A 144,179-nucleotide genomic window follows, 5' to 3' on the forward strand; every position below is an offset into this window, starting at 1 on the left:
GACAACAATTAAAAGTTCACCAAACGTAGTACTACGTTTTACTCGCAAAAGTTCAACAAATCGAATGAGCGGTAAGTCAATAATATCCGTGACCCGTTGTCCCAAAATGTCTGATTTTGTTCGATGTTTTGGCGATATCACTCTTAAGGAAGAAATCGGTTGGATAAAATAAAAGAATCGGTAGTATTTGATTTTTAAATATTTTTTTTATTGCTTTCTTCATTTAATTATTTTATTTCATTTTTATTTACATTTTTTTTCATTATTTTATAATAAATCGTACAAAAAAAAATTGTTTCAGTCACAGTCAAACAAAAACACTCAAAATATATTCATAGACAAAAAGATTTACATGCATTTCGGGTTAGCCCCTTTATATTCTTTTAACTTCAAAAGCAGTGTAAAATTCAAAAAGAAAATAATTTTAGATAAAAAGACAATCGTTTTTTTCATAATTTTTTTTTTACATAAATTTCGGTTTGTGTGTTCGCTATTTTCGTTTTTTCAATTAACAATGTTTAGCATTACCTATGGCAAGTTGTGACAATTCATTTCGATTCTATTTGCTTCATCGGAATTATAGAAGAAGAAAAAAACGTTTCATTTGCTAGAGGGAGATAAAGTCGCCTTTACCTCCCCGCTTACTTAGCGTGTATTCGTGGTGCTATCTGTCTCCAGCACGTAAAATTAATTACGTAAAAACTTCGAAATTATTGCTTTGACCACCGGCTCCAATGGAAGCCAACGAAGCCTAGGGAGTCTTTTAGGAGATGTCAAAACAAAACTTTCGAAGCTGATACATAATCTATTTGATGACGTTTGACAGCACTAGATATATTTAATGTGGGTGGATTGTGGATGCATGCCCTTTTTTGTGTAACATTTTTATACAAAGTACAGTCATGGTCGTCTACTAAATTATTAAAATTAAAGTGAAAAATAATATAAAATGATGGACTATAATTGAGTGTGGTCTACACACGTACAAATGTAGATAATAAAACAAAAAAGACCTTTGAAAAAGAGTCATTGGAATGTTAGAATTTTTACATGAGCGGAGTCGCCCTATTATTTTAGTTGATTCATTCACTATAGAGTCAGAAACGATGCAATTTTTTTTGATTCCGGGAAATAGAAACTGATCAGCAGCATCAAGAATGCAAGAATGATGCGTCGAAAAGGACTGACTTGATACGGAGAATGATGGAACCAAGGTTGTATATGAAGAGGTTACGCTGATTCACTGGGGTCGTATCGCAAAAAGAACAAAACATGGCGGCTATCGGTAACTGAAACCGCTTTTCAAGACAAATTTTCAATTGAACTGAAATTGTGCTACAATTTTGTACGAAAATTACAGCAAATTTCAGTAGATTTTTGCGATAACGGCCCCAGTGATCGGCATAACCTCCTCATATGAACCCTTGGATGAGACACATTTTTTTTTACTCTGCATTGGGATTGTTTCGAGTGCAGCGAATAATAATCTGCCGCGCTAAACCACAACAAGATTTTATGCGAGCTTTCCAGAGCTTTGATTCCACAAGCACGTTACGTTGAATCTAAAAGAAGCTTTAAGCTCTTTAATGCTGGATACCTTGTTAAGTATTAACACGGCAGTTTGTGCAGTAAGGATGATATTTGAATAGAAATGACGTAATGTGTGGGGTTAAAGATTCAAAAGAGGAGATTGACTAACTACTGAGTGCATTCGTCTTACCAGTTCTGCTGATGTGTTGCTAAAATTCAACGGAATCGTGGTATTGTCAAAAAAAAAACTGTGAAATTGGGAACGATATGACCAAAATATTGGCCATAAATTGAGGAATGCTGCGAAACAGCCTCCACTTCTTCGAATCACATAATTGCATCGACCAATAAATCAATCGTTCGCAGTCGAACATTCCAAAATTTACGAAAATTTTGCTGCAGTTTTCTTTTACCGTTTCTGGATAATTGACTAAACGCCTGTCGCACCTTCACATTTTTATCAAATTTTTTTTTTTTATTTATTTTCTAAACTTTCCATCTAACGTTTCTCCCGAAAATCTATCGACCGAATCGGCCAGCCAACGAGTACAACGATCGTAACAGATCCAACGCTCTTGTATCGGAATGCTTATGCGTTCGACTTGCATTCGGATCGATGGTTTGACTTGATTGTCCAAGTAAGTCGTCTAAGTCTTTTGCTATTCGTCGGGATTGCGATGAACGGGATCGGTTGACTGTTGGCTTGTTGGTTGTGCTTGGACGAATTGTTGTTGTTGTAGTTGTCGTAGTTGACGGAGTTAACGTAGTCGTTTCGTCGACTGCTGTGTAAGTGGTTTGATCTGTCGGATCATGGCTGTTGAGTCCATCTGACGTTGTTGTTGTGTAGCTATCGTCGGTTCGGAAATAGATTCCATATCCTTCGTTCGCTCGATTGGCTGATATTGTCGAAATGTCGTCGACGATTGGATTGGACGTTGTTCGTGATGACTCACCGTTTGTGGTACTTTCGAACAAATATTGAGGTGCTGTTGTTGTGGAGAATGATTGGAACAACGGCCGTCGGAATGTCGTTATTGGCGTTTCCGTTGATGTGGCTTCCGTAACTGAGTTACCTTCAAAACGGGCTATGCTCTTTCCGCGACGGTTCGGTCTGGCATTGATGACTTGAATGTCGCTGTCATCGTCAATTTTACCATCCATACCAATCAGAGCATTTAGCAGTGCTGTTCGGGACTCCTCTACGGTCGTATTGTAATCGTCGTCACACGTTTGAATCAACAGTAAAATCAACTTCCGGACGGTCTTGTTCTTGTTGGCCTTTTTCATTACGTTCAACAGATGTGTGGCGGAGGTGTCGTTCAAATTGCCAAACATTTCGTTGGCTTTCTTTTGCATTACTTCCATATATTCGGCAGGCTGCTTATCGCGAGCAGTGGTTGGGAATGGAGATGAGGACAGAAATTTACCCTCTCGAGCATCGCTATTCCGATTGAACAGTGCTTGTGCGTCAGGTAGATTAGTTGCTGTTACTGGCGGCAATGATGTTGTTGTTGTGGGCGCGTATGGTGTTGTCTGTGTGCTGCGTGGCAGATAAGTGTTCGCACTGGGTGTTATGTCTTTCAATTTCGAATCCATCAAGCCGTCGTTTATCGTCAGCGGGTCCAGAAAGACTGTATACGCCAACGTTGACCATGGATTGGGACTGAATTTTCCCGTGTCAGGAATGGTAGTCTTCGATTGCAGAGCAGGAGATTCGGTCGATGTGCGGTAGTCATGCGTGATGAAATGTCCACTTAGCGTCGTAGTTGTGGTAGGATATTCCGTAGTGGTCGCTCTTGTTCGGTCACCGAATCGAGGCGAAGCGGTTGCTGAAAATGATCTTCCTTTCTGTTCGTTCAACAGTTCATTACCGCTGGCCACTAACGACTGAGACTGTGCTCTTTGCAAATCATTTTCGTCTATCGTCGGATGAAGTGCGTCTTTTGCTGGCAGAGAAAATCCCTTTTTAACAGCACTTGGAGGCAGTAGCTCGAACGACAAACTTGCGGGATAGTCGGTTGTGGTCTGAGTCGAATAATCTTCCGTTATTTCTTCGCCCCATTTCAGTGGAACAGCTTGAATGTCCGACAATGCAGTTGGATACGTATCGTTGATAAGTGAACTGTTATGGCTAACGTCATGACCGTACGGTTTCAGTAGCGAACGACTCTCAAGAGGTTCCTTTGCAGGGAAGTAGCTGGACTCCTCTACGGACTGTTTTGACGATTCTCTACTGTCGTCCTGGAAATATGGGAAGGCAGTTGACATTATCAGGCCGCCGTTAATCTCTAAAGCGAATGGATTGTTTGCATCTGTTGTTGTTTGCACTTCTTCTAATCGCTTCGGTTCTCGTGACTCTGGAGACCTTACTAACTGTTCGGTTAAGAATCTTGAAGCTGGTACTCGATCGGCTGTGTTCAGAGATTCTTGAATTAAATTGGAGAGAACAGTAGATGATTCGTCAGTTTCAGTCACAGTTGTTGTTGTTGTGGATGGGAAGTCCGTCGTTGTGGGATTGGTGGTTGATGGTGTAGTGCTGGGATAATTGAGCTCCTTTTTCGCAGTAGAAAGGGTCACATCGGAGAAATCTAGTACTTCAAAGTCCTCCGTTGTCGACGTGAAAGTAGTTGTTGCAGTCGCAGATGTAGTGGCAACGGTTGGTAAATATGTTGGACCCGTACCTTTGTTAAAATCTTCTGTTCTTCCGATTCTATTCGATAAAATGTCGTTGCTTGCGATGGGCGGCTCGGTAGGTCGAATCTCCGATAAAACTCTGCGGAATGTCGACGGATCGTGCAAGTAAGCGGATAGTGCATGTGTGAAGACTTTCGCCAATTCTCTGATTTGAGGAGAACCGGCCGCTGCCAACACAGGATTATTAGAAAATTCCGTTTCAAGGTCATTATCCGATGAAGTGAATCGTGTATCGTCACTGCTATCCATTCGACTGGATAATTCACTATGGCTGGCACCAAGCTCTTCGTTTTCGATGCCGAAAAGTTTCTCATACTTTTCTATCGTCTCGTTGCTCACGTGGGCTGAATTGATTTTCGTGACATTTCCGATTTGAACATCGACATTGTCAAAGTCACCTCTCAGCGGAACCGAGGTTGTGGTTTGATTTTCTGGATTCGTCATGAGATTGTCAACGGCTGTGGCAAAGTACAAAGCCAGAGAGTGAAGAGTGTCTGGCCCGGAAGAGGGTGGTATAATCAAACCAGGACGTGCGCTTAGGACTGGCCTCTCTGATTCGATAGTGGGACGAGGATTATCTAAATGCAATTCGTGTATTGTGCGGATCATTTCCATGGCATGCTCTGATACTGACGGTGTGCTGGTTGTAGTCGCTGACGCTGTTGTGGTCTGTGGATCAATGTTTGTTTGGGCAGTTGGTGCTCGATAGATCAACGATGGTATTGACGGTACGGTCGGTGTATAGAATGGCGTTGTACGAGATGTTTCTAATCGTCTGGCAGTTGTGTATGTACTTGGATGTCGACTGATCACCGACGAAATTGTGGGTTTGACATCATCTGGCACCAGAGAGTTCGAAGTGGGAGACGAATGGATATTCTGTTTTCGTTCTTGACGACTGGACGGGCCCTGATTTTGATAGCTTATGGAGCCTCTGCGACTACTTGTAGCAGACGAAATCGTTACCTTCGTCGTATTAGAAGTTGAATTCACCAATTCTTGCCGAACGGTTGCCGTTTCTAAGCGACGCGAATTTCGATCGGGCTGGTTGTAAACGTAGCCTGTGAATGTAGTGTTGGTGTCGATGGAAGGATTCTGTGAAGTTTCCGTTTTCGTTAAGTTCGCCGATTGTGTTTTCAAGTCGACGGATTGCTTGGGGGGCTCGTAGTGGTAACCATTGAAATTGTTCTGGCGATCGACCACAAAGGAAGCTGACTCGGCTACCTCCTGTGACTCTAAGAAATCTTCGGACAGTTCCTTAGCGTTTCGGTGAGAGATTCGGTTAACATTTCGGCTGCTTGGGCGTGATCTGCTGTTCGCTTTACGCACATCACTGGATATGTCCTCGAAGTCAAAGTTCTCACCGGATATGTTGAGATTGTCGAATGTCTCCTCGTTTCGCGACTTCAACTTCTTTTGCTGATTTCTCCGAGCGTCATCCTTTCCCGATCGATCATTATCTTCGATGCTTTCGCGAGATTCGGATAAGTTTTCGCTGGACAAATCCGGAATGCGATTGGGCCGTTTCTGAGCTCTAGATAGCACTTCCGAGCTTTCAGCATAATGGCCCGGTGAAGCAGCACAATTGACTTTGAACCACCAATCGCATATCAGGTCAGTTTGTTGGAAAATCGTTCCATTTGGACAAAGAAATGAGATCTTTTTACCAGCTTCACAGATGTGAAAGACCTAAAAATAAACGAAATTGTAACATTGTAACGATTCAAATGGTGCATTAGCTGCCGTGTGAAGCCACAATCGTCGAATCGCATATGTGTGATAGCTTTGGAGAGCTTTGAGCTTTTAAAGAAGGGATCAAACAGCGTCCACCAATGCCTTCTAATACATTTACTCCAACGTTTGTAACGCGTCGAGTTCGACTCCCTGGCTTCAAATGACAGCCCTACACATACCTGACAGTCAGTTTCCAGGTCAGCAAAGTATCCGTTTCCGAATTTTCGACAATTGAAAGTGGTTTGTGGTATTCCCGATAGAATGGGAAAATCGATTCCCGGCCGACCAACAACGCCCTGATACACTTCGTAGTCGGTGTCGTCGAACGCGCTGGTTCTGCGTTTCGATAAGTTATGCTTTTTGCCAATTTCTTCAGACGTCAGCTCTTCTTCGATGTGAACGGCGTACTGTGCAGCACCTGCTCGTTCTGCCAATGATTTCGCGGACGTTCGAATAATCTAAAAAAAACGATTTTAAAGATTAGAGTTAATGTTTACATTGCTTAACTGGGAGAAGGGCGAGATGAGGTCGAAGATGAGATTAATCAACGCACTTCAAGGTAAAGTGATCACAGTCGACAGCTGTCAAATATTTTGTATTTTGAATGAAATTATTTTTTTCAGTGCTTTACAGTTGTGGGACACACTGTCAAGTTTTAGTACCCTCCACTTTTGCTTGAAGTGCGTTGGATAAATTAAAAAAAAATATTAAATCTAAATATTTAGTGAAGGGACCAAAAGGTGGGGCCCAGTATTATAAAGAGACTATTTACAGAGATTTCTACAAAATCCTTTGTCAGACAACAGGAAATCCTTAGAAAATCCTTTTAAAACTAGAAAAGAATAAAATCAATGTAAATCCTTGGAAAACATAGTTAAGAAAATCCCCAGAAAATCATTGCCTGCTATGCAGGCCCTACATATTCTACCCACACATAGTTATAATATCCGAGGAGTTGCGGGAATTATTAATAATTTTCACAGTGGCTCGTCATTAACGATTGGTATGTACAATCTCATCTTTCAAAAAAAACATAGCTAACGCCGACCCGTACGAAACACCTATTCGTATCAAAAGCCTTTAATGTGAAACTCTTCATTTCTCTTACTTCATTTTCTTCTCTGCTGAAAAACTATTCTCCCTTTAAAATCACTTACATTATCCACTCTTTGCCTTGTTATCATATACAATTAAATTGCCGGAGGCAATTCCTATTTAAACAGCTATATACCGCTATATTTACCTATATTTCACTATAAATAAACATTTCACAGATAAATATATGCTATTATATAGCTCTATGTGCCTGTATATAGCTCAATATAGCTGTACATAGGTATATATAGATGTCCATATATGGAATCCCTGAAAACCCTCACACTTAACACATTATTTCCATGTTAACAGAAACTTTTAATAAAATCCAATATGGCCGCCGGCAGCCATTTTGTTAGGAAACCGAAAATAGTACCGACGCTTTACATTCGTTAATACCTTTCAAACAAAAAAAAATCATGAAATTCGGTCGAAATTTACTCGAGATATTGACAAAATACTCCACGTTCACTGTACGGCCGAGTAGCCAGATAAGAGCTCACTCCAAGAGACCTAGCTCACGCTCCGGAGAACATAATTTCATAAACTTTTTTTCCCTGATTGGTACGGTCAATACCTATCTAATAAAGCTAAAACGAACGAAATATGTTCAAATTTGGTCGACCTACAAGCAAAAACTGCTTGCCGCCCTGTGCCTGTTTCACACCAAGGGGTCTAACTCACGAGTCGGTCATCCGATTTCCAAAAACTTTTTTTTTGTCGATCGGTATTGTAAATATCTTTCATTCGATGTATCATTTACGAGTATAGCGTTTAAATGTCCGGAGATATCTTCGAAAAACCGTAAAGCACTTATTGGGCCCCAGCTCAGGAGGGGTCGATCCAAAATCACTCATCTTCGAACTTAGCCTGTCTTTTGACATTACCAAACGGGGAAAAAAAGAATTTTCAAAATCGGATGCGTTTTACTCAAGTTATCATGCAGACAGACAGACGGACGGACGGACAGACGGAGATTTTTTTTCTTGCTGATTTGGCATCTCTGGACAACCACAATAGGTTTCCCCTTACTCAGGGAGTCCAATTCGACGTGTTACAAACGTAATTCAGTTCTTTTGTAAGTGGATAACAGGACTTGCGTCACACCTCCACTGTAAGTGGTTTTGGGCGATATCAGCTCTATATAACTTTCTCTTTCATCTCAACCTTTCAGCTTTCATTTGACGAAAATCGAAAACTTTACTAAATTCAAAAATTTGACGAAAATTGAAAATTTGACGAAAATTGAAAATTTGAGGAAATTTGAAAATTTGTCAAAATTCAAAAATTTAACGCACTTAAAACGCTCATATCTTTCAAATAAGCGAAAACCATGAAACACGTGTCGACTCGCACTTAAAACGCTCATAGCTCCCAAATGGTAGATTTTTGGTGAAAACACTGAAACACGTGTCGACTGAAATCTAAAACTCTATAAATTTGTCTTTTAAACGAACTTTCTATCTGGGAGATGCGGGAAATCAGAAACAAAACTACATTTTTTATTTACATCTTTAAAAAAAAATTCTATTTAAAATCGCTTGATAAGATTTTAGTGTAGACAATTGAGTCGTACAACTTTACTATTGCATAGAAAAATAGGTCAGCATCCTCTTAAATTTTTTGTGTAACAGTAACTTATTAACCGTACGAAGAAACACCTTTGGATTTTTGGCTAAAACATGAAGAATCGATTTTTTTAACTGTGAAAATTCTATGTCTCCAGTTTCGTGGCTGATCACAATGTGAATGTGAGATACTCTCAGAGTTCTACAACAACCAAATACAAAGTATACAGTAGAAGGTTCCAAAAATAACCAAATAAAATTGTACCAAGTCATACAAATCGAAACACTCCGATCCGAAACATGTTTCGAAGACTCTGCAGAATTCTGTGAATCTTGGAGACAGTGATACCGTACATCAAATGCAATGGAAGCGAAGGGAAAATGAATTTTGCCTGGTTTATGGTCCTCATAGACAGAGGACCTCGGCATTGCACGATATTTGTTTCTAAATTTGGTCACCCATGTCAAAAATGGTCTAAAATATCAGTCGATACTGTCCAGAATCTGGAAATAATCTGCAATTCTTGAAAAATTGGTCACTTACATCAAACGCAATGGAGGCGAAACGAAATTTAATTTTGTCTGGTTTATGGCATACATAGACAGAGGACCTGGGCATTGCACGATATTTATTCCAAAACAAGGTCACCCAAGGTCACTGTCTCCAAGATTCACAGAATTCTGCAGAGTCTTCGAAACATGTTTCGGATCGGAGTGTTTCGATTTGTATGACTTGGTACAATTTTATTTGGTTATTTTTGGAACCTTCTACTGTATACTTTGTATTTGGTTGTTGTAGAACTCTGAGAGTATCTCACATTCACATTGTGATCAGCCACGAAACTGGAGACATAGAATTTTCACAGTTAAAAAAATCGATTCTTCATGTTTTAGCCAAAAATCCAAAGGTGTTTCTTCGTACGGTTAATAAGTTACTGTTACACAAAAAATTTAAGAGGATGCTGACCTATTTTTCTATGCAATAGTAAAGTTGTACGACTCAATTGTCTACACTAAAATCTTATCAAGCGATTTTAAATAGAATTTTTTTTTAAAGATGTAAATAAAAAATGTAGTTTTGTTTCTGATTTCCCGCATCTCCCTGCCACATTTTCTGAGTTATGGGTCCTATAGCTCAAGCGTAACACGCTCATAGCTCTGAAATTATAAGCTTTTATGAAAATTCCTTCAAGTGAGTTTCTTAGAATTACGTCCTTAACATACCCTGCAAATTTCAGCCAAATCCACCGGTAAATTCAAAAGTTTCGTTGTAACAAAGTGACAAAGTGACAAAGGTTGGTAAAATTCATCTATTATGGAAATCAATTTCTTCATACAAATTTTCAAGTTTTGAAATTTAATATCTCGGCCAAATCTTAACCTCATAAGGCGTGTGATAGCTCGTGGAACTCGTATAGACGCCCAGATTACGAATAAAATAATTTGGGGTAGTAGGAGCAAAGGGCGAAAAGTCAAAAAAGTTGTGTTTATATATGTTCCTCAGTCCTACGAAAAAAAAAATTTTGTCACATTTTTCAGTGTGAACGGACTTGCGTCACGGCCCTTCACTAACGTAGGGCCATGATAGGTCTCTCATTCCATCGCAGGGGCGGATCCAGCTTTTGGTCTGACTCGGGCGGTTAGAAGACAATAAATTTTTGCCCGGGCGATTTTCGTTTTGAAAAAAAATTTACATAAAAAAATCATCTTCTGACCCCCGGCGACCGCCTCGACCGCACATAGGTGGATCCGCGCCTGTTCCATCGCCACATTTCTTGGATGGAAATACTTTTTATGAGTGACACAACAAAATTACCAATCAAATGTGGAAAAATGAAAAAATTTGATTCACATTTGTTTCACAGATGTGCTCATAAAAAGTATTTCCATCGAAGAAATGTGGCAAATGTGCCATGTGTAGGCCATGAACAGTCAAAAGTGCGAATTTAACACGTTCATACTATCCTTTCATATTCATATTGTCCATATTTAACAGAACAGTCTTCGCAAGTTCAATTTTCATTTTTTTTCAAATGTGAGATTGTACCAACCGTTAATGACGAGCCACTGTGAAAATTATGAACGATTCCCGCAACTCCCCAGAAACCCTTTTATTCGAGCCCTTATTGTAGCCTTGGAGAAAATTAACTCTGAACAGAAGCTGATGTTGTTTATGCTCTTTTTTCGAAAAGAAAAAAAAATGCCCGGAAATTACCCAATATCTCTGTACATGAGTAGAATGTTTTAAGTACAGTGCACGTTGCAAAGACTGTGTTACTCATAATTTTCTAATTAAAAAAAGTCTTTACAACCTCGCAGTAGTCAACAAGCGAAATAAAACGAAACGAAAACTCAATTTATTCAGAAAAACAAACGAAAAATTATTCAAATTCAATTATGAGGCGTTCGAAATGCAATGAAATGTACAATTATATTTTACTGTTTGCAATGATTTGTGATGTTTTCCATCGATTTTTTTTGTTTTTTGTTTCGTTCGCTCATTCTTCTCCTATTTGGTGGTAAAAGGTATACCAGACATTATTGGTAGGTACTCGAATCCGTCGATGGGTAATATCAACAATAAAAAGTCTTAGGTCAAGACGTTGCATGGTTTATAATTGATAGCTTTGACTTTTCGAAATTAATAAGTTTGGTGAAACGTGAAACAAAGTAATGAAATGGGCGCTCTGCATAATGTCTTTTCGGATAGAAATTGGATTCGGATTATTGTTACAACATTTTTATTCCGCTGGATTTTGTTATTCTTTTTCGAATAAATTGGATGAGAGTCGTAGGTTATTTTGGTTCAGTTCTCGATAATAGAAAGATCGTGATATGTATATACGTACGCGATCATCCAGTGCATCACTGTGGATATTTCTCAGTTAGACGAAGTTTTATGGAATATAATGACGAACGATTTGACATCGTAAATCAAATATATTTTCCATAAAAACATCCATTATTACGATGATGGAAATATTTGTAATTTTTTCTTCTCTTCAATTGATTTTCGCAACAATATTGACAAGACTGGTAGACTCCTACTTGAACCTCCGATATGCATTTCATTTTTTTTTTTGCAATCATTGAAATAACTGCAATCGTATACTAGCCTCTGAGCCGCTGAGTATATGGGAGCTGCGGGAATGGACCAAGAACACCACTTTTTCGACAATTCTTTTATAATAATTTCGTAAATTCTTATAATTGTTTAAACTTGAAGTATACTGGAGAATCATCAGCGGAGCTGAACGTGAAAGGTATTTCATTTGTATTGTGGTGCTCCTCTTTCATCAAAAAGATTGTGTGCTATTCAAAGACTATTCTTATACCATAGCTATATTTGAATGTCTTCGGTAGGCTTTCACTGACTTAACAGTTACGCTTAGAGCTCTTAAAGCTCTAACTTCCCTTCAAGCTTTATCCACTTCAACATTATTTTCCTGATGAGGTATTTCTAACGACCTCTCATTCACAATAATTTTTGACATTGTTGGCGCTTTTTTGCAAGCATTTTTTTTCAGACAGAATTTACCGAATTAAAATAAATCGAGAAAATATTTTTTAAAAAATGGTCGAAAAGTAGGTTTGCTCGGTCCATTCCCGCAGCATACTCTCTTATTTACAATTTTTTTCTGTGGAAAATCATGGAAAATTTATGAAAATGTTGATTTGCTTTTTCCAGCGTCTGTTGACATCTTTCTACATTTTGGTTTAAGTAGTACCTTTCGGCTATCAAGCAAAAGTTTACTTACACCACTGACCTCTTTACTTGATAACAATAAAAATTGGAAGGAGATTTTTCCTTATTTGACAGTATACGGCATTAGTACTGTTCTAGGAAGAGTTTTTCCCTGAATATTTAATGGCCGATAAATATAGTTATTTGAACCAATTTTTAAAATCTTTGTTAAAATCGACGAAAAATGCAATATACCCGCCATTTCGAAGGGTGGCGCCATCTTTCTTGTGATAAAAAAGACATGAATTAATTTGTAAACATTTATGAAACTCCACAATTGGTGTATAATTACCGAAGTTGCAGCCAAAGTTTTACTGTTTTAAGTCGACCAATCACTGCGCTATCTTTTTGTCTTGTAATTGGGACATATTTTTTGCAGATCAGGGGTATAGTTCAAAGAAAATTTTGAAATTCGGTTTACTTAGATCGGATTAAAATTTGACTTTTCAATCAATTTACCGTTCCAGTTCGTTACTTATTCGGAGATTCCTTGTTTCATCTTGTCTCAGACTGTAAGCTTATAGAACTTACAAACCTCTTGACCATGACTCGTGTGACGATATGACCTTTATCCATAAAGAATGTTCGCAATGCAGTGTTGCTGTGCAAGACAGTGTCAGCCGGAAAATCAAGTTCGAGTTTTCCAGGTGCGGAACGTTTTTCCGATACTCAACACAATCTAGAAAAAGTTCGTAGAAGAAACTTTATGAAAATTTTCACGTTCCGAGTCGCGCAAGACAATTTTCATTTTCATATAATTCGCTAAAAATACACAGCTGATTGACATTTATGTATGACGTTTATAGAGTCAGCTGTTCATATTTACTGAATTACATGTAAATGAAAATTGTCTCGCGCGAATCGGAACGTGAAAATTTTGATAAAGTTTCTTCCACAAACTTTTTCTAGATCGTGTTGAGTATCGGAAAAACTCGAACTCGAACTTGATTTTCCGGCTGACACTGTCTTGCACAGGTCTTACATCATTAACGTTTCCATAAAGGATCATTCATAAATTATGTAACGTTTTTCAGTGCTGTCATCAAAACTAAATCTTAAATAACTCGAGAAAAACTCGCACTGCGAAGCTAAGGCTATATTTCCCAATATACTTCCTAAAAGGAACGTAGAATACAGCTTTAACTTCTCAGAGAGCGCGTATTTCTCGAGTTATTCAGGATTTAATTTTGATGACAGCACTGAAAATGCTTAACGTAACTTATGAATGATACCTAAATATGAATTTATGTCATGAATTTACGTGATTTCGAACCTATGACCGACCACCGACCCTCCAAAATACACTTCCTAAATAGGGGGTAGAACACAAATTTAACTTAGGCCAGCAGGTCAAGTTTCATGCTATATTTCTAGGACAATTTTTTAGCCCCGTACGAAGTACAAAGAGGCTTTATAGGATTACGATGCCGTGTGTAATTGATGGAATTCGAAGCAGACGGTAAGGGCAAAGTGTTTGCCTATGTTCATAGATGACGAATCTGCAATAAAAATTTTGTCTGTCCGTCTGTCCGTCTGTCACGTTGATATCTTGAGTAAATCAAATCCGATTTCAAAAATTTTTTTTTCCCTGAAAGATAGTCGAAATAGTGAGGCTAAGTTCGAAGATGGGCATATTCGGGTCGGCCCTTCGTGAGTTAGGGCCACATAAGTGATTTAAGGTCTTTTGGTGATATTTATGGCAAAATAAACGATGGAAATGTAAATGACACGGCAAATGATAGGTAATGTTGATACCGATCCAGGAAAAAAAAGTTTATTAAAATCGGTTGAATGGCTCGTGAGTTAGGGCCCTAGAAGTGAAAGGCTACTAGGGCCCTATGTGTATTTTACATATAACTCGAGCAAATTTCATTCGTTTTTCGTAATTTTTGTTTCATTTGGAAGGTAATCAAAGGCCGAATAGAATGTTGTTGAAAAAAAATTAAATTTGGGTCCTTGGACTAAGGCCACTACTAGGGCCCTATGTGTATTTTACATAGAACTCAAGTAAATTTCATTCGTTTTTCGTAATTTTTGTTTCATTTGGAAGGTAATCAAAGGCCGAATAGAATGTAGTTGAAAAAAAATTTTAAATTTGGGTCCTCGGACTGAGGCCATTCAAAAAAATAAAATTGTAGGGCGATTTGAAATTTTTGTTTCATTTGAAAGGAACGTCGTACGGGGCTTCGTAATTGCGCTATGCGCAATTTGTAAGATGCATACATTACATAATAATTTTACTTTAACTACATTAACCGGCGCAATAGGCTTACGGTCAAAGTAGGGTGACAGACGCACTAGGGTCACGTACGCAATAGATATACGGGTTTGTACGGGGCTCAGTCGCAGCAAACGCTCCGACTGTTCTGATGGCTCGTTTTTATATAATTTTAATTGGTTACTCCTTTAAAGTGTCTCACAGTGGAGAACCGCAATGCGATTTGTTATACTAATTTCATGATGTAGAAATGTTTGAATAAACTAAACTAAACTAAACTAAACTTTTGAAGATGCGTTTTTCTTGAGTTACTACTCTGTCTGCAACACTGAACTCGTGTGTTATGTCTTTAAGCTATCCAAAAGTCATCTCCTTCAAGACTTTAAGAACTTTCGAACATGTCAGAAGTTACTCTTAATACCCCTCAACGTACTCAATGAAGAAAGAAAAAATCGGTTGCGTAATTCAAATGCATGAACCTCTTCGCATACGAAACCATATTGTGATCGAACATTTGATATAAGGTCAAACGTAATGAAATTTACTGATGTGAAGAGTTAAATTTTCTCCGGAAGCTATAATAATGCCAATCTGTGCATACGTACATCCAACAACCAACATGTCTATTTGCATTTTTGCGCATAGGTTACAGCATACGAAAAAAAAAAATCTTTTTATGATCCATCATTTAACCGACTATCATAAACCGGTAACCAGTTGTGGCTCGAAGAAAACGATGTTCAAAGATCCATAATAAAGAAAATGATCGTACATCATCCCAGCAACAAATAATCAGTGCTACAAATAGCGTATTTTATTCGTGGCTTTTGCATTGAGACTTCTTTTGATTTGCATTTACAAATTTGAAGCATCTGAGATGACTTCCTAGTGGAAGCAACCTATTGTATGAGATAATTATATGTATACGTTTGAACTTTCGCATTCGTATGATGTATACAGCATCACCGGCGCTGCAATGGTATTACGCGCTGTTGAATTTTGTGCCACTCTGTCTGCAAAACGAATTGTATTGCAACGGCGACCGATATCATAATTATTAGTATGCGAATCATTCACACACATTCAGGATCACACGGACGCCATTATGATTTCGGATAAATGTTTTACCTCAACATCTGCCACTTGTGACGCAAATTTCTTGTTGTAAAATTTTCTTTCACAAATTTTTTGAGTCAATTTTTTGTTGATAAAACTTTTGCGTACGACGCACAATGCGTCACCCTCAGCGATATCAGTTATTTTGTAAGTAAGATAAAGGACTTGCGTCACATTTACCCTTTAAGGGTTTTTTGACTGATATCACCACTTTTGTTAGTATGTCATTTCGACAACATCAAAAAACCTTATGGAAATTAAAAAATGCTAGAGAAATCAGTCTGAATCTCAAAATCTAGAAACCAATCTTGGTACACCTCACTTATATTGAAAATAACCCAAATCCATCGAAAAATCCGATGGAAGTTAGGTAGTGCCATAGGAATCATCTGTCATCCCAAAATTTAGGAACCGACCTAGTAGAAGTTAATACCTAATGATCCCAACAATTCCCAACAAGAAATACATCCCAAAACAACACACACCATTCACCACATTACCATCAATATCATGCAACAAAATATACAACTCACACACACACACACACGCACACATACAAATTGGCTTTTATATGGCATTTGTATGGAGACTTTGGGGAGCCATTCTTATTTTTGGGCCATTATTATCCTATAACCAAAATTTCAGGAAAACCTATAGAAACGTTTAGGAGTTGCTGGATCCACTTTTCCATAGGAACTAAGTAACTAACTAACTAACGTAGGCGATTTCAGTTATCTGAAAAAACGAAATTTTGCTTATTTTCATACAAACATCAACATTTCGAAGTTCAATATCTCGGCCAATTTTGAAGCTGCAGTCACGTGTGATAGCTCGTTGAACTCCTAGATTCCAGATATCCTAGTTTGGGTCGTTGGAGTTAAGGGGGAGAAGTCAAAAAGTTACTCCGCCGTCCTCAAATTTTTTTTGTCAAAAACCGTTATGTAATGAGGACAGCTCGACCATCATTTGTTTTCTAAAAAAAAATCTTGAATGAGAATGGGGTATTAGGGTGGTCCAAAATACACTTTGTTTGGTTTCTTTGGCTCTAGCGAATGTGAAAGACACTATGGTGTTTGTGGTATCATTTGATAGCTCTTGAAATATAGAATTTATTGTATACAAGACCGTCGCTCAGGGTTTGTTGAAAGTGTACTGATGTTCACCAAATATTTTTTGAAAAATCTAATTTTTTTCTTACGAATTTCGATGGGAAAAAGTTGGAGCTAAAGACAGCCTCAATTTCAGTTACATCCACAACTCCCTCACTCTCCAAATTTTTTGGCACAAAGTTTCATCTAAAAAATCGGTTTCTTTGAGCCAATGTCACTCGAGAGTACGATATCGACAAGTGCGTTTATCGTGTTTAGAGCGTACATTGGACTCTACTGCATCAATAGATACCATTTTAGAAGTGATAAACCGATTAAAGTTCAATTTAGCGCTGCCTTTGTGAGTCCTGATTTTTTAACCATTTTTCTTTTTCTAGTCTGCTCTGACCCAACAAGTGGACTTTCTTCATTTTTTTATGCCAGTCGTCGCTTCTTGTCAAAGGAATCGCTCGAAGAACCTAAAAAAGTGAGCTCAAAAATGTATCATACAAATTTGGACCACCCTAATGAAGAATGCAAAAAGTCTGAGTCCGGCATTTAACTAACATTTTGTAGCCGTTTAGCCGTGATTATATCCTATCCTATCAGCGTGTATTGACTATGGAAACGTTTCTGGTTATAGCCATCCATGATGCCCATCTACAACGCATTAATGAAACTATCAGAACCAGACAATAAACTGAATTAAACCGAAAAACGAGTGAAGAAAAATCATGAAATGAATATGCATGCATTCCTAATCCATGAGTGCTAATGCAATAATTACAACCTTTCGTTGTAAGTAAACCAACTGAAAAGATAAATGGCAAAATGTAGCGGCTAATAAATGAAAACATGCGTCATGATTTACTCGTATACAGCTATAAATGTGATACGTTTTTTAGATAATAAATTGTGCGTTTTATAACGATTTAATTTTCTGTTTTTTTTTTTCCATCAGGCAGCGTTAAAACGTTCGAAATTATAAATTTCTGTGCGATCACACCATCTTGATCTTTCTAAAAAAAAGAGTTCACCAGTGTTCGTCTAAGATAATGCAGATAATTCGTATCTGAATTATATCTGAATTGAACTCTCAAACGTACTTTATGTAATCGCTTTTTTTTGAATGTGAGTACTGATGCCTTGTTGTACACGAATAATTCCCTTGACTGCTAAGTCAAGGGTCTTACGTCAGAAAGTACATCTTGCGTTCATTACGTTAACTATGATGGATTCTGTGAAATATTCGCGAAAAACGAAGAAAAAACAAAAATGAGTGGAACGCTTGATGCCACGATTACTTGAGTAATTCTAAACTGATTTTCAAAAAATTGGTTTCAATGGATGAGGAATAAAATTTCTGAGGTCAAGTTCGTAGAATCTATGACGTAGATGGGCCTAATCGACCTAATGATCTCGAAGGACAGTGGGTTTGTTCTAGTTCGGAACATATTTCAGATTTTTTAGAGTTTTGAAATTCATCAATGGTCCCAGTCGATAAAGTGTTTGCAGGTTATGATATTTTGACGCAAAATTTGAAAACGCACTAGCGAATTCAAATCATGCGCCAAAAAATATTGACTGGTAATCACTGAATTGATCAAGAGCTTCGATGACCTTTTGAAACTCTGATAAAACTTCTCAAATTACGTTTTCCTAAATTTATTAGGTCTGGTTCACAGATGAACAAAATCGATCTAATGTTCTTGGAAGAATTTTTCCCTGAATATTTAATGGCCGATTCTGAACCGATTTTTAAAACCTTCGACCTTCGTCCTAGTCGACGAAGAATTATCGAAGTTACAGCCAAAGTTTTACTGTTTTAAGACGACCAATCACTGCGCCATGTTTTTTCTTGTAGTTGGGACATATTTTTTGCGGATCACGTCAAAAAAAATTAGATATTCTGTTTACTTAAATCGGATTAAAAATGCATTTTATCTGCGATTACAACGCCATCTGTCACTGAACTTGAAACCATACTCCATTGTACAACATTCAATCATAAAATACAACAACCCGATCGCGAAAAGCACGACTGAGACCTTCTAACCTTTGTATTCGATGTTAATGTTTCTCTTTGCAGTCGTTTTAAGCTCATTCACGCCGTAAGTGTGCCTAAAATTTGAATTTTAAGTGAACGATTTGATGAAAAAGTGAACCGAAAAATACATTTCAACGCTTCGTTGTATGAAAATGACGCTACGTTGGAAAGACCTCCGTACTTTCCATTTTGAATTTCGACCGCACTTACGGCGTGAATTGCAGGGAGTTTAGGCTTGATTGATAAATTCATCAGTCAAGGGACCTGACCCATCCATAATGTGGGACCTAATGTATGTGTGCAACAAGTACACCATATACCATGGCTATGTTGAATTATTTATTCAATTCAATGTGTGAACACGGTATTATATCCAACTATTATAATGATCAATGGCCGTAATTGTGTCTTGCTCTAAGCACAACATTTATTAAAAAGAAATTATTTATTCGAGACTTTTTCTAAGTAGCGAGCGAAAAAAAAATTGTTTCGCATGGATCCATGACTTTGTTACATCTTCATTATTTGATTGGGCTAGACAATTAGACGTACATACTAACTGCATTGTATAATACAAGAGAATTGATTTAAAATTCTAATTTTCTAAAGCCTTTCAACTTTAACCACCTATACAACAGGCAAGAGTAGCCAACTTTGATAGGTTTGACAGAAGGCAACTTAAGCTCAACTTTCAGATTTACGAAAAATTTAAGGAAAAATGTACAAAAATCTGAAAAATTCTTCAAAGAATTTCCGAAATTGCTCTGTGAAAAATACCGCCTTTCGATCCCAACTGTCACAAATGATGACAGTTTTGCTATAAAGCAATCACTCATATATCTCATACAAATATTCAAATCCCTAACACATATGAGGAGAGATATGCATGAACCGAAAAATTTTTATTTGGGAAATGTCTTTTTGTGACAGTTAGTGCATAACTCTCCTCATATGTCGATTCATCTGTTATCGCTATAACGACGACAAAAATAATGACAAGCTCAGGGTAAAATGGTCTTTTATATAGTAAAATTCATGTTAAAAAAATTGAAGTACCAGATTTGAAATCAACAGATCAAAAATACTTGATCGATGAAAGTAGTAGACCAGATAGTAATACTGGTCATATGCTTGCCGTTTGCAACAGGTTAAAGTCCTTCCCTTTGAAGAACCTTGAAGATGTATGCTGTCGCTGACAAAAAAACCTTGGAAATGGCTAGCAAATCTGTGGATAAAAATGCCTTATTCCTCACATCTCATCACATTAGTAACTACATGATAAAGTGTGTAAATAACCAGAAATAATTGGAATTCTCAAGCCCAACATATCCATAATTAGTACTGAGCAATGGCAGCAGTTACGTGCATTGTAATGCAATTGCAAAGTGTTGAATTATTTATTTTTTCTCAATTCTTTCGACAGCAATATCAAATGCGATTTTCCCATCGTAAATTATCAAACAGAAAATGAGCAGCCAAAACAAAAGCAAAGAAATATACACCCAGCGTCAACAACCTATTTTTTTTGCATGTTAATTTGGAAATATTGTTGCAGTTATTGCGATTGATATTCAACAGTTGTTTGGCTGTGTGTTTCTTACTAATTAAAATCGATGGCTTGCAGTCAATGCCATCTATAAAGGGCATATACAGGATTTCTACATTTAAATGAGTTTGCAATCCACCACTTGCTAATTTTTCAAAATCTTTGACATTAGAACAAAAGAAAAATTTCGCATATGTCACTCTCCCGTCGCTGTGTGAATGTATTGTAATACGTGGCAAGTTTACATTTGGCTGAAACTTTCTTCGGGTGGATGTCATTCATGCCGTAAAAAAAAGCCATAGTGTGAGAGTGTGTGAGAGAGATTAGTTCTTTCGTCCGATCATCAATTAACCGAAGTATTAACGTAACAAATATTCAATTTAAAGGCTTTCGTGAGAAGAATTCCAAATGAAACGCGTTGCTTCATCAGCCTCCGAATGTTCATGCTATAGGAGCAGTTCTGTGGGCAGGGAGAATGGGCATGGTGCTCAAAAATGTTGAGCCTTGCGTTCACATTTTTTTGAATGTATGTCTGTCTCTTGTACCCCACTAACCCAAATTCAAAATTTCGCAAAAGCGGTGCGCCGATACGAAATTATTTTCTACAATAGTAACATCTTCCTGCTTTTGTGCGAACAATGTCATCAATTAAATAAAATCTTAATGATTCATAATATTACCACAACCGCAAACATTGCATACACACACGTCCACTGGGCCTATCTGATAATGACGGTTAATGATGAATGACCGACAAAATACGAAGTCATTGCGATGTGGTCATGTGAGGTAACAACGTCCCATTCATAATTATTATTAATACGTTTTTGCGTGAACAACGATGTTGTTTTTTGAGATTAAATTTCTCCCGAACAACGTCAATGTTAGATAAGTTCTGCTCGCACAGTCTCTGAATAATCGCAATATTGTTACGACCACATCATTAACTGAATGTTTTTCTATTTTATGAACTCCCTACAACTTGTGGCCGTACACATATTAGTTTCAAACAGATAAGTACAGAGTGTGTCGAGTACATCAAACAAGTAATGGAGCTTTTTTATGCATTAGCATTAACCACAGAACCATTACTAATTGGCAGAAATTTTAAATGAAGTTTTTTTTTCTCCTCTCTAACAGTATTAGGAGTGATCCGTCTCTCATTGTTGTCGTTTTTTTATCTAAAAAAATAGCTTTTATATGCGGTTGTCTTTTGCATTAAGAGTCAACGAGTCATAACATTTTAATTGACCTTTTGTATGTTTTTTCAATTAATTTGTCTAAAAGGTGATGAATAACCGCTTACGTGGTGTTAGAAATATGGGTTTCGCATAATCTGGTCTGGTCAGTGAATTCAGCTGGATTGTAACGTGAGTCTCGGACTGATATGAGACTATTGTTAAGTAACAGATGAATTTTTTTGCGGTGAATACGTAGAAATCACCTTTGCTTCTCTGCGATATGTTAGTCTCTTATGATTCGCGTAGCAAAATCGTGATGGTTGAACTTTTGTACTTCTCGATTCTCGAATGTTCACAAAATTATAAACTCAATTAATCGGCATCTATTGAGCCCCCATGTAGAATCAAGCAAACTCTCCGCCGTTAAATCAGAAAACAATATTTGGAAATACAAAAGGTAAACGTTTCGTCGGAAGTGACAGAAACGACGTGGTGTCGATATGGTGTCTGTCTGATGACACGGATTCGTTGTTGATGTGATGAATGCTTAGCATTTGAGTTAACCACGTGTAATCAAGGTTGTTTATTTTGGGGAGGTCACGCCTTGCGTAAAAACTCAAGTCAACATGCCAAACATACCCAGTACTCCTAAAGTTTTTGATTCTTCTACAGATACAAAGTGCAATGTACATTTGTGGAACTGTCAAAAAACAGTTTTCTTTAGCGATCGAATCCAGCAATTTGGCATAACGTAATTACAAAACCAATTTTACAAATTATGGGACGTGGCTCCAATCATTTAAAACATCTTCACATCTTCACATGTTAAATCATTTTCAAAAAAATAAAATAAAACGAAACAAAAATGTGTAACTACTTTACCTTTGAACCGTAACATGGAATGGCAGCGTTTAAACATAAAATGATGCCTGAAACAGAAAAGACATAAAATTACAAAAAAAAATTAAGGAAATAAAATGAAAATATTTAGAAAAGAATTACTTTCCAAGCAAACAAAAAAACGTCAACGAAAAACATTTCTTATTTTTATTTTGGTTTGGTGTACATTTCTAAAATTTACAGTCGCAGCTAAATATGGAACAGACTTTTATTTTGACTAAAAAAGATTTAATTTCAAAAATTATTTGTAGTAGTGGAATTCCTTGCATTTAAATAAGCTTGCAATGATGCAATCCCGGAGAACGGTAAAAGATCTGACAGTTTTGTTCAATGACAGATTCTTCATTAAGGTGTACCGTTACATTTTACATCTTACCTCTCGTCTTTTAATTACTTCGAAATGTCAAACACCATCCACAGAGGTCTCACTTAAATATTTGACGAAATCTCTTACGGAGAGAAAACTTACGAGTTTTGTTTACGCACAGGGTTGTGTTTGTTTCTATGGATGGCATTGCTATGCATCATCTTCAAGTACGTTTGAAATGTGATTCACGTTAAAAAAATAAAAAATAAAAAAAGGAATGCATGAACGAAACATTTAACGAAACTAAAGTGAGGTTACGTTACAAAGTACCGTTTCTTGAAGATGATCCGTGTTAAGTATTGTTTGTAACGTACGATGAAAGAGGCTAAAGAAGGAGGAGGAGAAGGAGGAGGATTCTTTGGACGCCGACGTAGTTCAGGTACAGATCTGGTTGAGTATATTTCTTTGTCCCGAATACCCTTAATGTCTATCTCTGTCATGGAGTACAGAAAGCAATATATTACATTGTATTGACGTGTATCTTAGTGGGACCTGAGCATGAATTTTGTAATGACTTTTATTTGAAAAAGTAAGAAGAAAGTACACGTATCGCTATCGTGTGTTTTACCAAAGAGAGAAAGACTCCACAAAATACGAAAACACAAGCAACTTACAGATAATTCAAGATTCACGATTCTTTTTTTTACATAAATTGGTTTGTCGTTTATTGCCTGTATAATTGTGGTAATGTCGTACTCATAATTCTTTTGCTTGAGCTTTACTTGAATGTGCATAATATTCACTAGGAAGTTGGTCTCATACAGTGTAAAATTGCCAGAAATTAGAGTGTAAAACGAACGATTTTGAATTTTAAATTCACATGGCATGAAGTCCATTTACTGGCTGGATAAATTATCGGATCTTTTTCCAATATCTATTACGAAAAACGCAGAAAGTACTTCTCGTTCAAGTGAACAGTAATTTCCTCCAATCCATAATATTGTTACTGCATGCATTGGACTACAATTATTTGGTTACCGATGAGAGAAAATAGGAAATTCCAACAACAGCAATGCTTGTCACCAGAGCGAAGCGAGTACCGCCATTTCGCTCGAGGTGGAATTTCCCATTTCTTCAAGAAAAACGACGTTTTCCATATGTACGAGGTGTGATCAACCGTTTTTCTCCACAAACCGAAAACATGAATTCGCCATATCATTTTTGAGTACCTAAAGAAAGTGACAGTTCAAGTGAGAAAAGTTCTATTTTTCTCACTAGAAATGTCAGTCGTCCAATCGCCAACAAAATACAATTTTCTCATGGCCTACGTAGGGGAGAAATTGAGGCTCTGGATCTTGTTGACGGTTTCACAGCAAATCTTCTCTAGCTGAATACGGCGCTGGTTTAGTTTTCAGTGTAAACTAGTAAGTCGTACCCAATGACATAGTAAGTATAGACTGGCCCTCCTGGTATGTTTTCGATACGAAAAGTGAAGCAAAAAAGTTCACGTATAACAATGTGCGAGAGTGCCATAAATATGAATGTGTTAGTGAAGCTTTATGTGTCTTTTGTTCAGTGATTTTTTGCTTCAGTAAAATTTGTATGAAGTTCCGGTCTATATTTACTATGTCATTGGTCGCACCACGCCCTATTTTTTATTAAATCACTCGATATCGACAGATTCTTGACATCTTACAAGATGTGTGAGTCATTTGTGGGGAATGTCAATCTGTGAATCTGATGAATAGGTGAACAAGCCTCGAAATATTGCGAAAATCCTCGTTTTCTTTCGTCAATGCAACGCCGCTAGATCCAACAAAATCCCAATATTTACGTGAACGGCGAAGAAACAAAACCCACAATCTGTGACGGTGTCATGGCGTATTGAAGTGATAGTCTGAATTTTTAGCCCCGTACGAAGTACTGGGGGCTTATAAGATTAATATGCCGTTTGTAACACGTCGAATTGGAAGCAGACAGTAAGGGCAAAGCATTTGCCTATGTTCATAGATAACGAATCCGCAATAAAAACAAGGCATCAGAACAGTCGGAGCGTTTGCTGCGACTTAGCCCCGTACAACCCGTAATCCTATTTCGTCCGCAACCATAATACGTCCGTAGCCCTAATAAGCCCGGAACCCTAATACGTTTACAACCCTCTAATGCGTCTGTTACCAAAATGCAAGTCAAGTTGGGCATTTTCAAATTTACTGAAACTGTTCATTTTTAAAATTGCGCATAGCGCAATTACGAAAGCCCGTACGAAGTACCTTTTAAATAAAACCAACAATTTACGACATTATTTTAGAAACCCAAAATTGTTTGCCAACTTTCCATTGGGTATTCAATTACCTCTCAAATGAAACAAAAACTAGCAAAATCGGATGAGATTTACTCGATTTATGTGCAAAAAACACTTAGGGCCGAGTAGCGACCTTAGTCCAAGGGCCCAAATTTGAAACTTTTTTTGCCACGTTCTTTGCGGTATTCAATTACCTTCCATAAAAAACTAAATCTAGCAAAATGGGACGAGATTTACTCGATTTATGTGCAAAAAACACTTAGGGCCCAGTAACGACCTTTGAGCGATCCCAACAAGCCCACGTTGCATCTTACCCAAAAACAATGTTCAGCAACTTTGTTCTACTCGTCAATACCTTTCATTTGATATATCACAAGCAGCTATTGCGTGCGTATTTCGGTAGATATCGTCGAAAGACTGAAAAACACCTATAGGGCCCTAGCTCTGGAGGGGCCGACCCTACCATGCCCATTTTCGAACTTGACCTTACTTTTGTCGATACCAATCGGGGAAAAAAAGAATTTTGAAAAAAGGTTGTGATTTGCTCAAGCTAGAGGGGTCACGGACGGACGGACGGACGGACATTTTTTTTATTGCGGATTCGTCATCTATTAACATAACCAAATGCTTTGCCCTTACTGTCTGCTTCCAATTCGACGTGTTACAAACGGCATATTAATCTTATAAGCCCCCAGTACTTCGTACGGGGCTAAAAATGTCCGTCCGTCCGTCCGTCCGTCCGTGACCCCTCTAGCTTGAGTAAATCACAACCTTTTTTCAAAATTCTTTTTTTCCCCGATTGGTATCGACAAAAGTAAGGTCAAGTTCGAAAATGGGCATGGTAGGGTCGGCCCCTCCAGAGCTAGGGCCCTATAGGTGTTTTTCAGTCTTTCGACGATATCTACCGAAATACGCACGCAATAGCTGCTTGTGATATATCAAATGAAAGGTATTGACGAGTAGAACAAAGTTGCTGAACAATGTTTTTAGGTAAGATGCAACGTGGGCTTGTTGGGAGGGCTCAAAGGTCGTTACTCGGCCCTAAGTGTTTTTTGCACATAAATCGAGTAAATCTCATCCGATTTTGCTAGTTTCAGTTTTTTATGGAAGGTAATTGAATACCGCAAAGAACGTGGCAAAAAAAGTTTCAAATTTGGGCCCTTGCACTAAGGCCGCTACTCGGCCCTAAGTGCTTTTTGCACATAAATCGAGTAAATCTCAACCGATTTTGCTAGTTTTTGTTTCATTTGAGAGGTAATTGAATACCCAATGGAAAGTTGGCAAAAAATTTTGGGTTTCTAAAATAATGTCGTAAATTGTTGGTTTTATTTGAGAGGTACTTCGTACGGGCTTTCGTAATTGCGCTATGCGCAATTTTAAAAATGAACAGTTTCAGTAAATTTGACAATACCCAACTTGACTTGCATTTTGGTAACAGACGCATTAGAGGGTTGTAGTAAACGCTCCGACTGTTCTGATGCCTTGTTTTTTGTTGATTTTGACATTACATAGTAGATAAGATCTTGTTGCTAACTGCGTAGTAAATGGGAATGTCTTTTGCACACGATGTGATGCTGTACTCGCTTCGCTCGTATCGGTAATTTCACATCCAGTACACAAAACCCCGTTTACGACCTAGTTATGAAAATAGCAATTTTTACCATGGCCAACACACCGTTTTTCATAAAATATACTCAAAAGTTTCAGATGGCGTGAGATGTATTATCAGTGATTATGGTTATGTAATCTGTCAGAGAACCAAAAACTAAGCGACGGAGCGACGGAATCTGTGGCTGTTGCTAATAAGGCCCTAACATCTAAATGTATGTCAAAACTTGAGAAAAAGACGATTTTATTGTTCATTTTATTGTAACTCACATAGATCAATTGAATAGAAAAGAATCTACTACTTCAACACCTATTGTTCTTTCATTGGTAAAATTTTTTATGGCATGCGCAGAATCGTATCTTTTTGTTGTGTATAAGGTCAACTGACACTGTGGTTCGTGGTATCCATTTTCTAGTTATATAGCCGACATATTCAGCGAAGAAACTGAAGAAGAAAGACAATGTTGAAATATTGGACACAATTGATTTCCCGGAGTTTTGATCATCACTCTATATGCTGTACACAGCGGACATGTGTGTCTGATCACTACTAAATTATTCAGCCTGCAAGCACCCACAAATGTGAGTGCGATAATTATATCGGTAATCTAAACTATGAGATCGATTTTCTGATCTTTTCATTTTTCAAACACAATGCACGTTTGATGAATTTGATTCGCTATTCGTAATGCCCTGAGGGGATATTCTTCGAAACAATAAAAATATTTCATTGACGCTGGTTTCAATATTTAAGCAGACAAACAATTTTTCTCTCCATTGATCGCATACGAAATGACGTTATGTGGACTGGCATCCCATTATTTATCTACTTTGATTGAAAAATTATTGATCGATTGAACAGACAGCAACATTTTCAGCAAATTATTAATCGGAAACATATTGACAAGATTCGCATTGACTTTAACACGGTTTGATGGATCGATTCATTTGTGTGTGTTGTTGGCCTGATCATCATCAGATCAATTTTCGTTTGCAAATTCTTATTAAATAAATTTCGCTATTTCAAACAAGAAACTCTCGGCTTCATTGGCAAATTTATGAGACAATTTAATTTTTACATTTGAAATCATTGTTCTGTGTGAGCTTGGCCGATTTGCATACAGAAATTGGTTATGGTTTTCGTTGTCTGTTCCCACGATATTTAGCACAGAATTTATTGTGACGTTTAATTGAATCATTTGACAAGGTTTTTAACGTACGATCTTCAGCATATTAATGAAAACGTCTTGGAGATACGGACGAAGAAAGCGACCATGAAAACAATTTCCTTTTCTTCAAGAAAATTTGCGTTTCAATCTGAAGTTATAAGCTCGAATTGGTGTTACCAACGCACTTCAAGCAAAAGTGCTTCGAGTGACAGCTCCCAAATAGAGTACTTTTTTCAGTGACAACTTCTGTTTAATTCACTGTCCCGTTTCAGTACTCTATTTAGAGTACCCTTCATGCTTGAGGTGCGTTGCTGTTACACATTAAAGGTATCCTGACTTTTGTAATCCATTACAAGCGGCCATCTCAGGCTACTGAGTAATAGTTATTTGTTTACCGAGCGGGAATAGATTTGGAATTTGCTATTCTCCCAGAGGCGAACACAACGTTGTACCTCAATCGGTAGAGTGAGTGGGCGTGGAGTAATTTGGCACACGATGCTAAAATAATGCATTTTTCAACTACGTAGAAGGTGAACTCGCACACGTTTTTTCGATACCAAAATTTTGGAAAAAGAGTTATTAAGTCGATGACATGGCTAAAAAGCATTTACAGGAATAAACTTTCGTGTGCGAGTTCACCTTTTACGTAGTTTAAAAGTGCGTTCATTTGGCACCGTGTGCCAGATTATCCGATACCAGTGAGTGATGGACTCATGTCGTATATGTCACGGGTTCGACTGCCGTGTCAGACATGATAGAGTTTTGCCTAATCGTAAATGATTAGTTTCTGCTGTTAGTTAACACTAGTCATTAGACAAATAGATGCTATTTATTGAACATACTCATTACAGATTGTTTGAAATGTCAACCTGATAAGAACTTTTTTTTTCTTCAAGTTGACATTTCAAACAATCTGTAATGAGTATGTTCAATAAATAGCATCTATTTGTCAAAATTTGTGTGTCAGCCGCCCTCGTGGGTGTCTTAACCTGTTCTTTCAGAACCTTGTGTAATAGGTCTATAAGAAAACACAAGATTCTGAGCACATACGTCACATTGTCATATACATACCCATATAAAAATACTAGCGACACCTACATTCTAATTGATCAATCATATGATTCACAATTGTAAAATCTCTTTAATCTCTTATTTTCTCCACATGGTTAACAAATAACTAAATCATGCCATACATCATGTCATCTATACAGCAGAGTGCATGTCAAACCAAACGAAGTAAAAGATTTTGCTTCAAAATGTTTGGCGATGCTTTAAACAAAGGCAGTCTCTTCCGCCATCCACGCCATTATTCGTATAAATTTATACGTCAGAGAGAGCTTTTTTCTCCTTTGTTACGATCTGTCAGTTTTTGTATTTTGCGATTTAGTATGGAAATGAAAACTAAAATTGAGATATTTTTGCTGTTTTAAGTGGTTTTTCATATTTTTTTGGACCGAAATGTTTTAAAATGTATTTGGAATCGATTGGCATTAACGGATTGCGTGATTTTTTTTATTATTATTATTTTGTTAGTGTTAATTGATTCCAAACACATTTTAAAACATTTTGGTCCATAAAAATATGAAAAACCACTCAAAACAGCAAAGATATCTCAATTTTAGTTTTCATTTCTATTCCATACTAAATCGCAAAATAGAAAACCTGACAGATCGTAACAAAGGAGAAAAAAGCTCTCTCTGACGTATAAATTTATACGACTAATGGCGTGGATTATCCGAAAGTTTGGTGACAGATCATCTCAATTCTCTTTGGAAGATTTTTTGGCTGACGTATAAATGGTTCGAGGAGATGCTATTTATTTATGAACAAATCCCAAAATGATAATTACCTTTCCGTACGTTCTACGCATTCTCATAAAAACAAATTTTCGTTAAAATTTTTGCAATGGTGAAAGTACCAAACGTGTGTCACAGAATCATGATAATCTCATACAATTATTTCATTTTCTATTCTAACGCCTACGAAATGCATGTAATTGTTGCATGCAACGAATTTCGGATGTTTGTTTTGATGCGGCAGCAAAAACAATTTTCAGCTTGCAAGTGATTAAAACAGTAGTGCCGCATAGAAGTGCATTTTTGATCCACTGTAAGCACGTAAAGTGTACGTGCACGTTGTACATAATAAATTATATGAATGGAATGGACTGCTGTGTGGCAGTGATAGTAAATCTACAACGTCTACCACAATGGGTGGGTGGATTCATTTCTAAGAAAATCAGATGACATTCCAACAAATATAGGAGCTCCGAATATTGTTGCTACCTACCTAAAAATTTACTTGACTCACAAGCAGTCCTTACAGCATAGGGACACATTATGATAACATAGTCATTTTCTCACACTGACAAAAAAGAGTTGAAATTCCTACCTGTAGCAGGTAACTTTGTGTGCTTCACATGTATTTTATGTATGAGGCACTACAGCTGTGGCAGCTATTCTAGATTACCTGGAGACAAAACTACCTGCTACATGTAGGAATTTCAACTCTTTTTTGTCAGTGCACTCTAGCTGAAACTTCGGGTTTCTTTGTTGTGAAAAACGTCGCGAGAAGACAAGTAGGAAATTTCATTTTCTCAGGTGACAGCAAAACACTCGAAATGAAATTTTCAATTTTTCTTCCCTCTGGGTGCACAAATAACTATTTGATTTTGCATCTTTACTCTTCATGGCGTCACGTCCTTTACGTATGATCCCTAACCGATAGTGTCCGGTAATATCAGGGTTGACTTCTGCAATGCTAACCTTTCAAAATGCTAGTGGTATTCATTGAATCAACAAATGTCCAACTAAACACAAAATCGAATCCGCACGGTTCTCCCGCTAAATTTGATTTACTGAAATGTGTCCGTTTGTTCAGTTACCTTGGTGCTCATAATTTTCGTTAAACTGAAAACAATTATTGAAAACAACAAGTTACAACCGAATTCCAATTAATTAACTCATGAGAACTGGTCACGATTGGTTCCGAAAAATCGCTGCTGCTAAAGAGGTTAAATCACATAACGAAAAAAAATTGTTTCCTCGATGGTTGGATTTATGTGCAGACATTTATTTTCTCAGCAGTAAATTATCGAATCATTGCCTTCATTCAATTCGCTATTAATATTTTTTTCATCGTATATGTGCTCGGTCTCGTCTCAAATTCATATCTAATCACACTCTAAAAATCATCAGAACCTATTGGATTGGAGCATATTTCTGTACGATATGCCACAATGGTGAAAAATAAATTTATTGAAGAGAAGAACGAAAAACAAAAATGATTTCTTCTCTCGTTATCGCAGCATCCAATCAGCAAGGTTATTGAAATCATCTTTCACGAGATAAAATGGCTGGTTCGATTGTACAACACACCGCATTTTATATTTTATTGTTTTCGATTGGAATTGGCACATTTTTTTCTCAGTCGTGTAAATTCCCAATGATTGTTTTCAGTGCATTTATTGTCTACATACCTTCATAATATATCAATTTATGTTTGAGCAATGACAAAAGATGTGCGATACTATGCGATATTGAGTCATATCCCAGCTGAATAGGTTATTATTGGCATAATAAACCACTATCATCCAATGTATCGAGAGAGTACGTAACTACTTTCGGACGTAAAGCTTTCAATCAGAGAATGATGAAATTTGTGGATTCAACGAGGTCAAAGTGATCCTTAATATTGTAAGCTAAACAGTGAGCCATTTTGGTGATATTGCTGGGAGAGCCACCTACAATTCCTGTTATGATGAGAGAGAAAGAAACATAATTTGGACCAGTTATTTTAACTTGGCTTGAGGTAAGTTATACAGTGTTAAACAGGGGAAAAACCAGTTAATTGAACTGATCCCGATATGTCAAAATTTGTATGTAATCAGGGGAAAAAACCAGTTAATTTAACTTATCCAAAATGGGTGATATGTCAAAATGAGAACTCTCTTTTAACACTGAATAATTAACTAGTCTTCGGAACTGTCGCTCTGGTCATAACCTGGTCTATAGTGTTTAAAGAGCGGAAAAAGATAGAAAAAAGGAAATTATTCAACTGGTTTCGATGATCCTATGTCCTATGTCAAAATTTGTATGTAAAAGTCCAGTTAACTGGTAACAAACCAGTTAATCTAACTGAGCTCGATATCGAGTTGGGGCACTTTCTTTTTTTTACATTCTCTTTAAACACTCTATAGTGTTAAGTGAGAGCGAAAACCAGTGGAATTTAACTGGTCTCAGAGTCAGATGTAACACCGCCAAAGACTGTCCCAAGCCAGTTTGAAAAAGAGTGGAGGGAATGAAGTTTAACGAGGACGTAGCAGTAGATAAGATAGGATTAGATAGATCAATCTTAAGGCTGAATGAATCGTGAGTTGGAAGCCGAAAGAATTGGGGTTAAGGGACCAACGTTGAGGCGAAACAACACGATCAGGAAGCCCAAGGATAGAACGATCCCAGAATTCTTATTAGCTACTAGGTTAAGCTTTTCAAGGACGTCCTTTAAAAGACGTCAATAACCTTTTGCTCAGATAGGTCCAAAAGAATGGGCAAAGCTTTATGGAAAAGAATGTTCAAAAAGAGTAACACTACCCCGTCGGGCACTGTGCACTTTGATAGGCACTGTGGTCCCGGTACGTGCAGAAATGCGCGGGTCAGAGCTCGGGGATTACCGGGGGCGAGCAAAGTAAAGCTTTCATACTCACCAACCCGCAGTAGCAAGCGTGGTGTTTTAATGCTAAAAACCTTCAAACGAAGCCACAACGAATTATACATTGCCACATATAATGCCAGAACATTGTCGTCAAGACAAAAAATGCAAGAAATGGAAGAAGAGCTAGAAAAGATAAAATGGGATGTTGTGGGAGTGAGCGAAGTGAGAAAACCTGGAGAGGAATGCCTGAAATTACAATCAGGGCATACAATCTTCTACCGAGGAAGTGACAGTCAGATGCTGATGCACGGTGTCGGATTGTTCATAAACAAGCGGTGGTCGGATCGCATAATTCACACGAAAAGCATATCCGATCGAGTGATATACGTAAGCCTGAAGATAAATAACAGATACAGTGTCAAATTAATTCAGGTTTACGCACCCACGTCCACCCATGATGACGAAGAAGTAGAAAGATTCTATGAAGATGTCGAGAAAGCTCTGGACGAAAACCCATCACATTACCAATATCTCATCGGTGATTTCAATGCGAAGCTGGGAAAACGAGAAGAAGACTCCGAAGTTTCTATTGGCAGTTTTAGCAACGACCAAAGAAATGAGCGTGGAAATGTTTTACTCAACTTCCTACAGCAACACAATTTGTACGCAATGAATTCATTTTTTGCAGGAAAGCCTCAACGTAAATGGACTTGGGCTAGTGCAGATGGTGTAACGAAAAATGTGATCGATTACATCATAACTGGCTGTAAGTCAACCGTTAAGAACGTTACGGTCCTAAACAATTTTTCAACAGGTAGTGATCACCGAATGGTTCGTGCAAGAGTCACGTTAAATACCAGATTTCAAAGATCACAACTAGTTCAAAAAAGTGAAAGGATTGACGTACAACGGCTTTACACACAAAATGAAGAATTTACTACGAAAATGACTGCCGAATTAGATAACGTCAACAATCAATGTGAAACATTGGACGAATTGAATACCAAAATCGTCGATACAATAATGGGTTTCATGAAATCCAAATGCAAATCCGTCCAAGGGAAAGAATCAAAACTCAGCAGAGAAACATTAGACCTGATCGCAAGCAGAGCAGAGTTGGTAAAAAACGGAGGACGAGATTCGGTGGAATACCGGAACCTGTCTAAAAGTATCAACAAAGCAAGGAGATCAGATGAAAGAAAATATAATGTCCAATTGGCTCAAAACATAATTGAAGCTAACTGTAATATGAAAGTCCTACGGAGAAAAATGACAAACGCCAAAAAAGAAATCTTCAAACTACGAGACAAAACAGGAACGATCCAAACGGATCGAAATGCGATATTAAACGTTGCAACAGAATTTTATGAGAATTTGTTTTCTTCAGCAAGACAGAGTCCAACGGAAGAAACCGAAGATAGACCAATAATAAGAAACGTGGGATCGGAGGATATGCCCGACATAACTGTTGATGAAGTCAAGGCCGCAGTAGCCGAGATGAAAAACAAAAAGTCTCCAGGAGAAGATGGTGTTCCAGTGGAAGCCATTAAACTAGGTGGAGACTCCTTATTAAAGGCAATCACGGCTTTGTTTAATCAATGTCTCCAATGGGAAGAAGTACCAGAAGCTTGGGAAAATGCGGTAATTACATTGCTGCATAAAAAAGGAGACATAACAAAGCTGGAAAATTACCGACCCATAAGCCTATTGTCAACACTCTACAAGTTGTTTATGAAAATCATTACGAAGAGGAACACTAACAAGTTCGACTTCTACCAACCTGTTGAGCAAGCTGCTTTCAGATCTGGTTTCAGCACAAACGACCATTTGCAAGTGATGAGAACGCTTATTGAGAAGTGTCGTGAATACAACATTGACATAGTCTTGCTATTCATAGACTTCTAAAAAGCTTTCGATTCAGTGGAAACATGGTCGATATTGGACGCATTAGACGAATGTAGAGTAGACTCAAGGTACTCCAACACAATTCGATATGTGTACAAAAATGCTAATTCATGTATAAAACTTCATGAGAGCACGGAGAAATTCAGAATTGGCCGAGGTGTAAGGCAGGGTGACACCATTTCACCGAAATTATTCACGGCGATTCTGCAGAGTGTTTTTAGGAAGTTAAACTGGAGTAAAATGGGAATAAATATAAATGGAGAGTACCTGAGCAATCTCCGCTTCGCTGATGACATTGTACCGATAGCAGCGAATCTAGGTCAGGCTCAGCTTATGCTACAACAGTTAAGTGAAGAGGCAAACAAAGTTGGCCTCAAGATGAACTTATCGAAAACAAAAGTCATGACCAACATCGGGGACGATAGAGAAATCAAAAATGGTGACACTGTCATTGAACGAGTCGACAGCTACGTATATCTAGGACATAAGCTGAAGTTAGGTCTGGACAACCAGACTGCAGAAATAAGACGTAGGATTGGTCTTGCATGGGCAGCGTTCGGAAAACTCAGACTAATTTTCAAAAGCAAAATGAATAATAGTCTGAAACGCAAAGTTTTCGACACTTGTGTCCTTCCAGTGCTCACTTATGGAGCGGAAACGTTAACTTTAACGAAAGCATCCGAAGAAAAATTGAGAGTGACACAAAGAGCCATGGAACGGAGTTTGCTTGGAATAACACTCAGAGACAGAATGACGAATCAATGGATTGGACAACAAACCAGGGTCGTTGATGTCATGGAAAGAATAGCATCTCTGAAATGGAGCTGGGCGGGACATATTGCAAGAAGGACAGACGAACGTTGGACCAAAAAGATCATGAACTGGCGACCATATAAAAGACGAGCTATAGGTAGACCACCAGAGAGATGGACAAACGGAATTAAGAATATTGCAGGTACAAACTGGCAGCAAATGGCAATGGATCGTACGAAATGGAAAGACGTTGGAGAGGCCTACATCCAGCAGTGGATAGAAACAGGCTGAAAAAGAAGAGAAGAAGAAGAAGAGTCAGATGTCAAAAATTCATAAATAAAAACTAAAATTGAGAGTCATACTGTGTTTACAAACAAAATAAATTGGTTTGCGATTTCTCTCATTTCGACGTGTTACCGGAGAGTGAAGATCTGTCAAATTTAACTGGTCTTGAGGGCAATGTCAAAATATTTATTTCAAGGCCAGTTACTTTTATCTAAGTTGAAATATGTCTTCGTCTAAGAAATTATTGATAAATGACATTCTTTTCACAAGCTGAAAAATGCTCATACACTCGAACCACTCATAATAGAGAATTAACGAAGAGATGTTTCGGCTCAGATAAACGTAACTGGCCTTGAAGGTAATGCAAAAATAAGAGATGAAACACAAGTTGTATTTCAAAAATTCAAACTTTGAATTTCGATTTATTTTCATTCATAAATATTTTGACATTGCCCTCAAGACCAGTTCAATTTAACTGATCTTCGCTGATCCGTCAATCTTCATCTTTATGAATCGATAGCAGGTCATAGATTTCTTCGTTATACTTATCGTCAGCGAGTTTTGTTACGTTTATCATAACAGATTGTCTTGTAATGCTTGTAATTTACGACGGCCTTACAGTATTACCATTTACACAACTGGAACAAAATGCAAACGTTTCGATGCTAAACAACGTAAATAAATAGTTATCACAAAGCATTAAAGGTCAATCACCAGTTGTGTTATCTGCTGTAATCCATTAACAATGTGGGGTAAACACATGGAGTGACTGATTTAAACAAATTTAAAAAAAAAGATCATTTCAATTGCGGTCTTCGTGTGTGTTTTTCTCTCTATTATGAAGATTTCGATTGTGATTTCATCGATTAGTCTCGTAAATTTGATAGAATTTTGTTTATCAGACAAACATGTTTATGGACGACTTCGATACGGAGGTAAGCTCCATCGTTTTGATATATGGAGTGGGTGAGGGGAAATTTGGTAAACATATCCCCAATATAAATGACAATTAAAAGTGAACGTGGTCAGTCAATTTGTCCTGTCTGTACATAAATGCTATATTTACCGCGCGAAATTTACAACGCCGACAACGCTAATTTGACGACTGGGACGTCGTTTCGACGGAGAAGAAATATGTCAAATGACAGCTGGTTTTTTGAGAGAGAATTCAATACATTTTCTCTCGACCAAATTCAAAATACTTCGACATATTCCATCTAATCCGTCAAAACGACCCAGTCGTCATATTGGCATCTCTCTGTACTTACAATCTCCGCAGTGCAAATTGACTGACCACGTTCACCTCAATTGTCACTTATTGCGTAGATGTTTTTTTTGTGTAGATCGCAAAAGTATATTTTTGAAGTGAATTGACAATTCAGGACTCAATTCCGAAAATATTCTTGAATCCCAATAGATCATTTTCATGACCTTGTAAACGTCAGACACGATCCCAACTGTCAGACATGTCGAAAAATATCGAATGAATTGAACGAACGATTTTCATATAAAAATCAGTAAATTGAACGCAGTTAACGTCACTTGATTGAGGTTAAGGACTACTTGACGAAAAATTAAGTGGGGTTACGTTGACAAGTACCGTATAATGAAAATGATCTATATGGAAGACGTTAGAGACGATCTGACGCTGTTCCTATGCTCTAGTCGACTACAAACTTCACGAAACGATATTGATCGACGAAAAAACCAGCGTACCGACAAACTACTTCATCATTTTCAAATATTTAGCTTCGCATTTGAAGCCCATCGGTTACATCGAATTTGATGTTAATGTGAGAAAATCTAGAGACACAGAAATCCCAATCGAATTTATTCATAAGGTTTTTTTTGGTGTTTTAGTCACCTAGTACGGGTTCCATAGAAGCTATAGAGGCGACACACGATGGTTATATTTTTGAGGAAGCGTTTCCGGTTCCTAATTTCTTTGCTAAAATTCGTATCGATTCGACATTGGACGTGAAGGCAACTTTAAAGATTTACAAGATAGGCGGCTACACGCCCTATTTAAGCATCGGGAATTGGGGAGCTGCCAAAAGTGTAACGATCATCTACTCCAAAGCCGCTCGATCCGGAAAGCAGCCAATCTATGCACAGAACTCAATTGGTAAGCGTCAGAGTGGCGACGAGTTAGTTCACTTTCAAATTAGCAATGTTACGAATGCAAGCCGTTTCCCAAGCAGAGCATTCGAGTATGCCGGTGATGATTACATTACATTTGTGGGATTTTCGTTGAGTGTCGGTAATTTTGAAATTGTTTTCTTTTCGTCCGAACTAATTGTTACTTTTAGTCACCTACAGCTGTGGTACTGATCAATACGACGTTCGTCGGTGAAAAGGAATTCAACGCCGTCGTATACGACATAAACGCTGAACACTTTGTGGCCAATGTTTCGGTATATGCAATCAAAAGTCATTCGGGGAATCGTCAGGCTGTATTGAGTTCATTGTAATGCTTTTTCAAAAAAATAAAATTTCATCGTTTATGTCATCTGTCATTGATGTCAACGAAGTCTAACTTGAACGGGTAAATGTTTTTACAGCCTGCGAATACATTGGATGCTGCTAGATAATTCATTAATTTTGAAACGATTTTGTGACACTCTTGTAACAGTTTTTCGACAAGCGTAGTTGTATACCTTGCCTTCGGCCGTCTTAAAAAAAGAATCTACCATTTTGGCTGTAATCTCAAAATGTTCACACTCGTTTTATGACAAAAAATATGGCGTCACTTTCCAAAATGGCGACTAGAAGTGTTTCAGTACTGCCAGAAATGGGTGGAACGTCCGATGGGCTAAAAACCATTTTCAACTAATTTTTGAATTAGTTATTGAACAAGTGGTAAAAAGATGAAAAGTCACGTTTTTGTGTTGTTATTGACCTCAGCTTCGCCTCGGATTAACAAAATTCACACAAAAACTCCACTTTTTAACTGTTTATCCCTTGTTATGTTAATAACTGTTGTAAAGCCCATTTCAGTTTTCGACGCCATCTTGGATCCCAGAGAAATCCACCTTTGAAACCATCGTCCAAAATATTTGTCTTAGTCCATCCTACATTCCTACAATCTTCAATCGTAAATTGCTTTCAACAACCCGATTGTTCAAAGCGCGATTGAGACCAGACTTAAAACCAAATTGGCTGAGAGAAGGTGTGATGTTACGATAGAGATGTGAAGTTCGTACAGTTTGTAAAGTTCGTAAGTGAACTTTTGGCATTTGTTGACATTTATGTCGAAAGTCTTGTTAAAAGTGGACTTCAGGATATTTCGGGTAGAACTTATACCCGGACCTCCAATAAGACACAACTTTGCCGCTCGGCTGTTTATTGAAAAGTGATTAACAACATTTTGCTCTTAAATAAGGCCACTTAGACTTTGTGATCCATTTAGACTGCTTCTCTATCACTAGATAGAATTACATCAAGTGCAAATTCCAACAAATTGAGAAAGTATTTTAGAAAGACTATTTGCACACTGAAAATAGATGCGAGAAAATTTCCAGTTTTTATTTTGGTCAAAAAATTAATATGGGAAATGAGGACAATTGTGTAAGATGCTCAACCGGACATTTCCTTCATAAATGAGGCGATACGTGCAGTACACATATCCGTACAAATCTACAAAATTCAACGTAATATATACAGCGCAACAACACATTTTACATCTGACTGGAAACCATTGTGATCCGGTTTTTCTTTCTTTCGATTAATTTTACCTCGACGTTACATGGTCCTCTTCAATATTATGTTAACCTTCTGGACACGGTACACGACATTTTAGAGCAAAATGTTATGTTTTTTCGGTGACATTGCCTCTTGAGTGTTTTCGATGCAATAAATACCGATGAGTGTTGTTATTGTATACGGATGACCGTACGATGTTGCATAATTTAATGAATGCAAAAATGTTCGGTCGAAGTTGAATGCCTTCGATGTTTTTGTTTTTTTTTGGTATTTATTTTTGCGTGAACAACACATTGACCTTTCCAAATTATGTGTGTCGCTGAAAGCGAAATTGTTTTGATGTGATGTGGGACTGCATTATAAATTTAGCAATCATTGGCATTCCACTGAGTAAATGTAATGAGTTGTTTGAAAGTCCATCCACGTTAATTACAAGCAGAATTAAAGGATTTTAGAATTATGTCAATCATTCGAGACTGGCAAACATATCAGAAATACAGAAATATTATTTATCCGAATCTATTACTTCACTTAATCTAAACATCGTCGACGGATTGACGGCAAATCTTTTACTTCGTTAAATTTAGTACACACTTTGTCGTCTAGGCCATCGTCTGAAGAAGTGTAAAACATTATGAGTAAGATAAACCTATCCCGCCCCATATCCACCCAACGACATATGGAGGTAGTGAGAAGACCTTCGAAATTGCTGAGTCTGATTTGATTTGTTCGTTTTAGAGACCTCACTAAATTTAATGTTTTTGAACATTCTTTTTGTTGAACATACACGTGAATTTCCGGATGGGCTAGCGATGAAATAAACCGCATTGGATCCTTAAAATGAACTCACAGACTCACTCTTGTGTTTAAAGCAACTCAGTTTGGAAAGGGTTTTTTTTGACTCTTGTGGTTGCATACCTCGACTTCATCTCGGATATGCAAATTCTACTTTTGTCAAAATAACCCTTTGCTTCAAACACACTCCTGACTTTGTCTCGCATCACAAATTGAGCCCTGATGTAATGAATTACTTCCGCCGCATCCAATGTATAATCGACACTCAGCATGTAATGAAACAAGAATTACAAAGCCAATCAAACGGACTACAAAATATTTGAAGCAAAGATTGAGTGTTGATATTCAACTTATAGTTCGAATGCGGTATCCATTCTCTGTGTACCCATCAAAGTGTCCCCTCGAGGAAGTTTATTATCTGATTTCAATTTGAAATTATTTTCGTTCTTTGAATCTTTGTTCGACGTTCGACCGATTGGACCATGGAAAATGGTTTATTTTATTTTGCCGAATGAGAGAGAAGTAATAGATCGTCTTGTATGCAGTAAATTGATATGACCTTCACCGTAATTAAAATTACTTTTATAAACGCGCATTCATTCATAACTCAGAATTGTATTCGCTTGTAACGTGCAATTGATTGCGATGAAAAATACATTCATTATATATCAGCTAATGGAGCTGCTTTTATTGGAAAAATGTTTGGGAACACATCCTTCAATAAATTGGTAAATGATGAGCACCTGTTCTCCACACAAAATCTATTACACAGGGACTACTATGTACGAATATTGAAAACTACAAACGAAATAATTTCAAAACGATGCATGAACAAACACTCATGGTCGAACAGTTTCGGGCCAATCAATTACGATTCGATTGTAAATGTTCTACATCAATTTCAATATAGAATATGTGCACGATGCCAACAGCATTGCAAAGCAAACTGCATCGGTGCGAAAGTCTGAATTGACTAGATGTCAGTAGAACAAATGGTTGGGACAAATGATACACTTGTTATAAGTTAGCCTAATTACTTTAAGTTTCTAAAATCTAAATCTCCCGTGAACGGTCCTGAACGAGGGATTCCAGTACCACTCTCGACATTCTACGCTTTCATAATCCAATGGAAAGAGAAAGCTTTTAAGAAAGAGTGGAAGGATCTTATGTCCCTCCCACTTATCCTCACTTATCCTAATCCTAAGATCCTAAATAGAAACTTGTCTGAAACTCAAAATACTTGATTTGTCCAACTTAGTGGAGCTAACCACACACACACACTGGCTAATGAAATTGAATTAGAATTTCATTTATATTATGATTCGCTAGACATTTTCGTGTGCGAAATGGTATAGTGTTTTCAGAGCTTCGTACCTGTACCACTGTCGTCATGGGCTGATGAGAAATGATATTTTTGATCTGCATATCAATGGAAAACGTCGAAAGACGTTTTTAATTTTCTCTCAAATCCAAACAGTGGTCTAAATTTCTTATGTTTACATCTTTAAGGTTCCTGTTTCTATTCATTCCCTTGACTGAAAATCAGGGTCTTACGACAGAAAATCAAAAGGCTCCTAGAAAATGTCAAAAACAAAATTGGAAAATTTCATAAAAATCTCCAAGAAAACTGAGACTGGAATGACCTCAGTCAAGGGATCTGACCTACCCAAGAGATGGGGCCTAGTAGAAACGACGTTCTTTCATTGTGCAGCAACGAAATCAACTACATAAATATGATTAATGAGCGAGGCAGACAGCAAAAACCGTTTCGATTCTACGTATTATTCCCCATCTTAGATCGATGGTAAATCGATTCTAAAATTCGAGTAGAGAGATGGTATGGAGAGAGAGAAAAAAAAATCGGTAATTTAATTGGTAAAACCTTGACGCTGCTGGATTTGAAAAATTTTGCAATGATCAACAGAATAATGATCTCTCTCACAGCATCGCATCGTCCAAAAGAACTAAACAAACGATAAATTTGAATTAGCAAACAACTCAATTATTAAAGAGAAAAAGATTTATTTACTTGATCCAATGCGATAAGATTAATTACTACTGATTCTACCTCCTTTGTTTCGTTTTATACATTTTTGTTGAAGCACGGCTGGAGGTTTATGCATAATAGATACACCGAATGGAGTTTTGATTTTTTGACTATTGCATATTTTATGTATTCCTAATGCATATTGACTGAACGACTAACAAGCGCGCAATTTCACGAACAGAGCTGCATGGGCTGGTTTTTTTTTCTTCTCCTCTGTGCATCAGCAGTAAAAATGCAACAAAAACTGGCAATATTTTCGAGTATATCGAACTCAACGAAACGGTTTCGTTTGTGAATTTAGTTGACTGCAGGAGATTTTTAGGTGATTAATAAAATTGACTTACTACAGTCGGTTCACATGGTCTGGGAAAAAAAACCTGGCAAATTACACGTCATGAGTCTGATGATTTTGAAAATTTTAATGCGAAGGTTACACACGATCAATGAATCAGACATTTACGATGCTCTTTGTAACGGATGGCGAACTATTTTATTGACTGATGTTCGACATAAATAACGCGACAGATTTTATAGGTATTCCGAAACTTTGATTTATGCTTCCATTAGTGTCCATCGTAGTGCGTGAAAAATAGAATGCTATTCAGTGTGGCTCACGTTCTTACAAAGCTATGGTAACAGAAGAGTTAGTAGCATCTGAGATCTCGCTCAAGGGAACACTCCTGACCCACTTGTATAATGGAAATAACTGAGCTTATTATTCGAAATTTTTTCAGTAGTACTTACGAACTTTTAATATTTTTTTGGAACTTTTTAGAATTTTTTGTATTTTTTAGAATATTTACGAATTTATAGGAATATTTAAGAATTTTGGAATTTTTAAGAACTTTTAGGATATTTTTAGGAAATAATTTTTTTAAGAATTCTTGTCAATTTTTATGATTCTTTTTTGGATTTTTGAAAAACTTTTAGGATTTTTAATCAATTTTGAGGAGTTTTGGGAATTTTTAAGTATTTGAGAAATTCTGAAAATAATCCTTGGCGATATAATGGACAATCCGACAACGACTTCGGGAAAAAACGACGAATTAGTCAGCGATGTTATATAGCAAAAAAAAAATGTTCATAAAAATGAAGTAAAAGATTTGGTGTCACTCTCGTGAAAGTATTTAAAACAAACGCAGTAATAGATTCCATGATCCGTCCGTGAAAGGTAAAGTTATGTTTTGAATCTTCCTAGATTTAGTCTGTCATTCACTTTGTTTCACTAAGAGATGACGCTTTGACTCTTTAAGTTTTGATTTGCAAAAACGCCGACATGCCGAACGAAATAAGATAATTTTACTGTTTCGAAGAGAAGTCAAGAGACTGAATGTAAGGAATTTGTTTTCGATTTTGTTGAATTACTATCATTAACTCATTAGTCTTTCTCTTCAAGGTTTTTTAGCTAAAATTTCCGTAATTTCCACTTCCACATTCGATGAAATCGAGATATTATTGGAAAGCCTACAAAGTCAGACCGCAGAAAAATTCTCTTCCCAACATTATGTTTGTGTTTCCTAACATCTATTACATCAAATGTTGTAAATTTTGATCTGTTTTAGACATAATCGAACTGAGGTAAACGTAAGGCATTGATATTCTTGAACAAACTTAAACATTTGAACAGATTCGTCAGATGTAATGAATGACTTTTATGTACTGTTTGGTCATAGTATTCCTCAACTCAAAGGCAAAGGCATTGCTTTCTTTGCATTAAAGTACATTTTTTTTCACAATTAATAGCGCCGTTTATGATCATTTTTCTGTGAAACATTACAAATTCTCAGTTAAATCATAAATTTCCGTGTATGCTTACTCAAGCAGTAAGGTACGTTGTTAAACAGATGATAAATCAGAGAGAAAAACGAAACGGCATCGCTTTTACTGAAACCTTTGCACCTCATTCAATGTACACTGTACATGGTGTGTTTTGAATCCATACACATAACACCCACACACATTCTGTGACATATAATTAGGCACTTATGCAAAATGATGTGTAATTGGGAATATTTTACGGTTTGATTATGATGTTCACACGGAAATACATTTTGCAAAATTTCGTGTACGTGGCGCTGTTAAACACATTTTTCTGGAAATTGAACCACACGCAGTGAGTATTATGTGCGGGAAGTTCATTTGTTCAATGAAATAAGACGAATGAACTCTAACCTTTTTGCATTTTTTGTTGTACGTTTACAGATTGTCTTATGGCTCGTGGGCCCGCGGTAGTAAATGGTCCGTGATGCAAGTCATTCGAGATATTAGCTCTGGATTTTCGTATGTTGTTCTGTTGGAACGACTTCGATAATCTCAACGAACCTTCCTATAATTTTAGGTAGACTTAGCGACACAAATGCTTCAATTGCGGAGATTATCGCTCATTTCAAACAGCACGTGATCTGAGATAATCCAGAAATGACTAGATTCAAATGTAGCAAGAATTAAACCAGAAAAGTCAAAAGGAGGTAGTCTACCTCTATGGGATTAAGTGATAGTATTTAATGAGATATAATTGTGCGTCCAAGCTAGAGATTGCAACCGGTATTTATATTCATTTTTAATGCCGGCCTTTTATCATTGTCATGTGACTGTTAGGGTCAAAAGCGGATCTATTCCATCTGTCAGAGTGACGTTTTAAACGTCGAACAAAAGTAAATATCCGAAATAGTAAATAACAATCAAATAACACGACAAAAGACACAAATAAATTGACAGTGACATTGACAATTCATTTTCGTCAGAGAAATGATAAGTTGGTACGCCTGTGGCGAGATAGAAGGAACATGTGACCAACTGTCATTCACATGCTTCTTCTATCTCGCCACATGCATTACTTCTCTGATTTTCGTATGTTGTCTAACTTAGACTTGTGCAACATAACTGCGCCAAATCCTTCCAATTCACCACTAAAAACAACTTGACGCAAACGAATTCAATAGATGTGCAACATGACGGAGCTAAAATTCACCTGAAAGTTTCGATCCGCGTGTAACTGTGGATTTACGTTACCTTCAGTGTTTATATACTTTGATAACACTAATAATATTGAGGAAAATAAACAATTTTGTGACTAATTCGCATATCTATTTTCGTTTGACGTTTAAATCGTCCATTTGACAGATGTAATAGACAGACTTTTGATCTCAACTGTCACTATTTTACCGTTCAAATGAGCGTTTTTGGACTGTTTGTTTTGAAGGAAAAACCCAAGAGCATCAACAACAACGAAAATAAATTGGCCAATTCTCTATCGAAAGTCGTATTTGTCGAAGGTGATGAATATCTCTTAGAACTGAAACCTACGAGAATTGAATCTGAACGAGCTTTTTCACCTTTTTTGTGTGTCGGAAAATAAGGTGTAACACCTGACAAGACTCAACGGTGAAACCTATGTGGTTCAACGGAAAAATCTCTGTCGGTGTATCCTTTTCTGTGGTTCTGTCTTTCGTCATATTTCTCATTGTCAAGATTGAGAAATCACATCAGACTTGCGTCACATGTCATTTTGCCTGACTATTTCCACAAATCAAATCAGGGTTCGTACCTCACACACAAAAAAAAAATGAGTGAGAGATATACCCAGGTCAGCCACAGTCATACATTAATCATGTTCATTATTATAAGCATTATCCATTTCAAAACACACTTCATTACAGTTAAATTGGTATGAATTACTTTCTCATACAATATTCGTACACACGTATAATCTACACAATCAACACGAGAACATCTAATTCCAATCCGAGACACATAGTTACATTGCATGATAGTTCGGTAACTCACTGCATTCTCGATGTTTTAACACCATTATACGGCGGATATTTTTTTTTTATTTTCGTTTTCTTTTCTTCGTCAAGATAAACAACAATAACATTATAATACGCGATGCACAAAAGAAAAACACAATCAGGAAAAGCTGAATAGCGCTAAAGTACCAGATAAAATGAAACACTTTTAATCGAAATTATATAATTCCCGTTTTTTTTTTTAGTTTTCAACGCGAGATATAAAAGAAGATGAAAGGAAAAAAAATCAGTCTAATTAACCTAAAAAACAACACACAACACACCGATTTAATTCAATCTTATTAACTTGAAACGATTTAAAGAATATGGTTTTTTTTTAAAGAGATGTGCTGCAATATTGCACCATGTTTTCCGAATTGAAAACAAACGAAAGAGATTTTTCTTCTGCTTATATATAATATTGCATTCGATTCAAATCAATTGTTAGCGATATTGATAAATTTATTTATTTTTTTAATTGAATTTTTCAATTTTAATTTACTTACGACAAAAACAGAAATTTGTGTCCCAATTTCATTTTTTTTTCGTAACCATTTACATTGTGCGTATCGAAAAATATTTCTAAAAACAACAATTTTTCGATTTAAAAATAATTTAGATAATACATCAAGTCCAAGTAACCCAAAGAATTGCCCAATATTTGGAAATTTTAATTCATTTTTCTAAATTTCCCAAAATCTACTAAATCAGTCGAAAAACCCTTAAAGGGTAAATGTGACGCAAGTCCTTTATCTTACTTACAAAATAACTGATATCGCAGAGGGTGACGCATTGTGCGTCGTACGCAAAAATGTTATCTACAAATAATTGACTCAAAAAATTTTTGAAAGAAAGTTATACAAAAAGGAATTTGCGTCACAAGTGGCAGATGATTCGGATTTCTTCCATGTAAATTCTTTCAGTACATTTTTTAACCATTATTTTAACAATAGTTTCCTCAACATCTACCACTTGTGACGCAAATTCCTTTTTGTAAAACTTTCTTTCACAAATTTTTTGAGTCAATTATTTGTAGATAAAATTTTTGCGTACGACGCACAATGCGTCACCCTCAGCGATATCAGTTATTTTGTAAGTAAGATAAAGGACCTGCGTCACATTTACCCTTTAAGGGTTTTTTGACTGATATCAGTACTTTTGTAAGTTTTAAGGATAAAGCGCCAGTTATAACATATCCAAAGTTTTTTTTAGAGACGAAGAAAGCAATTTTATATGTCCCGTAACACAAAAGATAATACCAAAACCACATTTGAAACAGGAAAATCCAACTACCCGATAATTTTCATATTTGCCACTGTTTTCTGCTTCTAAAACACTGAGACTTTGTCTAAGACACCAACCTTAAAATTGAAACAATTTTCAAATTTTGGTCATTTCGCCCGTATTCTACTCCCAAAATTCTCAAACTTTGCCGAAGACACCAATATTCCATCTGCCGCGCCAACAGAGATAGCTCTAAAAACCTAATTGAAACAGAAAATTCCAACTTCGTGACATTTTTCTCCAATACCGTCCAATTTACTCTCAAAACTCTGAGACTTCGCCGAAGAAACCAACCTTCCATCTGCCACAGTTCCCGAGATAAGTCTAAAAACTGATAGTGACCAAATTTTTACAGTTTTTGTACATACTGCCCTATTCTACTCTCAAAACTCTAAGACTTTGCCGAAGAAACCAACCTTCCATCTGCCACAGTTCCCGAGATAAGTCTAAAAACTGATAGTGACTAATTTTTTCCGCTGCCCAACCATACCATGATTTTATGAACCAACCTAGTGGAAGTTAATACTTAATGATCCACACAATTTCCAACAAGAAACACATCCCAAAACAACACACATGACCATCCATTTCATGTACCAAAATATACAACACGCACACACACACATACAAATTGGCTTTTATATGGCATTTGTATGGAGACTTTGGGGAGCCATTCTTATTTTTGGGCCATTATTAGCCTATAACCAAAATTTCAGGAAAATCTATAGAAACGTTTAGGAGTTGCTGGATCCACTTTTCCATAGGAACTAAGTAACTAAGCAACTAAGTAACTAACTAACTAACGTAGGCGATTTATCTGAAAAAACGAAATTTTGCAGTAGCTCGTTGAACTCGTATGGATTCCTAGATTCTAGATATACTAGTTTGATGGTCGTTGGAATTAAGGGGGAGAAGTAAAAAAGTTGCTGATAATATGCTCCGCCGTCTTCAAAAAAAAATTTTGTTAAAACATTTTTTAATAGTGGACTTGCGTCACGCCCGCTTACTAACGTGCGGGCATGATATCCCTTAATTACTAAATTTTCTTAAATTTCGCTAAATCTTCTAAATTTGCTATCATTATCGTCATTATCTATCATAAAATTTCTCAAAATTTACTGAATTTCCTAAAATTTCCCTTAATTTGCTATACTTCTCTAAATTTACTGAATTTCCCTAAATCTACTAAATTTCTATAAAACTACTGAATTTACTCAATTTCCTAAAATTTCGCTAAATTTTCCAAAAACTACTAAACTTCCCTAAATCTTTCCTTAAGTTTGCCAAATTTCCAAAAATCTATTAAATTTCCCTAAATCTCCTGAATTTCCCTAAATTTCATCATGATATCATAATGAGGAAGATTATCACACGTAGGATTAGAATGCACTCTAAAGTCTTTCCAGGAGAGACTCCTATATAAGACCGACGTGATGTTAACGATATCTTGTCAACTTCAACCTCGCCTCAGGTTGACAATCGAAATCTAGTTCGATAATATCGAGGATAATGTACGATTCTTGTTGCATAAATAACTATTTCTATTCGACGGACACGTTGAACCGATTGCAGATCGACTGTAAGTTGTTTTTGTAAATGGTTTTGAATGTTAGAATATGTAGGAGGGATTTTCATTCTTTCAAGTATGAGGAAAAATCAAAGTTCGTGCTGGCCCTTTCGTTTATTTTTATGTTCCGACGCATGAACGTTTTTGAAGCTGCGCATTTCTGTTCTTAGTTTTTAAATGTTAAATGAATGGTTGAAAATCAGAAACAAAAATTGGTAAAATTTAAAGTGCAAAAGAAAGAAAGACCAGAAACGAAAGCTCTTTTCCATTTAATTAATTGTTCTGTTCAACATAATCACATCAAACTCTTCTCAATCTAATTATATTATTTTCGAAACTGATAAATCTAAATTCCATTTCGGTTAAATGGTGAGATTGCAATCGTATTTATGATGCGGCGCATACATAATAATGTTAAATGAATATCTCCAACAAAAGCCTATTCCAATAAGTTTGTGAAAAGAATTGACCGTGTCCACAAACGTAATGGATAGTTATTATGATCTTTTAAAAACAAAACGGAAAAAGTTTTTTTAATGTTTCTTCGACGAAATCTTTCTTCGTCTTCCGTTTTTGATGGCAGTCAATTACTCATATTTTGTGAATACTTTTTCAGAATAATGAAGATAATAACAAATCGGAACGTAAATCAATTTGAATATATTTCATTATTATGCCATTTTAAACTCTTTAAATGACTTGACCGATTCGTAACTGGTAACTGGTCATCTCGTGTGCGAGCATGAATTGTACACGCGGTCAAAGTCAGAGAAATGTCCGATTTTGTATTCATTAACAATAATGATATGGTCGAAGCTTGTCGAATGGAAAGTGTATTGTGATCGCATCGATCAGAGGCGTCACTGGTGTAACGTTTTGTTAAATATAGAAAACTCAGGTTGGCCTGTATAGTACTGCCCAGTAGCCCAGTGTACTTACAATGAAAGGGCAAAACAGGTATGGCCCGGCGAACATAAACACATGATTTGTGCACTCAAACGCAATGAAAGTGTAAAACAGGTATGGTCTATTGTCCGCCCGGAGGACATAAAAATTAGATTTTCGGACTTAAACGCACTCATTTTCATATTATTTTGACATAAAATTTGAGTGCGTTTAAGACGAATTCGCCGATCGACCATACCTGTTCTAGACTTTCATTGCTCAAACGCACTCATTTTATTATTATTTAGACATAAACTGGCCGATCGGTGATATGCGGGTTTAAACAAATAAAGTAACAGATTTGTTGTCAAAAACCAGACGATACTTTGAGCAACTGAAGGCACATATTTAATCATCGTATTGAGCTAGATGTATTTGCTGTTTCTCAAAGGTTTTATACAGATTAAAAATTCGGCAGGAGCTGCGGGAACAGACCAAGAACACCATTATTTTAATATTTTCGTAATTTGCTATAATTCTTTAACTCGACGTGTACTGAAGAGTTAATAATGGAAATTCGTGTTTCCTTGACCGTGTTGCGGGTAAATGAGGGGATGTAAATTTCTCGATTTTACGGTCCGTATAAATTAAATTAATTTGTTTTTGGAAGTTTCGCATCTTCAGCAAATCTATAATTTTCATCGATAGTCATTGAAAAGGAACAGCCTAATATTCAGACCGGACGTATAAAAATCCCTTTTCTTCTATCCTGGACCACTCCAAATGGTACCAAATTGCATCCTATTTTCTCGAACAAGTAAATGGATAGTTTGGAGGAAATTTGCCAGACCATCAGGCAACCTACCTGAGAACAGTTAGGAAATGACCTACGGACATTTCTCGAAAATTCATTTATTTGCTGGAACTATTTGCTGGTACCTACGTAATGCAATCCTGAGCCCATAACCTGTTGGTTTTACTGGTTTTCAATGTCTTAAAACTGGCAGAGATATAAAAATTGCGTTTTTATTGTCTTTATTCAATGAAACACTTAATGCGAATGCGATTCACGATAGATTATGCACTATACGTACTAATCCTAACATTATCAGGTTTTTGAATTGTATAGCTCTCAGGTGAAACATGGTTTAACTAATCATTGAAGACTGGCCCACCATAAGTGCCAGTTCCTAGGAACGGCACTGGTCCCTCTAATAATCAGAGATGTCTCGAAAATAGAAGTTAGCAATCAAATTGTAAAAATATTATTGATTATAACATAGAAGAGCGTAAGCGCTCTTCTCGAAACGAACAATATGAAATGGATGTAATAATTGTTACTTACCGAAATAAATTAGTATTTTTCGCCTAAAAGGCCCCATAGTTTTTTGTGCGGTTGTGTCTGTAAAGATACAAAGAAAAAAAAAATTAACGTCGTCGGTCGTTCCATTGTTTAACACCTTTCTTTTTCCGTTTTTTTCTTCTTGAAACAAAAAAAAATGTAACAAAAATTCATCTCTGAATATTATGCATGTTTGTCATCCCATGAGTTATAGGTACAGGTACTAACTATTACATACACAGGTAACACTTTATCTAAAAGAAAAAAAAATTGTCAGAAAACGAATGAAAAAGTTCGTCTGCATCAATTGAGGTATGCGATAACCGTACGAACACGATGGTCTCACTTAGGTCAGACTGGCAGATTACAACATCCGAAATGGTTATAATGGACTTTAATGACACAATTTCTTTTTGCTATTAATCAATTTAATAATTTTATTGTTTTCCGCGCGCTACATGGAAATTTACTTGGTTCTGGGAACGGGGGAAAATATAAATTATGGTTCAACTTAAGATTATGCACATAATCGTATCGTAAGTGTCTGCCGTGTAATAATTACATCTTTCTTGCATTATTTTACCATTATGAATGAAGTGAAGATATTATCTGTGTTTTAGCAAAGTGTGTAAAAAATTGGTGGCTATGTGGAGTGGAGTGGATTCGTTGTTTCAGTTCATTTGGTGTGGTGATTTCTGATGGTGTGATGGAGAACCCAACTACAGGAACATGTTTGTCGTAACAGTTACCGTCCTTAATTGTTAATGATTAACGTTTTGTGAGGAGTGAGTCACTTCAAAACATTTTATCAGACTTTCGTGATAACCCTAATAGTAGGGAGCAAAAATGAAGAGCTTATTTCGAAGAAAGATTCCCATCGTCAAGAAGCCGTGACTAGTAGTGACGAGGGCAGTAAGTTTTATGAATTTGATCTTTAACAAGATTTTCATAAATAGGCGGACGCTCACCTTCAATTCGCAGAACTCACATCAGTTTCGACAGTGTTGTCAGCAAGTTTGGGTATGAGTTGAAATTTCATTTCAACTATGATTCGCTAGACTTGTTCGTGTGCAAATTAGTATAGTGTCGCCATGGCCCGATGAGAAATGGTGTTTTTGAACTGCATTTTAATGCAAAATGTCGAAAGACGTATTTATTTCCTCGTAGGTCGAAACAGTGGTCGAACGTCTTATCTGGCAGTTGTCATTATGTCGGCTAGTGACCCATCTAAATCTTGGAAAATGTGACCTCTGCATAATTTGTAGCTCCGGGTAATAACACTAACCGCCATTTTATCAGATGAATGTGAGATCACACAACATGATGATCTTTCATATAAAACCTTTTACACAACATCACGGCAACGATGATCACCTTCTTCTTCTTCTTCTTCTTCTTCTTTTTCAGCCTGTTTCTATCCACTGCTGGATGTAGGCCTCTCCAACTTCTTTCCATTTCGTACGATCCATTGCCATTTGCTGCCAGTTTGTACCTGCAATATTCTTAATTCCGTTTGTCCATCTCTCTGGTGGTCTACCTATAGCTCGTCTTTTATATGGTCGCCAGTTCATGATCTTTTTGGTCCAACGTTCGTCTGTCCTTCTTGCAATATGTCCCGCCCAGCTCCATTTCAGAGATGCTATTCTTTCCATGACATCAACGACCCTGGTTTGTTGTCGAATCCATTGATTCGTCATTCTGTCTCTGAGTGTTATTCCGAGCATACTCCGTTCCATGGCTCTTTGTGTCACTCTCAATTTATCTTCGGATGCTTTTGTTAAAGTTAACGTTTCCGCTCCATAAGTGAGCACTGGAAGGACACAAGTGTCGAAAACTTTGCGTTTCAGACTATTATTCATTTTGCTTTTGAAAATTAGTCTGAGTTTTCCGAACGCTGCCCATGCAAGACCAATCCTACGTCTTATTTCTGCAGTTTGGTTGTCCAGACCTAACTTCAGTTTATGTCCTAGATATACATAGCTGTCGACTCGTTCAATGACAGTGTCACCAATTTTGATTTCTCTATCGTCCCCGATATTGGTCATGACTTTTGTTTTCGATAAGTTCATCTTGAGGCCAACTTTGCTTGCCTCTTCACTTAACTGTTGTAGCATAAGCTGAGCCTGACCTAGATTCGCTGCTATCGGTACAATGTCATCAGCGAAGCGGAGATTGCTCAGGTACTCTCCATTTATCTTTATTCCCATTTTACTCCAGTTTAACTTCCTAAAAATACTCTGCAGAATCGCCGTGAATAATTTCGGTGAAATGGTGTCACCCTGCCTTACACCTCGGCCAATTCTGAATTTCTCCGTGCTCTTATGAAGTTTTATACATGAAGTAGCATTTTTGTACACATATCGAATTGTGTTGGAGTACCTTGAGTCTACTCTACATTCGTCTAATGCGTCCAATATCGACCATGTTTCCACTGAATCGAAAGCTTTTTCGAACGATGATCACCACGATAGGTGAATTCTTAGTATGAAAAACCGCCATATTATTATCAAAAGTTGGTTGTGAACTGCGTATCAGTATTGACGCAACCTACTCAAATGTATACACAGCCTTGGATCGAGTGAGCTTCCTTTTTGTCTATTTCTAGGGCCTACTTGGTCTATCAAATCCCTTGATAAAATTTGTCTTTAAATAATTTTTTGCAAGATCAATATCTAATTGTACCGTTCCATCAACAAAATTACGGCTCCCAAGGTCGACTAATACAATAAACATAACGGCACCGAATTACGATTTGCCAATTCCATCTTCTTTTGTTTTAGCGACATCAATCAAAAAAACGAAATCCACCGAAAACATCTCTTTGAACAGAATTTTTGTGAATTATAAAACCATTTACTTTTCGACAATAAAAACATTTTTCATTAAAAGTTATAAATTTCGTCATAGCCGACATACCACACAAACTATAAGTACACGTAATTAAAGATTTGTTAATTTTTTTTTCTCGTTCGCTTTTAATTCGTAGGGAAAATATCTCACAAAATTTGTATGAAAGTCGTGTGAATATTTGATTTGCATTGGCGCGGCGGCGTACATCGTTCCGATATAAATGTGAATAAATTCCATGAAATACCTTTGGAAGCTTAACGAATTTAAAGTAATTCATTTGTATATTGGGGCATACCCATTTCATGCAGAAAGAAACAATTAACGAAAACATTCTCCAATGATGTGTCGATTGTATGGAAAGAGATAGTAAAACAGATTGGAGGGTGAAGGATAATATGATTTAAAAAGCGTTGATCGATCCTGAAATGGCTTTGTCATCCATAGAACCATATAGCTACACTCGAGAGATGGTCAAGGTGCCGCTGTCATTATTTCAACATGTCTGGTTTCACATATATATTTTAGTGGTTTTCTTTGATCGACAGCGCCACCTACCTCTACTCATAAAACCTCTAGATCTTAAGATTTTTTGACATTTCCATTTAGTTTTTTTTTATATTAAAGTTTGTGATGAGGAACTAACTCTGTCCAGCCAAATGACATGTGAAAGACACTTAATACCATTGACTCTTATTATTAAGTCAAGGGTCTTACGTCAGAAAATATGGATAGGAAAATTATGTCTGGAATCTAATGTTCAAATGTAATAGATTTTCGTTCTATTACATTTCTAGTACATTCCACATTATAGACCTTTTAAGTTGAAAAAAAGACTAGATGGTCTGGAGGTCTTGACAGTTGACAGCTGTGATCGGTTCGCTTTTGGTCACTATCGTTCACTTTTCACTTTTATTCAACGATAGTGAACACAATCAATGAAAAGCGAACCGATTGCAGCTGTCAGCTGTCAATTCATCCCTCCAGACCATCTAGTCTTTTTATCAACTTAAAAGGTCTATATTACTAATGTCAGCGCTCTATTTTTATGTGAGCCAACGTCACACTGATGATATTTTAGATGATATTGACCAGAGTGAAGTTATTTCACTAAAAAAAACGTAAAGGATGAAGTACTGAAAGAAAATGTGCCGCCTCTTACAGGCCAACGAAGGTTTCCTATTGAAGTTCTCTACAATCGATTTTCTGAAATGTATAAAATTTTCGCAAAAAAAAAGGAAAATACTTGAATGTCTTTAACGCTTAATGGCACGATAACATGCGTAATTCTGAACCGATTTTCAAAAATTTGGTTTCATTCAACCAATGAACGTCAACGAAAGGTATTGTCGAATGTCAAACTTTGTATGTAGCGGAGGACACAGCGATTTGTATGAACAGACCATACCTGGTTTATACTTTCATTGCATTCAGCGGGGAATATAATTCCTGGACATTTTGGCTTTAATCTGATCATCAAGTTTGTTGTACACCATAAAGATTCTAAAAAACATCTCAAGCTCTAGGTGATTTAATAACAAACTAAATGAACGTTACGAACATGCAGCACATCTATAATAATAATGTTTGTTGGTTTGTTTGTTTGTCCTTTTTTTTAACTTCTAAGTGTGTTGTGTTGCTTGATGCATCCAAATTGAAGAGCTATGTTTTGGTTGTGATTATTTATTTTTAATTCTTGTTTGTTTGTTGGTTGGTTTGTTTGTTTTGTTTGTTGGTTGGTTTGTTTGTTTGTATATTTGTTGATTGGTTTGTTTGTTGATTAGTTTGTTTGTTTGTTGTTTTGTTTGGCTGTATGGTGGCTGTTTCTTTTGTATGTTGGTTGGTTTGTTTCTTTGTCTCTCTATAGGAGCCCAGGCGGGGAGTCCTGGAGACTTGAAACTTTGCATACCGACTACTGAAGAACGTTAGGACGAAGGCGCGACAATTATTTCACTTTCATGCGTTATTTGAAACGCGAAATTTTTTCGACTGTTTTCGTCGTGAAATTTTTTGACAAAAAATCCTAAATTTTTTAATGCTTAAATTTAGGAATTTTTTAAAGAATTTTATGGAATTAAATTCCTAACAATAGGCCCTGGTGAACTGATTTACGGCAAAGATGTGATTGTACCGGTAGCAAATTTAAATCTTTAAGTATCCACAATATCTGCTTATGAAATATATAGCTGCGATCAGCATAAAACAATGTTACACCCAGTTAAAAAGAAAAATGAATTAACATTAAGAACTGTGAATTATGAAATTTGTTCACATCGTACTATTATAAACTGAAAAGTTGTTAAATTCCCATTACCGATGCGGCTAATTAGCAGCTTGTTAAATTCTATTTATTTATGATTATTATGGCATCTCTTATGGAATGAAGAAAGAAAAAACAAACCGGAGAGCATAATTTAGTAATTAAATTTTTTTTATTTATTTATTTTAATTTCAAATTATCTGCTGCTCATATTGTATCCAATTGATGACCAGTTTTATTCTGCCATCAAAATTTTGCTGTGAGAGAAAATCCGTTGATTTGCTACCGAAAAAAAATTGAAGATAAAAAATCAGAAAAATTATTTTTGAAGGGCAACGTCGACAATTAAAATATTTTCTATTTAAAACCATTTAGATGCGGTGTGCGTTATGTGTGTGTGCCAAAGATATTAATGTATTTTTAAATAGATGCGAATTGTCTATTGTTTTTAATTGATTCTATAAGGGGCACCTTAAGAAGAATAATAAAATTAACGAAACACAGCAAAAATTTCGGTTCGAAAATTATTATTTTTTTATGTCGTTTTTCGGCTGTTGCAACACGCTTTTCGTTGGGATTTTAACAGAAATGTAATTGTTTAATCGTGTATATTGAATGTGTGTGATACGGTTTTGGATTTTCGGTAATTAGAAACAGTTAAAGGTTAAAGTCATTTTTGTGAATTATTTTTTATTGAAGATATGGCGCAAGTTTATTCTGCTTAGAAATTATCAATTATGCACGATTGCAACAGAGACAGTCGTTCGTTTGTTTGTTGTCGTTCTTTTTTTTTCGAAAAAAAATTTGATTTACAGTGAAGGTTCGTTTAAATTGATGTCTCTTATGATGTCTATTCTACCGATTAAATCGTTAGAAAAGGAATGCGACCGTTATTGAATGTATGTCACTCAAAGTCAAATATACAAACAGTCGGAATGCTCATACATTTTTCCACTCGGGCTGAAAATTTTGACGGGTAGGCCATACATTTTCTGTCGAAATTTCATTTATGACTTGACTTGACACAACAGTAGATTATGTCACGTGACCCGTATGTAACATACTATTTTATATTCAAGAGCTCCAAAAAGTCACATTTCGAACAAAAATTGACACAACTGGGACAGAAAAGTGTTGTTTTAGCTGTCTATATGATGACAGAATGTGACGTTTTTGTTGGAATGATAGAATCATCAGAATCGACTATAAATTTCCATACAACCAGTAAGCCTATAAAAGCGTTCTTCAATACTTCTTTCTTTTGGGCTCTATTTGCTAGCGATATTGAACAGGGCCTATTATTCGGAAAATTTTTATGAATTTTTTGGAATTCCTAAGAATTTAAGAATTGAAAGTCCGAATAAAGTGTCGAAGTGACGTTTAAACGTGAAACGAAAATAAATCTGCGAAGTGATCACAAAATTGTTTATTTTCGTTTGATGTTAAAACGTCACTTTGACAGATCGACAGATAGTTTGTTCACAAAAAATTGAGCGCTGACAATTTTATGTCGTCATGCACTAGAAATGTACTAGAATTATACAAAAAATCTATTACATTTGAGAGCCATGCTTGCTAACAAGTGGTGAAAACGTCAACCAGATCCAAAAAAATCCTGAAAAATTGTCTAAAGAAAAGCTTCGGATATCGGAAAGTTTGCATCAGTTGCTCTTTTCGGAAGTGTGTGAATTATCGGAACAAAATTCAAGCGAGAGTAGTGAAATTTCCTACAGACAAAAAAAAGACAAACACTCAAGATCGATTCAGCACATTCACATCACATTCATGTTGCGTCACATGGAAATACAGTTCCAGGCCTTGAATGGAATACGAAAAATATTGCAAAAATACCATGCATGGTTTTGGAGAAGAATTTATTCGGATTTTGATGCCAACGATTTTTGCGATAAATTTCTTATTTTACTCTCGTGCATAACAATTATGATGTTTGAATGAAACGAAATTAAAGAAGAACACATGCTCATGTGTATCCATCAAAAGCTAACATCCATCTAATAATACCGAACCAAACAGCCATTTATCATTTACTGTTCACTTGGTCTAATTACCGATATAAAATGCGTCAACCAATTTACCTGATGCGAATAAAAGCGAAGGTAATTTCGCAGAGTCTCACACCGCGGAGAGTTATAAATCATAAATGGAATTCACGACTTTTTGATTATTCATTCAATTTTTGTTGTAAGATGAAAATGAACTGAGTGAGTACAGCCAGTACACTTAAAGTGAAGGTGGCGTTCCTTTTTTGTGGGAGCAAGTGAACTTTATGTAATTACAATTTACATTTAGATCAACAAAGTCTTCACATGGACAAAGTGATTAAATGAAGTGATTGTTGTGTGTAAGTAATAAGTATTGGTTGGGCGTTATTTATCGCCTATTAGTTTATACTATATATGAAACCTCTGTCGACTAGCACAGGCGCCACAAATCTGGAAAGGCCTAATGTTCGAAAAACATTCCAATCAAGCCTTTCTTGAGTAGCTGTAACAATGACTACATAGCAGTAATGTTATGGAATGCTATGCACACTCCTCGACCATCTGAACCTTCAGTTGTTTTGGATGCTCGACATTCTTCTCAACTTTCCAAAATATCGCCATCGGAAACACAAAGTTCGAACACCTTCGGACCCACCGACCGAACATGCCCGAATTTCGATGTTTTCGATGTTTTTCGATGTTTTTCGATGTTTTCGATGATCTTCATTTTCCGCACACAAGCTCCCTTACAAGTCTCGATATTCGATCCCGACAAGTAGCCTACAAGCCTAGTCTTGGTATACGAAATGAGATAACCACAATTGCGATTCATAAACTCTATTGACTCATTATGAAATAAAGTATTTCATCGAAGATACATTCAGATTTTGTAATGCCAAAAAAGAAGTCCGTTGCTATTACAGTTAACACTTATGGTATAGGAAGCTTTTGTGATTACGTTACCGCAAACATTTTATAGCTTCTAAATGCGCTGTGCAAATGCACATAGAGGCATTGGCCGGATACTAAACTTAAATAATGAATGGCCAGACGAAAGAAGAAAAAGTTTAAAAAAAAACCTCTCTTCATCAAAGGCATGCGGTTGTACGTATATACAACTGAATACCATATCTAAATTTATTGTTATGACGGATGCAATTTAATTTATGGAACAGATGACATAATTGCAGTCCGTGTACCGTACATTAGACATTTTGTACAAAATGAATACCTTTGGACCATCATCAGGAGAAATATATTATCGAGACTTGCATAATCGCATCTGCTAACTCAAAAGCAGAAAAAAAACCATTAAAATAACACGAGAAAATTAAGACGAGGAGACAACGACGACGTTTTCTTTTCGACAATTGTTTTCGTTTGTTTCTTCTTTTCTTCGTTCGATCAATTCGAAATTACAGTAACCGCATATACCACCCATTAAAATGTGATATTTATCTTCTCATCATCACCTCCATAAAAAAGCGGACATAAAAATTTATATCAGCATCAGCATCCCATAAATTAATCAAACCGAACCACGAATAGCGAGAAATATTATTTAAAAAAAAAAGATTATCATTTGAACCGAGCCATATAGCCAAAGAAGAAATAAAAAGAAGAAAAAAAAGTTCTCGCGTATTATATCTAAATCATATCTAGCACTTCGATATGGATGATGCACGATTCAAATTGATGATCCATTAGTTTTACCACCGAGCTATAAATACAATTTGTGTCCTTCGTGGCCTCATATACATATATCTAGTGAAAGTTTGTTGTATACGTGTAGACGATGTATCTAATCTGCACGATAAATAAAAATTTTCTTCAATGATGAGACTGACGTGTGGTATATGGTTTATAGCGAGGGGCAAACCACTCAATATGCAACTCATTTCGTATTTGTAATATCGGATGATTATTAAATGATGTAAACATTTCGTATGTAACTCGTTTTCTTTCAAAAAATGTAAATAAAATCAACAAAATTTGGTGATAATTTGGGAAAATAACAAGCTTTACCAATAGAGGACGCCAGCTTTTTTCGACGAAAACGATAATGCCCCACAATAACAGTAATTCCCAACAATAATGCCCCGTCAAAAATGGCGACCATTGTGAATGCATTCACATGGACAAGTCAATTTTCTATTTATTTTTGATTTTTATTCTAAAAGTTCGTCCGGATCTATATTTTATCACAGCAATCCGTAGATCTAATTTGTAGCGAGCTAGCGACAATGAGCTGGAAAAAAACTATTCACTTTACAACGCGCTGTTCGACGACAAACATCATCCACTACACAACAAACACGTGCTTAACCTGCAAGCGGAACACATGATGTTTGTTGTCGTACAGCGCGTTGTAAAGTGAATAGATTTTTTCCAGCTCAAAGTCGCTGTTCTCTACTGCACAGAACAACTACGGTTACAGGATTCCAGCAATGAACTGCAGAGAATTCCTTTTCAAATGTACTAACAAGTTAGCAAAATAGCTTGTGTATTGCCATGAGAGTTGTCAAAATTTAGTTTCACTAGGCGACGAAGAAATCGATTTTGTGTACGATGTCAACGATGTGGATCTTCACAATCATCGTACTGAAAACATGAGAAGTACATTGTAATGAAATTGGACGGTGTATCATACAAAATTTGTGTACTGTAAAAATATGTCGATGAAGTTTTCTATTTGACAGCTGTCACTCGAAGCACTTTTGCTTGATGTGCGTAAATTTGATCAAAAGATTATATTTAAGTGGTTGTGTAGTTGTCTGTTTGTTAGTTCAGGTAATCGCTTCGAAAACATTAGAATTTATTTCTTTTGCGTGCAAATCTATTTTTATTCTTGAAAATCTTCAAAAATCTTCAGTCTTTTTGAAAATCCTTTGTCAACGAAATTTACTAATATCTGCCCCCTGGTGCAACTCTTTTTCTTCGCATGCAAATCTTTGCAACTGTTTTGAGTGGTTTGCCCTCGGTTTATGGTAATGTTTGGTCGATGTAGCAAAAATTCATGTTCATAAAATTGCAACTCTAAGAAGAATAATTTTTGTCCGAAAGAAATCTGTGCCCAGATCATCTAATAAAAGATCTTTACATGAAAATGATGTAATAAAATATCATCTCTCACCTTTCGGAGATTAAAAGAAGAGACGAAGGAAAAAAAACTTGCTAATTGTTTATGGTTGCTATTAACTATGGGTGTACATGCTCTTGTAACGATAGTAATCCTCTTTTTTATATTCAGAGGTGTATGAATGCATAACAAAACACAGATTTTATTTTTTCGTCTTCTTATTTTTGTGCTGTTCGTAGATATTTACTCACGATCATTATACCGAGTTTTTAATGGAGAATATTTTTTGGCATTTATCGTGCTAATGAATAATCTTGAATCGAATTTTGATGATGATTTTCTGTGGAGATTAGCCAGCATGTAAGTATTGTTGTTTCGCTTTAAAGATTAAAGCGATGATTAGTGTTGTGTTTTGTAAAAATTATAAAAGTTTATTCAAATTATACGTAAGATCCAATGAAATCGAAATTAGGGAAACAAATCCTCTGAAAGATAGTCAATTCTATCGTTCGCAACGAGGCACCCATTTACTTACTTCATTGTTTGTTTGCGAAAATTGCAGAAATCGAACAAAAAGATGAACTTAATGAAATTGATAAGTCGTTGCTGCTGTACAATGAATAGTTATTTGTTTACCAAGTGAAAAATAGTAAAATTGAAACAATAGTGAAACAAGAGTTTCAGAACAATAATTCGTTCGACTTAGAATTTCGTTTTTCCTCCGCGAGGTGAACTCATAATTTTTCATCCGTTCGTCGCGTGAAAACCCGTTTTTATACACGAAACAAACCAACCAAAACAAAGTGACAGTTGCAAAGAGAAATAGTGCATTATTGTCTTGCTGTGGCATTTCTTGTTGAGCAGTGTGGGAAGGCTGTAGTTCGAGCCGAAGGCGAGGAATGTATCACACACGCCTACATAAAAAATGTCTCAGCAAGACTGGACAGTACTTTGTCGTCTCGCTTCCAGAAAATGCAAAAAACCGGCTTTGAGCGAGACATTATTGATAAATTTTTTCGTCGCAAGACTCTTCTGTCATCCAATGAGAAACAATAGTTGAGAAAATAAAAATTTTCTCACCTGAACTGTCATCACAGAGAGCGTCAACAAAACACCAACTTCTCGTTGCATTTGAGTGGAGAAAACAATAGTAGATTACATGCGGCGATAGTAATTCACACGAGGTATCAATTTTGTGATAGATGGCGTTGTTTTCGCCCGACAGGTAGAATGTGTATTTCGGAAATTTCAGAAAAATTTGAACCTCAAATTTGACAGTTGTCATGTTCTATGAAACAGGCCTACATAAACATTCTATCTATGGGGCAGGAGCAACGCCATCTGTTGTCATTTCATCGTGATCAAAGCAAGAAACTCTATGTTGCGATTGTAATGCACTATTATTCAATCTGTACTTAATATACTTTAATATTGAGTCCGGTCAGAAGAGACTTATTAAATAACGAATTGAACTTGAATTTCCTGTTGGTTGAACTTCTCTCATCGCATTAATGATGATGGGTGCATATCAACAATTTACATAGTTTTGCGTTTATTATTTTCACTGATGGAATAAGAAGGTATGCATGCATGTTGTATAGCATAATACAGTAGTTACATCACGTTCATTTTATTATAATTCAATAAAATGGCTTATTTGCACACTGTTTACTATCTTATTAAGCCATAAAAGCACATTGTTTAAAACCATAAGATGTACGAAAATATAATTTATAATTCGAGAATCGAAAAAAAAACAATTTTTGTTTGTTGTACTGTGCTTCAAAGTCGGTTAATGTTTTCGAACGGTAATCGTTACATATGCAAAAGAGGTAGATGGTATAATGTGGCCGTACCGGAGAGTCTAAGCACATCGAAAATGAATAATAAACGAAAAAAAAAAGAAACATTTTTTTGAGAGGATGCCCTACATTTCCATATCCATACAATTAAAACATCGTGTGCTGTTTATTGTAATACGAAAATTAATAATAAAGCAAGATGTTAGCGGCTGAAGCTCTGTTGGCCCCGTACGGATGGAAGATGAGTCTGTTGACGTAAATTTTCTGAAAGACTATCAATCGCCCGACAATGCGCCCACGAGGCTCAAGAGTCGAAGTTCCACTATGGGTTCTACTCACTTATCCCTTGTACTATCGATCGAACAATCAAAATTTATTCGAAATTTGAGTACTCGGCAGGCACACACTGACAAAAAAAGTTTCGAAAAACTCACCTGTAGCAGGTAACTTTGTCTCCAGGTAATCCACATTATCTGCCGCAGCTGTATTTTTTTTGTATGGGGCGCTACACAAGGCTGTATACTTTGGGGAGGTCACGCAGATACAGATACGCGGGTTACACACCACAGTTGATGATGAAATGGCCGATTTCATACAAAAATTCACCTACTCTGATGATTCTCGTCGTCTTGATGATGTGGTGAATTTTTTGTATATGTAAAGTCATCAGAAGTGGTGTGTTCCCGCGTATCTAATAAAATGGCGGTCTGCGTGACCTCCCCAAAGTATACAGCCTTGGCGCTACAGCTGTAGAAGTAGATTACCTGGAGACAAAGTTACCTGCAACGGCTGAGTTTTTCGAAACTTTTTTGTCAGTGTGTGCCTGCCGAGTACTCAAATTTCAGCTATACTGAGTCAGTAACATTAAAACTGATTTCCCGGTAGTTTTGCTAGAAAGTGATCTAACGTAGAAGTACAAAGTAAAACGCCAAGGTTTCTACCAAGGTTATATGGGCGGAGGTAATGTCATATATAACCGAATCAGATGTGCAGTGCCATGAAAGTTCGCTATAAACGCCACCTCAAAATCACAAAACTGTTAAGAAACATGACCCATCTGTCATGTGAAGTCAACCATTTAAAAAAAATTGTCATTAGCATCGAACTATTGTGCTAGGCTTAGCGTGTCTGAATGCCATTACTTCCACCCATACCTTGGTTTCTACCCGTAACATAACTATTGCTAAAACACGACGAGCGATTGATATTCTGACAGGAGTCAGTAAAACGTTTAGTGTCGTTTTAGCAATCGTTCTACCTGTTGAACACTAACTTCGAAGGTTAGTCCGAACTGGTCCTAACCCAAACTACATATGACCAGTACGTCGTAAGCTGACAATTTCTATTTAAAACAAGATTGTGTGATTGCATCACTCGTCTTCGGCTCGAGTTACAAATGCCACACCTGGCAAAGTAAGAAGTTCTAAGCAAAGGCGTAATCTACTATTCTTGTCGTAAAAGAATGAGAAGAATATCCAATGCAAGGCATGATGGTCTTATGAAGGACTTATCGTCTGCCTTCTCAGAAGGCCCTATTCTGCCTAATTATTCGGGACGTCAACAGGCGTCATATTGAAATCTATAGACTACCGTACTTCGCGCGGGTCTCAAAATGTTCAGTACCTTTGCATGGAACCCGTCAAGAGGTTATTATTTAGGAATATCATTATTTGATGATATGTGTGTGTGTGTGTGGTGTAGTAACAAAAACATCTTTAGTTCGGATAAGCAAAAGTAACTTTTTTTTCTACACATTTCGTTTCAGTCATTGTGGAGTCTTAATAATATTGAATTAATCGTCACGATAAGTAATAATAAAAATGCTTTGGCTATGTAGAAATTCGTTCAATTACCATTTTTCTTCTTCTTCTTCTTCTTCATTTTCGGCTGTAATATTCTTTGGTCAGTTTCTTAATTTACCAAATATTGGAGATTATGCAATTTGATGATTTTTTCTTCTTCTTACTTTTGGATTTAATTAGTTTCGATGTATGAAGATGATGAGATACATACGATACAGAATCTAGAGATATTTAATTTGGCAATACACGGTTATGATTGCGATAAATATTTTTTTGTTCGTTCGTTACACTGAATGGAGATTTCAAATCACACACACACATTTTTCGGCCTAAAGTAATATTCGATTCACTCAATTAATGATAATGAAATATCGGACTAATTTTATGGTGCTGCGATCTGTTTAAATTATGCAGAATTGGCGAATTGCGTGCTACGATTGCTACAGATTCGACTAGTGCGACCTCATTTCAAATTATCCAATTTAGTCAAAGGCGGTCAGGCTGATTGAATTTTTTGTTGCGACAAATACCTTAGTTGTCACTGTAAAGTTACCAATTTTGGAATTCCAATATAAAAAATGTTTTCTGTACCGCAAATTCTTTTTTAATGTTTTGCACGAAGACAAAATATCGAAAAGTCTGACTTTTAACTTTTCCTGACTGTCTGGGGAAAAATTGGGAAAAATAAAAATAAAAGAAAATCTTCCATAAAAGATTCGCTGGACAATCCTAAATGCAACCAGGGGTCAGGCGTTCTAAAACAAAATCAAATGTAAAATTCGACCCACCCACAATTGACAGTATATCAATTTAAACCAAACGGTGGCGGGACATTTCCACACCGTCAATATCGTCAGGAACGATATTATCGTTTTTTAGACGATAGTATCGTCTAAAAAACAATAATATCGTTTTTTTGGACGATAGTATCGTCTAAAAAACAATAATATCGTTTTTTTGGACGATAGTATCGTCTAAAAAACGAAAATATCGTTTTTTGGACGATAGTATCGTCTAAAAAACGATATTATCGTTTTTTAGACGATACATTATCGTTTTTTAGACGATACATTATCGTTTTTTAGACGATACTATCGTCCAAAAAAACGATATTATCGCCCAAAAAATTTTCATCCAGGACGATAATATCGTCTAAATTGAGAAATTCTAAAATATTGTCTGGACGATAGTATCGTTTTCTGTACGATATTATCGTTCAAAAAACGATAGTATCGTTTTCTGGACGATATTACCGTTCTAGAAAATCTAATGGATATTTTCGTTTTCTGTACGATAATATCGTCCAAAACGATAATATCGTCCTGGGCGATATTATCGTTTTCTTAAACATATTATCGTCTAGAATTTTTATTTTAAATAAATTAAAAGCGATATTATCATCCTGGACGATATTATCGTCTCAAATTTAAAAAAATTAATAAATTAAAAATGATATTATCGTTCTTGACGATACTATCGTCCAGAACGATATTATCGTCCCAAAAATTATCGCCCAGGACGATAATATCGTCCAAAATAATGATAAAATTGTTCAGAAAAAGAAAATAACGATAATATCGTCCAGCGGATATTTTTTTAGACGATACTATCGTTTTTTAGACGATACTATCGTTTTTTAGAAGATACTATCGTCTAAAAAACGATAATATCGTTACTGACGATATTGACCGTGTAGTAATGTCGCCTCATCAAACCAAACCCGTTATCCACGATAGGATCACAGTAAAGGACGGTATTGTTCCCTTTGAATGATGTAAAAATATAATTCAACGCTTCAATGTTGGCCTAATACAGCGCGATCTGCAGACCAGACGATGAGAAAAATTCACTTTCGTTGTCATTCACACACTCGTTTTTTTTTCTTACAAGCCACATTATGAATCAGCACCGAGATAACATGTGAAGATGATCATAATTTTTGCACCCATTAACATAATCATTTTCAGTGCAACCCAATTGTTTGAGCGAAAAAAGAAAGAAACCAAATAAATTACCTCTCTAGTTATATCTAGTTATATTAGATCGTCACACGTTAGATGACATAACATTACCATTTGAGAAAAAAAAATTGTGTCGTAATGAACAAACGGACTTTGTGGTACGGTAACGTTAGATACGAAAATGAAGAGCGAAAAAAATATTTGAAGAAGAACTAAATTCCGTTAAACGTCCATTCGATCGTTCAACAATCGACCAAGATGATTAAAAGTTTAACAATTGAAGCAAAGCCATAAAAAACCGATCACTGTGCAGCATATTATATAATTGAATCGTTTATCGCCAAACTAAGACGAAAAAGCTTTCTCTCTCTCTTAAAAAAAAAAAATCCAACCGAAAACCGAAACATTTGATGCAAATTGGGAAACTGAACTTAAATGATTATCAGGCTACCAACAAACGCTTTTTTTCTCCCCGAAATGTACCAAACATAATTATGAGTTGAAGTCATTCAATGAAAATACAAAATCGGCAACTCATCGTGCCGCATATATCACACCCAAATTATCGAGTTACATTGGATCCACTGTTGTGATATTGTTGGGCATGAATGTTGCATATTATTTTCATAAATAGTTTTGGTATTTGGCGTGAAGTAATGGGCTAAGAATTTCATCAATCGCAATGTCTAGGCACTAATGACATTTAATTTGAATTGAATAAAAAGAAGAATGAGATTGATTGAAAAATGGTAAGAGGAAATTCGAATTTCAATAATAAAAGTCGCTACCAACAGCAGCACAAAATGTCGACCAAAAGATTAGTAACTCTTGATTTACAATATTACTCTTGATTTAACGATAAATTTCTAATTTTTCCGCATTTTTCACATTGTCATAAAGTGTCAAACCTTGCATATGCTACCAATGATTGATTGATTCGTTTCAACAGGGAGCATACACTGCAAGTCAACTGCAAGTTTGACATTTCAGGACAAGCCATGAACTAATAATGCTGTCAATGCTCGCCCTTACTCAAGCGAAGTGCGAAACTATGTGCTAAGTGCTAAAAATCTTTACCGACTGCCCCATGCGAAAGTTGACCATTACATAACAATTTACCTCCTGCGAAAATGGTCCACTACCAACCTACTTCCTACGTAGGCTCTATAAATTCATAAGTAGGACATTCGATATTTATAACGTTACGGTGTGGCAACGGACCATCAGATCGGTCAATTAAACGAGAGAACTGCGAGAGAAGTTTAAAGCTTAAGCTTTTTGTAAAAACAGAACCGGTGGCAATTACTTTAGGTCTTCGATAGTAGAGAATCGAACTTGACATGGAGTCTGCATCCCTGAGTACCGCTTTAAATTTGACAAAAATATTTTTCCAGGCATTCCCAGTTCTAAGAACATTTCATTAGAGATCGTGTCTGCTGTTCTACAAAGCCAGTCTAAATTGTTTAACGAAATTGGGTTTTTCTAAGCACCAGATTTACTCACATGATTTGGTTAAAATCGACTGTTCAGTCGACTCACTACAAACACAAAATTATATGCAAGCTGGACAAGCTCCAAAGATTCCCGTTCTATACTTGAAATTTACATTACTATCCATTGAGCTATTCCGAATTCCGTTTATGGGCACATGCAATGCATCTTCGATGACTGACCTTGGCCGGGATATTTTTGAATCTTTCAGTTGAAAAAATTCGCGTAAATGTCCACCGATCCGAAGTCTCTAAACTCATTGGGCTTACCTAGCCATTTTGAACATTTCCTTCGGTTCCGCTTCAACCGTAACTCTCTTCTTGTTCAAGCCCGTGATGTCCTTTATAACCGCTTTAGCTTTCATTTTTGCCTCGCGAGCCAGTCGTTCATCAATGTAGGCCCGATGTTCTTTCGCGTAAATGCGATAGTAATCCCATCGCAGCAGCATCCAAGTGTCGGGAATAGTGTTTCGATTGTTGAACGACGGAATGAATGGTTTCTCGCCGATAAATTCGTTGGATTTGAAATGGTCCTTTGGCCAAATGGGCCGTGGTCTGGTCCATGTATGGCGATTTGTGTTTAGCGATACAGTCATCTTGCCGTTCAATGAATTTTCAACTGGGTTCGTATGAAACGGTCACTACGTTATAATGCCATTTCTCATATTTGTCAAAAGCAGATAAGATGACTAACCGTTTCTAAACGCCAGGAGGATTCATTCGTGTAGTCAGTGGGATTCATAAAAAATTAATTTTTAGTTTACATGAATCTTGGCCATTTGGACCTACAATTTAGTGTTGACCCTGATCTAAATGTTAAGGTTTTCGTATTTTTTGATCTTGTCTTGTAATCAGATAGGTGAACGGTTGTGGCATATAGTCCTATGTTGTTTTGTTTCTCTTTTTAAAACAATCAAATCAAAATCTTACATCAATTGAAATGAAACATTGAGACCTTTGAACAATTTATTAATATTGTTGGAGTCGAAACAAGCACAAAAAATCGAAATTATTGAATTTTTCGTTTAAAAATGCACAGCTGCTGTGAATTTTAACAAATTTATTTATTCACGATGCAAATGGGCTTCGGATATTTTGCTATTTATGACGATATGTGTATCAACTGTACCGCTGACTGTTTCGATAAAATAAAAATAAAAAATCTACGAAAAATGTTGTGTGTATTAGGGTGGGTCGAATTTTGAATTTTATTTTATTTCAAAATGACTGGCCCCTGCGTCCCTGCAGACCTTAAACGAAGCAATCATCCGAGTAATTTTAAAGCGATTTAAAAAAAACTTGTCTGCCCCAGATTCTCTATAAGATTCAGAGATTCAGACGCACAGATGGACATCCGTAATGCAAGTGTCAGAGCGTTCATTCTCGAAACATTCGTAACTTTAAGAATTCGTACCTTGACAGTTCTTATGGGATTTTATACTGTCAAATTACGAATTCTTACGAACGAATGAGAATCGAGGCCCAGGCGTTTTAAAATAAAATGTAAAATTCGACCCACCCTAGGTTTATGGTCTATGCTCTATAAACGAATTATTTGCAAATCATTCTTGTATCGTTTGTATGATGTAGAGCTAGGCATATTAATTGACTTCCAATGAAAATGTTTCGGTAAGACAATTCTATCGTTACAATTATTATGTTGTCGATTAAACTTGTACATAATCTACCTAGTTGATCAAATAAACGAATTTCGAATTCAGTACAACTATCGAAGGATACTGATCAGCCTTTACAAGCCTTTCCAGCCAATCAGGAATAATTAGGGTATTTAGTATGCGTATACCTCTACGTGATTATTGTAAAATGTAAAATGCTGTTACATACATGAAATACAAATTTGGTTAACAATTCCATTCAAGTAAGCTTTAGTGAAAGACTTCTAACAGGTTATGGGCCCAGATTGGTTATGGGGAGTGTAGTGAAGAAGTTTGTGAATTGAGTAAATGAAATTAGTGTAGACCTGTATGGAATGGAATTATGATGAAACAAAAGGCAATCGGAAAACAAAGTATACACGCACTGAAAACGGCGTGGGGTAATTTGGCACACGGAGCTAAAACAACGCATTTTTCAACTACGTAAAAGGTGAACTCGCAAGTCGATGACATGGCTAAAAAGCATTTGCAGCAATAAACTTGCGTGTGCGAGTTAATCTTTCACGTAGTTTAAAAGTGCGTTCTTTTGGCACCGTGTGCCAGATTACCCGATTACACTGAAAACGGAGTATTATTTCGAATAAGAAGCAAAAGAAAGGATGGCACGAACATTGAATTGCGATTACAGTACAAAGAATGATTGAAGGAGAAACCGTCAAACATTATTATAACGGGAACGACATCGGCAAAGTTTAATGGACGAAAGAAAAGAACAGAAACGAACAGACCAGAAAATAACAGAAGAAAAAAGTAAAGAGAAGAAACAAAAAGAAGAAAAGAAAACAGTGAAAATGAAGAAGACGATAAGCATGAGAGGAGATGATACGTGGGAAAAGACAAACTCTAGAAGGCAACAGATCAAACAAAATGAAGAAGTAGAATTAAGAAGTAGGAGAAAAAAAGAAGAAGACCACGCCAAAGTTTGATCGATTTTTGTCATTATTCCGAGGAAGGACGCTTTTTTTAATTTGGTGGAAATCATGAGAATGAGAAGAACTGCTGAATGTTTAGTCGTGCATTCTCGTAAATTCCATACAATCAAGTAAGCTCCAATGAAATACTTCCAACAGGTTATGGGCCCAGATTGGAGATAGGGATAAAGAAGTTAATTGTTTGTGAATTGAGTAAATGGAATTAGTGCACCAAGATTGGATTGTAATTGTGAAAGGATCAGGAGAAACAGTCAAATGTTATTGTGACAGGAACGACCCCGGCAAAGTTCAGAAAAGAACAGAACATAAAACTAAAGAGGAGAACAAAAAAGAAGAAAAATAAAGGAAAATAGTGAAAGTGAAGTAGATGATAGACATGAGACGACAAACTCTATCAGGCAACAGAATTTGAGCAAACAAAATGAGGAAGTAGAATTAAGAAGAAGAAGAAGACCACACGACACAGACGAATACTTGGAACATCGATTTTTTGTCATTATTCAGAGGGGGGACGCTTTATTTAATTTGGTAGATTTTTGAGAATGAGAAGAGGTGTTAAATGTTTAGTCTTAGCATACTCATCAATTCCATGCAATCATATAGGCTCTGGTGAAAAACTTCTAACATGACTGACTACTGACGGATTACTGACGGATTGACTTCGGTGAAGTTCTAGCGTTTAATTTTTGAGGTAAGCTTTGTAGAATAGGCAGAAGAATTGTGAGAGAAGAGATACCCTCTTTACCCTGTTTTAATAAAAGTCCTATAGCCTGTAAAATATGCCCTGTAAGGCTGTAAGATAGTGAGAAGAAGATTATTTTACACTGGATAGGTTCCATACGACCTAGTTGATCAAATAAGCGAATTTCGAATTCAGTACAACTATCAAAGGTTCCTGATCAGCTTTTACAAGCCTTTCCAGCCAATCAGGAATAATTAGGGTATTTAGTATGCGTATACCTCTACGTGATTATACGTGATTATTTTATTCAACTGTGTAATCTTCATACACAATTCGAGTACACAAATGCTGGTGTGTTGCTAGTATCATTGAATTGTCAATAAGAAAATTATAGCAAGGACTACGTTTTCGCTTCTCTTTTTCTCTTCTGATCAATTGAGGGAGGTCCAAAACTAGTATGGAAAACTCGTCTGGCAAATTTGTAAGACAATCCCGTACAATAAACTTGTAGGACAAATTCGATATTAGCTACTTATACTTATCACAAAAAGTACTATTTAACCTTGAGTGCGTATTTTTTTAACATAAAAGAACGTTGGACTTGTTCTAAAATGGAACAGATCAGCACTGTACGCTGTTACTTACAATTAGGAAAAATTCGCAAGACCGATTCGTAGGACAAAATAGGACAAATTCGTAAGACGAGCTCATAAGACAATTCGTTTTTAAGCGAAAAGTCATTACTTATTAACACAAGTCTGAATTTAAGTACAAAAATTTCATTTAAGTACATTTAAGGACACGTATGACCTCTGAATAATAACCTATTATGGTGAATCCGCCCTTTGTAGAGCATCATCAAACGTTTTATTTCTCTCCAATTGAATCTGAAGATCAGAAGATTACGTGATGGAATATGTAACTGGTACAGTTTGACGATTACATGGATTACGTACATCAGGTACACAGCCATTTTTGCGATCAACAATCAAATTGTTTCGCTTGCATTTACTTAATTGAGATATCAAAACAAAAATTATGATTTCGTCCCCTTCACCACAGTAATTACACATTTCGTTTCGTTTACTTTTAAACGATAAAATTGATTGTAAATATAAGTATAGACGAGAAGAACAACAGAGAAGACGAAGCAAAAAAATCCGCATTAACGTTTATGTAACGAAATTAACACGAAAAAAGAAACCATCGCATTCATCGTCTCTCAATCGTCATTATCGTCAAGTATTTATCAAAACGAAACCTAAACAAACCATTTTTCCAGATGAGTGTCTGTTATTTCAAATATTCAACAACACTTTGTCCATGGTTTAACAAAACCGATTTTTTGTTTCTCTTCTCTTCATTTCGTTTTAAATAGACAAAAATGATCTCGCGTTCGAAACAGATTATATTTGTTTCGATGTAATTTCGATTGTTAACATCGCGGAATGATCTCTGTGTGGCTCGGAAACATTATTTATCTTTCGAATAAGAAAGTCGATCTATCTCCTCGCCATACACAAATTATGTATTAAAAATAATATTTTTTTTTCGTTCGTTCGTTTAAAATCTATATGCCAAACAAAAAGCTCTTAAACGGAATTAATGACAGGTTATGCATCAGATTCCACAGAAGTATGAGGTCCTCAAGATAAAAGAAAACTTCCAAACGAAATTGGACTGTGTTACAGTTTAAAGTAAACGAACTATGGCACGTACGAGATATTTGCTTTTCAGCTGCTTTATTAAGACTCACACGTACCGAAGTCATCTTAAGAGTCTCTCAGGTCGATTAGCAATCGTGTTAATGTCGAAAATGATCATCACGATCATTGCAATATTGTAATCAACATTCAAAAATGATTCGATTGAATCAACACCATTGGTCTGTAGACCTCATCAAATAGGGCCGATCATTTTTGAATGCGAATTCTTTGCGCTACACTGTCATCATCGAAATTTTGTTGTCCTTTTTTGAACCTCAACTAAACCCATTCTTTCGTCTTACGCTTCACACGAACCACTCCAGGCGAAGGTTGATTGATAATAATAATGATTAGATGATCCCTAGAAACAGAGGAAACAGTGGTTGGCGTCAAGCTCGCTTCATCAGACTGTATTTGCCAGAAGTCCAGCATTACCACAATGAATGCTTCTTTAGTCCCTACGTCAAAGTTTGTCGGTAAGACAAAATTGGATTACTGATCACAGTCCCTATCGTTCAACTGATCAACTGAGTCGGCAATTTACAGTCCGCTTGACATTGATTTAGTCTAATTTCGGAAATCCTCTCTGTACTGGGCCATAATAGAAACCCAGCCAGGTAAAAACACCGCTTGTCTGTAACATGTCATCTCTCACGCGCTACCATGTTTTCATGTGTTGGGAACTAGTGGTAATTTATATAACAAAACTTAATGTTGAAACGTATGAAGTAAAAGATTTGGAATCAAATACTCATTGGACATTGATCCTGTGAAAGAATTGATGGATACTTCAGTGATCTCTAAAATCAACAATAGAAGAAAGGTCAGCGATGCCCTTCCATCGCTGCTTATCTTTAGAAGTTTTTCAAGTTTCACAAATCTTTAGTTTTTATCTGGAGTTTTAGGTCAATTCTCAGTTGATCATTCCATCATGCATTGTTCATAATCTTAGCAGAGAATTATGGATATCAGATTATGGCCCTACCATCTGTAAAGGGATAAAAGTCTTTAACGTAGCAGTTTCGTGCGAACATCTCTGTAACGCGTTGGTGTTTTTCCCAGCTTAGCGAAAAGACGGCAATGTAATAACAACAAAATTGTTAAATGGAAAATAAACAACGCAAAATAATCGCAATAATAATAACAATAATAACTGTAATGAAAACGTTATTCAATTTACTTTACACTAAATGGATTTTAAACATCGAATATTGTTTCCTTTGATGTGCTCGACTTAAGTGTATATTATACGAATCGAAATACACACGGCTATAACAGACAAAATTATATTGTGTGCCGAGGAATGTTTGTTTTTGGCATTATTATTGTTTGCTTTATTGGATTTTAAAGTTTTTGCACTTCGTCTACACACAGCAGCAGCAGCAGCACTCTTCTTTCGGCGTAAAATTTAATTGTAACGAAGAAAATCTGATGTAAGTGGTGTATAGGCTTACCATGTTTTACCTGAAGCCGTGTATGTCTATATATGTGTGGCATGGTCGGCAGCAAAATATTAAGAAATTTGCATTTCAAGAAGAGGATATTACTTAACCATATATTGCTGGTTGAATCTTTTTTGCTTCTTCAAGTTTTTGTTTCTATTACTGGATGTGTTTATGTTCCGTTGATGTCGTTTTTATGGAGAGAAACAAAAACAAAATGCTTGAAGCGGTCAAAATATCAAATTTTTCGAAAGTATTTAGAGGGTTTTTAAGCCACTAAATTATATTCAAACCTGCGAATTGGAAGGAACGGCGTACGGTGGTGCAAATATATTTTGATAAGCCAGAAAAATTGAAATTTTCAATCAAAATTTGGAAAAGTCTACAGTATGGCTAGTTCTGAAAAAAGAGTATGACTTGTTGATGTAGCATTCAACAATTCCAATGTAAAATACTGTTAAATACATGAAAAACAAATTTGGTTAACAATTCCATTCAAGTAAGCTTTAGTGAAAGACTTCTAACAGGTTATGGGCCCAGATTGGTTATGGGAAGTGTAGTGAAGTGTAGTTTGTGAATTGAGTAAATGAAATTAGTGTATTATGATGAAACAAAAGGCAATCGGAAAACAAAGTATACACGCACTGAAAACGGCGTGGGGTAATTTGGCACACGGAGCTAAAACAACGCATTTTTCAACTACGTAAAAGGTGAACTCGCACACGATTGTTCGATACCAAAATTTTGTAAAAGGAGTCATTAAGTCGATGACATGGCTACAAAGCATTTGCAGCAATAAACTTGCGTGTGCGAGTTCACCTTTCACGTAGTTTAAAAGTGCGTTCTTTTGACACCGTGTGCCAGATTACCCGATTACCCTGAAAACTGAGTATTATTTCGAATAAGAAGCAAACGAAAGGATGGCACGAACATTGAATTGCGATTACAGTACAAAGAATGATTGAAGGAGAAACCGTCAAACATTATTATAACGGTAACGACATCGGCAAAGTTTAATGGACGAAAGAAAAGAACAGAAAATAACAGAAGAAAAAAGTAAAGAGAAGAACCAAAAAGAAGAAAAGAAAACAGTGAAAATGAAGAAGACGATAAGCATGAGAGGAGATGATACGTGGGAAAAGACAAACTCTAGAAGGCAACACAATTTGATCAAACAAAATGAAGAAGTAGAATTAAGAAGTAGGAGAAAAAAAGAAGAAAACCACGACAAAGTTTGATCGGTTTTTGTCATTATACCGAGGAAGGACGCTTTTTTTAATTTGGTGGAATTCATGAGAATGAGAAGAACTGCTGAATGTTTAGTCGTGCATTCTCATCAATTCCATACAATCAAGTAAGCTCCAATGAAATACTTCCAACAGGTTATGGGCCCAGATTGGAAATAGGGCATAGGGCAGTGTAGTAAAGAAGTTAATTTTGTTTTTTTTAAATATTTTTATTTTTTATTAAAAAAAAAAAATTTATAAAGAAATTATTCTAATTAAGAAGTTAATTGTTTGTGAATTGAGTAAATGGAATTAGTGCACCAAGATTGGATTGTAATTGTGAAAGGATCAGGAGAAACAGTCAAATGTTATTATAACAGGAACGACCTCGGCAAAGTTCAGAAAAGAACAGAACATAAAACTAAAGAGGAGAACAAAAAAGAAGAAACATAAAGGAAAATAGTGAAAGTGAAGTAGATGATAGACATGAGACGACAAACTCTATAAGGCGACAGAATTTGAGCAAACAAAATGAGGAAGTAGAATTAAGAAGAAGAAGAAGACCACACGACACAGACGAATACTTGGAACATCGATTTTTTGTCATTATTCAGAGGGGGGACGCTTTCTTTAATTTGGTAGATTTTTGAGAATGAGAAGAGGTGTTAAATATTTAGTCTTAGCATACTCATCAATTCCATGCAATCATATAGGCTCTGGTGAAAAACTTTTAACATGACTGACGGATTACTGACGGATTGACTTCGGTGAAGTTCTATCGTTTCATTTTTGAGGTTAGCTTTGTAGAATAGGCAGAAGAATTGTGAGAGAAGAGGGTATTCTTTACCCTGTTTTAATAAAAGTCCTATAGCCTGTAAAATATGCCCTGTAAGATAGTGAGAAGTAGATTGTTTTACTCTGGATAGATTCCATACGACCTAGAAAGATTTAAAAAAATCGCAGAAGCTCTTCCATGTCTTATCAAACAACGAAATATTCACCAAGACTCTCGAGTCTTCTATCTCCCTACGATCCAATTATTGTCGAATAAGTTTTCGTTTAAATGCCATTTACAATTTGAAATTATTTTTTTATGCATTTGCAACCATTTAAGCTGAAACATTCTCCCACGAGTTTACCACATCATTATATGCTATTTCAATTTATATACACCGTTTGGATACACCAATAAATGCAATTTTTTTTTTGTTGTTGTTTATAAACCGATTAAGAAAGAAATGGTTTAGTTTTGTAAATATTGCGATATTGAAATAATAAATGTAACGAACGAAACAAACGGAAAAAAAATGTTTATATCAAAGCCAAGAATAAAAACCGATATTGTTTAAAATGTAGGTTATAGATATATGGCATGGCGTACATGTCTTTCTAAATAAATTTATTTGGATAAATCTTTTGCCAACGAACAAAAGATGACTCAAAAAAAAATTCTTTTTGCCCATTTTGTCAAATAATAAAGAAATTCTCCACAGCATCAAATACTTTTTTGTCTGAAGCAAAAAAAAAACTTTTTTTTTTATTTGCTGCAGTCCCCATATTGCTATATAATGATCGTAATAGTGCTAGAAGCAATTTTATTATGACATGCGACATTAGGAGGCGAATTTATTGTATTAGCACTCATTTTAGAGATATATCGTGACTTTGACATGTAAGTTTTGCTTTGAAAGAATTTGATAAATCTTCATTTAAACACTTTCAATTTGATTAATTTATGGTCCACAACTTATAAATTGGTGTTGTGTGGCATAATTTTCTTGGACTTTTTGTTTTGTACCTATGCTGTGTCGCAATTGATGACAACATTTGCCTTTTTTCTGAATTTATCATCACCCGATGCTCTGGTCATTATACTTTGCCTATCATTATTGTAAATAATGTCGCTAGCGTGCAAAATAAACGATTAATTTAAAGCAAATAACTTTTTTGTTTTGACGGTCGTTAGAGTTGGTTTTTGGTTTCTAAGCCAATATAAGATCAGTAAATCTATTACTTCTTTTGTTTAAAGGATGATTTGCTATCTTTATCTACTGTAATGTCAAATTATTCATAATAATTGTTTACTGTCTTTCGGTATCTTAACACGGTATATTTGAGTACGGTATTTATAAACTGTCAATTTTTTCGATAGTTGTGACAGTTGAGATTGAAACTAGGTCTTTCCCACAGAGCTTATTATTCGAAATATATTTGTGAAATTTTTATATAATTTCTAGTAATTTTTAGAATTTCCATCTGTCAAAGTGACGTTTAAACGTCAATAGAGTGTTATGATTAGAGCGAGAAAACCGAAGACAAGTTTATTATAACTTGCCTTGGTATACTTGTAAAAATATTTATTTCTATTTCATCATAATACTGTGGTCATGAAATTGTTTATTTTCGTTCGACGTTTAAGACGTCACTTTAACAGATAGACAATGACAGGCTTTAAGAGTTGTTCATTTCAAATTTCGATATTTCTTTATTTGCACACTGACAATTCTGTTTTTTCTATTGTAATTTCTCAATTTATATTTTTATCGTAATTTTGACAGTATATGATAGCTCACTTCGCTCGCATTGACAATCTTACATCTAGTGTGCAAAACAACCCCATTTACTAACTAGTTAGCAAAATAGCTATTTACTTCATTTCAGTAGTAGCACGCCGCAAGTGCGGTCGAAATTTAAAATGGAAAGTGCGTCTTTCTAACGTAGCGTCATTTTTATACAAGGGCGCGTTGAAATGTATTTTTCGGTTCACTTTTGCATCGAATCGTTCACTTAAAATTCAAATTTTAGGCACACTTACGGCGTGAATTTGAAGGAAAATTCAACCTGCCTGATTGTGAAACACCAAATATTTAGGAAGGAAAAATCAACTTATTTTTGTAGAAGGACAATCAACTTGCCTCTTTCATGGTAAACCAAACGTTTAAGCCAATTTAGAAAGAATAGTTGTTGTACTGTTGCAAATTGTATGTGATCCACTAACTGCCCTTGGGTGTAATTAGTCTCTGAATCGCACTAGAGGGCTTATAGTGTATTACTTTGAAAGGCTATTTGCACCTAAGGCCAAATACTTCACAATAAATTGAAATAAAATTCAGGCATCGTGAACGGTGCATTTCGTATTGGCACTTGAGATGCAAACTGGCAACACCAATTAGCAAAGATCACGATACCTCAAAAATATTATGGAAGAATGAGAGACGTGACAACTCGTGCTCGTTACTCATACTCATGTTTTCGTAGAAAAGTGACGCAATCTACGGTGCAGCTCAGATCCAAATACGAAAACCAAGTTTTATTTTATTAAAACAAACACAGTCGAGGTCGTGTCTTATCGCTGGCACTACAATGCAATGTAAACAAATCTATCGTTTGCATCTATCTACATCACTCTATTTTGCTTACGATCATTTCGTGAACTGCTACAAATGAATAGTTCGGATTAATTTACTTCAATATTTCAGCGATTCAAACAACAACAACTTCCGATTTTGTCAACACATACTGCAAAAAAGCTGAACACATGTTATCAACAAACAGATAAGATGTTGCTGTTGTAATCAAATCGTAAGTTTGATAAAAGATTAGACAAAGTCTGTCGATCAATGTAGGTTCGAAACATTTTACAGACTAGTCGGCTTCCGTAAGCGATACCGTAATGGTAAGTCACATATGTTTTAGCATTTCGTTGCACTTTTCAAACTCGTAATTGAACTCCGCTTTACATTTTAACAGAATATTAATTTGGTCATTCTATTGTCGTTACTGTCCATTTCGAATGGATATAAGATTCTATTTCTGGTGCCGTTTCCTGGACCAAGGTACGTTTCATTGTAATCAATCGATAATTGTGAGAATAAACCACTAGAGTGAACTTCCCCTCGAAATTTGTGGAATTCCATTTCAATTTGGTGGAACTCGTGGAAACATTTTGTGGACGCGTTCTTTGTGGGACATAATGTTTTTACACTGGTGGTTATTCTCTCACAAAATGAGCGATTTTCCGTTTGAAATTTACGTTTGGACCAAATTTTTTTATTTGGACCAAGCCATTGGTTTTCATTGCAGAGCTTTGTCAAAGAATTGGTTAACCGGGGTCATCATGTGACCGCAATCGTAAACAAACCAATTACTGCGTTCAAGTCACCTAATTACACGGAAATTTTGATTAATCCTCCCTTTGATCTAACAACAGTTTGTATGTCTCTCGATGGCTTTTATGCTCAAACTACTCGATCCCTTTTTTTCATAGTCTCCTACACGGACATATACGACAGCCCGGAAGATTCAAATTTTGAGAAAGTGCGAGCATACGAAAGAATTTGCACACCGTCTAGTGAACATGGTCTGAACAATTCGAATGTGCAGAAGATCATTCACAGCCAAGATTTGCACTTTGACCTGGTAATCAACGAGGAAATGTTCCACGAGAGTTGGCTTATGTTTGCATATAAATTTAACGCACCCGTCGTCACCATTTGTATGATCAATTTTTTTGACAAATTATTGCATAAGTTCCGTGGACTTCGCTAATAGAATCCTCATTAAGGCACTTCTACGATTCAAAAATGAAAGTCGTAGAAGAAAAGGTTTCTTGTAACAATTTGGCATATGTTTTAAACCGTGTGGCCTTATGAAGGACTCAATCACGGAGTGTTAAACGAAGTTAAAATGTTAAGTGCATTACAGAGGTGGTAAATGTTTGAATAATTCCAGCCACTTATGGATATTCAGACTTCTTCGATAGTGCCATGGGCCTGCTGACACCCATCTCACATGTTCCACACATGCTTCTTCCATACGGAGATGAGATGACTTACTCTCAACGCGTATTTAATGTCATATTAACGGTATATGATCGGCTGTATCGTACTTGGGTCACGATTCCAATACAAAATGGAATCGCACAACGTTACTTTGGCCACTTGGCTAGTGAGTTTTTATTGCTAGTTCCAGTCATTATTCGCGTTATTTGTGTGCTTTGCAGAGCTTTCAAAAGCTTTGAGCTTCTTGTATATTCTATAGAAAAAGTGGAATATTTCGTGTAATACAAAAGTAGCTCTTGAAAGCTCTTTACAAACAGATACAAATGTGATCCGTTGTTTTAGCTTAACACGGCAGAATAGCGGCTTTAGTCGATTACATTCCATATTTACAGAACCAGGACAGCCACTGCCAAAGGTCGAAGAATTGTATCGAAATATTTCGCTAATATTAGTGAACAGTCACCGGACCACTTCAAAACCCCGCCCACAAATGCCGGGTGTTGTGTATGTAGGTGGTGCACATATCACACCAGCGAAACCCTTACCAGCCACAATACAAGAGTTCATTGATAATTCAGAGCATGGTGTCATTTTGTTCAGTTTGGGATCGTTGCTACAAAGTTCCCAACTACCAGAAGCTAAAATTCAACTGTTTTTGAAAGTATTCAGCCAGCTCAAACAACGTGTGATTTGGAAGTATGAAGATGAATCGCTTGAAGTACCGCCAAATGTGCTGATTAAGAAATGGTTGCCACAAAGCGATATCTTGGCTCAACCGAATGTCGTGCTATTTATCACACATGGAGGTAAAACATGAAGTCTCAGATTTTGTGCTTCATATTGTGACAGTTGGGATCAAAAGTCAGTCTATTCGATCTGTCAAAGTGACGTTTTAAACGTCAAACAAGAGTGTCACAAAATCGTTTATTTTTACTCGTTCAGGAACTCTTCGTAAAGTTTCACTGATGAGAATTTCGACACTTCTTTCATATAAAACGAGTTACTGTATTAGATAACTAGAATTGAAGAAAATCAACGATTTTGTGACAATTTCTTAGGTTTATTTACATTTGACGCTTAAAACGTCACCTTGACAGATTAATAGACTGAGATTTGATCCCAACTGTCAGAATATATGATAATGGACCTAGATCGCATTTGTATAGCAATCATGTTAGTCGTACCGACCTTTGAATTATATTCCCAGTATAAATCTTCGTACGGCACTGATTCCTTCATTTTGTGAAGGATAAGCGAAATAATTGGATTTTCAGTCGCTATTGATAGACGAGATAAACTTTCATTTTGCTTATGGTTCACAAGATATTAACACGAACGCAAACAGAAAAAGCTAGCGCCTGGTTCTGCTTCTTTGTTTGGCCCAATTTTTTTTTCTTTTCGTTTTTAAAGTATATTCGCTTCGTATTCACGGATCGAAACAGTAACAAAACACTGTGATGAAGAACAACAGCTAACCGTTCGTTTTACACAAGACATACATGTTCATATTTTGTGAATCATAAGCAAAATGAAAGAATATTTCAATCGAATTCCGAAATTCTTCATTGAAAGACTGAATTATTGTTATCAATGTAGAGTACACACAACTTTCTTTCGATGTACTATTTTCTATCGGTCGCGAGTCTATCGGTCCATTATCATTTTTATCTGCTGCATTGAAAATATTGGCCATTCATGACCATCCGTTCACAAAATATCTTATCTCATTTTATCAGGAATGTCTGGCACCTTTGAAGGTATTGTCATCGACTTATCTCCGCTCAAAATACACATTGGACAATGACTGGTATAAATTTTATTTTAGGAACGGCTCGCGGAGTGCCAATGCTTTTCATTCCATTTTTTGGCGATCAAAAACGCAATGCTTTAAAATCGGCATCCAATGGAAACGGACTTTTGTTAACATTTTATTCCATATCGGAAGATTCGCTATCGGCAACATTAGACGAATTGCTGTCAAATAGCAAATACAACAGCCGTGCTAAAGAATTGGCACGAAACTTTAATGACAATTTAGTGCATCCGATGGATGAAGCAATGTTTTGGATTGAATATGTAATCCGATCGAACGGAGCGAAACATTTGAAATCCAGTGCAGTGAACATGTCATTGTTTTCCTATCTATTGTTAGACATTTTAGTGATTCCAATTGCAGTTCTTTGGATTGTCTATTTGCTCGTAAAATTGTTGCTGAGCGTAAAGAAGTTGAAGAGCAACGATGAACCTCGCGATGAACAAGGAGTAACAAGAAACAAGAAGACAAAATAAAAGTAAATCATGAGTGTGTTTGCAATGTTCCCTTTAAGCTCCTAAGTTCCTAATGTTTTACAAATTTGCTGTGGTACAATCCCAAGATACAGAAACTATCTTGTACTCCAAAATGACCGCGAGGTTTAACAGATCTATTGATTGATACGTTGTATGGATGTCAAGGGATATGACGAAATACGAATCATTCAAACGCTACAACCTGCAACGCCAGAACGAGTTCAGTCACATGGTGGCATGGCGATTTATACGAAGAGGCAACTCATGGCCTATGGTGATTAGACACTTGCTATTACCTAAAACTAATAGCCGTAACCGTAACAAAGTCGGAAATATCAAAAAACCCAACATTCGCTTTCTCCATAAAAGAAACCATATCGACATAATGTCAATAGTAGAAAGAGCTACAACATGACAATGTTGATAGCGCCATCTTTGGGAAAATGTACAGGTCAATTAGTGATGGTTGTGGTATTCGCATACCACCCACGGCTTGGAGAATTCACAACGTATGGGACGTTAACACACGGTCGATTTGTGAACAATCTAAGTCGGGAGAGATATGTAAAATCACAGTCCATATGATCAAGAGACTTGTACAATAGCACAACAGGCCCATCTGAGGCTTAGGTGCTGGGCTTACACCCTCCCATCTAATCTAAAAGCTCCTAAGTGATCGAGGTGTACATAGACCTCGATCCTTATTTTAACATTTGACAACTTCAATTCATTGCTAGGGGTGCGTTAAAGTTTGTCTATTTCAGTATTATACAGATTAATTGGATTTAGGTCAATGCGGGCGATGACATTGTAGATTCGATTTTGTTGTCAATTGATTTTACAAGTAATGAAACCTGCAGCAGAAAACAATATTTCTATGGTTCGCTTAAAGTTTCAATGAAGTGTCTTTGGTGTCTTTATACTACTGCAGAACAGGTGTTGCAGTACTCATACGACATACATTAGTGAGAGTAACTTTCTAGTTTATGCTTTTTGTGACATTTACTAATCTTATATCGTTGCTAGAGAGTGATGTGGTTTACGAACGTTCTCGAGGTGTCGCGCCAATCCTATGCCATGAGTCTTTTAAAAGTTTATGTGGCCATAGAGAGCGACTACGAAGCGCCCACTCGTTCAAGTCAATTAACCAGTGGATTGGATTACGATTATTATGACTCTAATAATCCAGCGAATTCACAGATCGCCCGTTTGAACGTCCCATACGATGTGAATGTGAACCACGAAGCCATGAGTCCGTAATCCTTGATTTGCCTTGCATATTTCACATTCCTATGAACACTGTATGTTGGTTCTGCTACTCGAACATAGATGTCGTTCCAAACAAACTCTTTATTGTAAATTATTGACAATATGTCAATGGAGTCAAAGTTGCGAAGAAATGTAACAAAGTATTTGCGATTTTGTTACGGTCAAATACTGTTACGGTTACGGTTTAGGTGCCAAATGGCGAGTGTTAAATCACGCAATGATCAGATTTAAAACTATCCAGCACGGGGTATTAAATCCGGGACATCTTGCTCTACCGATTGACTGCTTTGACATTAGGTACAAGTAATTTCTGGGCAGATTCAAATTGAAATCCATTTAATTTATAATTCACTAGACTTGTACATCGAACATAGTATGACCTTATTTATAGTGGTTGATCATTTCCCTGCCACTGTTTCCGTGGCCTGATGATCACACAGTCCGAAACAGTGGCAGAGACCGTTTACGCTTTAAAATCCCAACTTGTGATGCTCTTCAGAGGTAATTTTGCACCAGGAAGTGGAATCCAACCAGTCACAAAACGACAAAACATTTTTACTTAAATTTTGATTAAATCAGTGACATGTCTCTCCGTCGAAACACCATTACAGTAAACATGCATCGATGGTGTAAAAATCATCGCGAAGCGTATCGAAGAATAATATTTTTGACATCCGCTTCCCGGTCGTGTGAATGATGATTGAAAATGAGACAGTGCGAGGAATCATAAATGAATTTAAATTAAACATTCGATCATTAAAAGTTATTGGGAGAAGAAGAAGAAGAAAAAAAGAAGCATTTGCTGGAACATATTGAAAGCCTATACGATTTTCCAAATTGAATTCACTAATGGAGAAATCTATATTCACATTACATTTGACCTTTAATTGTGCGGTGTATTTATGTCTGTAACAACAATTTAAACATAATACGAAATGAAGATGAACATTACCAGATATTCAGAGAAATATATCCATCGTTTGGTACGTACGGTACAATAATGTACAATATATGTACACATATCTCTGCTACGAGATAACAACCATTTAACAATAAAGGTTTTACATTTTAATAATTTATGTAAAATGGAAAGACACATCTCTCCGATGATCAATTTACTATCTATTTTCCGGACATTTTTTGAAAAACAAAAAAAAACATTTTCGAACATTGTTTCAAACATTTAACATCTCTCCTACGGTATTCATGTCTTTACGTATAATGCATGCGATATTGTGCATTGAAATTGAAATTCTAAAAACAATCGACAAGCCTTTTTATTAATATGGAATATAAGAATGGAGACTGGAGACACTATTTATATGCAGTTGTATAGCCCGTATCCATATACCGTTTAATTGTGCATTTGAGAGAAGAAAAAAACATGACGAAAAAAGAAAGAAATTTTCTAGGTTCGTCGCTTAACCTCGCTCTCAACTTCTTCTATTTTAAAATGTAAACTTTTAAGGTCAATGGGAAACGTATGAATGTAAAAGTGATAGAATACAGACTTGAATTCATTCACATTTTTTTCTCTTCTACTTGTTCCTCCATTTAATGTTAAACATTAACAACAACAAACAAATTTAAAGGAAAGCAATAGTGCACATAACCATCCGGCATTCTAATGTTACGAGAAATGATCAATAGCGGGAAATTTGGCATACTAAAATACTTCTCTTGGTGTAGCAGAAGATGCACCGCATAAATTAGGGCAAAGAAACAGAAATTGAACAAACCGAAAGTCGAGTTATATTAGTGAATGAATGGAAAAAAATACGCGGATGCTATGAATGAAATTCGATGGACTGAGTGCAGTTAGCTGTGCTGAGAAGTGACAATTTGTTTTAATAAGAAAACTAATTTGACATTAAAATGACATTGGAAATCAGTGGCTATCAGTGCCAAAGGTGCCAAAGCAACTCTCAGTAGTAACCGCATACACATTGTTTGCAACTGACTGACGTTTACAAGGTCATAAAATGATGTATGGTTGAACAAAGCGATACAAGAGGCCATACGAAATTCACCCTTTTACGAAATGTATCGGAGAAGCGATTTGCTCTCATTAGGTAAGCTAGCATTAGTCCCTCACGGAAACAATGTCTGTTTTTGTGGCGAGCCACGAAAACAGACAATGTAAGAAATCTGTTTTTGTGGCGAGCTAAATATTTACTAAAACTGATTCAAAAGGATATTTTCTGAGAGAGGTGCGGGAAAACTGGAAAAGTATGTAAATAGGCAGTTTGGCTCTTTCTCGCCTTGAGCTACTGTTGAATGTACAACCCCGAAATCAAGTATTTTTTGTGTCGTATCGTCAATACCTTTCATTTGACATATCGCACACGATTTAAACAGAGACGGAAAAAAAGATTTAATTTTTAAGAAAATCGGGTTTGTACATACAACAGTACCTATTGGCGAGAAAGCAAGAAAAACTGCATATTTTCCTACATTTCCTGTTTTCCCAGCACAAAATTCGGCAACAGAGAGCTGATTTGTTACCAATTATAGATTGGCCATGGCTTTAAACTTTTAGGACTTAGCAAGAATATCAGGACTTAGTGGAATAGTTTTCAAATCGCAAAGTTTAGAGCACGTGGCACTAACGTAACTTGCAGGTCGACAGTGAGAAATTCCGATCCAAGTAACACTCATTTCATATTTCACTCAAGACTCACAAAACGACAATTTTCTACTGCCTGAACCACTACGAAAGAATAGAAACCATGACGTCATCGTTCAAAACCGAAGAAGATGTCATAAAGGATTCCATCAACAATAAGAAGCCGACAATCGAGCGAGACTTGACTATCGCCAAGTCATTGCTGAAGCAAAAAAGCGGTGACGGTGGCAATGTTTACGACCATTTAACATTCGTCTTATCAAAGATAATGGATGAACGACCGAAAAATGTGATGGATCACTTTGAAGAGTTTAGTCGAGTGGTGCAGAAGGAGAAGAATCGAAATTCGAATAGTTTGTTAGCCAGCACTTATGTGGAACCAGATAGTCTGAAGCGAGCTACAAGTCTCAATCAGTGTTTCGATGTACGTTCTCGAAAGTAGTCCTTCCAATTGACCGTGAGTAACGAAACTATTTTGTGGATCTAGGCTTTCCTCCGAATTTCCGAACAAGACCAGAAATCGTCTAGAAAAGACGACTTTGCGCATCTTCAATTCTATTGGTCGATAGCAGGTTACGGCTTTCCACAGGGACACATATTTACGATGTCTTGTTCTCTGGGACTTCTTGAAAGCCGGGATATTCTTCGAACGTGCAGGTACAGAAAATATTACCGTAGCCTCTGTGACTGTGACTAACGTCCATTTAGATATTGGGGCCGAATATTCGGTCTCAAATTGAACTACTACGTTGCAGAGGCTGACCTATCTGAAGATGAGATACAAAAGCGAGCAGTCGGTGATGCTGGTCCACCTGATGAACAATGGGGCTCGGGAATTAATCAAAAGACTTATTTCGTTTGCCACTGCCTGGGTGATGATTGGATTGAGCTGCCCAGGGCTACAGCCAAAGATATCGAAATGTCACAGAAAATTCGAAAACATTTCACTGGCGACCTTGACGCACTAATCCAATCGAATCCTAAATTTCCGGGAACCGAAAAGAATTTACTTCGAGCAACAATTCAACGCATAACAACCGAAACATACGCAGCACCTGTCGGTTATTATGAAGTCGAAGGTGGTTAGTATAACGTTCACATGGTCCAATGAAAATACAAATATTAAATGCTGTGGTTTCGACAGGGAATGCGTCGATTAGTCCCAATTACAATTCACCTGACACCACAGAATTGCTCGATTTATCATCGTGGTGTCAGTATAGAATGACGAAGACTCCGTCGTGCTCCGACAGTTCATCCGATTCCGTACCGACATGGACACTTCGCCACATGCTTGAACACTTTCCGAAAACGTCGATGGTTGTCATTCGATCGAATATTTGGCCGGGAGCAGTCTCATTTTCTTCACAGCTTAAACATGATAGTGTGTATGTTGGTTGGGGTGTGAAATACGGTCGCAAAGCATTTGTACCTCCGTTGCCGTTAAGCACGTCAAACGAATATAATTTCAATGTTAGGACAGTCAATGAAGAAACTCCGGGTGCATTCACTGTTAAAGACAACAATAGTGCAGCGGTTGAGTGAGAAACTGGTGGTTTTAGCTGTCATTACTGTTTAAAGAAAAATCTGAATTTCATGGTCGTTTTTCCGAAAAATAAAATTCTTTGGTTGCAGAGTCTTCGAATATTGATTGATTATGTAACGAAGTTGGAAAAGAACAACTCCTGAAACCCCTTTCTCTTTTACATGTCCAACTTTGGTGAATCTTAAGGTAAATAAAAAAAAATCTTGCTTTCGATTGCTGCTCGAAAATTCTGGTAAAATGTGTTGTTCGTCTGCTGTAGAGGTGTGCGGGCCGATGTTTTTTTGAAGCCCGTCCGGCCCGAAGCCCGGTCCGAAATTCATTTTTAAAGCCCGGCCCGAACTGGCCCGACGTATTTATAGCCCGTCCGGTCCAAGCCCGATCGGGCCGGATAAAAACTCGGACGGGCCGACATTTTCGGGCGGCCCGAAAGCAAATTTCATATAAAAAAGTGCGCGAAACTTTGAAAATCGGGCCAAAAATTTGGTTTTTTAGGTCCGGTCCAAGCTCGGCCCGACAGATTTGAAGCCCGCCCGGCCCAGGCCCGGTCGGGCCGGATAAAAACCCGGGCGGCCCGACATTTTCGGGCGGCCCGCACATCTCTAGTCTGCTGTGACTTCTGCAAGCTTTGAAAGATTTTGCAAGATTTCTTTGAAAAACGAACTTTTTCGTCAGAATGCGAAAGTCTAGGACTACACAATTGTGAGGTAACGAAACGTCGGTTGCACCGAAAAATGTGAGAAGGTCGATTGGAACACTGCCGATGATAAATGCTGTTCTTGCTAACTTTAAAGCTCTCGTGATGATTCAGATATGAAGAAATTCAATTGGAACGTTTTGTTGAAGCTAAAAGCTCAAAATAGTGCTTGAATGTCCTTCACAGCTCTACAATTGTTTTTAAGGAGAAAAACTCGCAAAGATGCCTAACCCAGTGCGTAAACTGAATCTGAGATGACAACCTATCATATGTTGCTGTAGCCTCGGTTGAGGCGTCGCAAAAATTTCCCAATTTTTTCAATAATTGTCGGCACCTTTCAGAAAATCTAGTCTGATAATACCATCAAATCTAGGACTTCATTACTAAATGACGCAGTGGCTGATTGTCACCTTATTAGCACGTGGCTAACAATCGCGGTTTCTTCCCAAATTCTCTAAAACTAGTGTCAAATCAGTTGTCAACTTCATCCACCTAACCTCAAAAAAAAATTGAAATTTCAAATACATTTTTCAAACATTGAGGTTATCTCAGTTAAATGAAAAGTTGGTACGCCTGTGGCGTGAAGGAAAATTGGAATGACAGTTGACTTCATAGTGTTTAAGTGAGAGAGATGGTGAAACGACAACCTATTTTTCCATCTCGGGGTCTGCTGTCAGATTCTTTTGTATAATCGATGGCAGCAGACCCCGAGTTGATTTTCCATCTCGCTCTACTTGTATGTAAAACACTCTCACATTCTCTCCCATCGAAGCCAACTGTCATTCCAATGTTCCTTCTTGCCACAGGCGTGCCAACCTATCATTTCTCTGGTTATCTGGATGAAATTGACAACTAATTTGACATATCAAACGACATTGACAATGATCTATAACGGGTTAATTGGTCGATTGTAAGCATGGTCTGAGATGATGATTTATGCCGTTTAGTTCTTCTATTACGGAAAATTCACTCACATAGTTTGGAGCTAAATTTTATTCTCAATAATTAAACTAATAAACGAGATAGAGAACCTACTGCAAGCCTAGAGCATCTAATTTATATAATAACCGTACTCAAATGATGAAGATTTATTTTGCCCATTGACCATGAGAACAATAAACGGCAAGGCTTTTCACAACATAAAAGGTAAATCATCAAAACATCCAAAAAATTATGATGAATTTCGTGAATACATGTGCACATTTTGCATGTAAAATCATTACTTAGAGCTATATGGTGAGGCAAAAAAAACCATTATTTCATTAGGCCATCATTTCGAGCAATTATTTTCGGAAATTTTCGGTTATATATGGTTAATGTGTGCAATAAAAACATTATTTTTTTTTGCTCGCGGTACATTCCCGGGTAAAAAAAAAAGGTGTCGGTGAGACCTTTTTGAGGCTGAAATTTTTATATGGAGATGAGACTCGATGAGGCTACGTATTTCGAACCTTTGAGACCTAAAATTCATCCAAAAATTCATCGGAATTCATCCGAGAGTGATGAGTAGTCTCATTTCCAAAATTTATGGAGGATGTTCGAGACTGGATGAGTGGTCTCATTTTGGATTTGTTAGACGTTGTGAGACTGGATGAGTGGTCTCATTTTGGATTTGTTAGACGTTGTGAGACTGGATGAGTGGTCTCATTTTGGATTTGTAAGACGTTGTGAGACTGGATGAGTGGTCTCATTTTGGGTTTGTGAGACGTTGTGAGACTGGATGAGTGGTCTCATTTTGGATTTGTTAGACGTTGTGAGACTGGATGAGTGGTCTCATTTTGGGTTTGTGAGACGTTGTGAGACTGGATGAGTGGTCTCATTTTGGATTTGTTAGACGTTGTGAGACTGGATGAGTGGTCTCATTTTGGGTTTGTGAGACGTTGTGAGACTGGATGAGTGGTCTCATTTTGGATTTGTTAGACGTTGTGAGACTGGATGAGTGGTCTCATTTTGGGTTTGTGAGACGTTGTGAGACGTTGTGAGACTGGATGAGTGGTCTCATTTTGGATTTGTTAGACGTTGTGAGACTGGTTGAGTGGTCTCATTATGATGAGAAGAAACATACGCTCTTATTTAAACCATTTTTGAGGATAAAAAAGACCGTTTGAGACTTCTCTTTTTTGAGTTTTTTCTAGACTTTTTGAGACTTCTCTTTTTTGAGTTTTTTCTGGACTGTTTGAGACTTCTCATTTTTGAGTTTTTTCTAGACCGTTTGAGACTACTTTTTTTGAGTTTTTTCTAGACTTTTTGAGACTTCTCTTTTTTGAGTTTTTTCTGGACTGTTTGAGACTTCTCATTTTTGAGTTTTTTCTAGACCGTTTGAGACTTCTCTTTTTTGAGTTTTTTCTAGACTGTTTGAGACTTCTCTTTTTTGAGTTTTTCCTAGACCATTTGAGACTTCTCATATTGCTTTTTGACCATTGAGACATTTCTTCGTTCGATATTATTTATTGGAAGATTTTTTTTTGTGAATATTTGTAATTCTCTGTTGAGTTCATAGATGGCCACTGCCCTTTACTTTTCTTATAATTCGCTAGACCAAATTGACTGAAATTATGTAGAATCATTAGTAATATTTTTTTTTTACCTTTTTGTAATGTTTTTTCCGGTCACCCATCCAAGTACTAACCGCGACGAATGATGCTTAACTTTCAACTCGGACGGCCATCGATGTTACACGTGCTGCTAAATCAGATATATCTATTTGGAGTTCTAATTTTGAACCGTTGTTACAATTTCCGAGGCTAGATGAGTAGCCTCATTGCTGTCCTGTTCGTAGACCCGACCGCTTGAGCATGAACAAGTAGTCTCTTTGCTAAAACTTTTGAGGTTGGTTGAGTGGTCTCATTTAAAGAAAATATTTTCTTCGACTTTTGAGACCGGTTGAGTGGTCTCGTTTGAAGAAAATATTTTCTTTGACTTTTGAGACCGGTTGAGTGGTCTCGTTTGAAGAAAATATTTTGCTTCGACTTTTGAGACCGGTTGAGTGGTCTCGTTTGAAGAAAATAATTTCTTTGACTTTTGAGACCGGTTGAGTGGTCTCGTTTGAAGAAAATATTTTGCTTCGACTTTTGAGACCGGTTGAGTGGTCTCGTTTGAAGAAAATATTTTGCTTCGACTTTTGAGACCGGTTGAGTGGTCTCGTTTGAAGAAAATATTTTGCTTCGACTTTTGAGACCGGTTGAGTGGTCTCGTTTGAAGAAAATATTTTCTTGGACTTTTGAGACCGGTTGAGCGGTCTCGTTTGAAGAAAATATTTTGCTTCGACTTTTGAGACCGGTTGAGTGGTCTCGTTTGAAGAAAATATTTTGCTTCGACTTTTGAGACCGGTTGAGTGGTCTCGTTTGAAGAAAATATTTTCTTGGACTTTTGAGACCGGTTGAGTGGTCTCGTTTGAAGAAAATATTTTCTTCGACTTTTGAGACCGGTTGAGTGGTCTCGTTTGAAGAAAATATTTTCTTTGACTTTTGAGACCGGTTGAGTGGTCTCAATTGAAGAAAATATTTTCTTCGACTTTTGAGGTTGGTTGAGTGGTCTCATTTGAAGAAAATAATTTCTTTGACTTTTGAGACCAGTTGAGTGGTCTCGTTTGAAGAAAATATTTTGCTTCGACTTTTGAGACCGGTTGAGTGGTCTCGTTTGAAGAAAATATTTTGCTTCGACTTTTGAGACCGGTTGAGTGGTCTCGTTTGAAGAAAATATTTTCTTGGACTTTTGAGACCGGTTGAGTGGTCTCGTTTGAAGAAAATATTTTCTTGGACTTTTGAGACCGGTTGAGTGGTCTCGTTTGAAGAAAAGAAAGCCAAAATCCATACAGAGACACAGATGAACCATTCCATGTCACAGTCGGAGGAACATCTTCTGATACAACTCGCACACAATAAAAAGGTGACACTGCCAGTGCCACTCTCTTGGGTTGCACGCTCTGTCGAAGTAACAGAAGTACTCCGAAATACGACCAAGGAGTCAGAACCTGTCTTTTTCTTCTATCACAACGATCGCAAGTCACTACCGAATTTCACGGTTACTTTGTACTCCAAATTGTTCACGCCGAGTACTCCTGCATGTTATAAGGGGTTCACGTCCAACCGAATATATGGTGAGTTAATTTAAATATCCACGAATATCCGGTCATGAAAGTTCAAAATTTCCAAAGATTCGTATTCGTCCGCTCAACGTGAGTTGAAAGACAAACGTGTGTCAATGCCACCGAAGAAGATGTCCACAGAAAAGTCGGAAGTGGAATTTGAACGGACAATTCTAATCAGGAAAAAGAGGATGAAAAAGCAGGACAAAGTTAATGAGAGTATCGCTAAGACAACCAACTCAGCATATATAATTGCGGCATTGTCAAAGGAAACAGCTGCTGAAGGCAAATCGACTGTTCGTCAGCCAAAGAAGCATGTTTCAGATGCGTCAGTAGCCGCTGTCACCCGAGTGGAAGAGCTGAGTGCATCTAGCGACCAGGTTGTTGCAGAGGTTACAGTAGCCGCTGTCACGCAACTAAGTGATAATTCAAACAAAACGGCACCGACACCGGCAACAATCACGAAGAAACCATCGAAATCAAAGGAAAACATTGAACCGGCAGCGGCCGTGGAAGAGCGGAGTGCATCAAGCGACCAGGTTGTTGCAGAGGTTACCCAACTAAGTGATAATTCAAACAAAACGGCACCGACACCGGCAACAATCACGAAGAAACCATCGAAATCAAAGGAAAACATTCAACCGGCAGCGGCCGTGGAAGAGTGGAGTGCATCAAGCGACCAGGATTCAGATTCAGATTACGAAGAACGAAAACATCCAAATGACAACGAGAGAATGAAACTCCGGGTGGAGAGGAAAAATGCAATTATAAAAAAATTGGAAGTTCGAGCAGAAAAATTGGAAAGAAAAGCCGACGCTTTGTTGGCACGGAATTTGGTGCTTCAGGACCGATTCGCTTATTGCAAATGTGACATCACCAATGTAATTTTTTCTTCACATACACATATATTCGATAAACATTAGTTGCTTTTACAGATTCCACCAAATCCAGTACGTTCTACCAATCAAGCATACACATTAAGTAGCGAGCAAGAAATGCTCCTAGGTAGATTCATTATGCCAGATGACATGAACAAATACATCACCGAGCTAGCTGGGTTTTTATTTACCCCAGAAGAACTGAAAACCATTTCTTCGGCTAATCTTAACCCATCTAAGATTGCATTCATAAGCAGTAAGACCCTTAAATGTTAAAATTTTCCATTTTGATAAATTTTCACATCTTCATTCACGGTAGGTCATATCCAAACGCACACTGGCTTCGTGAAGACCGCACCCGAAATTAAAATGCTTTTAAACAAGAGACGTTGGAATTCTAATCGACGTTCTGATTCAAGCAGCACCCCTCCGAAGAAGCGGAAACGAAACACGAAAAATTCAAATGATGAAACTGTCCAAGACGAAGAAATGTACACCGATGACGTTGACGTCAACCACTTTTTACTTATGAAAATGCAATCGGCCGACGACAACACCGAAGACAATGCCGAATCCGGATAGGTATTTACGTGAACGACTTTTCCTTCGTTAATTTAAATATGTGAAGAGTTTCAGCTCAAGTAGAGCGTTTATTTATAATTAATAATATTTCTTTGTAGCGCGTTTAGCGTTTTTAGTTTATATGAGAACTTCAGCTTAAATAGCGCCTTCCTTTAAAATATTTAATTTTAATTACTTAGTTTCTTTGTAGCTCACATGGGGCATTTACTTTATGTATTTAATTGTATGGGATAATAATACAAATCGTTCGTCTCAAAAGTCGATTTTTTTTTTGAATGAGACCACTCAACCGGTCTCAAAAGTCGAAGAAAATATTTTCTTCAAATGAGACCACTCAACCGGTCTCAAAAGTCGAAGAAAATATTTTCTTCAAACGAGACCACTCAACCGGTCTCAAAAGTCGAAGAAAATATTTTCTTCAAACGAGACCACTCAACCGGTCTCAAAAGTCAAAGAAAATATTTTCTTCAATTGAGACCACTCAACCAACCTCAAAAGTCAAAGAAAATATTTTCTTCAATTGAGACCACTCAACCAACCTCAAAAGTCGAAGAAAATATTTTCTTCAATTGAGACCACTCAACCGGTCTCAAAAGTCGAAGAAAATATTTTCTTCAAATGAGACCACTCAACCGGTCTCAAAAGTCAAAGAAAATATTTTCTTCAAATGAGACCACTCAACCGGTCTCAAAAGTCAAAGAAAATATTTTCTTCAATTGAGACCACTCAACCAACCTCAAAAGTCAAAGAAAATATTTTCTTCAATTGAGACCACTCAACCAACCTCAAAAGTCGAAGAAAATATTTTCTTCAATTGAGACCACTCAACCGGTCTCAAAAGTCGAAGAAAATATTTTCTTCAAATGAGACCACTCAACCGGTCTCAAAAGTCGAAGAAAATATTTTCTTCAAACGAGACCACTCAACCGGTCTCAAAAGTCGAAGAAAATATTTTCTTCAAACGAGACCACTCAACCGGTCTCAAAAGTCGAAGAAAATATTTTCTTCAAACGAGACCACTCAACCGGTCTCAAAAGTCGAAGAAAATATTTTCTTCAAACGAGACCACTCAACCGGTCTCAAAAGTCGAAGAAAATATTTTCTTCAAACGAGACCACTCAACCGGTCTCAAAAGTCGAAGAAAATATTTTCTTTAAACGAGACCACTCAACCGGTCTCAAAAGTCAAAGAAAATATTTTCTTCAATTGAGACCACTCAACCAACCTCAAACGACAAAGAAAATATTTTCGTCAAATGAGACCACTCAACCAACCTCAAAAGTCGAAGAAAATATTTTCTGCAAATGAGACCACTCAACCGGTCTCAAAAGTCGAAGAAAATATTTTCTTTAAATGAGACCACTCAACCAACCTCAAAAATCGAAGAAAAAAATTTCTTTAAAAGAGACCACTCACTCCATCTCATATGGTCTGAAAACTTATCCACAATGAGACTGCTCACTTAGTCTCGACAATTCCACCAAAGAATACTCGAAAAGAGACTACTCGTTCGGACTCACGCGGTCTAAAAACTTATCCACAGTGAGACTGCTCACTTAGTCTCGACAATTCCTCCAAAGAATACTCGAAAAGAGACTACTCGTTCAGACTCAGTAGATCTCAAAAATGACAATTTGTTCATCCAAAAGTTTCATCACAAAAAATAAATAAATTTGAGACTGGATTGAGACTACCAACCATTTTTAGACCGAAATGAGACCGTTGAGAACACTTTTTTCGTGGTCTCATGAGACCGAAATTTTTACCCGGGTTACAACAAAAAAAAACGTACAGAGCAACAGTAGCTTTTGTAATCTTCCCATTCGTCCAATTGTTACAATTTGCGGGAAAAAAAATTAAAATACCGACCAGAATGAGCAGATCTACATTCGCTGTGTGTTCGATAAAATGAAAATTTCAATTATTCTATGAAGCTTCAGAAAGCTTTGCTGTCTTGTTTTTGGGTTGTGTGCTTGACCTTGAACTCTTTTCGATTGTAAAACAGATTTTTTTTCAATTGTAACGGCATTGAATCAATTTTAATTTTCATATTGAATGAGTATACCAATTGGCTTGCAATGCACTTCACATTGTATTGTGGCAGAGGCGGAGACATTTTTTTTTCAATTCGATATATTCTTACCGAACCTGTCAAACCCTACAAATACACAATCATGGTCCAATGGAGTAAGGATTACTCCTTCGTCGAGCGAGTCGGCATCGGTTGGCATCGGTCGGCAGTGGGTTTTTATTTTTTATTTTTACAAGTTTGCAGGGCCTATTTATTGGAATTTGTTCGGTAGTTCTTACAGTCAGAGGCAGTGAAATTTCAGCATGAATTTCCGTCAGCTGTTTTTAGGTCTTTTTTCCATAGGAAAAAAAGACCTATTGTGGGCACTTCATCTGTCCGTCCGTCCGTCAGTGTCACAAATCAAATGTGATTGATAAAAGTTAGAATTACAATGCTACTACGAGCAAACCAACACCAGGCAAATCAATTGTTAATTGTTATCTGGTAACCGATCGCTCATAGCAGACATTGCAATTTGAAAGTTTGGTAGTTGTTGGTAGTTGGATCCCCAAACTATATAGCAGCAAAGATGTTTCTTACTCGAGAGACGCACACCGACTGACGAAATTATTCGGCCTGCTGGTCAATTTATAAATCGAGTATTTGGTAGTTGACTACCAAAGTGGTAGTTGACTACCAAAGTGGTAGTTGGCTACCAAAGTGGTAGTTGGCTACCAAAGTGGTAGTTGACTACCAAAGTGGTAGTTGACTACCAAAGTGGTAGTTGGCTACCAAAGTGGTAGTTGACTACCAAAGTGGTAGTTGACTACCAAAGTGGTAGTTGACTACCAAAGTGGTAGTTGACTACCAAAGTGGTAGTTGACTACCAAAGTGGTAGTTGACTACCAAAGTGGTAGTTGACTACCAAAGTGGTAGTTGACAACCAAAGAGGTAGTTGACTACCAAAGTGGTAGTTGACTACCAACATGGTAGTTGACTAATACGGATGTTGTAGATATGTTTACTGTTTGAGAGCTGCACACCGACTGATGAAATTAATCGGCTCGCTTGCCTATTTACAATTCCAAAATTTGGTAGTTGAATACCAAAGTGGTACTTGAATGAGTACCAAGCTAGTAGTAAACAGAAATTGAAAAAAAAAATGAAAAAAGACCTCACCAGGCTTCAGCCGGTCTATTCTTGTTCATCTGATCCACACAAACAATCAAAACTATTTGTACGGTTTTACCACTATCACGTGCGTGTGTGTAGCAGCTTCAACCGTATAAACAAGTTGAAACAAGCTGACGGAACTAACTTTAATCTGGCCTATGGCAAAGCAGTTTGTAAAAGTATTGACTGGTGTCAAAAAAAACTGCGAATGGCGCCGCCCTCTACTGGCATTTCAAAAATAAGGCTAAATCATTTCGATTCAAAGTTTGTCTTTACTTCAATCAACTAAATTCATTGACGGAATTTCATGTTCATTGACTGTAAGCAAATGCGACTCACAACACAGACGATTGTAATTCGGTTTGTTAGACCAAACTAAAATAAATAGACCCGTCAATCAACGTGTAACCGTGTAGCCAATTTACCAGCAAACGATTTTAAAGATCACATCACAATGTACAACGCAAAGATTATTTTACATTGTAGCGCTGAGAGTCGGAGATGCCTTGATATTTTACACGAAAGAACGTCAACATTTCGCGGGAACCAAATCTCAACATAATTTTTGTTTCTGTTTTTTCTTTCAATTTTTTTTTTATCTTCTTAAACCAGTACGGTGGCAAGTGACATTTTTATTGTTTATTAAATTCGTTTGGCATTATAAAATTAAAAGCCGAAATGTGGACCGTTTTCTTTTGAGAAGGTTTTCTAAATAATAAGTTGAATGAAGAGTTATAAGTGGAACAGAGTAACATAACTCATTGTCTACTTGTTTTCTCGATTGATAAAATCGTGAATAGTCCAGGGAGATGTGGAACTGAAATTGAAAATTGACATGTTTTTTAGGTGAGTTATTCCAGATGTGTCGGCCATTTTGAATATCTCCGCCGTATTGGATATCTCCTATGGCATCTGAGATATCGGTCATATTTAACATTTCTGATTTCGTTCACAGATGACAGGCCTAACAAAATTAATTCATTGAATTGGCTTCTAGGTTCATCAATGATTCGGTGGAATAGTTATTTACTAGGGTGGGTCGCATTTTCATTTTGTTTTGTTTTTTTTTTTTAATGTCTGGTCCCAGGCTGTACTTAGAATCGACCAAGAAATCCGAAACAGCAAAAAAAAATTCAAAAATTAGTGTTTCCCTTGCCTCCAGGCTGATTGATGATCTTTTAAAATAAAAACAAAATACGACCCACCCGATTATTTACGTAAATAAATAAACGTATTAAGGGAAAGTGTTTTCTTTCGAGCCGGTGGCAAGGAATACATTCATACTCGCAAAAAAAACCCTTTCCAGAGTTATGTAGACACATGAGTAAAAATGTTCGAGAAATCTTTAATAGGGAACGTCAGATTGTTCGAACAGAAACGGAATGCCTAACACAAACGAAAACAAAAACAATTTTTCTTCGAGACAATGCAGCTCTGCCAAAAAAAATCGTTTGTGTTAGACATTCCGTTTCTGTTCGAACAATCTGACGTTCCCTAATACCCTAATACCCACCAGTTAAATCGACGAAAACTAAAAAAAAAGCGAGAACACCGTCTGGGACAATTCACAATGCAACGATAAAATTGACGGCTAGGTGTTTTTGCATGGGGTTTTTTAGCATACGATTGCAACAACCCCATTTACTAATTGGTTAGCAAAATCGCTATTTAGCTATTGCAACTGAAAGAGTAAAATCGGATCAACTAACGCCACACAATTATGACAGTAACGTTATTACGTAATACACAGAGCCAATGCAGGGTCAGAATTTTAGGATTTTTTTAAGAAATTTTAGGAATATTTTCAGGATTTAAAAAAAAATATTTGGAATCTTTTAGGAGATTTTCAGTCAGAGGCAGTAAAATTCTAGCAGAAATTTGCTTCGGCCAACGCACTTCAAGCATGAGTAGAGGTGTGCGCCGCCGAGTTTTTAGCCGGCGGCGCGGCTGAGCCGAGTAAATGGAGACGCCGCCGCTGATACAAAAATTTCAGCCAGCCGCCGACCGCCGCCGATGCTTTTCGTCGGCTTGCAAAATTTGAATTTTAAATTTTATTAAATGTTAGAATTATCAGCTGCACAATCGATGAATAGATTTTAATGATTTAAAAAGCTATCACTAGGGATGGGAGACCTTTTATATTATCGATAATATCAATCAAAACAATTTATCGATAACTGATATATCATATCGTTATCGATAATTTGATAATTATCGATAATTATCGAATTATCGATAATTTGATAATTATCAAAATATCGATATATCGATAATTATCAAAATATCGATATATCGATAATTATCAAAATATCGATATTTCGATAATTATCAAATTTTGATATTTCTGAAAATAATTGATACTCATAAAGTTATGTTACTGTGAAGAAATTGAAAACTGTTCTAAGCAACTTTTCGAGATCTCTGTCTAATTTTTCATCATCCTAATGGAAAGATGGAAGATTTACAGCTGAAAACTGCATGCATTTGTATTGATTTATCTAAATATTCATATTAAAGTAGCTATCAAAATATCGATTTTTCGATAATTATCAAAATATCGATATTTTGATAATTATCGAGATATCGATATTTTGATAATTATGGAAATATCAATTATTATCGATTATCGATATTATTTTTGATAATTTTCGATAAAAAAATTTATCGATAATCGATTATCGATAATCGATAATTATCGATTATCAATATCAATATCGCCCATCCCTAGCTATCACTCTCAAGATATTTCTGATTTTCTTAATAAGAGACTGTTTTTTACGTATACCTATCGGAGGTTTCATACTATGAAATTCATAGAGTATACTTTGTTCCGAAAGGGCTCTCACTTATAGAGCTACTGTGCGATGGTCTTTCTAAAAACAATTTTTGACTACGGAAGGCAGAGCGATTCTTTTGAAAAACAGGGTACCGAAATCGTACGCATTTTCTAGTGGAATTTTGCATATGTACCTAGAAAGGACTTCGACCCTAGAAACCAAAACCACTTTCAAAAAAATTCTTCGAAGTTTGTGTGGCTAGCGGGAGATCATCAAAAAAAAAAAAAAACGAAAACTTGCACTTTTCTCACAAAAATTTCTCCAGTCACACGAGCTGTACAGGGTCGTGCGGGATGTCATTAGAAACCTCGAGAAACTTCTGTAAGAACAATGTAAGTTCTCAGTCATTTTCGGTTGAAAACTTCAGCTGTACATATTGCAATGTGGATGAATTTAAACCCAATAAGTCTCTATTCGGCTCAATAGTACATGTGATTACCTTTCTAATGACACCCCACATGACACTGTACGCTCGTGTAACTGGAGAATTTTTGTAAGAAAAGTTTATCTAGGGACCAAGATCTATCGATCCATATAACTGCGATAAAATACTTCCGATTTCGGCACACGGACTTTCAGAAAAATTACTCTCAATGCGTTTTGCGAATGCGAATGTGAGTCTTTATAAGTAACTGATGGGAGGATATTCAGGTTCTACAAAAAAACAGAAAATGGAAAAAGTACATAATTCACTCGTAGTCAGTATCAGTAATCAGTAAAAAAAAGAAAATTTAAATTTCCTATAAAATGGATCGGCGCGCTGCGGCTGAGCCGAGCCGCCGATAAAAACCTGTTATGGCTGGCCGCCGCCGGAACCACTACACTCGACTAGCCGCCGCCGAAAATTTTCGCTCGGCGCACACCTCTAAGCATGAGTGGTACTCTAAATAGGGTACTGAAATGTTGACAGTGTGTCAAAATAGTATGTTGTGTTACAAGTATTGTAAAAAAATCAACATTACAATACTTGTAACACATCATGCTTTGTGCCAACCAAGAATTAAAATAGACAAATGCCCAAAAAAACATAATTTACTTTACTAGTGAGGTAATGTGGCCTTTCTCTCACTAGTGACGACCCTTTCCCTCGCTCGTAAAGTGAAACGCCATACTTTACAAGTGAAATAATTTGATATCTCGTATCAAAGATGAGTAAAAGTATCCGAGGGCTTCAGCCCTCGAATTCATCAAATTCATCAAATTACTTCACTGGTATAGTAATGTACTATTTCATGGTAAACAATCACTCTTCAAATTTGATCGATCACATTGCTTTGCATTTTCTAAAACGAATGCTGTAATAACTCATACAAATTCCATAACAACACTGTTTTGAGTGTTGAAATATCCCATCAAACGGGTGCTGAAATAAGTCACTTTACAACACTAAAATGAGTGCTGAAAAGAGTCGTATTTCAATTCTCGGTGACACAAAACTGTATCCAATGTGTCTAGAAAGTTATTCTACCCAAAGAGCCAAAACAATTTTCAAAAAAATCCTTCAAAGCCTGTGTGGCTGGGGAGAGGTCATCAAAAACTAAAAACTTGCACCTTTCTTACAAAAATTCCTCCAGTTACACGAGCGATAGAGGGTCGTGTGGGGTGTCATTAGAAAGGTTATCACATGTACTATTGAGCCGACTAGGGACTTATTGGTTTTAAAATTCATCCACACTGAAATATGTGCAGTTAAAGTTTTCAACCGAAGACTTACACTCTTCTTTCAGAAATTTCTCGAGGTACACAAAACGTACATGGTCGTGTGGGGTATCATTTGAACGCTTATTTTATGTGCTTTTGGGCCAAATAGGGTGTTGTTTGGATGCATATATCATGAAAAAGATGTTGAAATGTTTAAGTGCCCATATTTCATCGCATCCAAACCCCCTTGAGACGCGAAAGTACATAAAAATTACCTTTCTAATGACAACCCACGCGGCCCTGTACGGTTCGTGTAACTGGAGAGATTTTTGTAAGAAAAGTGCAAGTTTTCGGTTTTTGATCTCCTTTCACAAGCTTCGAAGAATTTTTTTGAAAGTGGTTTTGACTCTTTGGATAGAATACCTTTCTAGGCACATATCAAAAAGTCCACTGGAAAATACGTCCGATTTTAGTAGGCTTTCAAAAGACTCTTTCACTCTATTTGGCAGCTGTCGACCATTATCACTTTTGCTGGAAGTGCGTTGCATCAGCTGTTTAGACCCGTACGAAGTACTGGGGTCTTATAGGTTTACGCATACGTTTGTAACACGTCGAATTGGACTCCCTGAGTAAGGGGAAACCTATTGTGGTTGTCTAGAGATGCCAAATCCGCGAAAAAAAAAATGTCCGTCTGTCCGTCTGTCTGTCTGTCCGTCTGTCTGTCCGTCTGTCTGTCCGTCTGTCTGTCTGCACGATAACTTGAGTAAAACGCATCCGATTTTGAAAATTCTTTTTTTTCCCGTTTGGTAATGTCAAAAGAAAGGCTAAGTTCGAAGATGAGTGATTTTGGATCGACCCCTCCCGAGCTGTGGCCCAATAAGTGCTTTACGGTTTTTCGAAGATATCTCCGGACATTTAAACGTTAAACTTGTAAGTGATACGTCAAATAAAAGGTATTTACAATACCGATCGACAAAAAAAAAGTTTATGGAAATCGGATGACCAACTCGTGAGTTGGACCCCTTGGTGTGGAACAGGCACAGGGCGGCAAGCAGTTTTTGCTTGTAGGTCGGCCACATTTGAACATATTTCGACTGTTTTAGCTTTATTAGATAGGTATTGACCGTACCAACCAGGGAAAAAAAAGTTTATGAAATTATGTTCTCCGGAGCGTGAGCTAGGTCTCTTGAAGTGAGCTCTTATCTGGCTACTCGGAAGTACAGTGAACGTGGTGTATTTTGACAATATCTCGAGTAAATTTTGACCGAATTTCATGAATTTTTTTTTGTTTGAAAGGTATTAACGAATGTAAAGCGTCGGTACTATTTCCTAACAAAATGGCTGCCGGCGGCCATATTGGATTTTATTAAAAGTGATATAAAGTGGGAAAAATGATGCTTAGAGAGTTTCTGTTAACATGGAAATAATGTGTTAAGTGTGAGGGGTTTCAGGGATTCCATATACGGACATCTATATATACCTATATACAGCTATATTGAGCTATATACAGGCATATAGAGCTATATAATAGCATATATTTATCTGTGAAATGTTTATTTATAGTGAAATATAGTTAAATATAGCGGTATATAGCTGTTTAAATAGGAATTTATGAAATTTGTCTTCGTACGGGGCTGTCTATATTGCCTCCGGCAATTTTTTTATATATGATAACAAGGCAAAGAGTGGATAATGTAAGTGATTTTAAAGGCTTTTGACACGAATAGGTGTTTCGTACGGGTCGGCGTTAGCTATGTTTTTCACTGAATTTTACTGAAAATTCTAAAAATTCTCAAATTAAGGAACGTTTTGGAAATATTTCTAAGAATTGAAATTCCGAATAATAAGCGCTGAGCCAACAGCACGTTTTTCGCGAACGGAATAATTTTTGAAGCAATAAGCAAACGTGCAGCTAACATTAGAGCCTGGACTATAAAGATGATGGACACGATATACAGAATTTTTGCCGGTTCGTTTTTTCCAGTTTCATTTCGGTGCAATGATTCAGATTATTGTAATGATGTAATTAGAATTGGGAATATAATTGTTTCAATGCGCGATATATAATGCATATTCAAGGTTGAATCGTGCTGAGTTACTAAAAAACAATCTTCGTAAAGTTCAGAAAAATTAAATTAATTTAAATTTAAAATTTGAATTTCAGTCTTGGACAATAAAATGTGAAGATAGACGAAAAAGAATAATTTTTTTTTAATCTTTTAATTATTTTTAAGAATTAAATATTTAAGAATAATTGGATGATTTTTATCCTTTTCATGCTTTTCGAACCGCCGCGCCAATAAAAACGAGATGCAAATGGTTCACAGTTAAAACGAGAAACGAACTGAAACATGAAAAATGCATCACCACACAGCTAATTAACGAAATAAGACAATAACTCGTCTTGTCTCAACTGTAAGGTTGCGTGTAATACACTCTCAGTTCGCTTCCTGAATCTCATGACCATTGTAGACTTTTCCGTTGCACGTCATTCGACAATTGTTTATTTGGATCACAGTTTGTGATAATGCTGCAGAGAGCAATCTGTGCACACAATACAACAAAATTGTATTGTAGATTGTTGTTTGCCTTTAACTGGTGCAAAGAGTGTCTCTGGTGCAATATATAAATTACATTTAAAATGTGTGGCGATGGCGTAAGCTACATCATCATCGGGTATCGTCTCTCATTTTCTATATTACAATCTAAAGCAGAAGAAGGTTAACAATAAAACGGTGTGTGCTTGTTTGCAACCGAACCGTCTCGTCGTTGTGGTTGATTTACATGGTTCGAAATTCGATTTTGTTTACTTAATTACTCTCCGTCAGACATCACATTTAACACGATTTTAAATTATGTTAAAAGCAGCCACACTGTTCAATTGCTTTAGCGTACATTCAATCAAATGAAGGTACCTCTCGTCTTCCATATAAAAAGAGTGTACGGTTCCATCGTAGAATGTAATCAGCAAACACAAAGAGCGGTAAAATGTCTGAGTTTCAAGAGCATCCAGTTCGGTTTGAGGTAAATGTTTCTGTGTCGACTAGATGGACGAGATTTATAATGATCAAAGTAAAAAAGAGGATCAAGGGAAAAAGACGACCGTTACAATCGTACTGATCGTTTTACACATTCAGACCATGCACAAAAATGCAAAACGTCCACAAAAAACCTTTTTTGTCTTACCCTGTAACAATTTTGGATGGCTCAGTGGTTACGTACTATCCTTCCACCAAAATGATCCGGGTTCACTCAAGCTACATATTTTCAAGGTTCTGAAAGAACAGGTTAAGACAGCCCCTAAGACGGGTGACACCGGAATTGATAAACACACTCAGCTGAGTACAGATAGTGTGTGAAATCAACTTGAAGAAAATGTTTTTTAGAAAAATTCGGAATTTTATTTTTGTTAAGTTGCCTTTTTCATACAAACTTCGTAGCCATTGACGCAATTTGTGTGTTACCTTCGTAATCAACTCAGTGTTGTCTTAACCTGTTCTTTCAGAACCTTGCATATTTTGGGTAGTTGCAGTGTGTATGGTATAGTTGCAACGATGTATACACGTACACTGTATGGCTCGTATAACGTAGTCCACAATTACGATTATTTTTTGCGCACATGTCAATTATACGTCAATATCAATTAGCGCCTAACTTTCCTCAAATAATATTTGCATACTTTGAGGCGTGGTTCAGAAGTCACGTTAGGCCGTCGGTGATACACTTGTTATTTGCCGGTAAAAAGGCTGTGAGTGGGGTAAACGAACAAATCAAATCAAAAGGTTTCAAGCAAACTTTGTGACCCTGTTACAGAATTACATGCATGGGGGCTCTCGATAGCTCTATGTTGAGTCATACTTTGAAAGATTTAGCTCACTTCGCCTGGTTAACTTGTTTGATCTTAACATTGAGAAAATTAAGAAACGTTCCTTAGTTGTGACTGACTAACCCACCAGGAAATATTTTTTTTTTTCAATTTTTTTATTAAAAGTTGCTTCTGAACTGAATACGTATTATGATCCAACGCACCCATACGTAAAATTGATACAATTGTGAATACATTCGAACGAAGAAAAAACAAATTTAATTGAAACGAGAAATCATCATCAGCAAGATAGAATAGTTTTGTGGCGACAAATAGGGATTTAGCTTTTGTATTAATTTAATTGTTAATCGACCTTGGCATTTTAATGGTATTGTTTGTTATGCCACTAAAAAAAATGGCTTAATCGAGTCATGACTGTTGTCTTAAGTTAAATTGCTTCGATGTAATATCCTGTTTATGATACAGAACGCACTAAGATTTAGAATGAAACTTGAAACTTGTGTGTCATTTTCGAGTTTATTAAAATATTTTTTGCCCAAAAGTGATAAATGTTGATAAGACAATAGCGACGCTTAATTCAATTGTCAGCTTGGTCATCTTAACTCTGGGTTAGAATTCGCGGTGCAAAAATCCTCTTCTTTTTCTTCTTTTCATTGTCGTCAATTTTCGTTTTCCAATTATTTGTGCTACACAAATCATTCCATACATTCCACATACATTCATAGTAATTAAATTCACTCAATAAACAAATATTCAATCTTATGCATTGTCCACTGCTAGAGGTGTGCACCGCCGATTTTACGCCGGCGCGCCGCCGATTTTTTGCTAAATTTTCGGCGCGCCGCCGCCGAAAAATAATAGCTCACGCCGCCGCCGCCGCCGATTGTATTTTTGTCGCGCCGAAATTTTGTACGTGTACTGCTTTCAACCATTTTAATGGGCGGTAATATAAAGTTAAATTGAAATATCTATACCAAAGTGTGTGCTTGAGTACAAGGTTTGAGCAAATGTTTATCTCTCTTAATTTATAAGTCAGGTTTCTTTATGCTGCTCAGCTAATACACTTATTACTTATAAATTTAAGTTTATCTAAATCTCTTATTTGCGAAAACCTTCTACTACGAACTCACTCCTACATAGAAGATGGACTAAAGACAACGGGAACGGTTATTGCATAAATCGAAAGATAATAGTAGTGAGTTTGCGTAAATGACATATAAATTATAAGTTGGAAATAACAAACCTGCAGAACATCTAGTATGATGATGTGACTTAAAATTTCCAACTTGTAAGTTGACTTATAGCTTATAGGTTATGAAGGATGGCTTACACGGTTTATCTTGCAAAAAAGCGGACGATGGATTCCAGGACATGATGAAGTTAATAAAATCTTTTCTCATGCTCAATCTGTTACAACCTCCGGGAATTTCTAGAGATGACGGTAAAAGACCGGACGTTGGGATTTTGTGCGATGTAACCATTAGATAAATTAGATAAATCAATCATCCAAAAAATCTGGATCAATTGCAGATAATGCTGAAAGATTCAAGCATAATCATTACATACGTTTAAAAGAAAAATTTTTATTTACACCTATTGCTCATGAATCACTAGGTTGCATGGGTCCCGAAACAAGTACATTAATTAAGAAATTTTGTTCATTAATGAGACAAGCTTCTGGCGAACAACGCTCCATGGATTACCAAATACAAAAGATTTCTATTGCAATTCAACGGAGAAACGCTAGTTGCATTTTGGGGACTTTGGGGCGTAACAGAGTTGATGATTTTTATTTATTGTAAATGTAAATACTTGTTTTTGAAAAGATCGTTTTTTACTGGTTGCACTTTGCAGCCTTCTCGCTTATATGTCATTTACGCAAACTCACTAATCATTCGTGGATTCATTAAATCAGATGTTTTTAAAATAAAAGGTCAGTGATTGTACATTCAAAATATAAAAGGTGAGATATGTCTCGGTTGATTCCCCTTGTATAAGTTGTTGATACTTCAGATCGCAAGATTGTAAGAATTCAGTGTTCGTAAAAAGGATTGCGCACGCTTTTTCAAATGTTTTTGCATTATTTTCGAAAATTTAGATTTTTTGTAAATTTATCGGCGCGCCGATCGGCGCACCGCCGCCGACTATAAATTTCTCTCGGCGCGCCACCGCCGATCCCTTACCAGTCGGCGCACCGCCGCCGATTATTTTAAGATCGGCGCACACCTCTATCCACTGCCTTATTCCAGATCTGGGCCCATAACCTGTTAAAGGATCCAATTTACTCCTCGTCGTTTTACAAAATGTGGTCTTTATTCAACTACTCATTCAAACCGAATGAACAGAGAACTTTACTTCAACAGTTAATACTCGACTGAAAGTAATACTCGCGCAAGCACTCGTATACGTACTTCTCTCGTAAAATCTACAGAGCATGGTAATGCACTATTATCAAAACGCCGGAATTATAGCAAAAGTTGGAAAAATGAGTTGGGAACGGCCTCATGGAGAGTTGACATTTCTACACTGTCAATATCGTCTGGAACGACATTATCGTTCAAAAAACGATATTTTTGTTCTCTGTTCGATATTATGTCGTCATGGACAATATTATCACCCAGAACCGTTCCTCACAATATTGACCGTGTAAATACGTTCGGTTACCGTCCTCAAAGGCGGTTCTCTTGGCTAATTTTGTCTTATATTAGCTCACGAATATACGGAGACGTTTACACTCGTGAACAAACGACTGGTCAAGAACTTTTTTCCAGGATATTTCGAAACCATGTCGATTCTGAATGTAAAATTATATAAAGTTACGTTCCATCCATCGATTATAACCATATCATTACAATCAAACCTTATAACTGCAGCATAATTCACAAAACATTCACGGTTCAAATCTTAATGCCAGGCCAATTTACGTATATTGTCAGTTTGTAAGCATTTATCGGTTTTGTTTCGTTGCAGAACAGAAAATAGCTTTTTTCTGTTTTGTACTTATTTGTATGCGATGTACGGCATTTTATCATTCTGCTTCGTCTATAATAGGCAAAATGCATGCACACTCAACATGCTGAACTTATAACTCTGTCAAGTACATTCCCATGCTTATATATTCGTAATTCGTCTCGATTAATTATGTTTTTTGTTTCGGTTTCAATTCGATTGGAACTGAATTTAGGGATGTCGCAATATGAGAAAAGATGATTTGGACTTCAGCTGAAGTACAATCATTGATGGATATTGTGGTTTTATTGCGTAAGGCATTCAAGGTGATTAGTGTGCGTCCATCTGTCTATTCTGCATCTCGAAGCAAGACGATTTAAATCCAGTGCTTATCATCCGCACGACCTCGAAAGATAACGATGAGCTTTGCCATCGATCAATGTGAATACGTCTTTCCGAAAACATCAAATGAACGACGACTGCTTGGCCCTTTGGTGCTTGGAGTCTCAAAGGTGGGAAAGTTATGGTGGTTATGGCTGCAACAAGAACATCAACAACTATGGCCTACCAAAGAGGCCAAATTCATACTAAACTGTTCCGATCAGTTGTGTCGAAATACTGGATTAATTAGCTCCTTAAACTTACGAAATCGGAAATAGGACGAGTAGTCGGTGCGATCACAAACCACTGTAAGCTCATCACCACAGAATAGATCGGTCCATCGACACCTATATATGTTCTTGTGGTCTGGCTCCTTCCTTAGGGACTTTCCACGTGACATCTATCTCAGGTTTCGTAACCTCGGGTTCTCGGGTATTATTTATGAATTCCAAGATGAGGATCTAGCATCATTAGATGACAAGTGACTCAACGAGTTCTAATCGAAAACAGGGAAAGGAAAACTTCCTTGAAAGAAGTAGTCAGGATGTAGGAAACAAATGATCTTTAACCTGGGTTCCTGCTTCTCAATTGAAGAAGCCTACCAAAACTCTAATCAACCTTTGTCGCTGCTTTCAGAAATATAGATAAAGTTACCTGCAGCAGGTAAGATTTTCAATTCTTCTTTGTCGGCGTTTTTTGTCTGGTACATATGGTGCAATACTCTTAATAATAATCATTGCCGACTAACGGTTTCTTCTCTCAAATCTCTCAAATCAGTTGTCAAATTCATCCACCTAACCTCAAAAAAATTTAAATTTCAAATAAATTTCTCAAACATTGAAGTTAGCAGCTGAACGAAATTGACAACTAATTTGACGTATCAAACGACATTGACAATGATCTATTATGTATCACCCAACGTTGAATCGGAATGACGTCAACAATAAAAACACCTCAGCTACATCATCTTTCAGGAGACACCAAAAAAAAAACTTTTGTCATTTTTCAACACCGTTGATGACAAACAAGAAAATAACATGTTGTTCGACATAATAACTGTACCGTAAATGCGATAATGAATAATTAATTTTCAGTCGAAAAAATGGTTAAATAATTATCTGTGCGGAGCTGGTTAATCCATCCATCATCATTAATAAATCATTGAGTTTGTATAAAAGACAGTGATTTGAATATTTATTATGTTTATACCATCACCGGTCAATCGCAAAGAGATATGATACTCATATATGTTTGTTTAGATCAGGCCTGGAGCTTTTAATTGAGAAAAAGAAAGGGAGCTGCACTTCGCAGTCTGCGAAAGCTTCCAAGTAATAAGCTTGACAAGTAATAAAAAATTGAAAATTTCATTTCGCTAACAATTCGCTAGATGTGTACATGTACATAATGGTATTACTAACATCGCAAAAGTTGCATATATAGGAATGAATTGTCGCCCGTTACATCGAAGTGTTCTACGATTGATTTATTCAAAAGCACGTTAGTTACGTGTTAAAACACACAATAGTTCATATTTCTGCTTCTTTGCAGTTCGACTCTGTTACAGCGATCCTACTTTCTTACTTGTTTTGAATCGCTTTTGTACGGACGGTGGGAACTAAAGCTTCGATGAATCATCAATCTATGACAAAGACGTTTTTGATTGATGATTATAGCGTACGTAAAGTTACAATTTGGATGATTCTGTAAAGATTAAAAATACTCCAAAAAACGACCAGGTTTTTCCAAGGGTTTTTCATAAATCTGTATTGTAATTGGAATTATTTTAGCGTTTTCCATTGGAGAAGATGAAGAATTGATTACAATATATGACGTAAGTTTCTGGCGATTTTTTTTAAAATAAATATTTAATTACTCCGCGACTCCCGCAAATAAATCTTTTCGTATTTTAGTGGTGTCGAATACAAAACCGTCATCAGACATTCGAAGCGAATTGTGAAATTCGTCTAAATTTATTGCAATAAATGAAGACATCCGGTACAAACTGAAACAATTCATTTTACAAAACAAAACAAAACCCGGGTAGAGTCGACTAAAAGATCATTTCGATCAAGAGTCTATCTGTCAAGGTGTGTCGTTGTGTGATCAAAAATTAATTTAATTTCCGATTCAAAAATAAAATTGCAAAAGATCAGATTTGTTACAATGAGTAGCCATTGTGTTAATAAATTTCTGGTAAATTGATTTCTAGCGTTGTTCATTGCGCTTAACCTAAGCTACATTTCGACTGAAGTATTTTTTAGATAGATCAGAGTGTGAGACGTGATAATAATGTCAAAGTGTCAGCACATTATTGAACTATTATCTAAAATTTCACTAAAAGTCCACATGCTGAGAATTTAACAAAAATTTACTGAAAATTTAATGAAAATTTAACGACAATTTAACGCCAACTTAACGAAAATTTAACGAAAATTTACTCAAAATTTGCCGAAAATTTACAAAAAAAAAATTAACGAAAATTTAACGAAAATTTACTGAAAATTTAATGAAAATTTAACGAAAATTTACCGAAAATTTAATGAAAATTTAACGACAATTTAACGAAAATTTAACGAAAATTTAATGAAAATTTACCGAAAATTTACAAAAAATTTACAAAAAAATTAACGAAAATTTACTGAAAATTTAATGAAAATTTAACGAAAATTTACCGAAAATTTACAAAAAATTTAACGACAATTTAACGAAAATTTAACGAAAATTTACTGAAAATTTGCCGAAAATTTACAAAAAAAAAATAACGAAAATTTACCACAAATTTAACGAAAATTTAGTGAAAATTTACTGAAGATTTACAAAAAATTTACAAAAAAATTAACGAAAATTTAACGAAAAACTTAAAATTTAATGAAAATTTAACGAAAATTTACCGAAAATTTACAGAAAATTTAACGACAATTTAGCGACAATTTAACGAAAATTTAACGAAAATTTACTGAAAATTTGCCGAAAGTTTACAAAAAAATTAACGAAAATTTACCACAAATTTAACGAAAATTTAATGAAAATTTACCGAAAATTTACAAAAAATTTACAAAAAAATTAACGAAAATTTAACGAAAATTTAATGAAAATTTAACGAAAATTTCACTGAATGTTTACAACTTGTATAATACAAGTTAAATGCCAGTAAATTTTCTGTAAATGTTGGTAAATTCCAGTAAATTCGGTAAAATAATGGTCCTATAAACTCAATATGCTCATCCCAAACATCTAATCGTTTCAAATAGACTTCATTGCAACTTTTATCGGTATTTTCCTATTTGGGCATGCTTTATGCTGTGAGAAAAACATGCACTTGTGAGCATGTATAGTTGGATCGAAAAACGTTTCCATCAAAGGTATGTGAAACATTCCGACAAAAAAAATAGTCTACATACACACTCGTTAAGTAACGTGTCAAATTTTGCACAAATTTAATTAGGGTTTTTCACGCATTCCATTACTCGCACAATTACAAAACCACAATTCAGCCAGAGAGAAAAAAATTCGTATTTAATTTAGATAAATTAGAAATAAAAAGTGTAAAGTTATCTGCCTGCCGAACAACAACAGCGAATGAACTCACTTTTAATATATTTTATTTTAAAAAGAAAAAAGATTCTGCTCAGACATGTGAGCCGAATCAGAAAATCGAGCCGAGGCGACGTGATTTTTTTTTCTTCTTTGAAACATCACAGCCAAACACAGCCGTTCGAATTGTGTCATTCAGCTCAACATGTTAGTAACAGTCGAGTAATTCATTCATGAGAAATTCATATGTAACTGGTAAAAGAGCGACATCTCTGTTCTCCCGTTGTACTTATGTTTTAAGTCTTATGTATCGATTGTAATGTCAATCGGTCAGTTAGGCGAAAAGCCCGTTTAAAAAGTCATCAATTTTCCCAGTCTATGATATTTGGCGCAAGATTAGAAAACGTCTCAGCAAATTCAAATTTGGCGCCAAAATATGCAATGTAAAAGTCATCTAAACAATACGAACGTCAACGTAAACGCAAAGTTAAACAGTGGCAAAACGGACGACTGCATACTAATCTAGCACATCATTTGATAAAGTATTAAGTTGCTCTAGTATTCATGCGGCAGAAATTGGTCATCGCACCCGTCCGTCTGCAGTTATACACATCCCATTAAAAGTAAATACGAAGGCAACGGTGTTTTTTTGTTTTGTTCGCATTATTTAATACGTTGCAATAATTCGTTTCGTTTTCATTATTAAAATGAGTAAGACGAGAAAAAAAAAGCCGAGAAGTTAAATCACATACACGGTGTTTCTCATATGGTAATTGAAATTCTTTTTTTTTCTCTCTACTTCACCCGTCTTTCGGATCGCATTGTATTGTATCTGAACTAGAATTCGTAAAACAGTGGGCCGTATTACGTTGATTGCTTTTTAACTGTTTTTAACTGAATTGAACCGAAGTCTTGTACATTTTAATAATGAAAACGAAAACCGTTTCTTGGTCAATATCAAATTTAGGTAGCGGTTCATGTTTGAAGCCACCGTCGAATTTTAATGATTTATTGGCTTGCCAAAGGATTTTCTATTGATTGTCCAATATTGTTAAAGTGGAGAGTGCTAACATTTAGATTGTGATTCAATTGTCAGTTGAATGCAAAATTACAACTTAATTACAGGGTGAATGAATGGTAGAATGAATAAAATCAAAGTGCGAATAGCCAAAGTGTTTTTAAGAGACTATTTGAACATGGAATCAGGGAAAGTCTCTTCTATGATGTGACGTGACAATACGGGATATTTAAGCTCCTTCGCACATCAATGAATCCTGCAAGAAATCACTTCACCATCAGCATCAGCTTTCTTGTATAAGTCAATGTATATCAGACTCAACACTCCAACGTTTGTAAAATAGATTCAAATTTTATGATTTTACCAGATTTTGCCGCATCACATTATTTGTGTGCCATGGAGAGCTTTCGTAAGCGTTGAACTTTTTGTGGAATATTTTCTGGATTACAAAAGAAGCTTAAAGCTCTCGAAAGCTATTTAAAAGTAGACACAAATGCGAGATGGTGTTTTAGCTTAACACTGCAGATTTATTTTATTCCCAAATTTTAATACACATAATATCTAGGTCACTGAAAGCCCAACGCGGGTGCAATATCTTAACATTCAAACATATGTGAAAAGAGAGAAATTTGTGGTCCTTTCTGAATAAAATGGATGAACAGTTCAAAAGAAATTCTCTTAAGTGCCCTTGAATGCACAAAACAATATTTGAACAAGAAATTCACAAATTTAGAATTAGAGAATTATACAACGAATCAATACCTAACTAAGGCTGGCCCATTTTTCTTGAAAGTGAAACGGAACATATATTCTCCGCCAGGTTAACAAGTCAAAAACGAAATGCGAAAACCATTAACTGATCCTAGGCCCTATTATTTACCGAATCTACCAAAATTTACCGAATTTTCTCTAAAAAGATTTACCGAAATTTACCGAGATTTACCGAAATTTACCGAAATTTACATAAAATTTGTCGAATATGTGCTGAATTTATCGAAACATAATTTCGGTAAATTTCGATAAGTTTTTGGTTAAAATTCGGTAAATAAATTTACCAATAATAAGCCCTGATTGAACCAGTAATCTATATCAAACGAAGTATAACTTGAGAGAAAATGTATTGGCGAAGAAATTATAAATTTTCATGCGAATGGAAATAGGGCTTTTCCTTTCATTGAGAATCAAAAATTTATTTTTTTAACCGATTTCGTTCACATTGTGCTAAATTTATCCCATTGCGTAGTCGTAACTATCAACGCAAATCACTCAAAATTAATAATTGTTTTTGAGCAAGCATTCGATCTAGTTTTAGAGCACGCACAGAATAGTACGTTTCGTACCTAGGACTAAAAGTCTTGTTTAGGCGAGGTCTGGATTCTTCTTCTTCTTCTGGAGGTCTGGATTCGAATACGCTAAAAAGGACTTTTAGTCCGTGATACGAATAGTATCTTTCATATTGAACGGAGAGTGGGTCCTAGGTATGAAAACTCTATTTTTCCGTCGCCCAGTGAATGCTCTTAGTTAACGAAACCAAATTTTGACGATTCTTATGGCGATTCAAACAAAATTTATTTCATTTCTTTGCACTATTCAGACAAGATTTGTCGATTTTGTCATTTTTGATAAATACTAAGACCCAAACTAATTGACATCTTTAATGACAGCTTTCACTGGCAAAGGAATTTTTCTCTATCAAAATCGGTGGTGAAGAATATAATCTCACAGTTAATTTTGGCAGCATTAACTGAGCCATAAAATTACCAAATTCTTATTTAAATACAAAAGTTAATGTCAGTTCGCAGAATTTGGGACTATTTTTAGGAAACTGTTTTACTATGTTTCACCAAATTTTGGCATATTTTTCCACAGTTTGAATTTTTCTAAATTTAAAAAAAAAGAAGAATTTTGAGAAAAATTGGAAAATTCAGGGAAATTGGGAAACGCACCTAATCTCCAAATTCATCCGAAAAGATTTGGAGTTTCGGAGAAATGTTTTCAAATAAATTACGACGATGGGCAAACAAACGTAAAAGATCCTTTGTCACAAAGACACTTTTTTTTTTGGAAATCCTTTGAAAATACGAAGACAACGACAGCAATAATAAACGTCAAGCTCTGACTAATGAGGTCTTATATAAAGAATGTTTAAAACAAATGAAGTAAAAGATTTCTGAAATCATTCTCTGAAAATTTTCGATCAAATGAATAGTTTGAATAGTAAACCTGTTAATATGCTTGCCGTCTAAGGTCTTGTCACTAAATTTAGAAAAGATTTTTTAATGCTGGGAGTAAATCGGAATGGCTTCTACTTCTATGTGAAACCTCATCAAGTCCATCATAAATTGTGACCTCACAATAAAGCCTGGAGCTTTTGTCTGACAAAAAAAAATATCAGAAATTCAGAAAATCGATGGAATCGATTTCGGTGTAACGAGAGATAACTCTCGAATCAATTAAGTTATTAAAATGCAGTTAAACGATGATTAATTGAACCAGTGTGTGAAATTATTTATTTATTTTTAAAGATAAATTGACTTACCGATCAAAACAATTTCTATCGAAAATTATCCAAAACTGTTGTCTAAGCAGCAAAAATCCAATATTATCGTTGCACACTACCCGACCAAACCAAAAATCAATCAATCAATCAAACGAACAAATATTCTTTCTCCTCAAAATTTTATCGATAAAACAAATATTTTCACTTTCGTTTTCAATTTCTTTTACACCACAAAATTTAGTACCGTAAATTAGTTAATTCAGTTATTATCGAAAAAAAAAGGCAACAAAAGAGTCAAGATGTGCGCCCGATTAAAGAGCCGCCTGTATCATCCGTATGTATGCGATGTATGCGATGTATATAATTGATGGAATAAATTCACAATTTAATTGTCATCAATCAAAATCAAACGCTAAGAATGTTTCGCAAAAATACGAGAAGAAAAAAAATTCACTCTGCGCCAAGCAACACTTTTATTTTCATTCGAAACGAAAAGACAAAACGAAATTAGTTTCGAGAACGAGTAAAAATATCGCACGTCTGAACGCAAGTAAAACCAACATTTGAATGGTCTAACTCAAAAATTGCATTTTAAATGTGCCAAATGAGTAATATGCCATCGAACCAACAACCAAACCATAAATTGTTCATCTTTCTATGTGTATAATATGGTTGTTGTATAGATCCCAGTGAGTTGTTGGCAAAGAAGCGGAGATGAAGATTAACAACATTCTATAAAAATAATAGCAACAACAATAATATTTCCCGTCTTCATCAGCACCTCTCCATAATAAAAATTCGAATTTTTATTACGAACATCGGCATTAAAACGTCTGTCTGTGTGCGACCAACAAGAAAAATGAAAGAATTTTTTTTTTTAGTAAGAGGAAAAGGAAGACGAAAAGACTCAGACTTTTTGAGAAGAGATTTGAATTCTCTTTGCTCTTTGCCATTACAATGGCCCCCAATGCAATTTTAATTGTATATGTTTTTGCAGTGAATGAAAAATAGTTAGAAAAAAAAACAACAACAACTGAACTGAGTTGCACTGGTGTTGTCGCTTCGAGACAGAGGTGGGAAAATAATACGTATTTGTGGAGGAGAAATAATTGACCCCACCACATTTCATTCATTATTTCACTATTTGGTAATGAAAAACAAATCTGAAATTTGAACATATAGGAGGAGAGTGCAAATAAATTCAGTTTCTGTTTTCATACAATAAAGCACGTTGGATGAACTGAACATATTGATAATTTTTGCCACTTTGTATGAGAACGGAAAGAGTGGTAGATAACGTGGTTACAGAACTTGAGATACAGGCACAACTAGAAAATTTTGTAAGAAAATGTGTCAGTCGACTTCCATGGGCACTAGAACCATAAAGAATCATGAAAGTCGAAATCAGAAAAGGTAATAACATCAGAGATTATCATGATAATTTATGGTTCTAGTTCAGACCTAGCTGCTTTAGGCGACTTTCCTGTAAGTGACACGAAAGTCGTCGGATTATTCACAAATCAACTTTCAAATTGAGTGAACACAGATTTTTCCGAACCCCCCAGAAATAAGAAAGTTACAGAACTCGAGATACAGGCACAACTAGAAAATTTTGTAAGAAAATGTGTCAGTCGACTTCCATGGGCACTAGAACCATAAAGAATCATGAAAGTCGAAATCAGAAAAGGTAATAACATCAGAGATTATCATGATAATTTATGGTTCTAGTGCAGACCTAGCTGCTTTAGGCGACTTTCCTGTAAGTGACACGAAAGTCGTCGGATTATTCACAAATCAACTTTCAAATTGAGTGAACACAGATTTTTCCGAACCCCCAGAAATAAGAAAGTTACAGAACACGAGATACAGGCACAACTAGAAAATTTTGTAAGAAAATGTCAGTCGACTTCCATGGGCACTAGAACCATAAAGAATCATGAAAGTCGAAATCAGAAAAGGTAATAACATCAGAGACTATCATGATAATTTATGGTTCTAGTTCAGACCTAGCTGCTTTAGGCGACTTTCCTGTGAGTGACACGAAAGTCGTCGGATTATTCACAAATCAACTTTCAAATTGAGTGAACACAGATTTTTCCGAACCCCCAGAAATAAGAAAGTTACAGAACACGAGATACAGGCACAACTAGAAAATTTTGTAAGAAAATGTCAGTCGACTTCCATGGGCACTAGAACCATAAAGAATCATGAAAGTCGAAATCAGAAAAGGTAATAACATCAGAGACTATCATGATAATTTATGGTTCTAGTTCAGACCTAGCTGCTTTAGGCGACTTTCCTGTAAGTGACACGAAAGTCGTCGGATTATTCACAAATCAACTTTCAAATTGAGTGAACACAGATTTTTCCGAACCCCCAGAAATAAGAAAGTTACAGAACACGAGATACAGGCACAACTAGAAAATTTTGTAAGAAAATGTCAGTAAAGCTGATCATGATAGGCCGATGGCTCTTGTTAAGCTTGATTTTGAGAATGCGTTCAATATGCTGTTTAGGAAGTTTATGTTAGGTGAAGTGCGGGATGTTTGCCCTGAGCTGTTTCCTTTGCTGCAACAAGCGTATAGGCTCGTGTCGAATCTGTACTTTGTTGGTGATCCTCTATTGTCTCAGAGAGGATTTCAGCAGGGAGATCCGTTAGGTCCGCCAGGTTTTTGTATAGGTATCATGAAGATGACGCATGCTCTTTTGTCTCGGTTTAATGGTTGGTATTTGGATGACGGTACTATAGGTGATGAGTTGTCTGTAGTGTTAGATGATATTCAGAGAGTTTTGTCTTTTTGTGAGGTGTCAGGTTTGCGGCTTAATGCTAAGAAGTGCGAGATTTTCTTTATCAATGCGACTGATGATGAAGAAGCTCGTATGTATGCTGAGATATCAGCTTTGTTGCCGGGCATTAAGAAGGTGGATGAGTCTACCCTTGAGTTGTTAGGCTCGCCGGTGTTTGAGACAGGTTTAGAGAGGATGTTTTCGTCTAAGGTTGAATCAATCAAATTGATGTGTGATCGATTAAAGTTGATGGACGTACATCCTGCTTTGTGTGTTTTTAGGAAATCTTTGAGCAGTTGTAGGTTCAGTTATTTGATGCGCGCTTCTAGAGCTTACTTGCTTCCGGATAAGCTGAGGTCTGTTGACGAAGTTTTTAGGTCAGCTTTGGAGTCGATTACTAATAATAGGGTAGAAGGCCTTTCTTGGGATCAAGCGTCGCTTCCATTGTCTTTCGGAGGTATGGGTATTAGAAAAGTTGAGGATTTAGCAATACCGGCCTACTTGTCGTCAGTCTTTTCTTCATCAGATTTGTGTGGCGTGATTCTTCAAAGATTTGATTTACGAGTAATTGATGAACAGATTGTACAATTAATTAATGAAATTCCTCAAGAATTCGTTCCAGAAAACGATACTCTTAAAAAGGAACAAAAGAATTGGGACATCCCGAAGATCAAAAATCAATTTAATGAATTGTTTGAAAATGGTGACCTGAAAACTCGTGCCAGACTACTTGTATCATCGACTAAAGAATCTTCAAAGTGGTTGCAAGTGATCCCATCGAGTCAATTAGGATTACTACTGGATAACAATTCTGCTAGAATTGCTGTTGGTCTTCGATTAGGCACTCAAATATGTGAGGAACATAAATGTCTTTGCGGTAAAACAGTCGAAAAAGATGGATTGCATGGTTTATCTTGTGTGAAATGCGCAGAAGGAAAATACGTTAGACATGATATTATGAATAACATATTCGCTTATGCTTTCTCTAGTGCAGGTGTTCCAAATATAGTACAGCCTCCAGGTATTTCAAGAGATGATGGTAAAAGACCTGACGGTATGACTTTGATACCATGGAGTCATGGAAGATCACTCTTGTGGGATGTTACCGTCCGGGATACCATAGCTGCATCATATATTAATGATTCATCAAAGAAAGCACGGTCCATTGCTGAAAAAGCAGAGAGACATAAGCATAACCATTACGTTTCTTTGAAACAAAACTATTTGCTAACCCCACTTGCTTTCGAGACTTTAGGTTGCATGGGCCCGGAAACGAAGAAATTTATTGATAAATTGGGCTCTTTAATGAAAAAGGCAACGGGTGAGGTAAAATCAAAAGAATACCTTCTGCAAAGAATTTCCATCGCAATTCAACGTGGTAACGCTGCTTGTATTTTGGGAACATTAGGGAAGAAGAAGATCGATGATATTTATTTACTGTAGTTTTTAATTTTTGAGAAAAGATCGATGTTTTACCGGCTGCGCCATAATTGTGAGCAGTCTTTTTTGTCGCATTTAAAATAAATAATGAAAAAAGAAAAAAAAAAAAAGTCAGTCGACTTCCATGGGCACTAGAACCATAAAGAATCATGAAAGTCGAAATCAGAAAAGGTAATAACATCAGAGATTATCATGATAATTTATTGTTCTAGTTCAGACCTAGCTGCTTTGGGCGACTTTCCTGTAAGTGACACGAAAGTCGTCGGATTATTCACAAATCAACTTTCAAATTGAGTGAACACAGATTTTTCCGAACCCCCAGAAATAAGAAAGTTACAGAACTCGAGATACAGGCACAACTAGAAAATTTTGTAAGAAAATGTGTCAGTCGACTTCCATGGGCACTAGAACCATAAAGAATCATGAAAGTCGAAATCAGAAAAGGTAATAACATCAGAGATTATCATGATAATTTATGGTTCTAGTTCAGACCTAGCTGCTTTAGGCGACTTTCCTGTAAGTGACACGAAAGTCGTCGGATTATTCACAAATCAACTTTCAAATTGAGTGAACACAGATTTTTCCGAACCCCCAGAAATAAGAAAGTTACAGAACTCGAGATACAGGCACAACTAGAAAATTTTGTAAGAAAATGTGTCAGTCGACTTCCATGGGCACTAGAACCATAAAGAATCATGAAAGTCGAAATCAGAAAAGGTAATAACATCAGAGATTATCATGATAATTTATGGTTCTAGTGCAGACCTAGCTGCTTCAGGCGACTTTCCTGTAAGTGACACGAAAGTCGTCGGATTATTCACAAATCAACTTTCAAATTGAGTGAACACAGATTTTTCCGAACCCCCAGAAATAAGAAAGTTACAGAACTCGAGATACAGGCACAACTAGAAAATTTTGTAAGAAAATGTGTCAGTCGACTTCCATGGGCACTAGAACCATAAAGAATCATGAAAGTCGAAATCAGAAAAGGTAATAACATCAGAGATTATCATGATAATTTATGGTTCTAGTGCAGACCTAGCTGCTTCAGGCGACTTTCCTGTAAGTGACACGAAAGTCGTCGGATTATTCACAAATCAACTTTCAAATTGAGTGAACACAGATTTTTCCGAACCCCCAGAAATAAGAAAGTTACAGAACTCGAGATACAGGCACAACTAGAAAATTTTGTAAGAAAATGTGTCAGTCGACTTCCATGGGCACTAGAACCATAAAGAATCATGAAAGTCGAAATCAGAAAAGGTAATAACATCAGAGATTATCATGATAATTTATGGTTCTAGTGCAGACCTAGCTGCTTCAGGCGACTTTCCTGTAAGTGACACGAAAGTCGTCGGATTATTCACAAATCAACTTTCAAATTGAGTTAACACAGATTTTTCCGAACCCCCAGAAATAAGAAAGTTACAGAACTCGAGATACAGGCACAACTAGAAAATTTTGTAAGAAAATGTGTCAGTCGACTTCCATGGGCACTAGAACCATAAAGAATCATGAAAGTCGAAATCAGAAAAGGTAATAACATCAGAGATTATCATGATAATTTATGGTTCTAGTGCAGACCTAGCTGCTTCAGGCGACTTTCCTGTAAGTGACACGAAAGTCGTCGGATTATTCACAAATCAACTTTCAAATTGAGTGAACACAGATTTTTCCGAACCCCCAGAAATAAGAAAGTTACAGAACTCGAGATACAGGCACAACTAGAAAATTTTGTAAGAAAATGTGTCAGTCGACTTCCATGGGCACTAGAACCATAAAGAATCATGAAAGTCGAAATCAGAAAAGGTAATAACATCAGAGATTATCATGATAATTTATGGTTCTAGTGCAGACCTAGCTGCTTCAGGCGACTTTCCTGTAAGTGACACGAAAGTCGTCGGATTATTCACAAATCAACTTTCAAATTGAGTGAACACAGATTTTTCCGAACCCCCAGAAATAAGAAAGTTACAGAACACGAGATACAGGCACAACTAGAAAATTTTGTAAGAAAATGTGTCAGTCGACTTCCATGGGCACTAGAACCATAAAGAATCATGAAAGTCGAAATCAGAAAAGGTAATAACATCAGAGATTATCATGATAATTTATGGTTCTAGTGCAGACCTAGCTGCTTCAGGCGACTTTCCTGTAAGTGACACGAAAGTCGTCGGATTATTCACAAATCAACTTTCAAATTGAGTGAACACAGATTTTTCCGAACCCCCAGAAATAAGAAAGTTACAGAACTCGAGATACAGGCACAACTAGAAAATTTTGTAAGAAAATGTGTCAGTCGACTTCCATGGGCACTAGAACCATAAAGAATCATGAAAGTCGAAATCAGAAAAGGTAATAACATCAGAGATTATCATGATAATTTATGGTTCTAGTGCAGACCTAGCTGCTTCAGGCGACTTTCCTGTAAGTGACACGAAAGTCGTCGGATTATTCACAAATCAACTTTCAAATTGAGTGAACACAGATTTTTCCGAACCCCCAGAAATAAGAAAGTTACAGAACACGAGATACAGGCACAACTAGAAAATTTTGTAAGAAAATGTGTCAGTCGACTTCCATGGGCACTAGAACCATAAAGAATCATGAAAGTCGAAATCAGAAAAGGTAATAACATCAGAGATTATCATGATAATTTATGGTTCTAGTGCAGACCTAGCTGCTTCAGGCGACTTTCCTGTAAGTGACACGAAAGTCGTCGGATTATTCACAAATCAACTTTCAAATTGAGTGAACACAGATTTTTCCGAACCCCCAGAAATAAGAAAGTTACAGAACTCGAGATACAGGCACAACTAGAAAATTTTGTAAGAAAATGTGTCAGTCGACTTCCATGGGCACTAGAACCATAAAGAATCATGAAAGTCGAAATCAGAAAAGGTAATAACATCAGAGATTATCATGATAATTTATGGTTCTAGTGCAGACCTAGCTGCTTCAGGCGACTTTCCTGTAAGTGACACGAAAGTCGTCGGATTATTCACAAATCAACTTTCAAATTGAGTGAACACAGATTTTTCCGAACCCCCAGAAATAAGAAAGTTACAGAACACGAGATACAGGCACAACTAGAAAATTTTGTAAGAAAATGTGTCAGTCGACTTCCATGGGCACTAGAACCATAAAGAATCATGAAAGTCGAAATCAGAAAAGGTAATAACATCAGAGATTATCATGATAATTTATGGTTCTAGTGCAGACCTAGCTGCTTCAGGCGACTTTCCTGTAAGTGACACGAAAGTCGTCGGATTATTCACAAATCAACTTTCAAATTGAGTGAACACAGATTTTTCCGAACCCCCAGAAATAAGAAAGTTACAGAACTCGAGATACAGGCACAACTAGAAAATTTTGTAAGAAAATGTGTCAGTCGACTTCCATGGGCACTAGAACCATAAAGAATCATGAAAGTCGAAATCAGAAAAGGTAATAACATCAGAGATTATCATGATAATTTATGGTTCTAGTGCAGACCTAGCTGCTTCAGGCGACTTTCCTGTAAGTGACACGAAAGTCGTCGGATTATTCACAAATCAACTTTCAAATTGAGTGAACACAGATTTTTCCGAACCCCCAGAAATAAGAAAGTTACAGAACTCGAGATACAGGCACAACTAGAAAATTTTGTAAGAAAATGTCAGTCGACTTCCATGGGCACTAGAACCATAAAGAATCATGAAAGTCGAAATCAGAAAAGGTAATAACATCAGAGATTATCATGATAATTTATTGTTCTAGTGCAGACCTAGCTGCTTCAGGCGACTTTCCTGTAAGTGACACGAAAGTCGTCGGATTATTCACAAATCAACTTTCAAATTGAGTGAACACAGATTTTTCCGAACCCCCAGAAATAAGAAAGTTACAGAACTCGAGATACAGGCACAACTAGAAAATTTTGTAAGAAAATGTGTCAGTCGACTTCCATGGGCACTAGAACCATAAAGAATCATGAAAGTCGAAATCAGAAAAGGTAATAACATCAGAGATTATCATGATAATTTATTGTTCTAGTTCAGACCTAGCTGCTTTGGGCGACTTTCCTGTAAGTGACACGAAAGTCGTCGGATTATTCACAAATCAACTTTCAAATTGAGTGAACACAGATTTTTCCGAACCCCCAGAAATAAGAAAGTTACAGAACTCGAGATACAGGCACAACTAGAAAATTTTGTAAGAAAATGTCAGTCGACTTCCATGGGCACTAGAACCATAAAGAATCATGAAAGTCGAAATCAGAAAAGGTAATAACATCAGAGATTATCATGATAATTTATTGTTCTAGTTCAGACCTAGCTGCTTTGGGCGACTTTCCTGTAAGTGACACGAAAGTCGTCGGATTATTCACAAATCAACTTTCAAATTGAGTGAACACAGATTTTTCCGAACCCTCAGAAATAAGAAAGTTACAGAACTCGAGATACAGGCACAACTAGAAAATTTTGTAAGAAAATGTCAGTCGACTTCCATGGGCACTAGAACCATAAAGAATCATGAAAGTCGAAATCAGAAAAGGTAATAACATCAGAGATTATCATGATAATTTATGGTTCTAGTGCAGACCTAGCTGCTTCAGGCGACTTTCCTGTAAGTGACACGAAAGTCGTCGGATTATTCACAAATCAACTTTCAAATTGAGTGAACACAGATTTTTCCGAACCCCCAGAAATAAGAAAGTTACAGAACTCGAGATACAGGCACAGCTAGAAAATTTTGTAAGAAAATGTCAGTCGACTTCCATGGGCACTAGAACCATAAAGAATCATGTAGATGTGGAATTTAGTGCAATGCTTGAGAAGAAGATGAAAGCAAAAGGGGATTAAAAGGGGAGGCGACGAAGCGTTTTTCTAAATTGCCGACATTCTTGAAGTGGGTCAAGCACCAGTGAAAGCCGGTGTAAGCAATTTCCGCTAGTCATAAACAGTAAAATTTTATCGGAAAAGCATTCACTGAAATCACATCCATCGTCAACAAAGATCGATTGAAGCGAATGTCGAAATCATCGACATTTCTTAGGTGGGATGTACTGGACGGCGATGCGCCTATAAAACGTTTTGAACAATAAACTCCAATTATAACTGCAACGTTTGTATTTTGATTCTTGAAAGGTCTAACTTTGAAGGCTAAGTAGCCCCTACAGGAAACTAAGCATCGGGCTCAAATCCTAATATTCAAGAATTGTGAATTGGGAAGATGGTGATTCACATGGAGTGATGGAATTGTACTAACCAGCCCAATATCTTCTCCAGAAGATAACCCGCACAAAACGGTAAGACTCTGAAAAACGAAGTGTTCGACAATTGACCGAGGAATGCAACTCTTACAAGAATATCTCTTAAAAACTAAAAATGTGTTGCTCTTCGTGATGATGAGCTAGAAACTCACTCTGATTTACAAGTTTATTGTCCTCGATTCTAAATTTGTGTTCAGATACAAAGAATGATGATGATCACGGATGGATCAATTATTTGTAAATGGTCCATAGATGGTATGATGGCCAGAAATGATCTATTTAAGTTATTCACCACTACCCATCTCCGGTAATTTCGCTCATCGCATTTTATACATTGCATCAACTTAGAGGTCGTTGATGTGCAGCGGCACCTCTTCATAAACACTTCTCAGAAAGAAAAACTCTCAGTCTATTCGGACCTTGATTTTTTTTTCTTCTTCTTCTTCTTCTCTGTATACTGTTGCAATTCAATAATCGAAATGAAAATTATTGAAATTAGCAAATCCGAATAAAAGAATCCGAATAGGGTCAATCAAAATTAAGATCAAGAGTCTCGATTAAAATATCGAAATGATTGGAATATTAGTAATTGATTAATGATCGTGTCATTGCAAACACCCGACACGTAAAGCTCAATCACGATCACAATATTGGGAGACGCTAGGTTTCGGTAGAGATAACTCGATGATTGATGCTTATTGTTTTCGATGCGATGAAATTTTCGTATTTTACAATTCAATTTATAGAAATCAGAAATGTATGCAGCAGATTTTAATGTTTGGATTTTTAAGAAATATAACTCTGTGTGCTCAATGATTTTAGATTCTGGTGGTCTTTCTGCCTGCGTGTAGTGTAGAAACGTGTTAATATGTCAATTGGGTAATTTTACTTCTACGATGAAAACGAAAATCACAAATAAATATGAGAATATGATTTGGGTATTCGAGGTGTGAGGACATATTTGATCGTGCGCTTAAGAATTGAGACCTTCTTCTCAGCGAATATCCAAAATTTCTAAATTATAAATCCCAACAAAAATCTCTTCGAGAAAAATGTGACGCAGTCTATGAAGTACAATTTCTAAAATGAATGATATCGCTAGAGTTGACGCTTTCAGCTTCGTTACGCAAAAATTAAATTTTACACCCAATTTTAGTTCAAACAAGCTGGCTTGGTTTTTCTCATCATCTGCCAAATAATTTTTACCAAAAAAAATTTGACTGGAAACAACCAAAATTTTACCAAAAAAATCTGCGTCGCATGTGGCAGATAAATTTTCTTGCTGGTCTGTTCCTGAACATCTGCCACTTCGCGACGCAGATTTTTTTGGTAAAATTTTGGTTGTTTCCAGTCAAATTTTTTTTGGTAAAAATTATTTGGCAGATGATGAGAAAACCTAAGCCAGCTTGTTTGCACTAAAATTGGGTGTAAAATTTAATTTTTGCGTAACGAAGCTGAAAGCGTCAACTCTAGCGATATCATTCATTTTAGAAATTGTACTTCATAGACTGCGTCACATTTTTCTCGAAGAGATTTTTGTTGGGATATCAGTCGTTTTAGAAGTGCTTTTTAGAACGAAATTCGAAAATTTGAAGAAATTCGTAAATATGACGAAAATTGAAAATTTGACGAAATTCGAAAATTTGACGAAAATTGAAAATTTGATGAAATTTGAAAATTTGATGAAATTTGAAAATTTGATAAAAATCGAAAATTTGACGAAGAAAGCAACTATCTAACTGCAACAATTCACAAAATAACTCTAAAACCGTAATTGACACACCCATTTCTAACTTTCGACATTTTTCACATATACCAGTCTGTTCTACTCGTAAAACTCTGAGACTTTGCCGAAGAAAGCAACTCTCTATCTGCCACCATTCAAGAAATACCTCTAAAAACATAATTGACCCACCCATTTCCAACTTTCGACATTTTTCACATATGCCCCTCTGTTCTACTCGTAAAACTCTGAGACTTTGCCGAACAAAATAACTCTCTATCTCTCATAATCGCAAAAATATTAGTCCTTTCATCCTACGCTCGAGTAGCTCAAAATTTGGTCACTCTAATCACTCTAGCTCAAACGAATCTGCCCCGATTTTTTAAATTTTTTTTTTGTTCGAATTGTGTTACGAATACCTTTCATTTGATGGGTCGCACGCCTCCGTAGGTTTCAATACAGCTAAGCTACAGCCGAAAACGCGTTCCCGACCCTCGAAAACCACACTCAGAAACCACTTCGAGGCCAATAAAACAAAATTCTGGTTGTTCCTGGGGTAATGGCGTATCACAATTTCATTTTTATGCCCACCCTGAGGTTCCTGCAAAATTTCATGGAGATTGGCTGACTAGTTTCCGAGATCGACCGTCGATAGATAGATAGATAGAAACATACAGAGTAAGTTGAAAGATTTTGATTGTTTGGTAAAAGTCAATTTTGTATGAAAAGTGACCAATTTCAAAACGATGTATCTCCGGCAATTTTAAACCTACATAGTTGAGTGATAGCTCGTTTTGCTCATATTTGAAGCGAGAATATGATAGAATGTGTTTTGTGGTGATAAAGTCTAAAGGGCAGAAACTGAAATGTTCGGATATAAATAGTTGCCGCGTCTCAAAAAAATTTCTTCGTTCTTTTTTCGTTCTTCGTCCGCTATCGCTCCGGACATGATCTACAGCCAATCACGAACACAAGTTCAAGTCCGATATAAACAACAGCCTTGACAACAGCTATCCAGCATTAGAGAGAGTGAGAGAAAATATTTATATAAAAGCTAACAAAGAGTGCTGTCTCCTTAAAGAGAAGGCTTTGCTTGCCTTATGCTTGATTTCAACTTACGCCGTTTAGCTAAACCACACTTCTTTTTAATTGTTTAGAGAGTAAACGGAGTAAGGGTAAATCAAGGCTTAGTTGTCTTAGGCGTGGTTTAGCTAAACGGCGTAAGTTGAAATCAAGCATAACATCAAGTATACATCAATAATAAATCAAAATTTTGACCACTGGCAATGCAATCGCATGCCAAAATTTGTGAGCAAACTAAACACAGCCAACTTCCCATAGAGGGGTTTCGCAAACCACAGAGATCTGTAAACTAGAATTTACAATTTGTTTACCAAGGACAAGGAGAGGAAATAGGAAATTTCAACAAGAGCGAAAATTTGCCATTAGAGCGAAGCGAGTGTTGTAATTCGATCGAGTCGCTCTTGTTGGAATTTCCGTTGAACAACGTTCTCACCTTTATTCGGCAAACGTCGAAAATTGTAAATTTTTAAAAATTTTGGCATGATTGTCAATTGAATGGCATAACATTTCTGAAAACACATACAGACCGATCATCCACTACACATTGTGCATGCCTCGAAAATTGTGAACGCTCTATGTCATCATTTCAGCGGACCAATTTCAGCTACTTTCAAATCTCGTCGGACTTTCTGTTGAGTACATTATTGAGTGCATTATTGACCCTCATCATTATGCTTATTGTTTCAATTTATTGATTTTTTTTTTCCTTACATTTTTTAAGTCGTTACAATCGCATTTAATTGCCAATAGAACCGAAATTACAAAACCGAATCTCCTGCAAACGGTTCACTTTGACCGAAACAAAACTGTGTGTCTTGGTATGATTTTCCAAATGTCCCCATTAACGCCTCTTGTCAGCATCATTAATTATACCGAAATAAAAAGAATTTCGTTCATTAATAACACCTTTCCCAATAAATATACTCATGCTGAAGACGACTGACAGCTTCTCTATTATATATTGGGCACAACACATAACGATTTTATTGCACTTCAATGTGCAACGACACGAACTTTGTGTCTTTCAGACGCTAATTTCCACATAAAAAAGCGATTTTTTTTTGCAATACAGAAACAGCGGCAGAATACGAAGAAGCAAAAAAAAAAAGTTAAAGAAAAGAAAAATCCGAAAAAATAATATCATTTGCTCCAATTACATTGTAATGATTTTTGGTTGCCTCATCACGCATTATAAATAATTAAAAAGATTTTTCTTTCAATTAATCATAAAGTTGAGATTTTATATTAAATAATATGAAATGAAAACAAAAGGTAAAGTCTTGAGTTATACACTTACGATATACACCAATGTGCAGTAATGTTGTTAAAAAATGAAGATGAAGTAAGCTGCCACTTTATAGATTGTCGTTTACACCACACAGTAAGAAAACAGTTATAAAAATATATGGGAAGGCTCCTTGTGAGGGCATCCTTTGTGACACGAGCGTAGCGAGAGGACCACACATCACCAAAGAAACACCCACACGTCATGACACATGCGGGTCTACACTGAGAAAAAAGATTATGTCTAACACGTGTAAAGTGTGGTAAGGTAGTCACGTATACGTACTTAGACACAACATAGTCACACTGTCGATGAATAAGGTACGAAACATGCCACTCGTATTTTATACAAGACGTATGTATAACAATACGTGTCGTACGTTAGCACGCATACGTGTCTGGCGTATAACTTCCTTACCACACTTAATACGTGTCAGACGTAACCTTTTTTCTCAGTGTAGTGGTGAAGCTACCACTATGGTATTCTACCGATAACTACATATATCAGTGCTGTTTATGAACATTTGAAGTATGAAACTCACACAGAATGTGTAAACGTCTGGTTCTGTATTGAAATACCGAAATGTATTCTCTTGTTGGTTCGGCTACCCATGTGCTGATCAACAGTATACATCATTTTCATGACCTTTTAAACGTCAGACACGATCCCAGCTCTCAACTTTCGAATGAATTTGCACGCAGTTTACATCAATTTATTGAGGTTAACGACAACTTACCGAAAACTAAAGTGGCCTACGTTGACAAGTACCGTATAGATCATTTTCATTATACTCGTCAACGTAACTCCACTTAATTTTTCGTCGTCCTTAACCTCAATTAAGGTTTGCGTATTTTTCACGCTGGGAATTTGCGACCGACTAATAGAGGAATAAATAAATAGATAATCAGACATACATTGGGCGTTTATAATTGTTAATACGTGGTATTTAAACGTCAAGCCGAAGTTCGTTTGCTGGACCATCGTCTGTGCCGTCGAATGTAAAAACAATTTCTGACAAGCCGAAAACGACCGAGAGCATTCACAGAACCATAACCTCAACGTTTTTGTGAACTTTCCGTCAACAACAATTTTTTGGGTGACGTTTTGACAGCTGAAATAACCTTGGAACAGACTTTTTGGTGAATGGGTATATGGGTGCTGCTGTATCTTTATAACATTTTCATAGCTGAAATGATGTCAAAAATTTCAGGTATCGATTTTGTCGACTATTTGACTCTGTTTTCCGGAAGGGCTATACAACTTCATATTTTCCTCATTTCATTTTTTCTACATTTTTTAACACAGAGCACAGATTGGTGGATCATTGAGCTTTGATCTGCAAATGTAAATTTTGAGCGAACAAAAATGCAACAGAAATAAGAAAAAAAAAACCTTTTAATCGACTCAATTATAAGAAATGATTTTTAGCCAACCTGATTCATAGAGATCATACCGTTCCCATACCCATAGCATATTGAGAGAAGGAAAAAAAAATTGTATGAATTAATCATGATTGATCTCCGTGATCAATCGTGATTTATCAATTTTAGCAATAAATCTTTGACAATTTTCTGCAACAAAAGCAACGAATTCGAGAAAAAAAAGCCAACCAAACAATTTGCTTACAGGTGGACGAAATCATAAGAAAAGTGAACAATGCATAAATTTCTGTGTACAATTTTTTATGGTTAAAACAAATATATTTATAAATACCATTTGCGATCAAAATGATCATCACGATCAACTGAAAAATATTTCTGATTTTTCTTCATGTCGATCACTTTCATTCAAATTCATAATTCCATACCGCAACTAATGTACTTAAGATTAGCCAGTTAAAGTTGAATATATAGACGGAAAAGAGTTTTTTTTTCTCTTTTTTAATTCTATTTGATTCATCTTCAACTCTTACGTCCATATCAAATCAAACTCAAAGCATGACCCTTGTGAGCATTAAGATGACTACAGGTTACATTGTAATTTTGAAACGAAAACAACGAACTGAAGAAGAAGAGAAAAAAAAACATCGAAAAATTTCATATTTCCGAACATACACCCAGAGTCATAATAACAATTAAATTGTAGCAAAAAAAAAGATTATTCCATTGTTTCAAACAATTTTCGACTTCCCATAAAAACCAAATGAAAATGAAAGTCGCACCACACGGCACACGAAAAAAAAAATGAATTATCCATCTTCAATCATATTCTTCTCGGTTTTCTTGCATATTATAGCGCGTGGAGCACACGTTGATGTTGTTAATAATAAAGAGGTTATACATAATATCAAAAAAATATATATAAAATAGGTCCTCATGAGCGGTGGATTAGGGTGATTTGATTTTTGAAATGGGAGAAAAATTTCGACAGAAACCATTGCACTGAACCAAGCATAAGAACTGATTTTTTGAAACGGAAAATCGGTCCTTCTTCTCATATATAATAAAATTGCGACGCAGCAGCATTATACCAACCTAACAAAACTAAATTTATATAAGAAATTTTCACTACTTCGTCGAGGAGAAAATTCCGTTCTCGTGCTTGGTTCCGAAACCATACGGTTCCGTACAGAGAAATGAAAAGTTGGTACGCCTGTGGCGAGATAGAAGGAACATTTGAATGGCAGTTGGCTTCTATGGGAGAGAGAATGTTGCAGGTACAAACTGGAAGCAAATGGCAATGGATCGTACGAAATGGAAAGAAGTTGGAGAGGCCTACATCCAGCAGTGGATAGAAACAGGCTGAAAAAGAAGAAGAAGAAGGGAGAGAATGTGAGAGAGTTACATACAAACCCAACAAAAATCTCTTCGAGAAAAGTGTGACGCAGTCTTTGAAGTACAATTTCTAAAATGAATGATATCGCTAGAGTTGACGCTTTCAGCTTCCTTACGCAAAAATTAAATTTTACACCCAATTAGTTCAAACAAGCTGGCTTAGGTTTTCTCATCATCTGCCAAATAATAAAAAAAAAAAATTAGACTGGAAACAACCAAAATTTTACCAAAAAAATCTGCGTCGCAAAGTGGCAAATGTTCAGGAACAGACCAGCAAGAAAATTTATCTGCCACATGCGACGGTTTTGGTAAAATTTTGGTTGTTTCCAGTCTAAATTTTTTTTGTAAAAATTATTTGGCAGATGATGAGAAAACCTAAGCCAGCTTGTTTGAACTAATTGGGTGTAAAATTTAATTTTTGCGTAACGAAGCTGAAAGCGTCAACTCTAGCGATATCATTCATTTTAGAAATTGTATTTCAAAGACTGCGTCACACTTTTCTCGAAGAGATTTTTGTTGGGATATCAGTCGTTTTAGAAGTGTACTCAACACTGCTTTTTATAACAGTTTACAGTTTTAATTCAAAAATTTTACGAAAATCGAAAATTTGACGAAATTTGACGAAATTCGAAAATTTGACGAAATTTTACGAAATTCGAAAATTTGACGAAATTTGAAAATTTGACGAAATTCGAAAATTAGTCTAAATTTGACGAAATTTGAAAATTTAAAGAAATTTGAAAATTTGACGAAATTTGAAAATTTGATGAAATTCGAAAATATGACGAAATTTGAAAATTTGACGAAATTTGACGAAATTAGAAAATTTGACGAAATTTGAAAATTTGATGAAATTCGAAAATTTGACGAAAATCGAAAATTTGACGAAATTCAGAAAATTTGACGAAAATCGAAAATTTGACGAAAATCGAAAATTTGACGAAAGTAATTCTCTATCTGCCACCATTCAAGAAATATCTCCAAAACCCCAATTGACCCATTTCCAACTTTCGACATTTTTCACATATGCCCCTCTGTTCTACTCGTAAAACTCTGAGACTTTGCCGAAGAAAGTAACTCTCTATCTGTCACCATTCAAGAAATACCTCTAAAAACATAATTGACCCACCCATTTCCAACTTTCGACATTTTTCACATATGCCCCTCTGTTCTACTCGTAAAACTCTGAGACTTTGCCGAAGAAAGTAACTCTCTATCTCTCATAATCGCAAAAATATTAGTCCTTTCATCCTACGCTCGAGTAGCTCAAAATTTGGTCACTCTAATCACTCTAGCTCAAACGAATCTGCCCCGATTTTTTAAATTATTTTTTTGTTCGAATCGTGTTACGAATACCTTTCATTTGTTTCAATACAGCTAAGCTACAGCCGAAAACGCGTTCCCGACACTCGAAAACCTCACTCAGAAACCACTTCGAGGCCAATAAAACAAAATTCTGGTTTTTCCTGGGGTAATGGCGTATCACATTTTCATTTTTATGCCCACCCTGAGGTTCCTGCAAAATTTCATGGAGATTGGCTGACTAGTTTCCGAGATCGACCGTCGATAGAAAGATAGACAGATAGATAGATAGAAACATACAGAGTAAGTTGAAAGATTTTGATTGTTTGGGAAAAGTCAATTTGGTGCATTTTGTATGAAAAGTGACCAATTTCAAAACGATGTATCTCCGGCAATTTTAAAGTTACATAGTCGAGTGATAGCTCATTTTGCTCGTATTTGAAGCGCGAATAAGATAGAATAGGATTTGTGGTGATACAGGTCAAAGGAAAGAAACTTAAATTCTCGCCTATATATAGTTGCCGCGTCTCAAAAAATTTTCTCAAAATGTTGTGCTATCACAAGACAGATGGCTCAGGTTTCTAAGCATTTGTGATTTTAAAGAAAGGTAGAGATGGCGTTTATAGCGATCTTTCGAGCCATTGCACATCTGATTCGGTTAAATATGGCATTACCTCCGTCCATATATCTACCTTGGTCATTAACATCGGCAGGCCAAAAAGTTACAGTTAATCCCCTTCAATTAATTATATTAAAGCAAGGTTGCACATAATGTTTGAACGTGAACAAATGAAGGTTTTTTCAACCCTTCATAAGCCACACATATGCGACTTGGCTTGATTCTTCTATGGATACGAAGTGCAATGTAAATACATTTGTTGAATTTTCAACCACCAGATGACTAAGTCATCGATTATATCTGGTTGAATCGAATGCTAATCAACAACGAACCCGTTCCATTGACGGGTTTAGTTTTCAGCGACAAACCGACCACCCTAATCGTCGACTATCATCACGAACATACTATTTGAATGATGCTCTCCATAACCTCTTCTCCATACCTATTTTCAACTCAATATCAATAATATCCACTCATTAAGACATATCAGTTTCACTGGAAAATATGATCCGAGAAATTTTCGTATTCATGGATCGCACTCGACTTTATCCACTCCTTCGAACATATATATAAAATAGTGTATGCAGAATAGTTACTTTGTATGCAGCATTATTAAATGTATTATACATTCGGTCGACGAAACCACAAGCCATGCGTGAAAAATGTAATTAAATCTATAAAATTTTGTGCTTTTGTGATATAATTTCCTATTTTATGTGTGTCATCTCACCATTTTCCATTGCAATTCTTTCTTCGTCTTTCATTATAATAGACGACGGCAGACTGATAGGCATATATAACACATAACACATCTGAGTGTGAGATAATTTTATTTTGTTTTTTTGTTTTACGAAGCAAAATTATTAAAATTGAATCGTTGTCGCTTAATTAAATATGCAAAAAGCAAATTTTCACGTGATTTCCTATCAATTAACTGGCAAATTGATTACCCAATGCCTTCATTACGGCATGAGTTTCTATATTCTAAAATCTTCTCTTTTTGTTCTACCGTAGCGCCGTTGTTTCGCTATTTCAAGCAAGATGTCGTTGTCGGTGTTGGTAATATCAAGATAGATATAGTGTGTGGCCTGGCACACAAGTTTGATGCTAATACCTTTTTTTAAAATAGTTGAGTATAGATCATCCTTCAGTTTTATATGTTATCCACGTCAAAAAATGCCATCCATCACGTTAAAAGAAAATCTCATACAAATGAATGAACGAACGAAACAGTTAACGAAACTTAATTGAGGTTATGTCTGAAAGTACCGTAACTTGAAGATGATCTACTTGTGTTTCACAAAATATTTTCGCTATCTTAAAGCAGATGGCCCGAGTTTCTATTCCATTTCTTCGTTTTTAACGAAGGGAGAAGATGACGTATGTATCGAACTTTTATGTCACCGCACATCTGATTCGGTTATATATGACGTTATATTTACCAAGGTAAATATAGTGAGGAGGTAATGCCATTCAGACGCGCGGCCTAGCACATAAGTTCGATGCCAGTGTATTTCCCAAAAATATTTTCACTATCTCACAACAGATGGCCCGTCTTTCTATTCAATTTTTTGCTTTCAACGAAGGAATGAGATGGCGTTTGGATTGAACTTTCGTGCCACCGCATATCTGATTCGGTTATATATGGCATAACCTCCTCACTATACTTACCTTGATATTTACCTCAAGGTTCTGAAAAAACAGGTTAAGACAGCCACGAAGGCGGGTGACACCGAAATTGATAAACGCACTCTGTGTGTGAAATCAACTTGAAGAAAATGTTTTTTAGGAAAATTCGGAAAATTTGTATTTGTGTGATCAACTCAGAGTTGTCTCAACCTGTACTTCCAGAACCTTGATTTACCTGGAGTATTAATGTAATAGGAAAATAATTACATTTTTATTCGACGGATAGCTGACTTAAGACCTGACAATAATAGATTTATTCCAAGGCCGTACGAATTGTCAAATTACTGTCAAATTTCATCCATAACAGGACATAACCTCATTTCCCTCATTTAGCCAGCGAAAATTCGTGTTTGCAGTTACTTGAAACAAACCTATAGTTTCCAAATAATTTTTTGACCTTACTTATTCCGAGCCTTCCCAAAAGGTAACTCCACCCTATAAACTGTCGAAAATTTTAGATGCTTTCGATTCTTCTTCGATGCGACTACGAATAACTTTGAAAATAAACACAGATATTTAGGGCATCCAGCCCGTTTACTGTTGTATTTATTCTGATCGTTTTATAAGCTCGGCCCACTCCGACCACTTTCATTTCAAGAGGATGCAAGAGAATTCTTAACACTCCCATCTATAATTTTCGAATGAAGTTGGAAAACTACTTATATGTCGATTCTCCTGTGATGACATCTCTCGTCATAGCGAGACATGCTGCCAACTAAACTTGTCAATGCCAGAACTCTGGTGTTAGATATATGGTACACCATTGACAATTTTCGGATCTCCATACACGTCAGAAAACGAATGCCAGGATAACTTGTCCTGCCTAATCATTCTCGGCTTCTAACTTTTTTCGGTCGATTCAACTGTCGACCAATAAATGACTGTATACGAACCAAGCTTGTCAATGCCCGCTTTCTGAGTTTAAAGACCATTGACCATCTTTGACTATTTCAGGTCATTCCATGTCGTTACAAGAACCAATTCGCAATGTCTATGACTTTACAGAGGATTCCCATTTGGGTCATTCCATGTCAATACAAAAAACCAATTCGTCTCGTCAACGACGTTACAGAGGAATTCCCAATCCGTGTGAACTTTCAATGCCATATTTAAACTTTTACAAATTCCGGACGTCTTTTCGTTGCTATCTCCACCAAACGATTCCTTACCAACGCTAGATTTCATCGAATCCCGTTTAACCATTGACGTTTTCCAGCTAGATCTAACCGTCTAGCAATCGGTTTTCCAAAGTATGAATAAATATATTCGGTGAATGGTCCATACGTCGTTCCTTGGTAATGCAATCATTTCTTTTCGTTGACTCGAACTTTCTTTCGTCGCCAATAGTCTCGGAATGCATTAGCCTTCTCAGGTATGACCAAAATTCATTTCCGATTTATCCAAACTTTTCCAAATCCGCAACCGCACCATCCTGTCTCGGTCGCCATGTCGAAAATTTTAGATGCTTTCGATTCTTCTTCGATGCGACTACGAATAACTTTGAAAATAAACACAAATATTTAGGGCATCCAGCCCGTTTACTGTTGTATTTATTCTGATCGTTTTATAAGCTCGGCCCACTCCGACCACTTTCATTTCAAGAGGATGCAAGAGAATTCTTAACAAAACTCATTGGCGTGAGCGAAAATATTCGCCACCACAACAACACCAAATGCCAAATTTTTCTGTTATGGCAAACCGTAATTTCATTCACAAAATCATATGATCTGTCACCTTCGCATCGGCAAAATTGAATATAGCATTCGGTGTTATTGTGTGTGAAGTGTTGAAATTCATTTTTTCGTACCTTATGCTAAAATGCTTTTTTAGCGAATGAGAGTTTTCCAGTTCGAGCGAGTGCTGGAATCGAATTCGCCAAAAAAGCCTTTTAGCATAAGTTAGGAACAACGGTTTTACTAAACGATGTGGAGCGACTAGTTAGGAAAATTTCATGCTAGCGATGCGAAAATCCTTATTTTGTCCAATATAAAGTGCGTTGTGAAAATGACGTCATTTTGTTTTCATTCTGAAACCGCCAAATAGAAAAAGAGGAAGAGTTTCGAATATAGATAACGTATGCAGAGAGATGCTAATATGACGACTGGGTCGTTTCGACGGATAGAGGGAATATGTCGAATGATTCTGAAATTGGTTGAGCGAAAATGTATTGAATTCTCTCTCAAAAACCCAACTGTCATTCGACATATTCCTCGAAACGTCGAAACGACCCAGTGGTCATATTAGCAACTCTCTGAATGTATGCCCTAATACCGTTCCAGATTAGAACTATTGGCAGTGCTATAATTTGGTATTGCATTTGATGAAGAAATAATCGCAATTACAATGTATGTAAAATAAACAAATTGCGAGGGAATTACACCTTATGTAGACCCCGCCAAAGACGCAGCGGTATATCCAGATTACCATCTCAGCAAAATCGCATTGTTTTCGAATCGACTAAAAAAAAACAACATATTTTGTCATCATGATACTCTTGTGCTCATATTTTACACTGGTTATAAACAAAAGGTTAAACAATCTCATAAAACACATCATTTTCAATAATTTGCAGGAAAAAATGCCATTTTTACAATTAAAAACAAATTGTGGTACACACAAAATCACAATTATTCTGTGAATGAAATACTTTTAAATGGTCAAGGATAGACGAAAATTAAAAATCATTGTACCCAGCCACACTGGGAGTCATGTATTATTAGTCCAGTCCCTTATGTCAGAAAAAGTGGCTACGGTCGCTTACGTTTTATAGACTTTTTTCTTTATTTTATCTCACAGATCATTCATAAATTACGTGACGCGATTTCAGTGCTGTCATCAAAATTAAATCCGAAATAACTCGAGAAATACTCCGCCAGCGAAGTTAGAAGTATGTTCTAACACCCAACATACGCCCTAAATGGTGGGATAGTACATGTTTACCTTCAGAGAACGCGTATTTCTCGAGTTGCTTAGGATTTAATTTTGATGACAGCACTGAAAAAGCGTTACATAACTCATAGAAAACTATGGAACATTTTTTTTTTGGAAAATATCACCTGAACGAGACAACATTTTTCAAAAATTCTTTTTTTCTTTCTTGAAAAAGCCAACATTTTGTGGAACAACTTTTTTTTTAGCGAAACAAAATGGCGGCTCTGTAAGGATTTTCCCAAAAAGTGACCCGGAAAATCTCTAAACTTTGAGGTACCGCACACTGCTTATTCAAAACAGATTTCATCAAGTCAGTGTCTTTTGAATGATGCCTCGACCAATAAATGAATCGAGCACAGATAAACTAATCCAATAAAAATGCGGAAAATCCTTAGGTTCTAGAGATGGGAAGACGGTGGAACATGTTACACTAATGAATTATATGTTGTTGGCTGTCATCAGTAAAAGATGTTGCCACTTTGAAATAACGAATTAAAACAACGCACTCCAATAACAGCCACAAGAACAGGTTACCAACATAAAAAAAACTGAATTTCGATGAAAATTTTGGACTACTGCAACCCACTCCAAAACAGAGACAAGAGCAGATTTACAAGGCCTACTCGACGCAAAGTATATTACACTCAGCGGATCAGAGAAATTACGGATCCAAACTTTCAGGTGAATTCATTTTCGTATGTTGTCTAAATTAGACTTATGCAACATGACGGCCCTAAATCCTTTCAATTCACCACTAGATGCAACTTGACGCAAAGGAATTCAATACGTGTGCAACATGACGGATCTAAATTTCACCTGAAAGGTTGGATCTTTGTGTAACTGTGGATTTGCATTACCTTCAGTGTTTATGTACTTTGACTCGACGCAGTAGTCAGAATTTTTCATATTTAGTTTTTTATGTTGGTATAATACCTCTGCGGAGACCAAAATAAGAGGCATTACACGAGGGACTGGACTATTATTCAAACTTTAACCGAAAAAAATTATTTGTTTTTTAATACAATAACGGCGCAAGAAAAAAAAAATGAATAATTTCTGAATAATGCGCCATTACTAAAATGGTCTTATCTGTGAGAGATTAATGCGATGAGGGATTAATGCATTAACACGAAAAACAATAAATAGTTGCCATGTGATTTGAATATAATTTAAGATTTAAAAAAAACTCAAATTCGAATACAATTACAATGCACAAATGGAAGTAATGAATGAAATTTGAATAATGCTAACAATGTTACACACTTTACCGAGACCTGCAGTCGCGCGTCCTAGCTGTGTAATGAATACTCCATGGTGTGCAAATAAGTCAGGACCGTCGATAGTAATGTAAATGAGCCCAGTTGGGTCGGCCATCACCTCATACAATATTGGTGATTTTCAACAAGGGATGCGACGCGTAGCGGCAAAAGATATCGTTAATAAAGTCATGTTTACAAATTCTCATACATTTTTCCATATGATAGTTTTGACAGATAGTCCATACATTTTGTGTCAAAACACAACTTTGACATTTGTCACTTAACAGAAAACAATTGCTGTACGCGCTCCAACTGGTCTACGTTGAAGAATTCGAATATCGGACGTAAGTATGTTCGATTTATTTCCAACACGCGCCACATCCTTCGTAGCAAATCACCATTACTTGCCTTCAAGTACTGGTTGTTTGGCGATTTCCAAAGTATATAAACACTGAAGGTAATGAAAATCCGTAGTTACACACGGATCCAAACTTTCAGGTGAATTTTAGCTCCGTCATATTGCACATGTAATGAATTCGTTTGCGTCAAGTTGCATCTAGTGGTGAATTTAGGACGATTTAGCGGCGTTATGTTGCACACATATAACATTCGTTTGCGTCAAGTTGTATTTAGTGGTGAATTGGAAGGATTTTGCGCCGTCATGTTGCACAAGTCTTAGTTAGACAACATAGGAAAATGAATTCACCTGAAAGTTTGGATCCGTAATTTCTCTGATCCGCTGATCCTTCAGTGTTTATATACTTTGCAATTTAGCGGCGTTATGTCAAGGCTGTATACTTTGAGGAGGTCACGCAGACCGCCATTTTATTAGATATGCACTTCTGATGATTTTACATGTAAAAAAATTCCTCACATCATCAAGACGACGAGAATCATCAGAGTAGGTGAATTTTTGTATGAAATCGGCCATTTTATCATCAACTGTGGTGTGTAGCCCGCGTATATGTATCTGTGTGACCTCCCCAAAGTATACAGCCTTGCGTTATGTTGCACACATATCAAATTCGTTTGCGTCAAGTTGTATTTAGTGGTGAATTGGAAGTTTTTAGGGCCGTCATTTTGCACAAGTCTAAGTTAGACAACATACGAAAATGAATTCACCTGAAAGTTTGGATCCGTAATTTCTCTGATCTGTTGAGGGTCTGCATTACCTTCAGTGTTTATATACTTTGGGCGATTTCCAACAAAAGGTGCGACGCGTAGCGGAAATAAATCGAACATACTTATGTCATATATTCAAATTTTATCAACATAGAAAGTGTTGACATCTGTCATGACTCATTTATTGATCTGGCGAAAATTGCTGATTTTTACGTTTTTGTGATATGTTGGCCCTCGAACTTCTGATACCCAAGTTTAAACGATAGAGACGGTTCTGAAGCAAGTTTTGAACATATTTATTTTACAAAAAAAATATTTAAGAAGCAAACCTCTTCTATGAATTCTTTATTTGAATTTTATTAATGATCCCCGCTAGGTATGTTTATGCAATAAAAAGCTCTTGGATTAATTCCGACCGATGCGATAATTGATAAAACAATTTAAACAATAGTTTTGTGAACATCTGTCTAACAAACATGTTTACACGAATATGATTTAGACTTTGGAAATATTTTTCTTAATTATTTTTTTAAAACCCAAATGAGAATAGTTACAATAAGATTTAGGTTTTTTTTTTAATCTTTATTTTCGACAATTTGTTAATTTATGGACAGTTTTGTATGTGCGTTAGCAGCAGTGATCTGTTAACATAATTGGAACAAACATGGGAGCTAAAACATTACATTTATAAATTAATTTAGCGACATGTAAATGAAATGAAAAATTGTGAGCGAGTTCTCTTCTTACGTGCTCTAATAGATTTACGTAACAAAAGGGATAGAAATTTAAAAAAAAGTTGAGTTTTCGTGTGACCTTAAGGTGAAGCCGAGACTTTTTATTTTTATTCCGAGTTATGTAATAGATTTTATCGCATACGGTGTGTGTGTGTTGTGCGCTATATACACGACGTATATAAGAGTAAACAAATTTACCCTAGAGAGCTAAAGGTTTTGCAAGCAAAATAATATCACTAGAAAAAGAGATGTTTGCCTACTGTGATAAAATACCTCACTGATATAAGGCTGTATATAAGAGACTCATACTAATACTCGCGCAAGCGCTCGTGAGTGTGTCACACATTAAACGGTTCTGTATATATAAGCTTTATATGAAACATTAAACTTGGTCGACCCGTCCCTAGGGAGTTTTGTTTTACTCTGTATTAAATGAAAGAAACTCAGAAGAAAAATCCTGACCCCAACGAGAACCGAACTCGGAAACTACGCGTGAAAGCAAACAGTGATAATCACTCGACGACACTGAGTCTTCGAATATGTGCGAATTGCTTATTGTATTCTCGCGGCTAATGTGATTCAATTCGAAAAGTCTATGACGTGTGCGACTCATAGCGGTGTGTGTATAATCTTTCTCTTGTATCATGTCCGGAGCGATAGCGGAGGACTTGACGCAGTCTAACTTCCAAAAAAAGATCGAAGAATTTTTTTTGAGACGCGGCAACTATATATAGCCGAACATTTCAGTTTCTACCCTTTGGTTTACATCACCACAAAACATATTCTATCATATTCTCGCTTCAAATACGAGCAAAACGAGCTATCACTCGACTATGTAGGTTTAAAATTGCCGGAGATACATCGTTTTGAAATTGGTCACTTTTCATACAAAATGCACCAAATTGACTTTTTCCAAACAATCAAAATCTTTCAACTTACTCTGTATGTGTCTATCTATCTATCTATCTATCGACGGTCGATCTCGGAAACTAGTCAGCCAATCTCCATGAAATTTTGCAGGAACCTCAGGGTGGGCATAAAAATGAAAATGTTATATGCCATTACCCCAGGAAAAACCAGAGTTTTGTTTTATTGGCCTCGAAGTGGTTTCTGAGTGTGGTTTTCGAGGGTCGGGAACGCGTTTTCGGCTGTAGCTTAGCTGTATTGGAACCTACATGCGAGCATCAAATGAAAGGTATTCGTAACACGATTCGAACAAAAAAATAATTTAAAAAAATCGGGGCAGATTCGTTTGAGCTAGAGTGATTAGAGTGACCAAATTGAGCTACTTGAGCGTAGGATGAAAGGACTAATATTTTTTTGGGTTATGAAAGATAGAGTGTTACCTTCTTCGGCGAAGTCTCAGAGTTTTACGAGTAGAACAGAGGGGCATATGTGAAAAATGTCGAAAGTTGGAAATATGTGGGTCAATTAGGGTTTTAGAGTTATTTTGTGAATGGCGGCAGATAGAGAGTTACTTTCTTCGGCAAAGTCTCAGAGTTTTACGAGTAGAACAGAGGGGCATATGTGAAAAATGTCGAAAGTTGGAAATGAGTGGATCAATTGGGGTTTTGGAGATATTTCTTGAATGGTGGCAGATAGATAATTACTTTCTTCGTCAAATTTTCGAATTTCGTCCAATTTTCTAATTTCGTCAAATTTTCTAATTTCGTCAAATTTTCAAATTTCTGTTATAAACTGTTATAAAAAGCAGTCTTTGAAGTACAATTTCTAAAATGAATGATAACGCTAGAGTTGACGCTTTCAGCTTCGTTACGCAAAAATTAAATTTTACA

At 36.3% G+C, this 144,179-nt stretch overlaps 6 protein-coding genes across 6 annotated transcripts; 4 read left to right on the top strand and 2 right to left on the bottom strand.

Annotated features, from left to right (window-relative positions):
- Window positions 1-2,022: 2,022 nt before the first annotated feature.
- LOC119074360 (mucin-5AC) lies at window positions 2,023-116,929 on the bottom strand. Its single transcript, XM_037180462.1, has 5 exons — window positions 116,424-116,929; window positions 50,858-50,914; window positions 22,445-22,491; window positions 6,138-6,416; window positions 2,023-5,913 (listed from the first exon to the last, which is right to left on the bottom strand). The coding sequence occupies exons 2-5, from the start codon at window positions 50,892-50,894 to the stop codon at window positions 2,050-2,052; spliced, it is 4,227 nt and encodes a 1,408-aa protein (XP_037036357.1). The 5' UTR covers window positions 50,895-50,914; window positions 116,424-116,929; the 3' UTR covers window positions 2,023-2,049.
- On the top strand, window positions 36,223-37,973 carry LOC119074363. The gene is made up of 4 exons (XM_037180466.1): window positions 36,223-36,379; window positions 37,110-37,237; window positions 37,305-37,700; window positions 37,754-37,973. The coding sequence occupies exons 1-4, from the start codon at window positions 36,283-36,285 to the stop codon at window positions 37,913-37,915; spliced, it is 783 nt and encodes a 260-aa protein (XP_037036361.1). The 5' UTR covers window positions 36,223-36,282; the 3' UTR covers window positions 37,916-37,973.
- LOC119074365 lies at window positions 68,068-68,750 on the bottom strand. Its single transcript, XM_037180468.1, has 2 exons — window positions 68,369-68,750; window positions 68,068-68,303 (listed from the first exon to the last, which is right to left on the bottom strand). The coding sequence occupies exons 1-2, from the start codon at window positions 68,692-68,694 to the stop codon at window positions 68,231-68,233; spliced, it is 399 nt and encodes a 132-aa protein (XP_037036363.1). The 5' UTR covers window positions 68,695-68,750; the 3' UTR covers window positions 68,068-68,230.
- LOC119074361 (UDP-glycosyltransferase UGT5) lies at window positions 79,361-82,850 on the top strand. The gene is made up of 8 exons (XM_037180463.1): window positions 79,361-79,438; window positions 79,513-79,598; window positions 79,827-79,975; window positions 80,030-80,257; window positions 80,494-80,709; window positions 80,936-81,349; window positions 82,280-82,300; window positions 82,369-82,850. Exons 1-8 carry the CDS (start codon window positions 79,436-79,438, stop codon window positions 82,830-82,832), a joined length of 1,581 nt encoding a protein of 526 aa, XP_037036358.1. The 5' UTR covers window positions 79,361-79,435; the 3' UTR covers window positions 82,833-82,850.
- Window positions 86,746-88,358, top strand: LOC119074362 (radial spoke head protein 4 homolog A). The gene is made up of 4 exons (XM_037180465.1): window positions 86,746-87,151; window positions 87,215-87,384; window positions 87,436-87,809; window positions 87,872-88,358. Exons 1-4 carry the CDS (start codon window positions 86,831-86,833, stop codon window positions 88,270-88,272), a joined length of 1,266 nt encoding a protein of 421 aa, XP_037036360.1. The 5' UTR covers window positions 86,746-86,830; the 3' UTR covers window positions 88,273-88,358.
- Window positions 93,336-94,573, top strand: LOC119074364. Its single transcript, XM_037180467.1, has 3 exons — window positions 93,336-93,935; window positions 93,990-94,188; window positions 94,252-94,573. The coding sequence occupies exons 1-3, from the start codon at window positions 93,789-93,791 to the stop codon at window positions 94,512-94,514; spliced, it is 609 nt and encodes a 202-aa protein (XP_037036362.1). The 5' UTR covers window positions 93,336-93,788; the 3' UTR covers window positions 94,515-94,573.
- Window positions 116,930-144,179: the final 27,250 nt, after the last annotated feature.

The sequence above is a fragment of the Bradysia coprophila genome, unplaced genomic scaffold, assembly GCF_014529535.1.
Source record: "Bradysia coprophila strain Holo2 unplaced genomic scaffold, BU_Bcop_v1 contig_151, whole genome shotgun sequence".
NCBI lineage: Eukaryota > Metazoa > Arthropoda > Insecta > Diptera > Sciaridae > Bradysia > Bradysia coprophila.

Bases quoted from the DNA above. Each gene is read 5' to 3' on its own strand.
- LOC119074364 (XM_037180467.1), top strand. From the start codon at position 93,789: ATGAAACTCCGGGTGGAGAGGAAAAATGCAATTATAAAAAAATTGGAA. The intron at 93,936-93,989 runs GTAATTTTTTCT...TTGCTTTTACAG, and splicing joins GCAAATGTGACATCACCAAT to ATTCCACCAAATCCAGTACG. The intron at 94,189-94,251 runs GTAAGACCCTTA...CATTCACGGTAG, and splicing joins TAAGATTGCATTCATAAGCA to GTCATATCCAAACGCACACT.
- LOC119074360 (XM_037180462.1), bottom strand. From the start codon at position 50,894: ATGGGGCCTTTTAGGCGAAAAATACTAATTTATTTCG. The intron at 6,417-22,444 runs GTAAAGTAGTTA...CGTTTTTTTTAG, and splicing joins TTCCATGTTACGGTTCAAAG to ATTATTCGAACGTCCGCGAA. The intron at 5,914-6,137 runs GTATGTGTAGGG...GTTTATTTTTAG, and splicing joins ACCTGGAAACTGACTGTCAG to GTCTTTCACATCTGTGAAGC.
- LOC119074362 (XM_037180465.1), top strand. From the start codon at position 86,831: ATGACGTCATCGTTCAAAACCGAAGAAGATGTCATAAAGGATTCCATC. The intron at 87,385-87,435 runs GTACAGAAAATA...ACGTCCATTTAG, and splicing joins GATATTCTTCGAACGTGCAG to ATATTGGGGCCGAATATTCG. The intron at 87,810-87,871 runs GTTAGTATAACG...TGGTTTCGACAG, and splicing joins TTATTATGAAGTCGAAGGTG to GGAATGCGTCGATTAGTCCC.
- LOC119074363 (XM_037180466.1), top strand. From the start codon at position 36,283: ATGAAGATTTCGATTGTGATTTCATCGATTAGTCTCGTAAATTTGATA. The intron at 36,380-37,109 runs GTAAGCTCCATC...CCTATGCTCTAG, and splicing joins TGGACGACTTCGATACGGAG to TCGACTACAAACTTCACGAA. The intron at 37,701-37,753 runs GTCGGTAATTTT...TGTTACTTTTAG, and splicing joins TTGTGGGATTTTCGTTGAGT to TCACCTACAGCTGTGGTACT.
- LOC119074365 (XM_037180468.1), bottom strand. From the start codon at position 68,694: ATGACTGTATCGCTAAACACAAATCGCCATACATGGACCAGACCACGG. The intron at 68,304-68,368 runs GTAAGCCCAATG...TTCAACTGAAAG, and splicing joins GAAATGTTCAAAATGGCTAG to ATTCAAAAATATCCCGGCCA.
- LOC119074361 (XM_037180463.1), top strand. The intron at 80,258-80,493 runs GTATGATCAATT...GAATAATTCCAG, and splicing joins CGCACCCGTCGTCACCATTT to CCACTTATGGATATTCAGAC. The intron at 81,350-82,279 runs GTAAAACATGAA...TCATTTTATCAG, and splicing joins GCTATTTATCACACATGGAG to GAATGTCTGGCACCTTTGAA.